We start from the raw sequence: 122,275 nt of genomic DNA, 5'->3' as shown, positions 1-122,275 counted from the left end.
AGCCGATGGAGGCCGGGGTCGCCAGGAGGCGGGCTGTGGGGTGGAAAGGCAGGCGCATTGTGACTGATGAAGATTCTCAACCGACTTGATGATGGACTCGAAGCAACTGCCAGGGCAGGCAGGGCAGCCTCCGGACGAGACCGAACGGATCGTTTACGGTCGGTACTGCCGCGGTAAATCCCAAGGCGGGGAGAGGTCTCGACCAATCGCATGGCGATGATTTCTCCGGCTCTCCCTCCGCAGCGCCGCGTTCCAAATTGATATCGACTTCGGTCTTTATCGGATCAGCCAGACATTCTTCAGGCTGAACTTCACCATTACTACAACAATTGCACAACACAACCCATCTCAACCCCCTCCTCCTCAGGCCCTACCCACCGGGCTCCCCCACAATGCTCCCCACCCCTTGCACCGCGCACGTCCCCTTCGACACGATCTACGAACCCGCCGAAGACAGCTACCTCTTCCTGGACACGCTCTCCTCCGCCTCCGAAACCGCCTGGCTGACCCAACATTTCCCGGCCACCACCCCCAGCCCAACCATCCTCGAAGTCGGGTCCGGCTCCGGCGTCGTCCTCGCGTTCTTGGCGGCCAACAGCCCGACGATCCTCGGCCGCGCCGACGTGCTCTCGCTGGCCACGGACCTCAACCGCACCGCCTGCCTCGCGACCCGCGAGACGGTCGTCAAGGCCATTGCCGCGCAGCAGAACACAGACCCAACCACAAGCCCCTCCACCACAGACACAAACCGCGCCGCCGCCGCCGCCGCCGCCCAAGAGAACCCCTCCGCCGTGAAATCCACCCACCTCTCCACCCTGCAATCCAACCTCGCCTCCAGTTTCAAGGCCGGCAGCATCGACATCCTCCTCTTCAACCCACCCTATGTCCCCACCGACGCCGTTCCGCGCGCCCCGACGGCCACGGACTTTGTGCCCGCCGGATCGCGCAGCGAGCAGTTCGAGCGCGAATCCTACCTCCTCTCCCTCACGTATGCCGGCGGCAAGGACGGGATGGAGATCACGGAGCGGCTGCTGGCGGATCTGCCGCGGGTGCTGAGCCCGCGCGGGGTGGGGTATGTGTTGCTGTGCGCGCAGAACCGGCCGCGCGAGGTGGCGGAGCGGATTCGGGGGTGGAGGGAGGGGGTGGATGGGGCGACGGGGTGGTGCGCGGAGATTGCTGGGTTCAGCGGGGTGAAGGCGGGGTGGGAGAAGTTGGTGATTCTGCGGGTTTGGCGGGAATGCATCAGAGAAGAATGATTTCTGGGGGAGGGTGGACTGTGTATGTATATATATGGGGTTGGGGTTGGGGTTGGGGTTGGGGCTTGGGGATTGGCTTAGATAATGATTTATGATTACTCAGGGATACTGGCATGGTTTATTCGATAGAGGGATTCAGCTCTGCTCTGCTCTTGACATTGACTCTTAATCTATCTTAGGGGTTGCATTAGTTTCCCTCTCGAACTACAACTACAACTACAACCACACAACCGGATACACTGCCCAACAAGCAAGAAACGAGATAAATCACGAAAAAATAAAAACGAACTCCATATTTTCCCATGACGATGAAGATGATGACTTTCAAGATAGAGAGAAAAAAAATGACAGCAAAATGAACGCAATAGATGACCCCCTCCCTCCACCCACAGCAAGTAGGGTAGGTATCCCCATCCCTCGCGATCCTTCCACCACCGCATCCAGTAAGAAGACCCATTCACCGTCCTAACATCACACCCAAGTTCATAAAGACACAGGGGAGGAGAAAATCTAGAACCCCCGGCCCCGGCCCCTGCCACGCCCGCGTCCCCTCCCGCGGGGCCCACCTCTTCCCCCGCGACCCCCACGGTCCGCCTCCTTGCGCGCCTTGTTCTTGGGCTTGGGCGTGTCGTCGATCAGCAGCGTGTCGAGCGGCAGGCTGTCCGGCAGGATGTAGTAGCGGATGGTGGAGCCGCGGATGTTGATGGTGTCGAGGCCGATGGGGTCGCGGCCCTTGGGGGTCATCTTGACGGTGCGGAGGCTGGTGTTCATCTGCGGGGAGACAGAGGTGATGGTGCCGTGGAGGATGGTTCCTTTTTCACGCCCCCGGGGAGTTGGTGTTAGCTTTGCTCTTTTGGGGTGGGGGGTTGAGCTTGAACTTGAGGGGGGGGGGGTTGGCGACTGGGCTTGAGGTTTGTGGATTTGGGTGTGGATGCTGCGCATGTAGTGTACTGCATGCAACCACGCCGCGGAGCAAGATGCTAGACAGCGAAGACTCACCATTCTTCAGCTCGATCGTCACCGTCTCATTGGCGCATTTCATCAGGAACCTGGACCGGAACCGGGGGCGGTTAGTTGTTTCTTCCTTTCTCTGGATAGGGTGGTGGGCGGCCTACCGGACGAGCTTCATCTTGGCAGTTGGGTTAAAAGCACAGACTCAAATTCAAGAACGCGAAACTGAGAAAGAAGAAACCTGCTGCTGGTCAATCCTTCCTTCGACCTCTCGAACGTTTCGCGTGGGTTGGCTGCGGTGATGTCGAGATCGCGGCGGCGCTCAGAGGCTGAGCTTGCTTGACCGCCTTGTCACGTGGGGGAACTTGGGGTGGGTCTAGTCGGCCGTGCAGCCTTGAAGCTGAGTCAGATGGCATTTATGCATGCACACTATGACTATGTCCTACTGTGCTCCATAGATAGTTCTACATCCTACCAAATCTCACTCTCATATCTCAAATCTCATTGCAATCCGAAATCGCTGGGTGGTATCTTAAGACTTATTAAATCACACCGACGCCTCTGTCCGCCCACCCCCAAAAAAATTACAACACCCCGTGTCGTGCCTTGTAAATCGCGATCTTATCATCGTAGAACAAAATCTCCCGCAGCCGGAACGACACCCGCGACCGGTTGAAGTCCACCTCCGAATCCTCGCCGTCCGACGAGCCCCGGTCGTCCGACGACGAGTCCGACAGCGTATGGATCGCGCTGGCCCCGCCGTCCTCGTCCGACTCCTCCTCGTCGTTGGTCTCGGAGCCCGGCCAGTCCTCCCCGCCGGGCACGAACCCCTCGCTGTGGCTGTCGTCCGTGTCGTAGTACTCGCCGCCGGCCTCGCCGTCCCTCTCCTCCAAGATCTCGTAGCATTTGTCCTGGACCCCGACGTAGGTCAGCCCGATCTCCGGCCGGATTGTGACCACGTCGAGGATGAGCATGGCCAGTTCCTTCGGGTCGCGGTGGACGTGGCGGGCGATGTGCGGGATGTGCAGGGCACGGAGCTGGGGCATGTACGGGAGCCTCTGGATGAAGTAGTGCTAATCATAACAGTGTCAGTGGACGTTGCTCTTCGTGTCTAGTGAGAAAGCGAAAAAGGGAGGCAATCTTACCCAGTCCTTAGCGTGGAGAGCAATGGACAGCTCCTTCAGCCGAGGCATCCGACCACTGCTCATGAACGTAATCATCTGGCGCGTGAACATCCACTTGTACCATCGCACGCTGGCCATCTCCGCGCCCCCCGGCGTGCGCTGGGTGCTGTCCACCAGGATCTTCTGCAGACTCAGGTGGTGATTACGAATCGCGTTTTTGTAGATCGCGTCGATGTTGACGATCGACTCGGACATCGGCGCCTCATGCAGGAAGAGGGTCTCCAAGGTATTTGGCGCTAGCGTATCCTTGATGAACAGCAGCAGGTACGGCGATACGGCATCCGTATGGAGGTGCTTTAGTCGAAGGGTGTACTCTGGGCCCTCCCCACTCTTCGGCCGTGACGGCGACGGGGAGTACTGGCGCCGCAGAGCCCGCCAGAGCTTCTCGTGGTTCTCGCAGCGAAGGATCGTCAACGTGGTCAGCTTGCTCCAGTCGAGTGCATGCACTGCCACCGGGATCGACAGTGCAACGCGCTCCAGCTCGAGTGTCTCAAGTTGTAACAGCGGGCGATCGTCTTCGGGCGTCGTTTGTGCCCCCGTGACAGACCTCGATGGCCCGCTGGGGATCGGCGAGGGTCTAGTTTCTGGAGGGGAGGACGCGGGCGAGCTGGCGATGTGCGTGTGTTCCATATTTAGGGCCAGCCCAGTGACACCACCGTTCGGTTGGGGCGGAGACCCCGCTATTAACGGGGGCCCGTCGTGGACAGGCACGTCACCCGCCGTCTGACTAGTTTCAGGAGGCGTCTCAACAGAATCCTCCTTGGTGGGAGAGACACGGGCCTGTGATTCGGGCCGAGTGTGATGATCTTCAGACCTGCCAAGAACGACCCCCAGTACGCCCCCAGATCGGGGCCAGCCAATGATTCCATTTGGCGGCGTTGGCTGCTCAGCTTGCCAGGCCCCTGCCGGTTTCAGCCATGCCGCTGGATACGCTTTGGGAGAAATCCCAATACGGAGTTCTTTCAGCCGACCGCGCGATCGCTCGACCAACACGCCCATCTCTTCCAAATACGACGGCTCGTCGATGTCCAACACGCTCAGACTCTTCAATGGTGGAAGGATTGACAGAGAGGGGTATTCCACGTGTCCGTATCGTTGCCACGATGCTGTATTCCCTGTAGACCCCAGAACCGTAGCCGGCGAATGAGGCAAGGTCACCGAGGACGCAGTCGGGCCTGAGGCTACCAGAGACCGCAGGGCATTGTCGGAGTTATCGTGCCAGCGCACCCAAACGCGTTCCAGACGACATTCGTGGCCCGGGCGAGTCGCCAGCGACGCCAGCGCAACCCAGACATCCCGCAAGACTCCCGTGGGCATGTCCCAGACGAAGGTCTCCAGGTTCACCATCCGAGCCACCGCCAGAGCCACCAGCGTCCCCAGCATCTTGCCCGTCTCCTTGGTCACCGCGTATTCCTGCACCCACATCAACGGCCCGTTGCCGATAGAGAACTTGCGGACATACTGCGCGTAGTAGTTGCCGCGGCGGACTCGCGGTAGTGCGCCCGCCGCATGCTGACCGGGCGGCGCTCCGCTGCATCCGCAATGTGGACACGGCTGTGATGACCGTCGGCCAGGCACCTCGCGGAATATATCCTCCCCGGTCACGAGAGTCGCCAACCCGTACGACAGAGCATCCACGCCAGCCGGATGGTCGGAGGTTGATAGGGCTTCCGGCCAGACTATGTCGAACCGGGAGTACATCTGCGGGATCGCCAGCGAATGAAGCGCAGAGCAGGTCAATGCGAGGGATGTGAGATCGGTCGTGTGGGTCACCTATGTTGTATTCCAGATCTGATCAGTATGGTTGACGTGTTTGGGAGGGGGGGGGGGGTCGACATCAAGTGACCCGAGCGGGTTACACACCTCTTTCATGATCTCCTGCAGTATATCCATGGGCAAGTCAAGCAGGTTCAAAGGCTTCCTTTTTGACGGATTGGAAGCTGCATGGGGACTAGCACAGCAGGTTACCGCCGTCTTCGCTCCCCCAGCCTTGTGCGGGTTGTTGTGATTATTGTTGTTGGTGTTGTTTTCCGGAGACCCGCTAGCAGCTTGCGGCTGCTGGGGACTCGCATTCCCCGCATTCACAGGTTCCTTCATCTGAGACTCATACGCGCTGGAGGTTGTGCTGGCACTCGAGACAAATTCCTCCTCTGCATCTGAGAGACCATCGAGATCGGAGCTGACGCGAGAGCTTAGATTCAAGCTGCTGGGTCCGGCCATGGTGGCGGGTTTTGATTGAAAGTGGACTGTCAGACAACTCTGTCCGTGGAGAGTGAGCGGTGAGGGGTTCAGGACATGCCAGTCACCTCCGACCACAACAAGAGTCCGTCAAGGGAATTCCAGAGGTCCTACCCGTCAAATAAAGCAGTTGTTACAAGTAGAAAGTGGGGGGAAGGGGGGGAACAATTAAAGTCAGGAGATGATGATGAGATGAGAGATGAGCTGGTGGTCAACTGCGGAACTGACGGGACAGGATCCGGGGTAGACGAAGGCGAAGATGGGGAATGGGTGGGAACACCGCCAGAACAGCTGAACCAGAACCAGATCAAACGAGCCCAACCCGTGCCACAATTTGAAACAAGACTGCCAATCATCGACTGGTTGTCAACGGTGCTTTGCTCAGGACCGGCATGTAGTAGATGAAGATGCAAATGGAGTATGGAGTAGTCTGTGAAGGAGGAAGATAGATCAGCTTTCAGCCTGTCCACTTGGCGTCAGCCATGCAGTAGTTTAGTTAAGTCAGTTGAGTCTAACTAACTAACTAAAGCAGTCTAGTTAACTCAAGTTAAGATAGTCAACCCAGTCAAAATAATTAAGAAAGCTGCCGTGGTCTGAGCGCTGCATGCCTATCCTATCCAGGTCTAGTGCCGTTTCCCACCCCGTATCTTATCGTATCCAGCAGCTTCCCATCGTCACCACTTCTTTCAAAGGTATACACAGATTCTCTTCGTATCATGAACTATGCTATGAACACTGAAATCCATCAAAGTTGACTGGTACAGCTAGTCGGAAAGAAACACAAGACATTTACCACACCTCCACTATACCAACTTCAAATAAGAACAATCATCCCCCAATCCTACCGACATTCTTATTTACTGTTCGCCTCCCCCGCATACAACACATCACAAACCCGACCAACGAAGCCCTCAAGCCCGGTCCCAGAAGAAGAGCTCGACCCCTGAGTGGAAGCCAAGCCCGTGGACGCTGCAGGCATCAGAAGCACCCGCGATCCGATCTCCACCCATTCAACCGAGGAGACGAACAGGAATGTGATCTTGATCTCACCGGCCTCGGAGCTACCCGAGGACTTGATCACCTCGTGCACACCATGCTCCCGCCCACGGTCCGGATCAGGGCCATCCCCATCGAAGCTGAAGAACTCCGGTTCCGTCGGGGATGGGGGGCGCGAAATCAGCTCATCTTCCGCGAGCGCCATGCAGGTCAGCCGCACTGTCGAGCGGACATTGGCGACGTAGACCGTCGCATGGCCACCCAACAGCACAGGTGGGGACAACGCAGATGCAAATTCGCTTGCCGCAAAGCTGGCCACGAAACCGGTGTGGAACTTGCGGGGGGCAGGTGCGGAGTCAGGCGGGATCTTGATCAACACGGACCCTTTGCGGATTCTGCCGAGTTGGGGTCGTTCCCCGTCCGTTGAGAGTGGCCAGGGCTCGATCCCGATGGTCCCTACTTGATCCCGGGTTAGGCTCTGCACCGGCAGCCGCAGGTTGCGGACACTGACGGCCCGCACGCGCTGCCAGCTTGCCTGCGCCGCAAGAGGGGTCTTCCCGGGAAGAGAGCCATGAGGGAACGAACTCGAAAAGTCCCCGGATGGCGGCCTACTCCGGGAGGAACTCGAGGATAGCTGTGTGTCCGAGCGTCTATCCGTCCGGTCTTTGGGGGCAGAAGTGCCGGTTCCATGCTCCGTAGCAGTATTGTATAAGACAGGCCCAATGACTAGCTCATCACCGGCCGAAATAGCTCCATACCGGACTAGCCCGCAAAGAACAATGCCGTGCGTCTCCTTCTGTCGCTCCTCACCGGATAGAGAATGGACCTTTGATAGTGGGATGGCAAAGACCTCATCAACGTCAAAAACCGTCTCAATCGCAATTGGAGGGGCGAGGGCCTTTGGTAGAGAAACGTCCCTCAAAGGCGGCCGTGCGGGTATTGGGAGATAACGCAGCAGCGCATGCAGCTTCGCTATCCCCGAGCCGTCCACAGCACTTGTAAGAACAATAGGTATGGTAGACTGCCAACTGTGTGTCGAAGCGACGAGATTTCTCACTTCACCTGCGTCCTTGGTCCCAACATGTTGCAAGTCTCCAGCAGGGGCCGCCGATACAGACAACATCGAAGGCTTTCTGCCGGACGACTTCAGGACCGAGAGGATCTGCGCGAGGTTTTTTTTCAAGCCGGTGCGGGACGCGATGTCCAGTTTAGTAATCACGATCACTGTAGGAAGCCCGAGCTTGGCACAAAGCTCCAGATGCGACAGAGCCTGCGATAATTCAGTAGACTGCTCAGACGAACCGTGGGCAATATCTGCCACTGAATCATCGTCACTTGTAGCTGGGATACAGAGGATAACATAATGCGGAGCCCAGCTGATGATACCCCTAAAAGTCGACTTCAAATACCGGACCGAGCCTGGAAGATCAGATACGAAAGCAAGTCGGCCGCCCTCCGACGCGGCATGGATGTCATCCCATGCGGCGATATTGCCAGAAGCGTAGTTGATCACATCGATGGTATCGGGACTAGACTCGTCAGAGGCGTATCCAACCAGCTCGTGGGCAACAGAGCTGGTGATCCCTGATGATATCTCGTGCCGATGCTTCAGTAAACCCAGTCGACTGGCCCCTCGACCATTGTCAAGCACAGACGAGGTCAACGTGCCCAGAAGTGAAGATTTGCCGGCTGCGCTGGGGCCTGAGATAGAGACACGGATCTGCTCTGTCTTGGAAGAGTCGTCTAGCGAAGGCCGTCTCTTGGGGGCACTCGTCGAAGACCCGTCCTCCCCTGCGCCTGACTTCGGAGACTTGACCCGGTAAAACTCCCAATCAGGACTCACGAGGGCCTCGGCCACCCAGAGGCTATCCGTATGAACCTTGCCGGTATCGGCTTTCGCGCTGCAGGAGTCTTCCACCCACTCGCACTTGCCAACAATGACCCTACGCAGGATCTCGACCTTGCAGCCAAGGCTGGCCGCCATGACCTGCAGAGTGGACAAACTTTCTTCCAGCTCGTCCACGGTGAGTCCGACAAAGGTCCCGTCGTCGGCAACCCCTATCTCATACAGAGCTCCCTGACTCTCCTCGAGACCCGGGAGCAACCTAGCTGGCTTTTGCGGCGCCCCCAGCTGAGGGGCTGCGTCAGGGAGCACGGGCAGGACCAAATTGGCAGTCGTAGATGAGTGGAATGGTGACGACTGCTGCAGGCGCCAGAGTAACTGCGTAGTCAGGTGCTGCAGTCTCTGTTGACGACTCTCCGCGGAGCGAGTCTGCGGCGGTCGGGCAGCTGATTCGGAGCTGGAGGGTGTCGGGCTTGCGTTGGAGAGGCTCGCTCGGAAATGATACGAGCCTCCCACCAGGTGGCCCGTGGACATGGCGACAAACGGACGACGGGGACGCAGCAGCAGATGCAACTTGTACTCGGTAGGACCCTCTTGTGGTTCGGGTTCCAGCTTTGCAATGCCATAATCGGAAAGCAGGTCAGGGTCGGCCCGGTCCAGCGTCGTGCTGGATCGGGTCCGAGGCACCACGCGGTTGCTGGTAGCCGCTGCCATCTGGGGTGTTGAGGAGCCTGATGTCGACCACGGCGAAGAGACCCTAGGAGGATCGGGGTCATAGGTGAATACTGATGCCATTATGAGTGGTGGTCGAGTAGAATCTAAGTGGCAGGATATTCGGAGTGATAGCGATAAATTGTGGATGTTGACAGCAGTCAGCACGAATTGTATAATCCTAGCAGGACCTCTGACTGAGTCGCTTCACTGCAGGTTCCTATATTCGACGCGCTTTGGTATAGCCTAATGTACGTAGTCCTTCGCAATGACCATAGATCGAGACTATAACAAGCATCTTGGGAGGGAATGCAGTAGCTAGAGACAAACAGACTAGGCACTAATTGGCCAACGGGACGCGTGAAAGTGTGTTTCTGAATCTAATTGCAGGAGATATGTAAACGAAGAAACAAGCGGGCTGATCAAGGGAGACCGACCATCTTCGATGCGAGTGAGTGAAGTGGGTTGAGTGAGTCATGCGTCCTGGGAATTCAGGCATCGGAAGAGCCGCGGTCCTTTACGACATCGACTTGGTCAGGTGACTTCGATGCAGAAGACAGCCACGTGTCAACCTTAGTGCCTCAGGCTCAGTCAGATTCCCTGCTAGCCTCCAGGCCAACAAACATATGGTTGGGCTACCAGGGGCTAGTCATAGTACTAGACTAGCTGTTTTTCGGTCTGTTTCAGGTAAAGATAGCAAATATCAATAGTCTTCGATCCAAGAAAGCCCGAAAGCATTAGTGCTTATCCCAGTCGACTGTCCGTCTTCTTGATCGGCAATGCTTTGGTATTCTTTGGTCATAAATTTAGCAGCGTGTCGTTTCATACTGCCCCCCTTACACGAAGTCTGCATTTGAGTCGCCAACAGTCAGCAGCACCGTAATCCCAGATTTCGTATCGCCCGTGGACAATCAGTTTTGAGTGAGACACGGTCTTGACAGAGGTGGACGATTGTTGGTGGGAGTGAAGTAGTCGAAAAGAAATGGCGTTCTAGAAGTATTTGATGTACATCGCTGTCTGATCTAAATCTAGCAACAGGTATCCGGTCTAGATGACATCGCGAAGTCGCCCGAGTAAGATGACGGGTCAAGGTACTGCTGAAGATATAAATGGTGTATCACAGTAACACAAACAACAACAATCTCATAGGGTATTAAATCACGATAAATGAAAACCAGAACAATGCAAGAAATAGTCGCTCCCAAAACGTAATATGCAAGAAATGGACACTCCGGAATGTGTCTATTGGTAGATACAGCGTACCCCTCACGCCCAGACTGGCTTGGGTCATTCGCCCAGCCAGATATCGTATTGGTAGGTGCCTTGGCCGAGCTACACCCGTGATCTCGCGTAGAGTAGTCTGCTCTACACTTGAAGACAGCGTTCCTGCGGCTGTGCTTTCAACCACTGTAGATCTGTGCTCTGGAGACAGGTTCTTGTAGTCGTAGTCTAAGAAAAGGGCCTGTTGTATGCTTTTTGGGGCCGTGGTAAGAATGGTAAGAAAAAAGCGCCCCAAGACTTCACTCAGCCGACGGCTCACGTGCGATGCCCTTACACTTCCCCTGAGCGACGTGGATGTTTCGGGCGGTGGTCCGAGTAAAAACAGCACCACAGCTGGGACATTCTGCCTTCGCTACAACGCCCGATTTCTCTCGCTGGTGGCGTAGAAGATTGCTAAAGGTGGAGAATTCGCGGCCATTGCATCCGTGATCCCAACATTGGGGTTTTGGCCGAAAGCTGATGACACGAACTTGCTGTTGTTCCGGATCCGAAGAGTTTTGCGCGGACTCGGGCGACGAGTAAACTGTCCCTGTAGGCATAAGACCTTGCGGGTGTGGTATCGAGTTAGGGGTTTGTCTGCTTGATTGTCATGTTAGGCGGGACCTTGATCAGTAGTGAAATATTAGCAGACCACTTACGATAGGGAAGAGCTCGGTGCCATGTAGTAGTCCGGTTGGTTTGTAAGGTAGGACGATGGCCTGATGCCAGGTTAGCATCAAGATGCTCGAAGAAAGTGTAAGGTGGGCTTACGCTGGCGCGAATGCTGGATCTGGGATTGATGGCGGGCTGCCCGAGACGGAACTGCTGGGATACGAATATGGAATTGAGGTGCTGTGAAGGCCATGGAATTAGTTTCCTTCTCGTCATTTGATCTCTGAACCTCAACTGTCGGATCAGTACCTTCGAGGTTGTTGCCGGCTTTGTGGCATCAGATATTGTGTCGAAGGAAGCCCTGGTTGATAATAGCTCTGGGAACCGGAAGGCTGGGGGGGATAGCCAGCTGGATAACTCGGATGTGGCGGAAGAACTTGTGCTGGGGGAAATGGATGCTGGTCCATTGACATGGAGGAGGGATGAAGAGGTTGAGGCAGCCGATTTTGCCAACCATAGTCTGTCTCTCGTCAGTTCAAAACCTCGGGAGACCATGGAGTTGGTGCTCCGGCCTACTCTGTGAATTATGTGCCATGTTTGATGTCAAATAGGCTACTGATCCGGGATGCATCGATTGTGATGAGTCTCTCAAGGCTCTGGTAATAATCGGTGCTTAGCAATCGTTACCATTGGGGCTAAAGATGGGTCAAGTCAAATGCCCAACGTACCGTGGGGTGTCAAAACTGGCTTGTTCGGGGTTTCTGCTGCGCAGGAGTCCGGATGCAGGGAGTCCCCTCGGTTCACTGTCGGGCGGGATCAGCTCGGACGGGAATGGCGTTCTGGCGATAGCAGGAATGGTGTGCAACACGGGCAGATGGTGCTGTCCCTCGTTTGTGCTGATGCTCGATCTTAGGCTTCCGGGAGCGTTATACGCAGAGCCAGGGTGTGAGACACCAGCAGACCAAGCTGAAATGGCGGGTGTGGGAGCTGCTGTACTCTGAGGCGCTACGGACCTAGGCCGGCGAAAATCGTCCAGTTTGGCTAGATCGGACGGAGAAGATGGAGATGAGGATGACGGTAGATTCCAGCTGCGTGCGCAAGAGCCACTGAGCTGCCTGTGATAGAAATGCGGATATCCTGGTGAGTGGTGGATCCCCTTCGAGAGCATTGAAGATTTGCGTGGATCCGATGCTGAGAGGCAGAAAGGCAAGAGAGACAGAAGAGGCAGAAGAGGCAGACGAGGCAAATAGATAATCAACACACAGTGGGTGTTCACCGGAGAAGATCAAGTAGGGAAGAGAAAACAGCACTGAGAGTGAGAAAGTAAGATGATTCAGAGGCAGCCGCCGGGTGAGGGATAGTAGAAATGGAAGTGGAGGAGGAAGAACGAATAGTCGACTGGAACAAGCCCGAAGCACTGATGATGATGATGATGATGATGGGACATACAGTTTGGTTGGTGGTGGGAAAGTAGTAGTCTTAGCACCCACGGACGGGAATCCTTCTCGGAATCAACAGCGCAATCTATATCCACCGAAAACGAGGTGACGGGACGGGTAGTAAGACCGTCCAAAAACTACTGGGTAGTTGAGAGACAGACAGACAGGTATGTAGACAGGTAGACAAAGAGACAAAGAGACGAGATAGTGAATAGATAGATAGATCCTTAGAACAATAGATCAATAGACATCAGAGGGGGAAAGATAAACTGATCTCTTGAGTCCATTCCATGGAACCGGTCAGACAAGAGTATTTAACGGTCTGCTGATGGAGCAGCAGCAGCCAAATCAGTCCAGAATAAGCGTAACGAACGGGGGCCGAAGAAGACTCTTGGGGTTTTGGGTATTAGGTAGGTATGGAGCTGAGTACTACTAGGTACTAGGTAGTTCGTCCCTGGTCTGGTCTTCACCAGTTTGACAGCTTATGGTGGGCGGGTATGCGTATGGGCGTACGGGTTGTATGTGGGTTGTATGTATTTTACTGTCGTCGAGCAATGGTTATGGAGAGTAATTACCACCGTCCTTCGTTCATCATTGATTATTATGGTTGTTATTATTATCATAATTATTTCTGTCGGATTTTTCCTGACCCTGCGCGCAATTCGCGTGCTTCTTCTTAATAGAGCTACGGCACTTTTTTGTTTTTTCTTTTTTTATTTCTTTTTCTTGTGTCTGTAATTTCTTTTTTTTCGACCAGTTTTTTTTTGTGTCTCTTTTATTTAAATGTAATTTTTGTAATTTGGACGTTTCGTCCTTATGATTTTCATCCGTTTAACAAGGTTGGGGAAATCAGAGTCCCCATTCATGATAGATGGTCGATCTATTTTTTCCACTGCCACGGGCTGGGATGAGACACGATCTCCTTCCTCCTGGATGAATCCAGATCCCAGAGAACCAACATTGACGGAGATGGATCTTGCGACCCCTGGTGGCTTTGCATCTCCATCGGTCGCGCAGTTAGCGGCAATTGTTCGGCCGGGGCTGTGGGTGGGAAGGAGAGAAAGTAGTAATAGATGAATGGGGATAGAGAGAGAGACGAGAGAGGGGAATGATGGCATGAAAGGTAAGTTAGGTTTGAGGAGCCCACTTGGACAGTGCAGTGCGGCGCTTGACAGACCAACTTCCCCCTCTCCCGGAGACAATGAAATGAATTCAATTGCGCTCTCTCACGCACGGGTCTACCCACTTGACTGTTGAAATGTTCGTTTCATCATAGGCCCTTTGCCTCTGGTTGCCCCCCGGTTCTGACCTTCAATACTGAGTCAGGAGGCTGGAAGAGGAATAGTCTCGAACCATCGCCACGTGAAGGTCGGAAGGTCCCAACGCACTCCGTAGCTCAATCGCATCAGCCTGATCCTTGGAAGCCACTTGCCGTTCCTCTGACTCCACCCGAGATGATGGGAGGGAGGGGAGGGTAAGGAGGGGAGAAACGAAGAGGGGGGGGGGGGAAAGGAAATCTAAGAAAGTCAAAGTCAAAGCAGAAGAGACCAATTGACATCAGTCATCCGCTACATGTCTGATCTTCCATCCATACCAACAACACACTGGGCAAGTCAGGCTGGAGCTCGGACAGGGGTAGTCGATGCTCGGGGAAATCTCCCAGGCCGCGGGAGTCTGGCCTGGGAGCCTCCTCCAACGTCTAGAAACAAGCTCCTAGTAACTATAGTAGTCTATAGTGAATAGTCCGGCTGGAGCTAGCTCTTCAACCCTTCGAGCCAATATCGAATCGCACTAGGGAAGAAATTGGCAGGATCGAATATCAATCGCGTTACCGACGCAGCCCCCTTGGGAAAATAGATTGTTTGACATTCCCGCTAACAAGGGTTGCTTTCCTGTGATGTGCCGTCTCACTGGCTTCTAGAAATGTAGCAAATAATAGAACATGATTAAGTTATTACATCCTCCATAGTGTTGTTGGGAAAGGGGCCCAAGGGGATGGTGAGAAATGAGTACGAAGCAGAGAAGTATCTACGCAGTACCGTACCTACCGTAGTACTGTACCTACCTAGTACTTTCCTTAGTGCAGTCCGTATGTAGATGGTTAGTAACTAGTAGTCTGGCAGTGAAGGAAGAGGGGCAATTGGGTGAAGGTTCCAATTGTCTAACAACGCTTCGTTTTGCAATCCGAATGGGTTTTTGGGGGCCGGAACCGCTCAGCAGGATAACCCAATTCCCCGATTTGGCCATCCCAGGTGGGGCTTTGCAGCGTCAAACTGGGGCATCCCAAGGGCAGGTACGGAGACTAGGTAGAGTCTACAAGGCTAGTCAGTAGTCACCCACCGCTGGTGAGTGGGTTTTTCGCAAGCAGCGAACGATAACGCCGCCTGACATTTCCAACGTGGAGCACGCGCGATCGTCATGATAACGCAAAAAGGCATGGCATGGCCCTGGTTAGATCCAAAAAAACCACATGGCGATAAGCAATGAGCGGTTAAAATCCATCCTTTCCGGGGGTCGGGCTATGCATGGATGGTAGTTTAGGCCGACTGGATAACACAGGAGTCAAGACTCAGGACTCAGGACAGATGAACAACCGCAAGGGGGATCCATGCCTCGACTTAATCCGGCCGGTAGTCAATTGGCTCCTTCGATCGATCAATGTTTCATCGACTTGTGCCTGCTCATCTCAGGGCTTGTTGTACGAGTGTACTCCATACTCCGTACCTTCCCATGAATCCAAAAGCTATACTAGAAGTATAATAGAGTTGTCCCCGCTCACTATGCTCACATCACCCACGGAAACACTTCATCTATCGATCACTTATTGATCAATGTTATTGTACTGGTAGTGAGTAGTGCAGTCCTCGGGTTGGTTGCCTCAGACCTCAGACTCAGCACTCTTTCTTTCCTTCTTTTCTTCCTTCTCACTTTACTTTTTCTTCCATTCCCTTTTTTTAAAATTTTTTTTTCCATTTCTTGCTGCTTCGGCCGGTTTTTGGCCCCCACGACATTAGCGGCCGCCAGCCACGCTACGGAACTCGACTCTTGCCAGATTTGGGACCGCCCTTGGGGTTTCGTTCGGTCGTTTCTTTTTCTCCCTTCATCAATCGATTGATTTAGCATGGATTTTCCAACCAAGGGTCTTCTTGGTCCTTTTTTCTGGATTGTTCTTGAGCTTGAAGACATCACATCATGACAAGGCTCTTCCCCCCCCCCCCCACCTTCCTTCTAGCCCAATACGCATAGTCCGCACGCCAGACCAGAAGTCCACTTTTCGGTGATTTTCGACACGGTTGTCGGGAAGATACTGTACTGTACGGCGCTGACAGGCTAAGGCAGCAGCTACAGCAGCTACCTAGTAGTTTCATCGCACATCGTACGGAGTATGTGCGTATTATTGCTCGGACTCTGCTTCAAGCTCTGCTCTAGCCTGTCCGCTAAGATACATCCATGCAGTACTCGTGTACTTCTAGAATTCCCCAATGCTGACCGAAAGCTGTCGCGCGTGGAGGATCGTCCGATTCCACGACAAGTGACGACACATGGGCCTCGCAGGCTCGCATACCCTGCACTTTGTCCACGAGGGGGTGATCTCGCAACCGTTGGAGGCTTTCGCTTCCGCATCACTTTCTTCTCCCCTCTCTACGATGACGCCTGAGGCGGAGAAAAAGCCTGGTGTTCCTTTGGCGGAGCTGTCACATCCGAAGGATTCCCGGATTCATATATTATGACATCGTTCTGCCTTGGACAGTGACCGCAGTACGGACTTCGTACTATTTCGCCAAAAGTGCTCGCAAAGTATACCCAGTACGGAGTTCGGAGTATAGGTGGTGAGGTAAGGCAGGTAGTAGGTAGTCTAATTGACCAGATTGGGAACGCCTCAGGCGAGCGACTACGGACGGACGGTCAGAGCCGCCGACGGGTGGGGAGGGGAGCAGCCCGGAGAACAGATGAAAGAAGATGATTGAAGATGGAAATGATCCATTATGATCGCATCCACCATTACCAATCAGGAAATGATACCATCTCCGGAGCATGGCAAGGGCCCGATGGTCCGATCCCGTGATTTGTGATTGTGTGGAAGGTTGTTGACCGCCACGGCAATGATCGGCCAGGATCAAGAACCTCCAAAACACGCCTGCTGTCAACAGGCCCGGGGAGGACAGGACGGACCGTAATCGAGGCGAAGAACTGGAACCACACCTAACTTCCTAACTTACCCACCATCCTCGTATTCCAATCGGAACCAACATCCCATCCCCCTCTCTTCTAATTCAAATGACGATGACAATAATAATAATAATCTCTCTTCGCACCCCTTGCACTGCCTGCGATCCACCCTTCCGCCCGCATTTGGGCCGGAGTGTTGAATAGTTGAGACGAGATAGACGCTTAGCGAGCGCAAAGTACGGAATTGAGAGACATCCCCAAATTAAATGGCCCCTCTATCGTGCCGTTCCAGAGGGACATGTCACGGGGCGGTGATTGACCATCAGGCTGAGGAGGATGAGGAGGATTGACTGATCTTGATCTATACGTACCCCTTTTCGTTTACGAAGAGCGCCTAGTTGCGACTGAACTGAACTCCACCAACTAGAGGTCATGCCAATGATGTTGTCTGAATGTCGGGTGTTTGTCGTGTGGTTTGGTGTGGTTTGGTTGGCACTTGTGACTTTACAATTTGACCGAGAAACATTGACTTTGGAAGGAACTGAATGGGGCCGTTTCTCGGCGGCATCCATCCGAAGCGCTGTGCATCTTGGACAGACGTTTCCACGTTTCCAGTTTCCACCGTGTCTGATTGCCTCGTGGTGGGTGGTGCGTCGCTGTGCACAGTCCAGCGCTTCGGCAATCCTTAGGCACCAAGGCGTCTCGGCTGGTGCACGCGCTTGTCTAAGTCGCTCCTCTCCCCGTCTCTTGCTGGCACGCCCGCAAGGTCCAAGAGGCCCAAGAGGCCCAAGAGCCAACCAACAACAGGGTTTGAGGGTTCACGGAGAATTGGGTACTTAGTAGTACCGTTACAGACTCTCCGACGGCACAAAGAACGAACCTGCGCGACCCCCGACTAGAATGCTACTCGACGGCGCGACTAGTCCGGGATCTGTCTGTCGATCGACCTTAAAGCCCATTCTCCACGTGCTGTGGCACTTTTAATGATCCTGCCTAGGATGCCGCATGCGGCCGAAATGAGTGCCGTCGTGGTGGGTAGTAGCCGTCATGCCACATGGTTGTACCCCCTGGGTAGTGTACAGTACTATCACGTATGTAGTATGTACTAGTAGGGTTACAAGGAGGGGGGTGGAGGGGGGTGGAGGGGGAGTAGGGGGCTAGGTTGGCTTGAGCTGGGATGTTCGGATTGGGAGGTAAGCAAGTCATCATCAACAGCAGCGAAAACAACAATATCATCATCACCATGAACTGTCATCACCAACCATGGCATGATGTTGCCCTGCTGCTTTCTGGGTTGGGTGAAATTAAAGGCCAACCTCCTTGTTGCCCTCGTGGGGGTTTAACTTTCCATCCCGGGTCCCTGATTTAGAATGTTTCTCTCATTCCCGCTGTCCTTGAGAGAGCTATCGGTTCCGAGCTGTTCGGAAATTCGAAATCCATCTAATCTCCAAAGCCACTGGACAGCTGCCTCGATACTCTAGTTTTCCTTTCGGTCTGTTTTCTCCACCGCTATCTATCCAACTAGGCGCCAGGATTGAGCGCTCAGGCTGAGCCAAAACCAATAAAACTTCGACGAGCCTATCCGCCACCATAACGAGCTCCCCTCGCCATCTTCGTCTAAGCGCCTGTTATTGCCTGCCTGGCAATCATTCCAAAATTCCCTATACGACCAGTCCTATCAGTGAATCCGGCGCTAATCCCTTTTTTTTTTTTTTTGTTCCCATTTGTGCGGACGCCACGCGTGGGACGCCAACCCCACTCAGGGGAGGGACTGAGGAGCGCCAGCCGCCAAGCACAGGTTAGTGTCAATAGCCGGCATGTGGCCATGTGCCAGATGGGCTGTCTGTCAGCCACTTTGGATTAATTTGATCCAGTGACAATCGATTGTTCAGGATTAACGAAGGCATGACGCAGTCGCTGGCTGATTAGCTAGCTAGTTTACCTAACTTAGTACTAGCCAACTGATTTTTTTGGTGTCTCGACCAAACAAACATGGTCCAAGCCTTGCTGCACCTCCCGGCTTTCCATCCCCGGGGGGCACAGCACTGGATATTCTAGCCAGGCTATCTATAATTAACCCAAACCTAGTGATGTATTTGATGTGGTAATTATGTAACACCAGTGGGTGTTACTCAAGTAAATTAGATCTATCGGAAAAATGCAAGAGGAAAAAAGCTTGGGTGACTAAACCCGGTCGGGAAGAGGCGATGATTGTCTACTAGGTACTATATGTACGGTGATGCAGATGCAGGTTCAAAACTGGCTGGTCGGTCGTTGATCTTCCCCGATCTGGTTTTTGGTTCGGAGTTCAAACAGAGCCGCCCGTTTTGTCGCCTCGTTCGGAGGGAGGAAGGGCAATTTAAGCATGGTCACAGTGGGGGGGAAATGGGAATTAAGGGAGGGAGGGACGGGTATAGGTGGGGGTTTTAGTTCTACTATGTACATGTAGTATGTACTGTAGTATGTACTGTAGTATGTACTGTAGTATGTACTGTAGTATGTACTGTAGTATGTACTGTACTTCTGTGCGCGGGTAAGAGCCCCAGCTATCAGCCAGCTATCAGCCAGCTATCATGGATGCATTGTTGCACAGTACTGTAGATCTGTTTGTACATAGTACTGTACAATGTACAACGCAGTGAGTAGCAAATGGAGGATGGGTCTGTTGTGATACGGATAGTTTATGCGAGTGAAGCTAAGCTGCACAGCTGGGCTGTAGTCATCGGCGGGAGCTCCAAAGGGTTTTACAGTTCTCCTTCGCTCCTCCTTCCCCGGAGGTTCCCCAAACTTGTCAACTATCCCCATTCCCATCCCCATCCCCATCCCCCAGTCTCTGCATTCGTTCCAGCGGCTGTTCTTCATGTAGCTGTCGCTGGCGGACTGGAGATGCTCCAGTATGTATGCATAACTCGCCGGCTCGCAAGTTTGCGCTCAGCTCACACCCTGCTCGCTCGTCCAGTCTACTTGTTCGAATCCAGTACCGCCCCGCCGCCCGACTGATGATGGCCGCCCAAGTCCGGCGGCAGCTTACGACAACTGCACCCCCATCACCATACAAGCGTACAGCAGCAGCACACGATGAAACCCTTTTCCAGTTCACCCGCGGCCGATTCCTTACCGACGAAGCTAATGAACTGGCCAAGAGACACATCCGTTTCAACGTGGATGAACTCGCCCGCTTAGCCGTCCAGGCCGCAGAGGCTGCAAGTAAGGGGCCGCGGCCGTATATCGCCATTGAAAGACTGGCCGACGGGATGCACAGCAAGGCTATACGCTTCACCATGGACAATGGGTTCCAAGCTGTGGGCAAAGTTCCGACTCCGAATGCTGGGCTTCCGCGCTTAACCACTGCCTCGGAAGTCGCGACTATGGACTTCATAGGCCATACCCTCCCTTCTTTGTCGTGGAAGTTCACGAAAGTTGGTAACATCGGATAGATGCGCAGCGTCCTCGGTACGCCAGTTCCCAAAGTTCTCTCGTGGTATTCTTCGGCCGACAATCCGGTGGCGGCGGAGTACATCCTCATGGAGAATGCACGCGGCGTGCCACTGAGTAGCCTGTGGGACAAACTGGGTGTGCGGGTTAAGTTCAAGGTGCTTGAGAAAGTCGCCGCCTACCAGCAGCGCTGGTCCCAGGTTCGCTTTACGCAGTATGGGAGTCTATACTACCGAGGGGACCTCGACCGGTCAAGTTCCAGTCCCGGCCTCCAGTACACGGACAAAGATGGGAATTATGCTGTTGATGAGAGGTTCGCTGTGGGGCCTTCGGTGAGTCGGCAAAATGTCGATGACGGCAGGGCAGACTGATGACTTTGTGCGGGCGCATGCGCGCAATGCGAAAGAAGAGCGGGAGCTCGCTCGCGCTTGGCCGTTCGATATACCCGGATCGCGGTGCGATTATTCTGGGGCTTGAACGCACCAGAACCTTGGGAGTATCTCCATTATGCTATACAGGTGATACTCAGCTTCTCAGGTGGTCGCAGCCCTCGTCTGCGGGGGAGCAATACCCTAGGTTCGAAAGCAGGTCCGCGGCCGTAGAACAGGTCCACAAGCTGATAGAACGGGTATTGCTAATGGCGTTCATATAACATAACCCCCAAGTCCCAAGTGTCAGCAATGTAGCTTCAACTCAACCCGGAGAGACAGACTTTGGGGGACCGATATCGTCTGGCTGGATGGGGTGGATGCTCGGGCAGTAATTCCGGGGAGGGTAGATCGATCTTCCGATTCGTGCAGCTGCTTTCGTGGAGAGGGTTTCGTCTCAGCTTGTGCGACTGAAATCAGGATCGATGGTGTGCGCAGGGCTCAGGAGGCTCTTTTACACGTGGGTGTTTGAGTAGCATGCTCGTCATTGAGATTCTTGCGTCGAAGGGATTCTGCTCATCACAGAAAGATAAAGCTATTTAAGTCGTGGAGTTTGTTAGTGGAAGTATATCTAAAAAGGGATCATAGTGAATGACTCGCTTAGCTAGTACTACTCAGCTACTGCTCACACAAGCCATCTACGCTGACAAGATGTATTGATGGAGACTACAATGCTGTACACACAGACTCCGTAAGGAAGTCGGATGCAATGACCGGATGTATAAACAGTATAGAGCTTTGAGTACATTAGACATAACCTTGTCAACCACCATCTCATCCAAACTCCTTCGATCTCCTACAAAACGTCCGATGACAACTGAACTGAACTCTCAGCATGGTATCTAAATCTATATACACTTGTAAGAATTCTAAATCCAAGGTATCCCCACGCCACATCCTCCAGACAAATATACAGTAAATTACTGCACAGTCCAGGCGTCCTTCACGCTTCACTCCTCAAAACTCACCACCTTCCCCATCCCTTGTGTCCGTGTCCCTTCTCCCCCCGATCCGCCAAGTACTCCCCAGAATCAGAAACAACATCCACAGTCCTCACCACCGAAACCCCCTGCTCCAATTCCCGCTCCAATTCCCGCTCCCGCTCCCGCTCCCCGGAACCCACAACCTCAACACTAGCCGAATAACTCCCACCCCCGACACGGAACCCATCGAAGAACACCGGGGTCTCAATCACCGGCCGCGTCAGATGGATGCTCACCGTACTCTTCGGGCCGTGTTGCGCCGCTGCCCCCTGCCCCCCGGCCCCCGCATTGACGAGAGACAGACACCGCGAACACGCCCGGCTGAAGAGCGGGTAGAGCGGGGGCATGCAGGCGCAGAGGATGGAGGCGCTGGCCTCGGCGCTGGCGAGGAGGGCGGTGGTGCGGGATTTGTCTGGTGGTTGTTGAGCTGGTTAGACCAAGGCAGGGCAGGGCAGGGCAGGGCAGGGTAATGCAACGCACGCGATAAATCCCCCCGGCCTCGCGTCAAGATCTCAATCACCGTGATCAGCTGGACGATGCTGATTACGACCACCCTACCTCCGAAATTCTCAGTATCAGCACTTCCCGAAGGTAGGTAACCGAGTCCACCCTCCCCCAAGAACGCAAACGCAAGGGAAAGGGAAAGGAGAACGGAAGCATACACCAATCCCAACCCGAACAACAGGAACAACCCCGCCTTCACCCTTCGCCGCAGCGTCAGCTTCGGGATCACGACCAGCGGGATGGCCAGCACGACCACGTGCGTCGCGATCTGGATGGCGCCGTTGCTCAGCCACACCGCTTTTTTCGGCAGGCATCGAGGCTGAGGGGTGGTGCCCGACCAGAAGTCGCGCACGGGCAGGCAGAAGAGGATTGCGCTGAGGACCATCCATGTTCCGGCTACGCACATGAGGCCGGCGAGGCTGTAGCTTGCGAGGAGGACGCGGCGGAGTCGGAAGAGCCGGGTGTACAGGGCCAGGGCGGAGAGTTTGCTGGCGAGGAGGGTGAGGTGGTAGAAGGGCAGGGAGAGGTATAGTGCCTTTTTGGTTTTTGTTAGTGATGAGGGACAAGGGTGATGGGGGGAGGGGATGCTGGGGGACGGACTTTGAGTTGGGTTTGAAGGGCGGAGGCAGGGACGGTTTCGCTGGGGTGGCCGAGGCCGTGTTGGATCTCTTGGGGGATATTAGCTTGGGGTTGGGGATGTTGATTGTGAGGTTGAGGTTCTTGGGTTGACGGTTGACGGTTGACGGTTGACAGGGGGAGGTGAGGGACTTGCCTACGACTCTGCAGGAGAAGAGGACGAGGTTGGCGGCCTGTAGTAGCAGTCAGTGATTGTTCCCCTGAAGGAAGTATACAGCACTTGAGCTTCATTCCATACTTATACTTACCAAAGCTACCACAATCAGCAGATCATCCCACCCCGCACTCCGCAGACGCTGCCGAGTCCACAAGCGCAGAACCACCGCGATGGTCGCTAGCCCGGTGAACGAGACTAGAAAGGCCAGCACTTGCATGGTGCATACTTGGTCAAGAGAGCGGAGTGTGTTGCGTGTCCGGCAGTCTGTCTCTATATCAATCGAACCCTCGTATCCTCGAATTTGATGTGATATGAAGCTGAAAGAGTCTAGACCACAAAGTCAGACCGAGTAGACCCGAGCCCTCCCCGACGCCATCGTCAACGGTTCACAACGGTTCGATCGATATTCATACTTTGGGTCGGGGATGCGGGAGCATCTCTGCGTTCCATGGGTTGACCACAGCTCGCATCCCGCACTCCAATGAGATGCTACACAAGTGCAATGTGAACGGTTGTCAGATGCAAGCTAGACTCATTCGAGCAATCTGCCAGAAAAATGGAAAAAGTCATGATTTCATAAGACACTCCAGGCTGCCCCCCCCCCCCCCCCCCCCCCCCGGTGCATGTTTCCGGAAGGGTGGCGAAGACAATGCCATAGAACTGTACGGTACGTTGTTCAACCAACCCTTGACATTTATGCTATGCAGAGATTGTCAGCCATGACCTTGGTTGTGTGTGGTTGTTTTTCGGGCGGATAGGCTCGGAGAAGACCGATGCCCCGGGAACATTCGGCCGAATACATACTACGATCTGGCTGGCATAAGTCCTACTCGTGTATTTCAATCAGGTACACATATCACGGCTGCTCACGCTCCCGCAAGCAATTCAATTTCCGCGTGGTGAGGCCAGACCAATCACTTCAGCTCGTCGTGCACCTGCACCCGCCATGACCCCACGGCCGGCGTAGCATACTGGCCCCGGACGCTCGTCGCGCTACACGTCGCCGGGGCCGGCTCTGCCGCGGACGCGCCCCACGACGGAGGCACGGCACCGCTGCGTCTCGCCGTCGCCGTCAGGAACGCGGCAAACGACCACGTCAGATCGACCGCCGAGACCGGCTGCCCCGTGGTGCGGTCGAACTGCTCCGCCAACCCGCCATCCGCCGGGGTATACTGCTGGACCACCGCGACAAAGCCGTCTGCATACCGCCTCACGGCATCGCAGATGGCCGCGTATTCATCCGAGGCGCGTGGGTAGGACCCCGGGACTATGTCGCGGATGAGATCCGCGAAGAAAGGCGCAGACACTGCCGTCACCTCGATGACGCCTTGTCGGTCCCACTGGTACAAGGCATCGTACAGTTGCTCGGCCGCGGCAAGGGTCGTGAGGTACCTAGTTCCTCATTAATGATAAGACGGGGAAAGACTCAGCACGACACACACACACACACCATGGATGGCCCCCCTGATAGATATCCTCAGCGTAGCGCCCCACTGCCGCCGCCGTGCCAGCGCCACGGCCCTGGTTCACCTTGTAAAGCGACCGGAACGAGTCCACCACATGCTTATGATTCGACAGCGCGCGGGCGGAGCACGGCTGGAAGGTACCGCCGCCACTTTCAGCACCACATGAAGCCTCCGGATCGAAGGTGTGGACGGCAGCAAGGATCGAATTCGCATCGAGCCCCGAGCGCCCGCTCGTGGGGATATTGGAAATGACCGCCGCCGCCGCGGCGCCGTCCCAATACTGCTGGAGATGGCACAGGATCTGCGGCGCGACCGCGGCGCAGCCGGCGCACGGCTCGCCCACCGCCTCGGCGAACGCCTGGCCCTCGACGAGCGCCTTGTGCTGGACGGCGGTGGTGAAGAACGAGGACCCCCGGACCTCCTCCCAGAGGTCGAAGGTGGTCTCGTTCCAGTACTGGGCCACGTAGGCCAGGTCGTTGCGGACGATGGGCCAGACGTTGGCTCGCGCGAGGGCGGTCTGGCCGTGGGCGACGAGGTGGTTCCCGTAGGCGATGAGGGCGGAGGCGCGCAGCGGGGGCCCGTCGCGCTGCGGCCGCCCCCACGCTTCCGTGAACTCGGTGATGTTCACGTGGAATTTGGGCTCGCCCAGGCCGGCGCCGTCGGCCAGGGAGCCGGACGGGTTGGAGATGGTTTGCTGGGTGGCTTGCGAGGTGACGAATTGTTGGAGGATGCGCTCGATGGAGGTCTTGTCTTCGTCGTCGGTCAGGTCGGTCAGACGGCCGGTGATGGCGGGGATGGTCAGCCCCGCATCTCGGGTCCAGGTGTAGAAATCTGCCACGATTCGTTACGTTAGTTAGCTTGTTCGTAGGAACTAGGATGAGGCTTACAGTCGGGGTCTGATTTGGAGGGCGAGGCGACCACAATGCCCGGATAGGCGCCCTGGGCCAGTGCTCCATCCGCTCCGATGTTATTGAGGATTCCCTGCCAGGCGATTGGGGTTTCTTGTTCGATGAATTCAGCGAGGGAAATCGCATCGAACGTTTCGGTATTTGAAGTCGCAAGGGCTGTGTCGAGGATGGCTTTCAGTAGAAGTAAATGCTTGGACCACATGTTGGATGATAATGCTCTCCTTGAACTGGGTGTGAGCGAAGTTGGAAAGTTGCGGGGAGTGGACGGGGACAAGGCGACTTTTTGTGGTTGTCTCTCCCTCTTCGCCCCCCCCCCCCGCATAATGCAGGGCTGATCGGCGGTTACACTGCATGCAGCGCATTATGGTCTTTGTCCTACCCACGAAGCAGCAAGCATAATTCAGATCCAGGATATTTGGTTATACTCATGTGGTATCATTTCGGGCGCAGGGGACACTCGACAAGATAACCAGTCTACAGTCTACATTATAAGCACACATGACACAATCGTGAAAATTGGAAATCGTGATTCATAACCCTGGTACTACCTAATCAATGCTATGTATGAAGAATTGAAGCTGCAGCGCATCAATCCACCAGTGGACGTGACACCGCAGGTAATTTGCACCCTACCACATCCCTGATGAGACGAGAACAGAGGGCTAGACTGCCAGATCTGCTCAAACAGAAGCGCCTTGGGTCTCCTCCGCCTCCTGCTCCTCCTGCAGTATCCGAGCCTCGACCGCCCGTCGAAGGTCCCGATCGGCCTCGCTGGAATTGTCCTTGAAGATGTGGTCCATCTGCTCGAGGGTGCGTCCTTTCGTCTCGGGCACGAAGAAAAAGGTCCACAGGAAGGTGAGGACACAGAAGACGGCGAAGAAGACGTAGGCACCGTAGCCGGTGTCTTGGATCAGGGGTGGAGTGATCAGGCCCTGTCGGGATACGTTAGTGGAAGTACAGCACGAATCGGGCTGCTTCACTTACGATAATGAAGTTATTGAGCCAGTTGGAGCAGGTGGAGAGGGCCACTCCCTTGGCGCGGAGCGAAGAGGGGAAGATTTCTGTGGGTTGTTGTTAGTATCCTTGTTCTTGTGCGTGTCAAGTCATGGGGGTTTCTGCTTACCGGACGGCATAGCCCAGCCAACAGGACCAATTGATCCCCCAAAGGCAATCATGTACACGAAAAGAAGAGCTACACTGGCCCAGCCGGGGCCCCGGTGAGCAGGCCAGTTGTCCGAGTAAAGGCCGACCAGAACGGAGATGATGATGTGGCAGAGAGCCATGATGGCGGCGCCCCAGAGAAGCAACGGGCGACGGCCGATGCTGTCCATCGTCCAGATTGTCGTGGCCACACCGACCAACTGCAGGACGTTGAGGATTCCGGACATGAGAAGTTGCATGTCGTAGTCGAGACCCATGGTTTCGAACAGGGTCGGAGAGTAGTAGATGAGGGCATTGATTCCAACGAACTATCATCATGTTAGCCCTGGAAATTGAAATAGTAGGCATAGGGATGGATACAGGAGATCGAAGCATACCTGCTGGAAGAACATGAGCATGACACCCACATGGGTTCGCCGCCAACACCCGCTCTTGAAACAGTCGGCCCAGCCGGCCATCTCCAACAGCAGCGAGCTTTTGAGTCCGCCACCCTGGAGATTGGGATGCTTCTGCGCGTTGATCTCCTGGTGAAAGCGTACTTCGGCCTTGATATCCATAAACTCCTGGCGCACACGCTTGTCCGTCGCAGGCAGTTGCCGCAGTCGCGACAGACTCTGTAGGGCTTCCTCCTCTCTTCCCTTGGAGGCCAGCCACCGCGGCGAGAAAGGCAAAACAATCACACCAGCCACCAAGATAATAGCAGGGGCCATCTGAAGCAGGAACGGCAGGCGCCAGGCCCATTCGCCGGCCATGTATCGCGTGCCATACGTGATCCAGTACGCGATGACAATCCCCAGCACAATGAAGAACTCCTCCAGCACTAAGAGGGTACCGCGACACTCGGGAGGGCCTATGCGTAGCAACAAACATTAGCATCGAGAAGGCCAGTCCTCCTCCAATAACGGATACATACTAATCTCCGAGATGTACAATGGGGCCACCATGGACAACATGCCGATCCCCAGACCACCAATGAACCGGGCAACTGTTAGCATGGCATAGTCCATCGCCGCCGTCTGCAGGATAGAGCCGATCAAGAAGATGATCACTGCCACAATGATGGAGTAGCGTCGCGAAATCTTATCCGCAATCCAACCCTGGTTCAATGCGCCAATGAGGGCTCCCAACTCAATCATTGCGGTCATGAGCCCTTTCCAGAACCCGGAGCCGGAGTGTCCCTCGGCTACTTCGGGGAAGCGCTTCAGGAATTGCTCCATGACTAGGATCACAGAAACCACACCCTGGTCATACCCGAAGAGCAGACCTCCCAGGGTTGAGCATCCGGCACACAGGAGCACAAAGGGATTGGCGATGAGACCCCGGATCCCGGGGGGGCCGTAGGGCTCCCGGCCGTCGACGATATCTTCGGCATGGTGGGTGACCCCTTGGATGGAGGACCGACCATCTGCAATGAGGTCTTTTGTGGGCGTATCGGATTTGGTAGCCATTGCCACAGATGTGAAGGATAAACAAAGGGGAAAGAAGGAGCAGAGAAGTGCTTGGGGAGTGATCCCGAGTGGGACGGAGAGAGGAAAAGCAAGGAGATCTGATGCAGATGATCGATGTTACGAGAGAGGTCTACAGTCTACATGTCTGCAGAGAGAGGTTACAGTGTTACTTATAGTCATACAGAATCCGGGGGCAGTGAATCTCGTTGAAGCTTGGAACCAGTCGGAGGCAGCCAAAAGCCTTGGGTAACGGCGGGCGGACCGGTACGACCTGATTCGCCCAGGCCCAGATTGTTGGCCCCGGATGGTTCCAGCGCCATGAGGCAGAAGAGAGGAGAAGAAAATAACCCTAAATGCGGTGATCTGCAAGGTGGATTGTCGAATAGAAGAGGGGGGGGATGCAGGTGGGCCGGGGATAGAGCATCTCTCCCTTCGAAGCCAAGCGGCCAAGCGGCGAATCCCATCGAAGAGAGCGGACTGGGAATGGAACAAGATCGAATTGCCAGGTTGGTGTCTTATCAGATATCAGACTCTTTGTCTCAACAACAGAACAGAAAAGAATCTGAGAATTGAATCAGACCACCCGCTAGCACCTGTAGTCAAGATTGTGCGATCTTCCTTGATTGTGTGTGCTTGTCATCGCAATGCAGCACGTGCCGTCGTCATTGTAACAGCCGAATCCGGACATGCAAACGGAATCAGACTTGGCTTCAGTCCAGGTCGGGGAAGTTCCGTGGGGGTTGTACGAGCAAACAGAGTTGGTGTTTAGACCCCCCTTCCCTTCTCAGACTGCAGGCTGATCAGTCTGATTCCCCCGACCTGGTCGGTATCTATGGGTCACGGGTAGGGAGGGTGACCGTGTCATCACTTCTTCAGCCGTGGAGATGACAGGTGCATCTTTCAACGCACGAGAAAGAAAGTAAAAATGATGACTGCATCTTCCAATCACGCGCTGGCTAGAGTTGCCCCAATCGGGGGGGTTGCGAATGACCGGGGATATTGGGGGGGATGAGATAGTCGGCAACGGAAATGGGTAGAGACGGAGAGCTGACGATAGCCGGAGGGGGTTGAGGGAGAGAGACATTTTGGGATATGCTGTGCTGTAAGTGCCTGCCTGCCTGCCTGCCTGCCTGACAAACCATTCGATCCCGTGATGATGAGGGTGACTTTGAGCGGTCATGGTGTTGTTGGTGTTTTGGTGCGGTCGTTGGGCTGCTGCTGCTGCTGCTGCTTCCTCATCTCTGCTGCCCACCGCCAGAGCGGGCAGCTGCTCTCTCTCTCTCTCTCTCTCTCTCTCTCCCCCTCTTTTCCTTACCTTTCCTCTTTCTCCATCATCTCTTCATGAAAGTATTCTTTACTTCCCAAGCTCCCTCTATCCACCTTCGTCTACTATTTCCACTTTTACCCATCGATCCCCCACGGGGTAAACTGTGGCTAACTCAGTTCCTGGCCTACCAAAGTCACCAGCAGTGAGATTCCCCACCATCGGCTCAAGTCAAACGCCGACCGGCCAAACCTGATCGGTCGATCCTCCCCCGCAACCCAAACATTCCGCGACTCTCCCCTGCGCCGACTTTCCCTCCATCTTCCTCAACCCTCCTCCAACTCGGTATCTTGCACAGAAGACTGGGCCTTTGTACTCGCCTGATCTCTGGCTAGCTGCAGAGCCATCTTGTCTCTCAACGCATTTCAGCGGCCTCATACCGACTATCAACCGGCTTGAAAGACACGGGGGAAAATAAGCACAGAAAAAGAAATCCACCACCGCTACAACGGATTCCACTTTCCGGCTGCGACGTCATTCCTCTTTCTCCCCCCAGCTTCACCCAACCTACCTTGCAATCTCCCCCGCATTCAGCCGGCCAATCGAGCTGAAGCAGATTGCCATTATGGCTTCGTTCATGGAGGACCTCTGGTCCAGCATTTTCACTCCGGGACCCACCCCCACGCTCCTTGTTGCAACCAACGTCACCTTTGCAGCTCTGCAGGCTTTGCTCCTGTCTCTCCTCCTGGCTACCTACAGCATCCACTTTCTGGTTCTATCCTTTCTGTCCGGCGCTCTCTGGTGGTCCATCAACTGGTTTGCGCGGGAAGTAAGGCAGTTCCAAGCAGAGCAGGCCGAGAAACAGAAGCAAGCGGATGAGGAACAGGACGAGAGCTCCGAGGACAAGCCCGACAGCAGCATCCACAAGTCTCCTGGCGCTGTTGACGCCACCGATAGTGATACAGAGACTGAACAAATCGCAGGGCGCAAGGAAACGGCACCAGCGCCCACTTCCGCTCCGCGTTCCACCACTGCCTCGGCCACCCTCCAGCTCCCCGAGGCGCAAGGCGAAATTCGGAAGCGTCTCAGCGTCAGCGGCGAGAGCTCGGGCTACCAGAGTACCGATAGCGAATGGGAGAAGGTGGACGACAACCAGGCGGCCTAGATCCGCAACAGGCTTGCGATCTCGCAGGTGCAGCTACATTTTGGGGCCCAGATCCGGCTCGAATTGCTTTTTGGTTACACCTCCCTACACAATGCCTCGGAACAGACTCCAATACATCTGTTGCGTGGGCGGGTCAGATACATATGTTCAATATTTGAGTGGCCTTGTCTTTTTCTCGCACCGACGAGATACCCGTTAGAGAACATGCCTTGCCGGTGGACTGATGATTTGCCAATGTATCATCATGTTAGACTTATTCCGTGCATTAGAACAGCCCATGGACCATAGTAGTGGTCTCTCATCACACTAGCATTCAACACATTGGCGGGAGAGTGATAAGCCCCCAGTAGTACAAATATCGGAGAAGCTCTTAGCCAGAGTAAAGCGGCTGCAGGCCGTGTTTCCATACTGCACAGCAAATACGAGATCCCCGCTTGACGATATTCTAGGAGTACTATGGTCCGAGAGTAGGGATTAGCTAGAGGCATGATTATCTTGTGTGGCTCGATAGTGCTTTTCATCTGGCGATCTGACACGGCGACTGCGCTCGATACCTCGCAATCCGGGTTCTATATTTTTCTTCCAAGTTCAAGTAACATGAAAGCAAAAGCCCCCATTGATACCTTTGCAACACAATATAGGCTCAAGCTGTAATGCCGTAGAGTTCCGTACGCGGTGGCAACTAACGTTGGCATTTCTTTTGCTGAATCATGCACTTCTAATGAACTTAGTTCTGTGCTCTGGCTGTGCCTCAGCTAGCAGCTATAATTTATTCTGTCTTGCTTGGAGATTTCCTCATTGGGAAATTCCTTATCGATAAGCCAGCTGAGTCAGCCGACCATCAAACAATCAACACCGTCAATTCCAGCAATCTGCACTCCTTCGATCACTGCAACATCCACGACAACGGGTTCCCTATACTACAATGCCGCCTCAATGAAGGCGCGCAGCGACCACAACTCACATTCAGCTCTACTATGATCTCCCTTGACTGATCCCTCACCATCCGGGCTCGAGTCACACCACCATGCCACCAACAACAGCACCACCCACCACCAGTCGGCGCAAACGCGTCTTCTCCTCCGTCCTTCCCCCAGCCTCGCTCGACGACTTCCCTCTGGCCGCGAAGTGTCACACACTCGGACCGAACCCTCCTCTATTCTCTCGCTCCTCCCACCGCTCGCACCACCACCCCGAACCCGATTCCCAGCGCCCCGAGAACCCTACCTTCCGCACCTCCACCACCTCCCAGCAAACCGAGATCGCAACCTCCGACGATGACGACAACGACGAGCTTTGGCCCGAGCAGGCGACCTGGGACCTCGCCTGGCGCGTCGCGACGAAGTTCCTCGCGGTCCCCGACCAAGGCTTCGCGACACTCCTCCGATGCGAACAGATGGACCAGTCCCACTTCATGCGGCTGTGGAACCGCCACCGCACGGCGGACCAGGAGACCCTGGAAGCGTTCGCGTGCTTACTCGAGCCGTTTCTCGGGCACAGGAGGGTGCGACACAACAGGGACGCGCTGCAGAAGAGTATCCTGGATTGGTACGGGTTTGAGATCCGAAGGCACTTTTTAAGGAACGTGAGAAGTGGGTTGGTTGAGGTTAGTGTGTTGGGTCGGCGGGAACCAGGGTCAGGGTAGATGTGCGTTTTTTGCTGACTCTTTTACTGGTGCAGATGCTCAAAGGACCGGAGAAGGAGGGTCTCTTGCAGAGGATCGTGGTGTGTCTGCAAGTCATTCGGGGGATCTACTTCGAGCCGCTGGCGGAGATCCTGACCGCGCTGTATCGGGGTGAGCAGGAGGGTGTGTATGGGAAACTGTGTCGGTCGTTTCACATGATGGTGGCCTATGCACTGCCGTGGACGCAGGCGTCTGCGTTGCTGAGTCGCGAAGTCATGAAGGAGGCGCTGGTCATTCTGGGGATCGATGCCCTGCGGGAGAGGACTGCTGCGGACGGGCTTGACGATGTGGATGACATGGATATGGATCGGCAGTGCTCCGTGTCCTACCAGGACTGGCGCGATGAGCCCTCGCCCTCCGCCAGGATGCAGATGTTGACGGAACAAGACTCTCAGGTCGGGGCTGCGCGAGAGCGGCTGCTGCTGCTCTTCAATGGGCTGCAGCTCGTGGGAATGGGTGGCGACAAGGCACAGAAGGTTTTCGCGAGCGTCATGGATGCTTTGATGACTGAGTTTGTTCGAACAGCGTATACGGGCCAGTGGGAGGGCCCGTCGTTGGCTTCGCAGCACCTGCGACAGTGGATTGAGAACGTCTTTGCGCAGCTCGTTGTCCAGGTCCTGTCAATCATCAATGTGCCTGAATCTGGCGAAAAGGAGGTCGACAGTCTTGACGTGACGCTGGGTGATGTGGAGAAGTGGCAAGAGATTGGCATTGCCCGTCTAGGAGCGTTACGGACGAGCGAGCTCTTTGATGTGATCGTGGAGTGGCCTGCAAGCAGCGGTGCGATCGAGGATCTCCGGCACTTTACAACCTATCCAGCCGCGCGATATCATCTGACACAGTCCTTCATTGCAGCCTTGAATCTCAGACTGCTGCATCCGGGAGCATCCACTATCGAGATTCTCCAGGTCTACATTTCTATCATCCGCGCCTTTAATCTACTTGACCCCAAGGGCGTTCTTCTCGATCGGATTGCCCGCCCCATCCGTCGATACCTCCGTGACCGAGACGATACCATCAAAGTTATTGTTGGCGGGTTACTGGCCGATCCTGCCGATGCGGACGGCCAGACGGCATCCCTCCACCACCCTGACACGCTGGTTGAACTATCCGCCGAGCTCACCAAGGCGCACCAGAACTCCCTCCGAGCCGACAGCGGCGAACTCGACTGGGATGACATGAACTGGATGCCGGACCCGGTGGACGCCGCGCCGGACTACCGGAAATCCAAGACGTCCGACGTGATCGGCAGTCTGATCAGCCTCTTCGACTCGAAGGAGATGTTCGTCAAAGAGATGCAGAACATGCTCGGCGAGCGCCTCCTCCAGAAGCGTGCCGACTTCGATCAGGAGATGTCTGTGCTGGAACTACTCAAGGTCCGCTTTGGTGACAACGCGCTGCAGGCGTGCGAGGTCATGCTCCGCGATATCTTCGACTCGCGCCGCGTGGACGGCGTCATTCGCAATGACCAGGGCTTAGCGAAGAGCCCGCAGCAACCCGAGAACCCCGACCTCCACGCCAAGATCCTGTCGCATTTCTTCTGGCCCGACCTCCCCGGGCCGGAGTTCCGCGTTCCAGAGCCCATCGCCTCCCTCCAGCAGCGCTACGCGCAGGGCTTCGGCTCCCTCAAACAATCCCGCAAGCTCACCTGGCTCAACGGCCTCGGCCAAGTCACCGTGGAACTCGACCTGGAGGACCGCGTCTTCGTCGACGACGTCACCACATGGCAAGCCACGGTCATCTATGCGTTCAACTCATCCTCCGCGGGAACCACGACCAAAACCATCACCGACCTCGCCCACCAACTCCAAATGCCCGCCACCCTCGTCCGCTCCGCCTGCCTCTTCTGGGTGAGCAAACGCATCCTCCACGAACACCCGCGCGACACCTTCCGCGTGCTGGAAGTCCTGCCCTCCTCCTCTGGTGAGCATGACGGCGGCCCACCAGCCGCTCAATCCACCGCGACCTCCCCCAAGACCAACACCGCTCCGACGACGCCGACCACGCACCACCCCCGCCGCCCATCCAACTTGAGCACATCCCCGGTCTTCGAGGACGCGGCCGAGGCGGCAGCGGCAGCGGCAGCGGCCGCCGCCAAGGAATCGGCCGAAGCAGCCGCGATGGAGAAGATGAACCTGTACTGGCAGTTCATCGTGGGGATGCTGACGAACCAGGGCGCCATGCCGCTGCAGCGGATCGTGATGATGCTGAAGATCGCGGTCCCCGGGGGGTTCCCGTTCAGCAACGAGGAGCTTCGGGAGTTTCTGGCGGGGATGGTAGCCAAGGGCAACTTGGAGATTGTGAGTGGGGGGAATTATAAGATCAAGGCGCAGTAGGTGGGCAAGCCATGGCTATGTTCTATCCGTTTGTCTGGAGAACTAGCAGTTTCCCTTTCCCGGCCAGCATCAGCATGAAGAGGAGGCGAGAGGAATGCACATGTACGAATTATGACTACAACCTAATACACACACACACACACACACACACACACACACAATGACCAAACCCCATATCCATATTACCTTAGACAAACAAAAACAAATGGTATTTCATTCCCAACAAACAGAGAAACCAGGGCTAAATCTTACAACCAAATCAACCACGAACGAATCTACTCCGCATCCAAAGGCGCCACGGGCGGCTGATCATCGACCTGAATGCCCCCGCGCTTCTTCTCATTACTATCCCAGAACGGCAGCCGCCACCCGCCCTCACTCTCCGGCGTCGCCAACCACAACCGCATCAGATGCCGCCGCGGCGTGGGCGGCGCGTGGTCCACGTACGCCGTGCGCGCATGCAGCACGTGCGAATTCGCCAGGAACTGGATGTCGCCCACCTCGAGGATCATGTGCAACGCCAGCCGGTTGCAGGTGGCCTCCAGCACCTCGAGGGCCTCGGTCTGGGCCGCGCTGAGCGGGGGGATCAGCCCCGTGGACGAGAAGCGCGTCAGCGAGCGGACGTAGTACGGGTCCCATCTTTTCTGGCTGTTAGCTTGGCCGTTGACTTAGAGGTTAAGGGGTTGGGGGATGAGGATGTGTTGGGGATAGGGTAGGGTAAAGGTAAGGTAGGGCAAGGTCAGACGAACTTGGTATACACCCTCGGCTCGGCAGCAGCAGCACCACCACCACCCCCCTCCCGCTCCAGATACACCACACTGGTGCGGATCCACTCCTCCTCGCCCTTGCTGGTCTCGCCCTTCCGGTCGAAGTACCAGATCGGCTCCGTCAGCGTCTTCAGCACGTCCGGCCGCTCCGTGGCCAGCGTGTTGTACACGTGGTGCGAGGAGACGAGGTCGGATTCGCCGCCCTCACGCGCGCGGTGGATGCACAGCAGCCCCACGATGTCCGAGTCGTCGGCGTGGAAGAATTGTCTGTACCGTTTTGGGTTCGCACGGGTTAGTCTTTTTCTTTTTCTTTTTTTTTTTTTTTTTTGTCGTCGTAGGGCGGGCTGGGGTGGGGATTTCAGATGAAAGGGAAGGGAAAGGGAAAGGCAGGCAAGGGCTCACCGCGCATTCGTGCGATAGATCCGCACCGAGTCGATCTGCGTGGGATCCTCGCCGAGGTCCTTGACATGCCCCAGGACGTGGCCGCGGCTGTTCTGCGAGACAAAATACCCCAGGTACGTGCCTAGGCCCATGTACGCGACCGCCGATTTGTGGTTGCCCCAGGCGTGCACGGGGAGGCCTTTGAAGAGGATGAAGCCTTTGCCGTTGAGCAGGTCTTCGCGGAGGGTGTGTAGCCGGGTGCTGAGGGTGGGGAGGGGGAAGTTGGTCTTTTTTTCTACTGGATTAGTTTTTGTTCTTGAGAGGTGGTGGTGGTGGTGGTGGTGGTAGGCTGCGCACCTTGCTGATTCCCGTCAACGGGATCTTATTCGCCAGGAAGGCATCCGCCGCCGTCGAGAGCTCCTCGACCTCTTCCGCAGTAAATCGATGGGTCCATTTCTCCGGGTGCTCGCGGTAGTCCTCGGGCTTCCAGACGGTCGGGCCGGTGATTTCCTGGGGGAAGCGGTCGAAGGGGTGGATGTGTTCGTAGAGCGGGGGGTGTTGGCCGGTGGTTTTGAGGCCATCCGGGAAGATGTCGAGGGGGATCGTGGTCGGTGGCTGTTGGGTGAGAGCCATTGTGAGGGACTGCTAGTGGTCTTGTGTCCGTGGACAGTGAGTGACTATAGAGGTCTGGTGGGATTTTTATGCTGCAGTAGAGGATCAGAAACGCCGCTTGGATGAGCGAGGGGGCAGGGTTATATACTTGCCGTGCAACCCCGCTACCTACTCCCTCTACCCCTCGGCGCATCGGCGCATCGGTCCAGCCATGGTTCCAGAATTTCGTTCCTGCACGCGATGATCATTGACTCTTCCCCTGCACTTGCAAAGAGTGGAGAGGATGGCGTGCCTGGATGCACAATGCCCGGGTGAGCCAGTTATGCTGCTGTTGGCGGGCGATCACGAAAGCCGTGGTCCGATGGCGCAATCTCCCGTGCTGATGGGGGGTTGTTCCTTTGCGAGGGTCCAGCGTTTGAGACCATAGCATTATCGCGTCTCGGGCGAGAAATGCATCGGCCGGACTATCAGCAGGGGTGTATTTGCTGCAATGATGATTCTAGAAGTGTTGTTCGATGGAAGGGGGGATAGATTCAGGATTGCCTATTTAGGAAGGTCATAGTCGTTGTCCGGTGAGGGGTCACGTGCACTTCCACTACACTTCCAACCAACCCATCGAGATGAACTGTATGTAAAGAGCTGAATCGCATATTGATTTTGATGCGTTGTTATCACGTCTATCTAGCACCGGTGTTCCAATTCAGTCGTGTCTTGAATACGTGAAATCAATCATCCGCCCATAATTCGTGCCGCCAAAACACGACCTAACAGCCCTTGTTCAGGTACTAAGCACTCCGGGAAAGCCAGGCTTCTGTCTTCAACCTCTCTTGCCGAACCGTCTTTGTCAGCCTTTCGGGTCGGGGTGATTTCCTGCATCGCGGGTAAGAAGAGCAAAAGCAAATTAATATTTCGAAGCCAGGCCTTCAGGATGCGGCATCGCTTTATCCCACCCCATGATGTATTGAGTTCAGGCAGACAAAGGCGACGGGCTGCCCGTGGTCGTTGATCGCGAGGAACACAATGATCGTGATAAAGAGGGAGCTTCTTCATTGTTAATATTTGCGATGGATGTCCTCTGGTCTGGCCAGGCAGTAGTGGCCACACATGACATTTCCACCCGAGACTGCTATAGGGCAGCTGTAGGGGTTAGCATATGCTACGGATATGCGCTTGATAGACTTACACACGGCCTGATACAGAACTGACAAGGACACCTTCATTAGGCGGAGCTAGGTATATCGTCGGCATTTGCAGCGCATATGTGCTGGCTATACACATACCGCTGTTATCCTCCGCAGAGACACGAGGCGCGCGTGGAGTGAGGCTGTCATTCCGAGTTGTTGTTTGGGATCGACCCTGCATATGCTTAGCAAGGAACTGGATAGGCAGGGTATATACCAACCATGGAAGTACCCAAACCCGGGATGTGGGTTGATTGCATTCAGAACCTCAGGATTGTTAACATCATCCTCTGTCCAAAGATGGGCAGTAGCAGACATCTTGGTGTATGCGTGGTGTATGGAAGGTATGGACAGGATAATCAAAAGGGATCTAAAGGAACATCAGGTTAGCAAAAGTTGGGCATGTACTAAGAGAATGACGATGTTAACGGAAAGAATTATTGTATATGCAAGACACATGTAGGGGAACAGTGATAGAGGAGACAGAAAAACATAGGGCTGGCATGCGCAAAAGAAGAAGGATAGAGAGAGGAAAACATGGTTCTTGGGTAGAGGGCGTGGCATATGCGATGGAGATTAATTGCATAAACCGATGGTGGAAGAATTTAACATCAACACGTATAATCTACCATATGGTTATGCTTGAGTAGATTGTTCAGATGGGCATGGCCTACCAAAATACTGTCCTTCGGTAGCTCATTGCTTTTGGTGTCTCTTTGTGCAAGCCGCTGTCGATGATACCAAGTCAGTCGACAACAGATGTTGGGAGAAGAAGCACTTCCTTTCGAGTCGGTTTCGGACGACCAAATATTGTACGAACCACTGGGAGAATTGTCTGTTCAATCTTGTCAATCACACGGAGAAGACTTTCCCCCAATGTATTAGCCAAGATAGCCTATATCCGCCTGTCAACGGGCTGCCGTTTGTCACATTGTCTTTTGGGGTCTGGCGTGCTAGAGTCCAGGTATATCCAAAAATACCCTCAAGTCGATATCTGAACGTGTCTACCAAGCTTCGATAATATTCGCTCCTAGATCAAGCACTTGATAGAAATACTTCTCATTTGATTCATTGGAAGACGTGTGGAAACACATCGGGGTCCAGTAGATCCCTATTTACCCCATCTTCCTCCTCAATGTCTTCCCAATCATTGTTCTGCAGGGTTTAAGATAAGCGCACCATTTCATGATCTTTGCTCATTTGTCTCGCGTCAGAATAGCATAGTTGAGGTCTATTCGCTTCACATGAGCTTCTCCGTATCGGAGAGACGGATATTCTCCCATGCCCGTGTCGACGATAAACCGGAAAAAAGAAGTTTTCATGCGCGTGAAAAGATGAAAGTTTCGCCGGCAGGAACACGGGATGGTCGTAGATTTCCTTGCCTATCGAAATCAGCGGGGTGGTAGAGGTTTCTGTCTGTTGTTGATAATTCGTGAATAGCTAGAAGAACCCAAGCGTCACTGATGTATCTCAGCACATATTGTTCTTCTGCCTTGATTTCGATCCGCTCGAGCACGCAATGCTGTAGTGTCAATACACCTTCTGTGAGTGCACAGTGTGTGCTGGGACCCCCACCCTCAGCGGGCTGGTTTCCCTATCATAGAGGATCTTCCAAGCCACCAAGAAGTTGTTTCGCACAGCCCCTGGAGGATCTTGATCATGAACACAAGACCACAACGATAAGAATCCCTGTAGTTGTAAGCTCGGATGACATGCTACCACTGTCAGACTTATGCGTCTTCTATACGGACGTATAACATCATGAATGATCCCTGTTCGAGGTCGCTGATGTATGTGCAGCCGGTAATATTGTAGAAAGGGTGCGTGCCGTTCAGAATAAATACACAGCATCAGACTATATATTATTAATGAGGGTGCGTGCCGCCTTGCCGGGGATTCCCGGACCGTATAGATCATAGAGTTGTTGGCTCGGACTTTGAGGTGATTATGCAGCGGTATTTTGATGACAGCGTGGCCCAGGAAAAACACATTATTAAGGAACTGATACTGTGGCGTTGAGCGCCTAGGATTCAGATTCGGTTCGTGCATACAGCTTCCGTACCGCAATGCATATACCGCCCCTTATATTGGGGCGAAAGAGCATACTGTCAAGTCTGAAGACGAACGTTCACTTGAACAGAACGCAGTTTGCTCTAATCCGGCCTTCGGTATCAAAGTCGCCAGCAAGGGTAAGTTAGGGCTCGGTAATGTGCAGTCAAAAGCTCAACAGCCAAATACACCAGTCATGAGACTTCGTTCTCAAGTTGGCCAGTCGATCCTAGACGGTTTGTTCCAAGTGGTGCCTCTTCGAGACCCTCCGAGTAGAAGGCATAAGTCAGATAGCTGTGAATTTGTCGATCTTGCGGTCTGTGAGCTGTACAGCTGGCAGTGCATGCTGACGTGCTGCATATTGAGAAAGGGCAGACGGCAGACTGGGTATTGCCACAGATCATGTACAGCAAAATACAACAATGAGTTGACATGAAGCATATGTGAGCTTCACTTAAACATCCGCGGTGTCAAAGTCCGCGGGTGATCCGTTCGAATCTTTGACTTCAAGGTAATTGGTATCGTGATTAAAAAGGCGTGCAAAAGGCGCAACGCCGAGGGATTGAGGTCTTGGATAGAGTTTGGGCATCGCAATGTGATGCTTTATAGCGAAAATATCATTCCCCAGCTATTAGTCAATACCGACGATCTCCGAATGAACGCTTCAAAATACCCTCCGAGCACGCGACAGGGGAAAAATGACGCCATACAAACTCACCAGAAGAAGCAGGGCCGGGTTTTCGCAATTGCAGGCATTTTCGTACACACCACAGATCGCCTCGAGATTGATGTTCCGATGCGGGCTGGCCTTTGGCCTCAGTCGTAGCGTCTTTACGTGTGCATGCCAATTTCTCTCGGAAATGACACAAGGAGAAACAACAGAAGAAGTGGGAAGAGCGGTTCATCAAGCTAGAATAATCAAACTATCAGCCGCAGGAGCCGGGAAACTAGGGGAAAGGTTGCAGAAGTTCCCGGAGGCGTTCCTCGTACAACTCCCCATATGTGTTGATTATTGCCTGAATATCGATATCATTCAGGTGTAGATTCTCTCCCGACTAAGCAGCAGCTCCAAATCTCCAGCACACAAACACAGCTGGGACTGTATCATTGCAACTGTCGGAAGCAACACAGTCCAACCATCCACCCGAGGCTGGTTGGTATACATTAGATGTAGCAGGAATAAGGTGCCGACAGCTTTCCAAGTGGATAACGACCACGTCTTCGATGTCCGGGTCAAGCAGCGACTGCGCAAGAACCGGCTGGCTAACGAGAACAAGCGCAGAACGGGGGACAGGCAATGCTCATGGGCGTGCGCCGGTAAGCCCCACACTCACCCTTGATGTCACTGCATCCAAAAAGTCGCAGTCGAGCGCAGTCGCTACTAAAGTATTACTAGTAGTAACCAAGCGACGGAGTCGTTCCAGATGAGTAATCTCATCGCCAAATACGGAGCGCATTTGCTGGAAGTGGGTCTGGCCCTCCTGGAAACCACTGGTTACGGCGAATGTATCTCCCTCCATAATATTGAAGATTGTAGTGAAGCCTGCAAAGCAGATTATCTGAGGAAACTAGGATACACTGTATCCGTTCCGTTGGGTGTGCTTTGATCTGTCTTGTAGCTCATCTTCGGTGATGTCCGGCAACTCAAAGAGGATACTCGCTGGCCGAAGCTGCTAGACAAGTAATACGGGAGGTCGTCCTCATTGGTGTTCAATTTGTGTAGTATTATCTCAGGCTTAATCCGAGCGAGCGGGCAGTCCGGCCGCAACCTCGTCGGTCGACTACGAAGAGTCGAAGGAGGGAGAGTTTCGGCACGGCGGCGAGAACAGGCATCTCGACGTTCCTCGAGACGCTAGAATCTAAGAGCTCCAAGAGCAGCAGAGACCGTTTGCTCTTGAGCAACCGTTCCGCCGCACAGGATGTACCATCCCTGATCTTGGGGATGAAAAAAGCACCCGTGCATGGGAAACACGAACGCTGGACCGAACAGAACACATTCTGAACTAGTACATCCTTCCGTGTCGAAATATCCTGGGGATGTGGGGGTAGAAAGGCTCGCTGCCAAGCGGAGAGCTCATAACCTGATGAGAGCGTGAAGATGAATGGATTCAGCTATCTGGCGAACAATCCATGATCTAACCAAATTCGATCTAGAGGTCGGTTGAGACTTCTTTTGTCTATCATCATTTATTTGCTCGGTTAACCATCGAAGAACCTGAGACACCTTCCCAATCTCTGCCAGTCCTCTGGCATTAAATGCGCCAAGTCGTTTCTCCTTCAGTATCTATTGAGTATAACGCCATTATGGTTAGCGACATAACCGAGTAAGTCCGCTTTAGTGTCTCGCCACAGACAAAACCTATCGGTTCGAATTAAATGGCAAAAGACTGAGGGCGGCTTCAGCCCAGGCCACGGCCATGTTTGCGCGATTCAGGTGATCGTCACAGCTAGTGATATCAGACCACAGCCTGATGTTGCACGCACACGCCAGTCTTTGTACATTTGCGGCAACCCTCACCAACTCGCGAAGTGCGGGTGCGGAGATGGACGTGGATGGGGTAAGGTCTGCAAGAGAAAAGTCTTGTGGCATAATACTTGACGTTTATGACCACAAATCCATGGCACGCATCCTTGTATGCTTTATACGCAGCATGCGACGATAGTAGCCATAGTTGTGTGCAAAACACAATACTCGAACACGGCTCAGCGACACGGTCCTAACGACTGGCTGCAACGAAGCAGGCCCTTCAGGGCTCACATACAGCAGCCAGGCAAACGGTATGCTTCTGTCATAAAGTTAGCTTAGCTAATATCTCCAGAATTTTAGACACTGGGCTCAGAATACAGTAGGTTTGCACGGATAAGCAACTGGACAGGCCGTCCTTTCCGCCAGAAACAGTACCTACATCTGCACCGCAACCACTTGTTGCACTTCTGTCCAAATCCTTCTTACTTTTACTCGCCTTTGCAGCCACATATGGGTCCGTGTCATGTCTGTTCTCAACATAGGAGACGGAGGTGAATCATGCGGTTGTGCCGCTCGCGGAGGCCTTGCGAAGCGGAGCAAACGTGACCGTTTCTTGTTTCTCGTCCGTGTGCCTCCTCCTCCTCCTCCTCCACGTTCTCTCGCTGGCGCTTGCGGTTGGCACGTTGACGATCGTTCCTCCTAGTGCGGCGTTCTTGCTCCTTTTCTACTGTATATTTAGGGTTGAACGAGCAGTACCCCTTTCGCTTTTTTTGAATGCAGTTTCCACACGCAGCGTGGCTGTCCATGCGGTGCTTTTCGAGAAGCCGTTGGTCCATGGCGACGCACTCTTTCCATCTCCCCGACCCTTGTCTTTATCGTCCGTGTGCATCCTAACTGAATTATCCTAGTATGTGGATTAGCGTTTTGGGAATGCGTAGCTTGTCTTTGAATCACGGATGCATAACCATGTTCAATCTCCTTGCGCTTGCTGTATGCCGGGCGCAACGGCTGCGCACGGGAGAAGCCTGAGCCCATTGACAAATTCTGCAGTTTGGAGACCTGAATATTTGCTTGGTCACAACTGGTCTGCTCGGATTCGGCCAAGGTCATCATCATGCATGAAGGTAAGTGATAAGGTTATAATTATTCCTTTCAAGCACATGCCCTTGACGCTACATCTGCACTTGGGACATGGGCCGCAATTGTGTTCTTCACCACGATGATTGTAGATTTGAGCGGTATTGAGACGACGACCTCGTTTCTGCATTGCCTTCCGCAACCTGCATATTGCGTTTGGCTTACAAGGCGAGACCGCACATACCATATAGGTATGACTACCTTGCATCCGTCCCACCGCGGACGAAGTATGTCTGTCTTGCTGACGATTTGCCATTTTGGTGGGTATTTAGTTCCCTTGCCATGTTGGGCCCTGGTGACGTTCGCTTGGATTTGATATTGGTAAGGCCATGCAGAACAATATAGCTGCTGGAATCCTCCACTTGTTCCAGAGATCGAATTCATTCCATTGCCAGGCGAGTTGGAACATCTCGTCGAGCATAGCCTCTAAATCGCCACGCTGAGGAACCTGGCTCGCAAGGATGCGCTGGATGTCCTCTGCACGGGCCCTATATGTGACGAGGACTGGAGCTCCTGCTGGTAAGCGGTCGCAAGCTGTGTGACATACCTCCATGGCGGCAGTTTTCTCGCTTACCAGTTTATATAAAAGCCGCCAGCAAAGCCGCCATTCTATTTAGAACGTGTCCTTGAATCCCTGGTGGTTGTATTGGTTGAACTATCTGAGTTCTCAAGGTGGGCAACACGCTTGGTGAATCGCCTCGGATCACGTGGGCTGGATTACTCAGAAACACTGACAGCATCGATGAGCATTGTCCTGAGAATACCATGGCATGTGCTCGACACGACATAGATTCGGGTCATTGATGTCCGAAACTCCAGACTGCTTTTTGACTGTAGCTGTGCGTGGTTGTCTATAACGGTTTCAGTCCGAGTTTCGACGCGAGGGACTGTGATGACTAAACAGCGGGGACATGGATACAGCTCTTGCTGTTGCGACAGCACTGGAAAATAGACGAGGTAATCTCTCGTTTCTTCTCCGCGGAGAGTTTAAGGTGGAAGTTGCAGTTTCCCCTTGTTGATTCCATACGCGAAATCTAATGGCTGGTTGGCAGGTCCTCGTCATCCATCAATATACCCGTTATTTTGGTGGGCCTTGTCGTCGGCAGCCAGAACAACCAAAGTGTGAGGGGTTTCTGATCCTCTGAAATCTTCACAGGCTAAAAGGAAGCCCGGGTTCCAGATGACGGCACCTTTCTAGCGGCAAGCAAGGCGTCTTAGAGAGTGATCACAAAGTTGGGGATATGCTTGGAGTAGTAATCCAGCATATTAAAGAGAGTCGGCGAGCAATCTTGTGAAATGGGACTTCTGATACAGGACCATTTTCTGACATAAAAGACCATCTGCCTGGCCCTAGAGATCATCACATTCACCCTTTTCTTGGAACGAAGGAAGCCTGGCGTGCCGAGATTGTTGCATAGAGAAATTCTGACGCAGTCAGCCTCCGATCCTTGAGATGCATCGAGTGTCAGGAACTTAAGCTTCTGCTGACTATCAGAGTACCGGTTCGTTAGCCTTTCCATGATCTTTGCATTTTGCGCGTTATAAGGAGGGAGGTCCCACCATTTCCCAATTCTTTCTTGCACCGACCGCAGGACCTTTTGCGGGTGGTAGTGTATCCCGGTATCTGTAGGAGCTTCCCGTCTCGTTCGTTGCCGTTCTGTTCTGGTCGATCATGGGTGCAGCGAATTGATTCTTCCACCGTCGGGCTGGGGGGGGGGGGGCGGCGGTAAGGATTTCCTAATCCCCAGTCCCTTGGAGCAAACTGAGGATTGTTAAGCACCATTGCTTGGATCTTACATGGAACAGTTGTTGCATGAAGTTAGCAGTCCGGTTACTCCCTGGAAATCTATTGTTAATAGTACTTTTGTAGTGAACTTGGCAGTAGAGAACGATTGTTTCGACGTGAGTCTGCCAGCCGCGAGATTTGCTCGGTGGTAGAGATACGTCGTGGCCCAGAACGAGCTCCAGGAAGTTGTAGATCGTATTATACTGGTCAACCGACAATGTTCCGTATGATTTGATGAGCCCCGCGCGGCTAGGCGATCCCTCCATCGGACTCGCGATTGTGACCTATCCATTCCATCTGCAAGTGGTTGTTCTCACTTTCTGGATCGTTCTCGGGATTCCCGTAAGATTGGTCTTCATACACAGGTCACCACCGTACTCAAGCGCAGGGCCGAAGCTGGCCTGTCGGTGCTTGGGTGCACTTTGTGACTTTATGATTCGACCGCTTCTGGCAAGATAATCCGCTTTTTTCTCGCAAATTCTGTAAAAGGGACTTGATGCTAATTCCCAACCCCAGGTTGATCCAACTTGGCGTGGTGCCATCTTCTTCATCATGCGGCTGTCCGACCCAGCTGGAACAACGCTTCTAGGTTCGAGATATACTCCATGCGTGATCATCGATGTCTTCAGAACGAACAAGGGCTTCAAAGATCAGAGCTCTCAAGGCAGCAGGGAAATAATGGTCATCAGTGTGATGGATGACCCCATTTAGCCCAAGCGTCACGCATGCGCCGGGTCGGCTCTGTTTGGGGTGCTCTAGGGGTAGATATTGGAATTAGCCTTCTTATTCAGATCCTCTGCCGAAGTTTCATCAGCATTGTAATGATAATTCTCACGTGAAATGATGTGACTTCCGTTGCCGTTCTTCAAGTTACGGTCGAGTTGGCAAATGTAGTTAAGTTGGCCGGTGCGGCATCGAAGCTCTTGTAATCCAAGTCCAATCCAAAGACGGTGCAGCTTCGAGCTTTGAATCGAATGATCCAGTACGTCAATTCATCGGGCTCGCTTGATTCTTGCTCTTCCGATCTCTTGGATCCGTGAATATGCTGAACATAGGCACTGATGAGGTCTTCGATTCATTCAGAGCGTACCGATGGATCACAACTGTCCACAATCAGTACTAGGCTTTTCAGAAACAGGTTATCAATCTTCTGTTCGCACGGGATGACTCGGACTTGTACCAGCATTGCTCTTTTGCTCTTAAGGCCCTGGGAGCGCGGTTGAGTGAAGCTATCATGCCCTCCGTATGATGTTGGTCGACCCAGTAGCCGCGTGTCCTGAAGAATAAAAATATAACGTTGGCAGCAGCACATTCGGACTTTCAGGTTCTCGCCGACCTTCCGGACGCCATCATGAGCATTATGGCTTGTGTTTCGATTTGCTGTGATCCCGCTCACTGCCTCACTCTTTGTCAGCCATTGTCTCGTACCGGTCATAGCGCCGGAATCTATCACTGCGGGCTTCTCAAGCACCCCCTACTCCATCATAGAATCATTACATGACCTATATATGAGTCGCCCGCGGTGAGCAGGTCTGTCACTTCTCCCAGAGCACTTATTTGATGGTTTTGGGCTGCTCCTCGGGGGGCGCGCTTTTCAACAGACTGCTTCATTTCGACGACGCTGGCGATGATGTAAGATGCTGACCTCAGCTCGGCCCAACGCGATATTGGATCTGTTGAATTTCATTTCAAGAAAAATGCCAAGGCTCGTTGTTACCACCAAGCCAAGGATAACGATCGGTCGCTCGGCTCCCTGAGATGCGTGCATGTTCCAGACCTGAATGTTGGATAAAACTGAAGCCATGACATTGCCATTATCTCCAAACCAGGATCGTCAGGTAAAGCCGCTGCTGCAGGTTGTACGACACTGGGATCATAAGATCTGAGGTATTAGCGGCACCAGAAGAGACCCGGTTGACCTTTGGTTGGTAGTGTGCTGTAGATTCCCTAGAGAATGTTTCATCGCCATAGTTTTCGCATTCTTGTCACAGAGGAGCACAGCGGCTGGCTTGGCGGCACAACCACGATGGCCCTAATCTTCTCAGAAATGTTGTCTGGTTTAATCCTTTTCCTCGCTCGAAGCATCCAAAGTTTTCGTTAGAATCTGGGTTCAGCCGATAGGGAATCTCGCCAGGAAGGCGAGCGTTTGATCGAGACCAGATTCGACAGTGGAGAGTGAGAGGATACATGGACCATATCGTAGCCTACTCTTCCCTTCCCAAATCGCATGTTCCGGTTCTCGGAGGCCGTTCGGAATGCTCCAGAAGCCGTCAGCACGTCGATAATCCCGCCGCCGGGTGAGTTCTAGCTGAAAGACGCAGCATAAAAGGCTTGATCAAGATTCAAGTGAAAGCCAGAACTAAATATAAACTGCGAACCACCTGCGACCACGCACTCCACACACCCAACGCGGGCTACAGCACTTACTCACAGAGGACAGAAGCCGGGACACGCGGGGAACGGTTCTACTCTGCAAGAGAGCAGTGCTTGCCACCCGCGTGCAAACGATTATTGCACTTCTGCCCCATCCCTCCACTGATACAGTCGCGGAACAACCTTTCGGAAGAGGGCTCGCGGATCCAGGCCCGCTCGCGACCCGACAGGAGCTGCGAATCTGTCCAGGGGAAGAGGCCAGACACCACAGCAGATGCTGCCTCCGTGCGACCTGCAAACCAGACTGCAGAAGGCAGCTTGATAAAGAGAAAAACGTCATGTTCTTTGTTGTTAGTCCGTTTGCGGGACGCCGGCTGGTTTCAGTCAGCACTAAATGTGGCCGCTGGAGACAGGGGAGGTCCTGGAAGCATGGGGCCGGGGACCACGGGAGTCGCTGACCACAGGAGCTGCTATGATGTTCAATCATCATCAGCTGGAGGACCAGATTTCCCTGCGTATATATGGCCGTACGTGGGGGGAGGGGCACGGCGGCGGCGGGATTTGCGGCGGCGGCCGGAGGCGCAGGTACAACTGCAATAACGGCGGCGGTGATCGCAGGGGCGGGGCCAGCCTTTTTCCCTTTCTTGATGGTTGGGGGACGCTCGCGGTACACTGGCTGCTGTTAGCTGGACCCAGAAGAAAGAATTGTGATGCTTATCCGGAGGGAAGCAGGAGCAGCAGCGGCGGCGGTCGGGACGAGGACTTTACAGCGGAAGGTTGAAGACGCAAATTAGGCACAAACTTCGCAGGCGGGAGGGGAAGAAAACAAGCACGCGAAGAAGAGAAACATACAGAGCATACAATAATGAAGCCCAAGTCGGCCCAACACCGAAGCTCGCAGAAGCACTCTGATGGTGGCACACGAAACCAAAAGAAAAGATGCTGGCGCGTTAGAACTCAAAATTTGTGAGTTGTCAGATCGTCCGATTATACCTGACCCAGTCCTCGCACGCCGGTTTCAACCACAGCGTCCGAGAACTGCCATACTGCAGGGCAGGCGCATCTGCGGCGATACCTGTGGATTCTTTGGTGGCTCTGGACAGAAGCCTTCTATCCAATGTTGATTGGCTTATTTCCCCCTCCTTTTGAAGAGTTGTAACATTGTGTTCCAGGAGGTCTCGGGTTTCTGCATTGTTGGGGATTGAGGGTCTCGAGATAATGTTGTGAACGCTCTGGTATGCTGAGATTAGCACCGCAGTTGGGGAAGGTGGACGGGAATAATTTCAAGCATCAGATCGAGGATTTCAGTGCAGACGCCTAGGACATTCGAGGTTGCTTCATGCCTCACAGCATCCGCGTAGAGGTAGAATACCACCTCAGTGATGTGGACCAGGATGTCAGTGGTACCATGACAAGAGATGGCATCTTCAACGTGTGAAAAATCGAACGGCCAATGAAGTCCCAAAAGATGTGCAAGCCGTGTGATCAGGTCATCTTTCCTTGGGATAAGATGCTGTGTCTGCAATACGGGCAGCGAGAGTTTTAGTCCACTGCCTTGGAGATAAAAGAGAAAACCGGCATCCTGAAGAGTCGGATTGATAACGGGATGATAACAGGAGGGATGCAGAAATAGACTGAAAATCAAGAACGCCAAACTGACAGTGTCGGTATAGCCTCGCACAGTCAAGCAGTCAATATACTGGTGGTTAAACTTGCCTTTCAAGGTCCTCATGCGGCTAGTCGAAATATTGGAGCTTTTGGTAGGGCGGGAGGAGATTTGGTCTCGCACCAAGAGCTGTTGCATCTTTATGCAAAGGACTCCACTCTGCGTGGGCATCGCAGTTGCTCCTGAGGATAAGATCGGTCCTCATCCTGCAAGATGTACTGGGAGCCTCTGGCAAGCAGACTGCTGAGTGGGTTTGCCATGAACGTTTGATCTGCAACGAACCCAGTGATGACACCTCGCCCGTCACAGGCGAAGTGGCCGGGTTGAGGGACTTCTGCCCGGTGATCCAACACCAAAGACTACTAGGAGATGGCCTGAGGTTCTCGTTCAAGGCTGCACAGCGCGCACTCAGTATAGGCCAGATGGCTGTCTGCTTGAGGAACGGGCCCATTCTGTCTAGCGGCATTCCATGTATTGAACAGTATACCGAGTGGATGAGACATATGAGATGATAAGCATCATATAAGATAATCAGGATGATGGCTTGATAGATGAAAGGGTGATGGAGGAGGGTAAGGAAGAAAAAGGATGAGAGACGTAAGAGATGGGGTGATGGAGGAGGGTAGGTTGGTGGATGGAAAGAAGAGGAAGAGGAAGAGAAGAAAAAGAGGGAGTGGATGGAGATTTAAATAGTGGAGGAAGGAGCCAGACCACCTCTGGGGAATGGGCAGCCAGTCGGAGAGTTAATGGTTTTCAACAATAGGTCAATTCACATTCAATGAAAGTGAGACAATAACTTAGCTCTGCAGGCTGCACGCAATAGGTGAATCATTTAGAACTTGCTTACCAAAAGGAAAGTGAATAAGTCTTTCAGAAAGGCTACTAGAATACAGTGACCGGCAGCTCGCCATCATAAGATTGAATCTGCTTTGCTGGTGCATTCAAGCGGAGCATTGAATGAGTCTTAGCACCTGGATGAGCCTTCGTCACTGCTCAAAAATAGGGCCATAAGCAAGGTCAGGAATACATAGGTATCACAGCAAAGAAGGGCCACATGAAGCGATTGAAACCTCAAGAACCGTCAGTAACCGGCCTATGCAAGCCATTGGTCTCAATATCCCGATCACACTCCTTCTTGAATTCCATCTCCGCCGCGATTCGTTCCAAAGACTTATTCTTTCCGCTCGAATCCCGTGTCTCTGGTATCCAAAGGGTGACAATGAGGCCCATCAGCATGAAGAAAGACAGGCTAGATGCTTGTCAGACCTTGACCGCCCGAGACGAAACCCGATGGGCTTACCATAGAAGCGCATAACCCAGCCAATCTGGCACGTGTCGCCAGTTTGCACCGTTTCCAAAGTCCACATAACCCAGGAAACACTGGGCTAGGATGGATCCCAGTTTACCGGATGCAGCCGAGATACCATGGCAGGTGCAGCGGAAGCGAGTGGGGAAGAGTTCCGCGGGAACCTGCAGGGTGTCAGAGGTGATTTTAATGATGTTAACAACGAGCAACTCTTGTCGGAGTCAACGGAATACCAATGTGTGTAACATACAATATAAGTCGTAGTGTTCGGTCCTAGTCCGGCATTAGCCAGCTCTTTCCAAGGCAGCGTATGAACCTACCAAAATTGAAAAAGATTTGCGTCAGCACATAGAGCACGACAAGAGCCGATGCATCGCCATGCTCGCTGAGATACCGAAAGGCCGCACCGATGATCACGTTCAGTATGAACAACCAAGCAAAGCCCAAGAGCTGCAGATTTCGCCGGCCAATGCGGTCGACCGTCATGACAGCGATTGCGCTGCCGACAATGGCACCAGATGAGACGACCACAATGCTTTGGTATGACACGCGCAGAAGATACTGGTAGACGCCCGCTGGCTGAATGGCCTGCCCATACCAGATGGTATTGATGATCTCCGCATTCATCAAGCCCAGGCCATAGAACGGCAGATCGAGGCAGAACCAGCACAGAGAAGTCGCGATCAGAGTGCGGAGGTTGTTTTTCTGTTTGAGAAACATTCTAAAGTCCTTCCACATACTTACACGGGAGTTTGGGCCATTCTCGCTGGCTCCAGAGCCAGAATCGCCGGAGACGGCCGGCGAGATAGTGCGATCTTCGCGTGTACGGGTCTGTGTGAGAGAGATCGAATCCCTTCCCAGACTGGACATCGATGTGGCTGATAAATCTGTTGACCGATAGAACTGGGAGACATCGGCGGCAGCCTGCAGACTATTGTTCATCACATCGGCAGTGTATCGTGGAGATTCAATGATAGTCATCCGGAACCAAATCGCGACAAATGCCGGGACTGCACCCAAGCCGACAATATACCTCCATATCTTGTCCAGGTCATGGACGCAGGAGCCCGTACACTTCAGACTGTTGGGGTCATCTGGGAGGCTGTTTCGGAAGCCAGCTACGGCGATGAGTGCCACGACGGCAGCTGCCGCCTCTCCAAGAGACTGGCAAAGAAACACAACTGCCAGCATGCGACCTCTTATGCGTGTCGGAGCAAGCCTGGAACACCATGAGAACTGTCTTGAGCAACATACTGCACACAAGAAGAACAAAACGGTCATACTCTGAGCATATCACGGCTGACAATGGATAGTCAGCCCCTACCCCCACCCCCATGAAGAATCTCCAGAAGAGCAGAACTCCAATCATGGACATGGAGTCATCCTTCCCAGACGATGCCATTGACATACCGAGAGTGCTGAATATGAGAATGATGAGTTCCCATCCATACATCTTACGGCGACCCCAGATGTCAGCGGCGATGCCAAACAGGATCTGGCCCACCAGCGCACCCCCCAAGGTGGCAATGGCGAGGGCAACTTGATAATTGTGTAAAGTGTTAGACTTGAGCTTGATGTTGTTCCAGTAAACTGCACTAAGCATCGGAGTGACCATGTTGACCGAAAAGATCTATAAGGTCAGTCACGGACGTGTGCTTGATACTCAAGTCACTTACACAGTATGCATCTGCGAAGAAGCCGGTACCAGCCACTACAATAACCCACAGCCATTCTCTTTTCCTCGCATTCTCTAAACGACTGATAACAAAATCGTGTCTTTGGGCCGCCTATAGGCGAGTCAGCAAAGTACTCAACGCCCGTTGAATGACGAGAGGAGGGTTATAACTACAGCATGGTGTCTGAAGTCTTCGTAGTTTCCCCACGGATTCAGGTACAATTTGACCTGGGGAAAAAGACCCATAGCAATCGATTAGACTGGCAGGAGCTCAAAACCTGATTGGTCTAATTCTGAAGTAGTGCCTCTGTACGAACCGAGTTGAGAGGCTGGAATAGAATGGCCTGTTTCTAGACTGCGGACTCATTTCCTTCAGTCGGAATTAATGTCAACGCAGATCAGTCCCTGCAATTATAGGTATACGATGATTGCGAGGCTGCAAGGTCGCAAGGCTGACAAGGGGGCGGTAGCCGCTGATGCTGATGGGACATATTTCTTGCTGTCTCACAAGACACTGGTGCCACTACTTGAACCCAAGCAGACAAGAAAAGACGAGATGAAAAGTAACCCCGGGGGCTATCATCCGGGTTCGTGTTGGAAGCCAGAATATAGTGGTATGTCTGTACGTCATATCGAATTGATCGACTCATCTCAGCACGTTTCTGACCAAAGCTCCTCGATTGGTCTAAAAGGAGAAACCAGACCGGTGCTAAGGGGCTCGTGCACCGCCACCACGAGAGCTTGCCCGATGAAGGTATCCACAATCGAAAGCGCAGGGTACCTACCATGTGGTTGAGGCGATAAGAGTCAGGGCTCTGAAGACGATATTGTCTCAATTCTAGGCCAGGTAGTGGGGCGCAGTTATGTTCGCACACCCCCTGTGAAGCTCATTTGCCCTCGGCGACCAGCTGTAGCCTGACCAGACAGAAACGAAGGCAGAAGGCACTTTACTCCTCCCATGGTAGCTCAGCCTCGTGGCATTTCAAAGTCCCTTGTGACTTGCCAGCGCCGGGATGCGGTGATCTATCCTGCAGACACATATCCATTCTGCTCCGATTCCCTTCTGCTTGATTGTGCATTTCAAACCGTCAACAACGAAGCACCTCTTGTTCTGAAGAACACATTCTAGGACAGGGAACAAGCAATGAGCTTTCCCCAGATAGGTCTTGGAGATGTCATGACAGCCGTTACTACTGTCTGGACTATCTACAAGAATGTCAAAGAAGGACCAGCAAGTGCTTCTGCCGACTTTAACTCATTTCGGCAAGAATTCGGGGCCATAAAAGGATTATTGGAGCAGATTCAAAAGACAAAGCAGCCGACCATCAAGGGCGAACGAGATCTGGGGGCCTTCTACAACCAGACGATTGACGAATGCGCAGGGTTCGTACATAAGCATCGGCAATTGACGCAGGGTGAAAAGGCCTTGAAGGGTCGGCGTAACAGCTTCGGCACCAAAGCGACCATCCTATTCGAGAAGGTTACCTGGCCACTAGAGCGTGACGAAGCGGAAAGGCTCCGACGAAAGCTCGAGAGATGTCTGAAAATTGCGACATTGAAATCGAGTCAGGAAACGCGAGATGCGACGTTCGGGTTCATGAAGGCAACGGAGAATAATCAATTGGAGAATCTCGAGATGCTGAAGTCCATCAAGTACGTCTTTTCCCTGAAGGAAGTGCAGTCATTACATAGCATGCTAACGCTTGAAAGAACCATGACATCACAGATTTCTTTACTTTTGAAGCGATACATGCTCGACAGTTCGATGGAGACCAATGCCTTTGACGCTCATGACCCGAATCACCGTAGGAACAGACTGAGGCGAGCTCTGCTGGAGTCAGAGCATATGCTGAGTGCGATACCCGAGGACGACGACGTGCTCAGCCAGGTGAATAGTCAAAAGTATCAAAGGGTTCTAGATCGCATCCGGGACATATCTGAGCGACTGGGCAATCTCACTCGGAGGATCGACACTTACGACACCCATGGTCTCGCACAACGGTCCCGATCTGGTGGGCTTCCGCATACGGTCAATAGCGACGATAGCAATACACTCGATGTCGCAGCTATATCGCGCTTCCTTCATCAAGTGAGCGACGACGTGCGCGATGCTTTGGGGATGGTGGGATACGGACACGATCTTGTGCCCAATCATGATCTCTATCAAAAAGATCAAGTCTCACCAACATCACGCCACACCATCAACGACACTGCCGAGGAATGGGAACAGTTCCGACAATGGCTTGACTTTCAACTCGTTCACGCCTTCAATACGGACGCTCATGATTTGGGGCTTCACTCGCCAGGACTGTCTCACCCATTAAGTCCGAAGAAGTCGCCTTCTCAGGATGACCGCACATCAGGACCTATATCTCGTCAGAGGTCCACAGAGTCTGATCTGACCATTGGGTCTCCTCAGTCAGTGGTTTCTATGCCGATACCCGACAGAAGGATTTCATTGACAAGCCATCCGGTGCGGCTGTACGTGCCCGCGTCAATATGCTCTGCTTCCTTCTCGCTTTCCCCGGACCCAAATAGTCTCTGACTAACCGTTCTTCCGTTAGAGAATTTCTCGACCCAAACATCCCAAAACGTGTGCTACACCGTCCTCTCATGTGCAATGTCGTTGCTTGCTTTAACACACAAACAAACGAGCCTGAAGCGATCGAAGCAGTTGATGTCCAAGACGGAGCCAGGGTCACTCAAACAGTCATCCGCGGATCATCCACGGTTAAAAGCTCCATGCACCCATACGTTCCCAGCCGACGAGTCACTACAGCCCAGCTCGGAGTCTGGTTTCAAGGCTCGCACAAGACAAAGATCGAAGACCACCATACAACCACGCGCTACCACATCTCCCCAATGTATCAACTCCAGGACATGTCCGGTACAGTCAATCGAAACGGGCTAAGGGTTGATCAGGCACCTAGACTAACCTTCACAGACTTTGAGTCCTTTCAAGAAGTTCTCCTCCGCCGGAAGGTCATTTCCTGTATCGACGCAAGAAAGATATCCATCAATGCGACAGACTGCCACTCCAACTCGGCAGAAGCAATCCGGATACTTGAAGACCCAATTTCAAAGGGTCTATCGCTGCTGTACTTCGCTTCTTTTCCGGGCACTTCCCGGCGAGCGAGATTCATGGACATACCCAGTATGTCAACAAGAGTGATGCGTGATTGTCTAAGGCGGCTGATGCGTTTCAGTGAGCGATCTTGGAGCGCCCATCGCCAAGTCGAAGCAGGTCAAATTCGCATTTCAAGGCATCTCGCGGCGCGGCTCCATGGACAGCGCGACCAGTGTCCTCTCGCACGAGTCTAAGCATTCGGCCTCCACGTTAGGGTCCGGTCAACGCACCAAATGTCTCGAGCTGGAATTCTTTAATGAGAAAGGTTGGCTCCAATGCATTGTGGAACGAGGTAGATGAGCGCCTGCTGATACACTTTTCAGACTGTGGCGCATTTCTCCGGGTGATCAAAGGCACCGAAGCTGGCTGAGGTCGGGTGGGAGCAGTCCGTGAGGAAGGACGACCAACCACGTTAGATTGTAGGTCATCAAAAATGCTAGTTAACTGGAATCCGATGCAATCATCGGAGCTCAGAGCCAGGACGCCCACACGAGGCCATGCGCTCTCTCCTGTGAACTGAACGAGTCAAACAGCCCCATATTCCCCTCAAATTCGAGGAGTCGGAGTGAAACAAGCTTTCGGAAGTTGGGGAGTCGATGAGGGGAAATCCCCAGCCCCATCGGATGCGGCCTTCTCTTGCCGTTGTTGACCGCTTCCGAAAGGTAGGCAAACAGACCAAACAGGGCAAACGGGACAAATGTGGGACAAATGTCGGATAGCGCCCGGCAGTTGAATGCGGGGAAGCCAATGAGTGAGAGGAAGAGGAATTGAGACAGCTTGAGGTGGCTGACGTTGTCTCGGGAAGCACTTCACATAGTATCAACATAGACATTGATCATAGTTGGTTCAGACAGCAAAGTAATTACACACTGAACAAGACGTTACTTCTATTTATAGCATTCTTCATAAATCAATCCAGACTGACGTCACACAATAAGTAAGAAGTAATTCTACATATTCACAACCGGCTGCTATGTATAAACATTATAGAAATTAACAAAAGCTCAAAGCCACAAATCGCAACTATCTACATTACTACCTATATACACACCCCAATTGATATCATTCCATACACCCCCAAGCTCCCCTACAAAGAAGCCTTGCTCCCGCCAGCCACGGCCAACCGCCTCCCCAACTCCTGCCGCGCCTCGTCCACCATTTTCGCGACATCCACATTCGCAATCACCCCATTCCGCCGATTGATCTCCTCCTCGATCTTCTGGAAATCCCGCCCGACGCCCTCGGCCCGCCACTCGTAGCAGTCCCCGATGAACCGCGAGCTGCGCACCAGCCACTGCGACCGCTCGCGGCGGCTGGCGTCGAAGGCGGCGAACGCCGCCGCCAGGTCGGCGTGGGTGCGCACGCGCTCGTCCTGCAGCAGCGTCGCCAGCACGGCGGTGTCCTCGATGCAGAAGCCGGCGCCCGCGCCGTGGTGCGGCGAGGTTGCGTGGGCGGCGTCGCCGGAGATCACGACCCGGCCTTTGTGGAAGGTTGGGACGGGGTGGTCGTTTAGGTCGAAGATTGCCCACTTTTTGCTGCGGTCAGAGCTGGTCTCATGTTTAAGGGGGTTGATGGGGAATAGGGATGAGTTGTGGGATTAGGGGTAAAGGGTGTGGGTGTGGGTACGCACCACGCTGAGATCGGATTCAGTCAGCTTGAGCAGGTTGATCACGTTCGGGCCGAAGCCTTCGAAGTCCTTCAGGGCTTCTTCGCGGGTGCCCTGCCGGGTGAGTTGGGGGTACTCGGCCCAGTCGGCGGGGTTGGTGTGGAAGGCGACGATGTTGAGCGTCTTGCCGCCGTTGACGGGGAAGGTGAGCATGTGGCCGCCGGGGCCCATCTATCATTCTATGTCAGCGTTCGCGAGACTTCAAGAACAGAAAGCACTTTGAGACGACCTGGATAATCCAAGGCATCAAGGACAACTCACATGCATACACGAATTCGAAGCCAGCTCCTCCCCAATGGCCTCGACCGCCTTCTCCATCGGCACCAACCCGCGATAGGCGTACTTGTGCGTGTACGAGGGCTTCGCCGACGGATGGTCGGCGCCGACGATGATCTGGCGCACCTGGGACTTGATGCCATCGCAGCCGATGACCACGTCGGCCTCTTCCTCGGACCCGTCCGCAAACTTGAGGATGAGCTTGCCGTCGCGAAGGCGCTCGTGGATGTCCTCCAGCCGGCGCTTGAAGCGGCAGATCTCCTGCGGTACGAGCTTGATCAGCTCATCCAGAAAGTGCGCGCGGTGCACGCCGTTCTGGCCCAGGCTGTTGGAGATGGTGAACTCGATGTCCTGGCGGCGCTGGTCGGCGCCCGTCTCGTCCGCACCCTTGCTGTAGTTGTAGCCGTCCAGGTAGTCGAACCAGACCTTCTGCTTGGACGGCCACAGGTTGCGCGTGCACACCTTCTCGAAGGCGCTGTAGATGCCGTCGTGGCAGAACTTCATCGCCTGCACCGCGTTCGGGCTGAACGAGACCCCCGCGCCGACTTCGGAGAAGGCGTGCGCTTGCTCGTAGATGGTCACGGAGATGTTGCGGTGGTGCAGCGCGATGGCCAGGGTCACGCCGGCGATGCCGCCGCCGACAATGGCGACGTGGAAGTTTTTCTTGGGGGTCGACATTGGGGTCGTAGGGTCTGTGGGTTGGGAGTGGTGGTGGTGCTGTTGCTATTGTTGGGTGAATGGGGCTATTCAGTTTCGTAGCGTTGACACGGGGACTGAAGAGTGTTTTGGATGCGATTGACTTGGTGTCTTGGGTTGGGACTACGAACGGGCCTTTTTATCTATCTGGCCAAGTTGGCTACTAACCCACCACCTCCCCCAACGATGTCATCGTGGGTGAAGCGTGGAGGTTCGGTCGGATCAGACCCAGCGACGGTCGGTTCCAGAGTTCTGGGGCCTCAAGCCCCATCGGATGATCCCCGTGGAGCCTTCGGACACGGTTAGACGGCACCTACACTGCCTAGCCGATGCTCAGATATGAGGCTAAGGGGCTGAGAGGGGTGATTAGCAGGAACCGTTATGGTAGTCCAGACCGTTGGCCGCAGATTAACACATCGATATAGAAGAGTATAGGAGGATGCGGACATGATGACCGCACAAGTGTGCCATGACCTCCATGAGCGGGGATTAAGCCGACGTTTCCGGGGGATTTCCGCATCCGAAAGACTGGCTGATTGTGCTATGTGTATATTTGAGCCCCTATGAGCCCTTATAACCGACACGGAATATTTTACGGCGAGTTGAAAGTTCCCCTTCAGACGTGCTGAAGGCAGGGATCGTTCGGATGCGCGTCGTTGAAAAGAGCCGTTAATAGTTGACACTTCACGGGATGCAGCCCTGCAGTGCGGCAGTTGTCCCGTACACCAAGCGTGTTCTCGGATATCGACGTCATCGGGACTTCGGGACTGGGGAAACGGGCAATCGTACTAGAATCATGCAAAAAAAAGGGTAGCCTGAGGCTGCATTCTCTGTGTGAATCTCCCGATGCGTAGGTTGCATGGGCTCATTGCTCATAGACTTGCGATATACTGGGTATAAGTCCCGACCTATGTTGTGTAACAGTTGAGTGCATTGCCGACAGCCGAAATTGGGAATGATACTCTACAGTGAAGCTGTCCGTACAGTACGTAACTACTAAGACACAACTATCATGTGGTAAGATTTGAGACAGACAGGCAGGCAAGGAGGTTGGGAGGGAGGGAGCTCACTCCAACATGATCCAATACGTACACGAGCATACCCCGGATTGACACACAGCTCCCCATGGCCAAGACTCAACCACACGGTGTGTAGCAAGCCTTAAGGCCGCCAAGCCCATGGATGGCATCCTTTCCGTTCCAGCTCTTTTTTGGCTCGTGACCGCTCACACAGTGTGTGCTTACTGCTACAGTACGGCTAAGCAAGAGTGCCGGTACGGCAACTTAGCCAACAGGCCGCGCAGCCCAGCCGAAGTGGGGGAACTCCAAATCAATCAACCCGATTTAATCAATGACTGCCCAGACTTTTAACTATCGCATTCGCCCGAGAGTCAGTGGACGGGAAAAAAAGTCTTTTGAGTGAGAGTTCCCTCAAATCCTGCCTTCCCATTGGATACCAGCCAAGTTTTCCCCATCAAATTGCCCTGCCAATCATGCTGCTTTTCTTCACCTGCTTTTTGCCCGGAGAGGCAACTGACCAGCTGCGACTTGCCCTGCAGTGCCTGCAGTTGTGAGTCTCTGTGTCTTTCTTCCATTTCGAGAAGGTGTCAGCACCGTGGGATATTTCGACGCCACCATGCAGGTTGCTCGCTGGAGGTACAGTACTCGGTACTTGCTCGTCCTTCGCTGACTGGTAGTGATGCATAAATTTCCTGCGAGGGAGGATCATCCTGCACACAACTCCAGAAATCGCATTCGCTGCGTTCTCTGCAAGCATGCAAGGATCGGGGGGAGATCCAGCAGAACCTCATCCGACCGCCCATGCGACGCAAACCAGAACCAGCGGCCTTGCCAGTCCCACGTAATCCTTAACCTTACCCTTTGGGAAGCTCGGTAGTGCTCTCGTTTTAGCGGCGATCAGTGCGCCCCTCACCCGATGCTTTTGGTGCGGGCTGACAATTGCATTGCTTTTCCAAGAATAGCTCTTCCTTTCGCAATACAACACAAGTGTAGATGGTGATGTCGGTGTGAACCGAGAGGGATGGATCTGCTTGCAAATTCATACGTGTAGGCTGTGCTGCTTAGAGCATAGCTCACATCAACAACAACGACGACGACAAATACTGCTACATACTGGTAGTATGTATAAGATTAAGTGTCGTATGCTTCTGAGCGCCCGAATCGTGACTAGACGGCCTACCACATCGATCAAGGTCTTACTCCGACCGACTATGTCCAAGCTAAGCAAGCCCCCTACCCCTCATACTATCATCTCCTCATGTTCCATTTCTTGATGATGGAAGAATTGATTACCCGCGTGTGTCAACTGTCCACAGTCCGAGTTCGAGCTCCCGTACTCGGACTAAGGCAAGACCGAACAACAGAACCAGGAAGGCCATTCAGGGATCAAATGAATGACAAGACCTGTCTTTTATGTGTACTCCTAGGTGTCTATGCACTCTTCCAATGATTTATGTAGCAGTAGCACCAGTAGCTCCGTCGCACCCAGCGAACCAACACGGGAAATACACAATTAAACCCGTTTCTTTTTTTCGCTTAAATGGCGAATTGGGCATGTATTCCCAACCTCCACTTTCACCGAGGCAGATTGCGATAGTTTAGTGTGAGTCCGAAGGGAGGAGGCCGGGGGGGGGGGGGGGACCGCTACTTTTCTCGGCCGTTGAACTTGTCCCTTGACCGTAGTCAATTGTGCACAAGCACAAGTACTGAACATGTATACTGTACGTGGAAGGAAGTACTCATAAGTCCTACCCTGTATGTAAATATATGTTTTTCCGAGGAGGGACACATTTCGGACCTTTCCACGTAGTTGCTCACGTTATCCTCCCCCCAAGCCCAGGGGGCAACAACCCCCTGCATCCATGGGATCAGCAAGAAGTGGTGGCCATTTTGTGTTTCGAGAAGAACGAAAATTTTTCATCCTTCATCTTTTGCTTGTGTTTGTTTCTCTCTTTTTTTTCACTGGGCTAAGGTACCGTTTCGAGAGCCCCACTGAGACGGGAATAAGGAACTGGAGTGGCGTTCGAGCTAAACTGGGTTTGCCACTACCTACATGTTTTGTGTCGTCTTAAACCGTTTCGGTCTTAGGCAGCTACCAGACAAAGCTCGTAGCTGGGTGAGCTTCTGGGTTGAGGTGCATGGGAAGCTCACCTTACTAGATTACCCTCCCCTGGGGAGCTTCGGGGAGGGGGAAGGGGGGTGTGGGTGGTAAGCTGGTTTTAGTGTTGGGGGGAAAAGAGCGGAAGCCTGGAAGGGATGGATGATGGATGTGTGTGGGAGGGGGATGGAGGGGGAGAGAGGGGAACTTACCTAGGATGAAAGAAGGAGGGGAGATGTGATTGATTGGATTGATTCAGCCTGCGAGGGGAGGGGTAAAAGTACTCCAGGCTAAGGTTGCAGCACATGGCCTTTTTTAGCCTATCGGTTCACCATTTGATCCTTTACCCAACCACGCAGTGCTTTTCCTTTTAGTACACCTAACTACCACCTAGTAGTACTGTACATACTGCTATTAAGGAACTACCTCCTAGTACCCTGTACTGTAGGGTTGCCTCTAACTACACTTGACTTGAACAGGAGTTCTCCGTGGAAGTCAGAGGGAATCCTGTAACCCTCTACCCCCATGGAATGTCGACTAGATACCTTATTCGTGGTTGGTGACCTCGATAAGATTACTCTCTCTTTCCCCCGTGGTTCCAGAATCCCGAGTTATGCTCTCTGCCCAGTGGTCCAGAGCTGAGCTGGGTTATGCAGCAGCTGTCGTAAACCCCAAGAATGTGAGGAAGGGGGGGGGGGGGGTCCCACCGGCATTCCCGAATTGCTGGTCGGCGATTACTGTACTGTACCGTACCGTATGCTGATTTCCGCTAGACCCGTTCCAAGTAACCGGGCCGTCGACCGACGATGGCTGGTGGAATTTTCAGACCAGCTGGACAAAGTCATGGCTCTTCAATCTCTTCGCTTCAAAACTGTAAAAGACGAAAGTAAAAAACGTTGGGGTTAGATCGCACGGATCACGAGTGGTGAGTTAGTGCTTCTGCGACTCACCTAAATATATGAAGTATATGTCTTGTGCCAACTGCCAATGCTTGAAAATGGGCAGAATCGGAACGGCAGAGGCCATTCAGAGGGGTTCCTGCCGCTCATCCTTGAGCTCCGGTACGGTCTGGTAATGGTCACGAAGACCGAGGCTGAGCTACAAGAAAAGTCTAAGTGTCACATCACTTAACTTGCCCTCACCCACGCATTTACTACCAGGCAGGTAAAGGCCTTCCCGGCTCGAGTCGGAGAACAACTGCTTCCCTTTGTCTGCCGCTACAGTAGTCAAAAAAAAACAATTCAGGAGAAGGTCGAAACTTCGGATCGAGCATCCCAGCTTGGAATTGGTAATCTTCGCGACAAGAGAGACAGAAACTTCATCCTCCCCGTCCTTCCTCCATCCATCCATGTCGTGCGTGCGGATATCGCGCTGTCCCACATTTAGCTTAGCTGCGACAGCAACACTTATCGATAGGCGCTATCGGCATCAGATACCCTCTGGCGTCCAGCTAGTCTCGGACGGGGAGGAAATCGTAATACATAGTACTCAGTACCAGGATCGTTGTTGGCACATGCTGTACGACCGGCATTACCAGGACGATAATAACAAAACAAGATTAATGCCTCATCAGGGTATGGCTCGGATGAGATTCCAGTCAGCTAGTCAAGCTACTATAGGAGAAGTGATGCCGCCGAGCTGCTACCGTAGTATGAGGAAGGGAGCTTCCTGCTTATCCAGCTGGAGCTTTTTTATCGTAGTTCCCACTTTAAACCTCGCCCAGCAGCAGCAGCAGCAGCTTCCTATGGAGTGTGGATGTGTCTTGGTTTGCTATAAGCTAGATATAATTCAGAAACAACACATCAGGTAGTGACTAGTATATGAATATTTCTTCTGAGTTCTCTTTCGTCTCTCTCTTTCTCTTCTGGATTTCTCCTTCTCTTATTTCTCTTTCTTTCTTGTGATTATCCTTCCCCCGGTCCGGAACTCGAATGCTTATCGTGCCACCGACTGAGCATTTGTGAGACGCTTATCCCACCTTTATCGAGGGTTTGACAACAAATCCACCGAAAGGGAACCTTCTTTGTTCCACTTGTCGCCGGCTCCGTGGGTTTTCTGGATTGTTCATTAATCCTGGACAACCACCCTCTCGGCGAACACAAGCGCTCTGTGAGCCACGCGGTCGGAGAAACCAGCATTGCGCCCATTGCAAGCACTGCTTTGCTCTGCTAGCTAGGTAACTAGCTACCTAGTAGCTAGCAAAGCATTTGCCAGCTGTTTCGCCTGTTCAATTTAGCTTTTTATTACTTACTGTACGTATGATTACTGACTGTACCGCTGCAATACCCCCCGTTTCCACTTTTTTCGCCTTTCCTTCTCAATTTTCTTTTTTTTTCTTTCCTACTTCTTTTTTCCAATTTCTTTTTTGGACTCTTTCTCCTTTTGCTTAAAGTGGATATTTGCTCTCCCCCAATCCTTTGCCTGTCAATTGTCCAGATTGTGTGCCACTAGCCTGCTTTCGGCCTAGTGGATAAGTGAAGCTCCTTGACTTTCTCCCCCCCTCCACTGCCACTGCTTGTAGTGCTGCTTCCAATACTTACTACCTTACCTGCTTGCCTACTCCTACTACTACAACTACTGCTTCCTCCATCATTTCCTTCTTCTTGCTGCTGCTGCTTCTGCTCTATGAGAGATCGATTGCATCAGTTTCTACCCCCATTCTCCGTTGCTCCAGCTATCAGTGCTACTTACTGGTCTTGGAAATAGAAGCTAGATCAAGTGGTAGTCTAGCAGGGCGTCTGCTTGGCCATTACTCATACTGTTGCAATACTCTTTTTTCTTTCTTTCGCCGCCCTCCGTTGTTCTCTTTCTTCCATCATCCACGGCCTCTCCAGTTGACTAGACTTGCTCGAGCTTCTTCTGCGGACGATCTGCTGGTGTTATTCTTTGGTCGCAGCAACTTATGTCGCCTTGCGGAGATCTTTCGCATTGAATTGACGTTGCCCTGAAAATCACAGCCTGTGTGCCTTGCCTGGTGTGTGCTGGTGCTTGATCCTCTCCTTCCGACCAACCCACCCCACGCCGCCGCCGCCCGAAACGGATCCATGCAGACCATGCCGCCCCGATCATCTTTAACCAGTTCGTTCTCCGTCACTGACGCCAACAACGAAGTGGTTTGCCCTCTGAAAAACAATGATGGTTCCAATTGTCGCAAGAGATGCCTGGGGGTGAGTTTCCATTTCGTCCAGCTCTTTGTGTTCTTCGTCGCCGTGCTTCCTCGCTCTCCCCGCCGATCGGGGCCCCACTTTTATGCAGTGGGCAGCAAGCGCCATGCAAACTGAGGAGGGGCAGCTGCTGCGAAGTTAGAGTAACAGGGAAGAGCTGGGATAAATGAAGACTGCTATGGCCGCATCTAACCAGTTGTTCTTCGCACAGGAAAAGCGCTATCGCTCCATGCAGGAGCACATTCGCCGTGCTCACCCCAACCATTACATTCCGAAGCTCCCGGCTACCGAGGAGAGCTTTATCTTGATGGTCACAACCCCACCAGACCAGCGTGCTCACCTGTCCCCCCCGAAACCCGCTACTTCTCGACGACGCAATGGTTGGTTGATATTCTTGGGCACATACATTGGAAATATTCAGCAGCTGACTGGGAAGTAGATCTAGCTGATCGCGACATTTATGTTGCCGATGCTGGCTCCCCCGCAACCCCGCGGGGTATCGATGAAGCCCATCCGGCCGCCGCTACCGCAGCCGTCGCCTTGGCTCAATTGCACCACAACCGCTTAGCATCTGACTGGGACACAGACATGGTATGCTATACAGACTGCTCGTTTGCCGGATTAAGCAGGGAGAAAAAGCGGTCGCGAAAAATCAGACATTGACTGGTCCGTCTCAGGAAAACCAATCAGACAATGACCGGGACCGGATCCGCTCCGTCGAATTGCCGTCACTGCGCGAGCATTTCAAACAAGAGTCATTGCCTCCATTCCCCGCGGCTCGCCCTCGAGAGCTTTTGCCTTCCATTCTGACCCACTCGCCGCCCGGGCGCTCTTCAACGTTGCCTCCAATCCAACGCAGAGACAAGCTGCCTCGGTCTCGCAAGTCGTCGATCTCTGGGGCACGCAAGCCGAAACACGAGCGCACTAAATCGAAGGAATATGGACGACGTCCGAGTCTAGGAGATCGCAAGGCGCTCTCTGCCGAGCCACAAACTGCAGCCTGGGCGCAGGGCAAGCGTTGGGAGGACCTCATCGAGGCAGCTACCTCTGCCACAGAAGCAGACGACGAACACCAGTCTGATGTAAGTCGGGTTTGGGATTCTCTCAGGTTACCTTTCTCACACCTACTAGGTCGGCCGGTCGCCTACGATGCCCCCGCTCATCTCCAACATCACCTCGGCTCCTGCGGGCAGCAACCGCTCTTCGCTACCCCCTGCATTCCAAACCCCCACTGGACTACCCCCACCTGCACCCTACCGGCCTTTCCCCCACCCCTTCGCGTCGCCCATGCACAAGTCCATGACCCCGCCTCCGTTTGATCGCAACCGCGACAGTGACTTGGAGCCATTTCCGTCCATCGAGTCGTCAATTGACTCGGCTTCGTCGACGTCGGGCAAGAATCATTCCTTCTCCAGTCACCTTGCGCCTTCGATCAATTCGGATTCCAGCCCAGTGTTGAATATGTTCCCGTCGGCGTCGCAACGGCAGCACCATCGGTTCTCCAATCCCACCCCGGCCTCTTACCGTAGTAAAGAGATTCAGATCTACTGTGCCAGCTGTAAGCGGCCTTGGGCATTGAGCGAATGCTATGCCTGCACGGAATGTATTTGCGGAGTCTGCCGGGAGTGTGTCGGGATGTTCATCAGCAGTCCCCCTGCGTCCTTCCGGAATGTGACGTCCAGCCCGGGCAGCGCCATGTCGCATGGGCCGACCAGCTATCCTAATCACCCGCGCGGCTGTCCTCGATGTCGCACGGTCGGAGGCAAATGGAAAGCCTTTCAACTTGATTTTAGGTGACCTCTTCATGATTCGAATCGGCGCGCAGCTTGCGCTCTCTTTTTTGACAACTTTATGTTTTACGGATGTTACGAATAATGGCTTTTGAGGGTTCGTTGAAACTCATATTACGGTACAATGACATGACCATCAAGGCACAAGAATGACCCTGCATGCGGTCAACGACTACATGAAATGCCCTTGAACTGCTGAAAATATACTTACCCAGCCAAGGAACGGCCTGGCCAATGATCCACCTCACGGCTGCTCCCAAGAAACCCTTAACGAAAAGCTGGACTTTTTTTGTTCTATATGTTGGTACAATCACGCTGGGCGCTTTATATACACCACGGTGGAAATTCTGGTGTTTTCATGCCATGTTAACATGATTGTCTTTCTATACTATTGGCGTTTGTTACCTGGATACAATTTTTGGATGATATATTTGGACAATGATATAAGATTTTGTTGGGATATTGACAGTGACTGCTTCATCTTCTCGTTCGTAGGTATAAATCCTTCCCATTCCAGTTCTGTCTTGTGGTGAAAGCATATGTGGAAAGGGTCTGGGTGAAAGCCTCTTGATTACTTGCTGTGGCTGCATGCGCGCTTCAGATCTTGGATAAAGCTCCGGTATCTAGGAGAGATTGAACAAGGGCTATAATCGCCCGCACTGCAATCCCAGCAATCTTGTCACCGTCGCCCGCATCCGGATCAAAAGAACACACGGTCAGCGACCGAGGGGTAGTCTTCTGCGGAACCAGTTCCATGCAAGCGATCAAGTCCGATTCCAATAAGCCACCTGGGGATGGATAGTCATTGACCTTTCCATACGAGTCATCCAAGACATCCAGATCAAGATGAATCAACACCTGGCCGTACGCTCGTTGCTCCAGCTGGGTCTTCAACTCCCTCGCAAAATCGACTTTGTTCTCCGTGCTGCCCCAGATGGCCTGCATGCCCGCATCGATCACCCGCTGCGTCTGCACACCGGTCTGATCTCGAAGCCCACAATACAGGAACCGCCGATTGAACTCCGCCGGCTTGAACCCCGGCACGCTGTTCATCAAGGTCTTCCAGCTCTCCCCACGCAGCATGGACAGGCCCATGGCATCTAGATACCCGTTTTCGTTCACATCCGGCGAGTCCAGATCGTCGTGGGCGTCGAAATAGATGTAGGCCAGGTCGTCGTCCACTCGCAGCCCACAGGCGACCGCGGCACTGGCCATGCAGTTCCCCGACAGGATCAGGGGGAAGCGGCGGCTGGCCACCGACTGGCTGACGGCGGTGGAGATCCGGCGCAGGAGCTCGAAGCTGCGCCCTATCTCGCCCTCGAACTCGTTGACGGGTGGGATTTCGATGAGATGGAAGGCGACTCCCAGGCGGTGGAGTTCTTTCTCGAGTCCGAGGGAGAGGATGCGGTGGGGTCCGTTGCCGACACGGTGGTCGCGCAGGCCGACGTGGTAGGGAGAGAGGATGATGTCAATTGCTTGGGGGCACAATGAAGCAGTCATGGTGCTCTGCGTTAGGTAGGCTTCTCGGAGATTGCTTGTATGGACGATGACTATATATTTCGATGGCTCTGGTTAACAAGCTGTAGCGGGCGGCTTGTAGCTGTGATTGAGATATATAGTGGCCTTCCCTTCCCCAAGTTATACGGATTAAAGGACTTTATCTGCTCAGCATCTCCATGCACCTCCAAAGACCTCCAAAGACCTCCAAAGACCTCCAAGGCGAATCTCCATGGGTAATGTGGTTGCTTGGCAGGATGGCTATCGGACTATACCTATTCGGGAGATCTCCACCATGGAGTGACACAGGGCGCGGGAGCCCCACTGCATTATGAGCGGGCGGAATGGCTAGACTCGCGCCTTCCGCCTTTCACTTGCTGCCCGCAGCCAATTTCTCTATCTCCATCATCATCATCATCATCATCATTACCATTACCATCACCATCGATCGCAATTCCCCTCATTTCCTTGTCCGAACTCAGCCCAACTCTATCTCTAATTCTCCCTTCCTTTCCTTTCCTTTTTTTCTTTCATATGGCGGAGGATCTTAACGACCCTCCTAAATACTGTTCTGATGTTCTAGACTTACCGCCTCTAGAACCCCCGGTCCCCGCCATGGGGTCCGAGGAATCCCTGCACTTATGCGAGTCACTGCTAAATACCGACTCGAGTTTCCCTGCAGCATCTCTGCCCCCGGAAGGTCAATTCGAGATATGCCCGGTCTGCTATGAGCATGTTTCACTGACTTCACCCTGTTCATGCTGGGGGCTCTTCTGCGACACCGACTTCGCGCAAAGCGCACCGGAAGCAGGACAGCTTCTCCATAATTCCCACATTGTTGCGGCTTCGAATTCTTCCCACCCGGCAGAGCATCGCAGCTCTTCTCGAGGTCGTTCTGAAATGAAGAAAAAATACCAGCGCCTGTCGAAGGAAGCGGTGACTGTCCTGCGGTCATGGCTTCACAGCCATCAAGATTACCCCTACCCCACCAAAGAAGAGAAAGATGCCCTGCAGCAGCAGACGGGGCTCGACCGGGCTCAGATATCCGACTGGTTCAGCAATGCACGACGGCGCACTTTGGTCGGGGGAGGTGCGTCCCTGGCAGTCGAACAACTGGCACCAGCGGCTGATCTCTCTCTACAATCACCCATGGAGAGATGGAAGAACTCCCCACCAGGAAGTGAGGCGGCCGCGACCTCAGACATCATGCGAGCTCTGGATACCATAGAACGTCTGGATGATGATAAGGAAAGTGCGGGCACCCCGACATCTCAGTATGCCTGGTCGAGCCATAGTTCTAGCAACTCGTTCGTTGTTGGGGCTCCATCTACCAGCACGGTGGGTTATAGTCATTCATCGAGCTCTGACGCTTCGTTTGGCCACCACGCACACTACCAGCCCGTGCGACGACCGCCAACTCCCATGGTTGGTCAGCGATCTCTGTCTCGTCGTCGCCATCGTCGTCGTCAGAAGCCTTCACGTCCCAACGATTTCCTATCACATCGCCAACCGATAGAAAACCGTCCATATCAGTGCACATTTTGCACCGACTCATTTCGCACGAAATATGACTGGGAGCGACATGAAAAGGCTTTGCATTTGCCTGTGGACCTATGGACGTGCGCCCCCGACGGTGGCATCGTCGTTCTCGAGGGAACCCGGACCTGTGTGTTCTGTCAAGCTTCAAACCCAGAAACTGGCCACCTTCTCGACCGACACGACTATTTTGCTTGCCAATCTAGAGCCGATGGGCAACGGACGTTTTCCCGCAAAGACCATCTACGACAACACTTGAAACTCACACACAGTGCGGAATATCATTCCGGCATCATGGATGGATGGCGAACATCGCGCACCATTGTCTCCCGCTGCGGGCTCTGTGACGCGACCTTTGCGACCTGGAAAGAGCGTATGGATCATGTTGGGGCTCATTTCAAGAATGGCGCCGATATGGCGGAGTGGAAGGGTGATTGGGGATTTGCGCCAGAAGTGCAACGGTTGGTTGAAAATGCCATGCCGCCCTACCTTCTAGGCCACGAACGGCGCACGATGGATCCATGGAAATCGTCTATTGCGCTGCTGGGAGGCAGCGCCCCCGAACAGGAGGACACACTGGGCTTATCCCATATGTTGCTCGGAAACGGCGTTCCCAATGCCTTCAACCGCTACACAGATCTCCGTCGCGCCCTGATAGATTACATTCATCGTCAAACTGCCGCTGGCATCTGTCCCACGGATGAGAAGCTACAACAAGTGGCTCGTCAGTTCTCCTACGGTGGGAATGACCCTTTGGATCAAACATTCGCGGATTATGATCCTTTGTGGCTGGAGGCTGTCAAGCATGAGGCGGGGCTCGGCACAATGCAGTTTGGTCCGCAATAGGGAAAAATCGAGGAGTTTTGATGTACGATTAGCTAGAGCCATCATGCCTTGAACAAAAGGTTGATCCAAAACTATGAACGCCAAACAAGATGAGAATGCAGTGCTCAGCCAATTCTGCATGACGACTTCTCAGGTGAACAAGTGAGATCTCTGCTTTAGTGACTGCCACCCAAAAACTGAGATTTATATGAAAGCAGTAATGTGAAGGGGCTTTACAATGATTTTGAACGTGATATACACCTAACGACTGCTTCGCAGATGGCCACTCACGAAAAGTCCCAGTGTCTACCTGCATGACTCACGAATGCGCAGTCTCGCAACAGAAGATATCTGATCTCCTGGTACGAATACAAGCTCGTTCGCCGCTTGTGCAATAATCCACCAAATTGTATCTTGCAGATGGTGGGGACTTCATCCGGGACTTTATACTAATGAAACGAAACGACTTTAATACAGGGTTCAGCCCCTTAATTTCTATTTTTTTTTCTCTGTTGCAGTTCCCGAGATATTTGAAGTGCAGTAGGGATTCTGTCTTTCTCCACCCACTCACCAATACAGCCCGAAATCCAAGAAAAAGGGAGGTGTTGGCTACAGACGGAATGCTGGCTTACCTCACTGGTATGATGCCGGATCTGAGTTGTTTACTGAGAAGGTCTAGGATTCTGGTGCGCATAGGTAAGATGCACAATGAGGTCCAGATATTTGTCAAATATTGTGTGGCAAATTCGACACTTGGGAGGCCAGGAGTTATTCCGATGCTCTTTCCGGCAATGCGCGGCGGCGGCATGGCGACAATAGTACTGCTCCGCGCAAATGGGGCAGGGGCAGGGCGGCGGGTCCGCGCTGATATTGTCCTCGCCATCGGTGTCGAAGACTGAGACGCCGGCGCAGTCACAGGACGGATCAGGGTTGTCCTCGTGCGCCCGGTTGTGATGGACGCGCATTTGGTGCCTGGTGTTGCGGGTCCACCCGCACGGTTGGCCCGCGGACGGCGGCGCGAAGGTGCAGACGTACCGCCCGCTGATGGGGTCCCGCCGGTAGCGATACGGCTTGACCGTTGGCCGAATCCTGTTCGCGTTGGCCCGGTTTTGCCGCTCGGCGGCGGCGGTGGTCTGGGCGTCGGTCCGCCACAGGGTGCCGCACCGCGGGCAGCCGTACGCCAGCGGCCGGCCGCGGCGCATCTCCTCGTTGCGCAGCTTGTCCAGGCAGTTCGGGTGGCAGCTCGCATCGCACATCGGACACTGCTCTTGGTCTGAAGGCGTCCGGTAGCTGCGCTGCGCTTCGGGCAGGCAACATCGGAGGCCGGCGGCGTCCGCGCCGCGGACTTGACGCACGTCGAACGCCCGCCGCGTCACTTCGTCGTCCGTGTACGCTGCAGCCTCCCGCAGGTGCGGGTGGTATTCAGCGTGGTATTCACCGCTTGCGCTGGATTCGTCGTCGTCGGACATTGTTCTTTACCGTTGCTTGGCTTTTGGATGTTCAGATTAGGTCACGCGTTCGCACGATCCCCGTGGGCTTTTGGTTGAGGGTGATGATGGGGTATGATAGTGGAAAAGGGGGACGGAATAGGACATCTTATTGGTTCTTTAAATACTCCAGTCCTCGGTGCAGATTTCCTTGTTCGAGGATAGGCTTAGCAGGTAGATGACGGCTGTTTTGGGGAGCTGAAAAGGGAGATTTCCGACGCGTTGTTTGTTGATTAGATGGAGAGGTACCTTTTTGTGTATTCCTAGAGGAAATAAAGGCGGTGTCCGAGTGAAGAGGGAGAATGTCATTCCGGCTTCTACTGTACCGAATTAGCTAGCCAGGCGAATACCTCCAGCAGGGATCGTGGTGTCTTTGTCTTTAGAGACCCAGTGGTGGGTTAATCGAGAAAGTCCCGTACTGAGGCTCATGCGCCTGACTTGGTGGCAGGATCTCGCTTGATGTATGGGTTGGTCGAGGAGGCCACCGGTATCTTTGGGGCGGTTTTGTGTTTCCTGTGGAGTGCGTGGGTTGAGGATTTGTTCTGGATGCTTGATTATGGGACTGGAACTGTGGGGCCATTCACGCAATGCGGTACAGTGTACTGTAGCAGAGATCAGAGACTTACAGGTTCAACGTGTTCTCTACTTGGATAGTTTGCGAAAAGAATAGAAAATGTGAAGAATGAACCCTAACGGTGGCACAGGATTTTCTTGGGTGGTGAATACCTGTGGGCATATCTATATTGGCTTTGCGGACTGACTGGTTTCGCCGGGCGATACCAGTATACGCTTTTCTGCTTTTCTTGGGGTTACTTGTGATGTGTGACGATCATGTTGAAGGCTGTGTTAGTTTGTAGTTTGATTATGTCTTTGTTTTGTTGTTAATACAGCTTCTTTTGAGATGCTGTCGTCGTGAAGAAATCAAGTTGTAGCCGGATGGGGATTATATTTAGCCTGAATTTGGGTGTATTATGGTTTAGGTTGAGGGAGGGGGTTGGTTCTTTTATCTATACTGATACATACCAGTTGGTTAATATCGTGCATGTCTGGCTATAATTCCAAAGGTGGTAGTTGTTGATGACAGTAAGGTGCAGCATATATGTGTTAAGCACTACACTGCGGACGGCGCCTGGCGGATTTTGTTTGGATGTAGGGCTCAGGATGATAGTATGCCTAGATTGTAAGGCAACGTAGGGCTCGCCTGGGTGTAGTGATTCTCTCTCAGCCACTCCCCTGTGTGTTACGCAGCATCTGGATACCTTTGCGATTCGCGTAGAATAGGGGAGTTGAAGGATTCGGAATCAGGGGTCTGCTGTATGTCTTGATGTATCGATCTTCATCGCTTAGAATGTGCAGTGCTGAGCGTCATACTAAGAATGTAGTCTGCAGCAGCACAGACCCATTGACTCCCTAGGCAGTACACCAACCCACTCCAGATCACTCGCGTGCAGTGGGACGGCTAGCTATCGAGGTGATCAACACCCCATCCCTCAGCCAAAGCACCTTTAGCTGCCCCACTGTCGAGTCGCACGGCGCATCCAAATCGACAATAAACACCAATAAACCAGTCAGGCGGGAGATCGGCCTAACCAAAAGCCGCAGGGATTGACAGTGGGGAGGGGGCTCGCGAACGATGATCGTCTCTCGTCACACATACTTTAGATCGAACTCTCCCTCCCTCCCTCCCCAGCGCAGCAGCGGTGCTAAGCGAAGTTCTCGTCAATTCTATCATCGCAAATGGAAACCAAGAACGAACCCTCCACGACTAGAAGCCAGTTCGTGCTGTGTTTCGACGGCACAGGCAACACCTTCCGGGCCGATGGCACAGAAACCAACATCCTACGAATCTGCCGGATGTTGCAGCGCGGGGATGATCAGCGTACGCTCCCCCCCCGGTTGAGATTTTGTTGTGACGTGACCGCAAAGCTAATAGAATTGTAATGTGTAGTGGTCTGCTACCAACGTAGGCTCCCACCCTCCCCCCTCCCCAGGTAGAAAGCCTAACCCCCGAAAAGCAGGAATCGGCACCACCATCACCCCCAGTGCCCTCGCCGCCACCCAACTCCACAAGACCCTAACCCAAGGCAAGAGCAAAACCCTCAGCCAAGCGCTGGGCCACACCTTCGACCAGCACGTGCTGGGCGGCTACCGCTTCCTCATGCGCCACTACCGCACCGCCACGGACATCTACATTTTCGGCTTCTCGCGCGGCGCCTACACGGCGCTGTTTCTGGCGGAGATGCTGGACGCGGCGGGCCTGTTGGGCCCGGACAACGAGGAGATGATCCCCTTGGTGTGGGAGGCGTTCTCGCAGTTGAAGCTGACGCGGTATCAGACGGCTGAAGCGCAGGAGAGGGCTGCGACGTATCTAAGGCACTGTCGGGAGACGTTGTGTCGGCCTGTTCGGCCGGCGAGGTTTCTGGGGCTGTTCGATACGGTCAATAGTGTGGCGGAGTTTGAGGTGGTCAATGACGGGAGGTCGAATGCGAGGGTGGTGAGGCATGCGGTTAGTATCGATGAACGGAGGGTGAAGTTTCAGCCTGTGCTTTTGGGGATTTATGGGAGGGGGGAAAGGGGGCAGAGGGCTGAGAGAGTGTTAGATGAGCTGTGGCATGGTGGTGTTGGTGGTGATGATGATGACGCCCAAGATTTCGAGGAAGTCTGGTTCCCCGGCAACCACGCTGATATTGGGGGCGGGTTCCAGCGTGGACCGCGGGAGCGCACGCAGATCAGCCACGTTCCGCTTGTCTGGATGGTGCGGGAGGCGCAGCGGGCTGGGCTGCGCTTGGATCGCGAGAAGATGAAAGCGATGGGGTGTCTGGAGGAGGAGCTGGGGGTGTCGTCGTCGTCGTCGTCGCCATTCCAGGCTGCGCTGGTCGACTCCTGCACGCAGGGACTACTGCATTCGTCGCTAGATGCTGGGGACGGGGTCTCGCGGAGTACGGCCTGGCTGTGGCGGTTCATGGAGTGGATTCCTATACGGCGGGCAGCGATGCAGAAGGATGGGAGGTGGGCGCTGGTCCACTGGCCGCCGCACCGCGGGGCCCCGCGCGATACGCCGTTGGATGCGAAGTTCCATGGCTCGACGATTAGGCGCATGAAGGCAGATTCTGAGTATCGACCGGGGAATGTGATTATTGGGGGGAGTGGGATGAATTGTCGACGTGCTCCAGAGAGGTTTGGGATTGGGGAGTGGGGTGTTGTAGCGGTGGTGGAAGTCTGGCCAGCGAGATCTACATGAGGAAGTTGCCGGGGCAGTCGTGAGCTGAGAGATAGGCTCTTGGTATGCGAGAATATGCGGAACAGGGTGATAGGATTGTCCAGTGTTCCTGGAGGGTTCTCAGAGGGGGTGGAGTAGGAACGACGCAAAGGAACATGATGCCATGATCTAGATGTCTCACTAAAATCTGACATCCGATCACTCACCTGCGGCAACAACTGGCTGCCTGGTCTCCATCCCCTGGCGTGTGGCTTGACCTATATAGAACAAGCCAAAGACCCTGAGAATCGCGGAAATAGCTGGAAAAGTGTTACATTGCCGGCATTAGCCCGGAGACCGGGGCTGTCTGCCTTGTGACCCTCGATCTCCGGCCATGTCCGCAAACCGGGAATGTTTAAATATTGCCAGCTCAACCCGTTGCCCATCCATCTCCAAGCTCGTCAAGCTCGTCAACACACAAAGACTACTAACAACCCGAAAAAATGTCCTCAATCAAGACCGTGGCCCTCGCAGGAGTAAGCCCTAACTCCCCCGAGCCACCCCCCAACCAAAGCTCAAGCTAACAAGCCCCAGGCAAGCGGCAAGGTAGGCAGCCAAGTTCTTCACGCCCTGCTCGCCCAGGACTTCACCGTGACCATCCTCACCCGCAAGCCTGCAACCGCAACCACCTTCCCCGCAGCAGCCACCGTTAAGCAGGTCGACTTCGCCTCTCCCGCCTCCCTCACCGCAGCCCTAGCCGGCCAAGACGCCGTGATCGACACGACCTTTTCCCCGGACATCGACACTCCGCTCCGTCTCATCGACGCCGCCGCCGCAGCCGGCGTCTCTCGCTTGTTCGTCCCTACCCTTCACCTTTCCCCTTCTACCCTCTTCATCAAGCTTCCCCAACTAACCAGAACGCCCCTCATCTTTGCGCACAGCATAACAAGCGACTTCGGCCTCGACCCCACCAACCCAGGAATCCACGCGCTCCCCGTTTTCGCCCGCAAAAAGGCCGCCTACGAAGCCGTGCAACGCCACGCCGCCGCATCCACACTAACCTACACCGTCGTCGCCTGCGGAGTCTTCCTAGACTGGGCTCTGAGGTCTGGCTTCGCAGGTCTGGACTTTCCCCGCCGAAAAGTCCGAATCTTCGGCACCGGGGACAACGTCGTCCCCTGGACGACGCTGGAGGACGTGGGCCGCGCCACGGCGGCGGTGCTGCTGCACCCGCAGGAGACGCGGAATCGGGCGGTGTATGTGCACTCGGTGTATTTGTCGCAGAGTCAGTTGGTCGGGGTGGTGAAGAAGGTGCTGGGGGTGGAGGGGTGGGAGGAGACGAGGGAGAGGGATATGCGGGGGTTGGTGGAGGGGGCGTTGGCAGACCTCAGGGAGGGGAGGGAGGTGACGGCTGCGACGTTTGAGGTGCAGATTCAGTATTGTATCGCTACGCGGGAGTTGGCGTATCCGTGGGAGAGGGATGATAATGGGTTGTTGGGGGTGAGGGAGTGGGGGTCCGAGGAGGTGGAGGAGTTGGTGCAGAGGGTTGCTGGTGGAGTCTGAGTTAGGGCTAGAGCTGTCGGGGGCTTATTGTGCTATGCGTGGTTTTCAAAGGGGGTTTGGATATATGTAAGGATCTATCTCGCTTTGATGTATTGTCAGTGGTAACAACACCTCACTCGATATCAACACATACGTCTACCACGTTGCAGTGAGTCAGTCCATATTCTTTCCTAGTGTCAAATCCTACTTCTCGGATTCTGTGCTCTGCTTTTCGAAAGATACACTCTCAGCCCCCTTCTGTCTGTCCTCACACTGACCATTCTCCTCACCCTTCTCATTACCTGAAAGAGGCTTACGCATGTAATTTGCTTAGAGCAATGTGACTTGTACCCTACCATAACTTTCTGGATTACAGTCGCTCGCTGCGGATCCCAAATCCACCAGTGTACATACAACTATACCATGCCTTCAACTGCTCAGCCCGCTGGACTCACATACCCATGTCTCGAGAGATCAAGCCGAATTGCATCAACCATAGAGAAGATGAAGCCTAGAACAATGCGACATACGCTACGGCGGCAATAACACGAACCCAAATCAACGAATCAGCCCCACGCGCGTCCCATTGCGCGAACACAGCGTGAGGCCCCGACTCTCCTCCCACGGCCCGGGATCCCGACTCTCCAGTCCACGGAACTCTTGCACCATGCGAACCAGCACGTAGCTCGCCTCGGTCAACGCGTACCGCTGCCCGATGCAGATCCGCGGCCCGCCGTTGAATGGCAGATAGCCCCAGCGCAGCCGCAGCTGCAACTTGCCGTCCTCCCAGCGCTCGGGGCGGAAGTCGTCGGCATCATCCCCGTAGAGATCGGCCCGACGGTGCATGGCGTAGAGGTTGTAGGCGACGAGCGTGCCCTTGGGCACGAACGCGGGGGAGAGGCCGTCGTCGCCGCCGCCGAGGGGGAGGACGGTGTCGCGGATCGCCTCGCGTTGGTTGCGGGGGACGACGGGGTGGAGACGGAGGGCTGGGGCATTCTTTCCTTAGTACCACACTGTACGCAAGAGGGGATCAGGGGATAGTGAACATACACTCCTTAATACAGCACTCCACAAACCTCAACCCCTGCAACTCCTCATAATTCGGCGGACGACCCTGCAAGCACCCCACCTCGCGGCGCAGCCTCGCCCAGATCGCGGGGCTCTTCGCGAGCATGAAGAACAGATTCCCCAGCAGACTGGCCGTGGTATCCTGTCCGGCCAGCAGCACGGCCATCAGCTCGTCCAGAATGCGCTCTTTATCCGCCGTCCGCGCCGCCAGCTCGTGCGAGAAGATGCGCTTGCCCTTGGGCTTTTCCCCTTCCACCGCGTCCACGTCCACCTGATCGTCACCAGTCTTGCGCATCTCCACCGCACGCACCGCCTCGTCCACAAACACGCGCACGAAATCCCGACAGCGTCGGTTACACTTTTCCGCCTTGCGATCGCGGTAGAACGCATTCAACCAACCCAGCGTACCCCGCACCAGCACCGCCTTCTGGGCATACTGGAACGCCTCCGCAAAGCCGACCCCCTCTTTTCGGGTCTGACCCACCGGCGTGCGGAGCGTATGCACCGACTCCCCGAACAAGAACCCCGTCGCAGAGTCGATCGTATACTTGAAAAACCACTCCTGCAGGTCGACGGTAGCCCCGTCCCGCGGCAACACAGTCCACAGATCCTGGATGAGCTCCTCCAGCGCGGCGAGGTCGGCGACGACCTGGTCCCGCGCGAAGCTGGGGCGGAGCAGGGCGCGCGAGGCCGCCCAGTGCGCGCCATCGCTGTTGAAGATGCCCTGGCCCAGCAGCGGGCGGAAGGGCTCGGTGCGGTGGCCGAGCCCGTAGTCCTGGAAGTTGATGGACAGGATGGTCTTGATGTTCTCGGGCTCGATGGTCAGGATGATCCGGTGCTGCAGCTCGCGCGTGGTGAAGGTGCGCCCGTACCGTGCGAAGAGCTCGCAGCCCCGTACTAGGATGCGGTGCGCGCGGATGGCGCGGATGGTGCTGGGGAGGGTGTCTAGCCCTAAGAACGGGTCGCGGTTGAAGGACTGCGTGATGGGGCGGCACCCATATTGTCGGGAGAAGTGGCGGTGGCGGAGGGTGCGGTGGATTCTCGTGAGGAGGTGGATGATGATGGGGGATAGGGCTGTTAAGAGCAGAATTATGAGTCTGGGGGGGAGGGTCATGGTTGCTATGGGGGGAGATGGAGAAGTGGATGGTTGGGATGCATGGTTGTTGCGGTCCAGGCAGAAGTTATACATGGAAATGAGTCACATGATGGCTTTAGTCGTGATCTTAGCAGTCTCTGGTATAGACCAGGATGAGGGTCGGTCCATTTAACTCGGTCTGACATGGCGTCAGCACGGTTAGTTAGTCCGTCGCATTGGAATTGGGATCAAGGAGAAGGCGGATCGGATCTTCCATGTAGGAATCTTCACAGCGCTCTATGCGGTTATGAGCCTTCCCAGTGAGCTTCATAGTCAACGATCTTGTTCTAGTGATCTGATAGCAAGTGTGGGACAATTGCGATAGGGGGTCACTTCGGATTTAAGCATCACTATCAACATCTTGGAAGATGTTGAAAGCGTGATGATGTATGCGCATTGTTGTAGCTTTGATCCTGCACTGCCCCGTGGCGGAAGGATCGAGCTAGAACAAGCTTATCATCTACAGGTGGAATCGCTCCTATAGTGCCTAAAACAAGATATTGTTGTCAGCAAGCAAGTAGCCAACCATAGTTATTGAAGAGTATTATCAAGCTGAAAGCTTGGGGAGAACATTGTACCGCAATACCTTATGATTAATAAACGTCTTAGTGTAATTAGGCCTACAATTCGTGCACAAAACCACCCTGGGCCCCACTCCTCCCTGCTTAAGCTCTAAATTACTAGCAGCTTGGATAGATTCTGAACACCTTGCCTTGTCGCAAGTCCGTTCTCAAGACTGATACAACAACTGAGCATCGATACTAGTCTTACTGGTGACTAGCAAGACCCGCATACAAGCGATGGCATTCCATTCATCTTCCCTGACTTCATCCCGGCCAATAGCCCTAACTCTACAGCTGAAGCACAATCTTCCCCACCTGCTTCCCCTGCCAGACATACTCGACCGCTTCCTCCGCCTTCTCAAACGGAAACACCGAGTCAATCAAATCATCTAATCGAGTCTGCGTCGCCGCCAGCGCCGCACAGAAGTCCTCCGTATCAAACTTCGAGCCCGCATTGATACCCCTGACACACGAATTAGCCAATCGCTCCCGACTCACGCACTCCACCCAAAGATCAAGCTTACCTCAAGACGACCCGCCGATCGATAATGACCGGCACCAACTCCGCCAGATCCTGCCCATTCTGCTTCCCCAGATACCCGACCTGGCTGACGACCCCGCCGCGCCGCGTGCACTTCATCGACCGCACGAGCGACGGCGTGCCCCCGTTCTCGACCACAATGTCCACGCCCACCCCGTCCGTCAACCGCAGCACCTCCTCCTCCCACGCCGGAGTCTTGGAGTAATTGACCGTCAACAACGGCGGCTCCGCATACTTCTTCTGCATGGCCGCCAGCTTCTCATCGCTCGACGAGGTCAAGATCACGCGCAGGCCCGCCGCGCGCGCAAGCTTCAGCGCAAACACACTCACGCCGCCGGTCCCTGCCGCCCATTTATCCGTTAGCGCAGCACTCTCCAAAAAGACAATAACCAAGAAAGGCAGACCCTGAATCAGCACCGTCTGCCCGATACTCATCCCCTTGAGCGCGGACCACGCCGTGACGCCCGCGCAGGGGATCGTCGCGGCGCTGCTCCAGTCGAGATACGTCGGAAGCTTGACGACCACCCTCTCGTCGAAGACGACGTGGTCCGCCATGACCCCGTCCTCGTCGGCCGCGAGCCAGCTCCGGCCCAGCTCCCGGCCGGACACGAACTGCGTGTCGATGATGGGGGCGACGCGGTCGCCGACGGCCAGGCTGGTGACCTTCTCGCCGGCCGCGAGGACTTCCCCTGCGGCGTCGTTACATAGGATCCCGTGCGGGAGGACGGGCCACGGGTTTCCGCCGTTGGCGATGTTGGCGTCCCGGTAGTTCAGGGCGATGGCGTGGATTTTGATCAGCACCGAGGTGGGGCCCAGGGGCGTGAGGGGTTCGTCGACTGCGTAGAGTTTGGGTGTGCCCGGGGTGTAGTCGTCTGTTCGGCGGAAGGCGCGGCGGGTTGTTGGGAGGGTGGGGGGCATCTTTGGCGGTTGGTATTAGGGGGTTTGTGAGGTGTTGTGAAGTGGTTGAGAGTGAAGTGTGAGAGGGGAGGGTGGGGGCGAGGATTTATGGTCAGGGGGGGTTGATGCCCCCGCATGGATGTGGGACGGAATTAAACAGGGTCAAGGAAGGTGTGGAGCTGTTTGCACGTCATTCCGATGGCAGAACGCATTTCCCCAGAATTCCTGATGCTTCTCTGCCAGAGTGGAGAACCGTGGGAATCTTGGTGGGGATTCGGGGAATGAATGGCATCAAATTAGGGCTAAGGCCGATCGGGTAATGAGATCCGCCCCAGGAGGGACAAGGTAGATTCATCTCACCAATCACTCGACTTATCTTTCTGCACAACACTTGCAATCGGCGGATAACATACTGGAAATAGTGATCTAATTCGATATCTCGAAGATAGCAAGGTTATCTCACTTGACAGCCAACCGTGCAGGACAATTCCTATTGCGGTATGTAAAATGAGAGCCATCTCGGGATGGTCTAGCCTCGCCGTTTGCGGCATGCATCCCCACTCCAGATGCTCCTTGCATATGCCTATCTCCGAATTTATCTGTGGCGTCCCAAAATCTATACAGACCGGTCTTGAAGCAGTTTATAATGCTGTAAACTTCCTCCGCTATGCGCAAGGGTTTCTCGTGCCCCTCCTATCTGAGTCCTCCGCACCCAGTCCCATCAAACCAAAACCACCCCACGCAGCACAATGTCAGAAGACAAGATAGACCGCAAACTAGAGGAAGCCGTCGAGGCCGACGTGCAGTCCTGCCCCGTGGAGCCCCTCGCGCCACAAGGCCTTCAGCGCCGACTGAACAACCGCCAGACCCAACTCCTCGCCATCGGTGGATCGATAGGCACCGCCCTGTTCATCAGCATCGGCAACGGGCTCGCCGCCGGGGGCCCCGGCAGCCTGCTGGTGGCCTACACCCTGTATGCGCTCGTAATCGCGTGTATCAACAACTGCGTAGCGGAGATGACGGTCCTGCAGCCCGTGTCCGGCGGCTTCATCCGGCTCGCCGGGAAATGGGTCGACGACGCCCTGGGGTTCATGGTGGGCTGGAACTTCTTCTTCTACGAGGCGCTGATGATCCCCTACGAGATCACCGCCATCAACCTGGTGCTGGGGTATTGGCGGGACGACATTCCCGTGGCGGCGGTCTGCGCCGCCTGCATTGCTCTTTACACGTACGCCCAGAAGCCTCCACAAACTGCTACTAACTCACTACGATCAGCATACCTACCCCCAACCCCTACAAGCCAGAAACTAACCCCTGCCACAGCGTGATCAACTTCCTCGCGGTGCGCGCCTACGGCGAGGCCGAATTCTGGCTCTCGAGCGGCAAGATCCTGCTGATCTTCACCCTCATCTTCTTCACCTTCATCACCATGGTGGGCGGCAACCCGCAGCACGACGCCTACGGCTTCCGGCACTGGCGCCACCCCAGCGCGTTCGCCGAATACCGCCATCCCGGAAAGACCGGGCAATTTGAGGGCTTCCTGGCCGCCCTCTGGTCGGCAGCCTTCACCATCGTGGGACCGGAGTACATCTCCATGTCGGCGGCGGAGGCGCAGCGGCCGCGCACCGTGGTCAAGGCCGCCTTCAAGACCATCTACTGGCGCTTCGGGCTGTTCTTCGTGCTCGGCGCGACCTGCGTCGGCATCGTCGTGCCCTGGACGGACCCGACCCTCCAAGCCATCCTGCACGGCCAGAGCCGCGCCAGCGGGGCCGCCGCCTCGCCGTACGTGATCGCGATGGCCAACCTCCAGATCACGGGGCTCCCGCACCTCGTGAATGCCCTCCTGATCACCTCCATCTTCTCCGCGGGCAACACCCTCACCTACTGCGCCACGCGCTCCCTATACGGCCTCGCCCTCGAGGGCCGCGCGCCCCGCCTGCTCACCAAGACCCGCAACGGCGTGCCCGTCTACGCCTTCGGCGTCGTCATCTGCTTTCCCTTCCTCTCCTTCCTCCAGCTGTCCAACAACTCCGCCAGGGTGCTCAACCTGCTCGTCTCGCTCATGACGGCGGGCGCCTTGATCGATTTCTTGGTCATGTGCATCACCTACCTGCAATTCTACCGCGCGTGCCAGGTGCAAGGCCTCGACCGCGCGACCTTGCCGTATGTCGGGTGGGGCCAGCCGTACTGCGCGTGGGTCGGGCTGGTGGCGATGGCGTTCGTGCTGCTCGGGTACGGCTATACGGCGTTCGCGCCGTGGGATGTGCAGGCCTTCTTTGAGAACTATACCATGCAGCTGGTGGCGCCAGTGCTGTTTTTCGGGTGGAAGTGGGCGAAGGGGACTACGCTGCTCCAACCGGAAGAGGTGGATTTGGTGTGGGAGGCGCCGGCGGTGGATGCGTATGAGGCGAGCTTCGAGGGGCCGATGGCTGGGTTCTGGGAGGAGGTGGTGGGGTTGGTGTGGCGGAGGGGGAGGGGGAGTAGGGTTGAGGGGTGAGAGTTGCTTTGTCTGATTGGGGGCTTGAGGTGGAACATTGTTAGATGTGCTTGTGGTCCTTGGGGTGGATACGTTTGTAATATCTTGGGTGGGAGATGGGCGTTAGAAAAGCGATAATGTTCCCATCTGCGCTGCTCGTTGGGCTAGCCCTATGTTTGGCCATCTGTCCGCTGATACACCCCACAACAAACAACTCGCACGCTCCCTTGCAGGAGGTATTTTCTACCAAAGTCATAGCTCTGGCTTCAGCTTCATGTCAGGAGACACCTGGTCACCACAGACATGGTGACGTATATACGGAGTAACATTCTAAGTGGCTTAGGAGACTCCTCGTTTCACGACTGACTAGGAGCCTAGCACCTCTACTGGGCGGAAATATGATCCAACAGGCATGAACATCAAGCTGCAGAGCAATGAATGCACTTGAGGGTAAGACTTGCCAATTACATCTTCAATTATTTCTCAATTGCCCCGCAAACCCGTCATCTTGATAACGAGGGTCTCAGGACAAAGCCTCAAGATGCTACCTCCCCCTCGGAGAAAAGCAAGCCTACCCCGCGTATCTCCAATGCAGTGAGAGCACCGAAAGCCCTACCGCAAATCGGCCTGCCTGCCTGTCTAACCAAATCAGGTATATTGGATGAGAGCTGGGCGCCAGATGCATGAGGCAGATCCCCGCGTAAGCTGAGCCTCTCATATCACTCACCCCTCCCACCCCCGCACGCATACTCTTATCTTAACATCAACAGGCTAAGTTAGATAACTTCACCCACATACTCAACCCTATTTCCCAACGCACATTCAGCTTCACCCACAGCCCGAATCACCACCCGCCATGTCCACATCCACCCCGTCCACATCCCACACAGGCACCTGCCTCTGCCGCGCCATCCACTTCACCGTCACCGGCCCCCCCACCGCAGTCTACTGCTGCTACTGCCGCGACTGCTCCCTCGGTGCCGGGGGACCCTGCCAGATCGTGAGTCCGCCTAACACCCATCAACCCCCCACCCCCTTTTTCCCAATCTCCAAGGTAATCCCATTCTAAAAACACAGACCGCACGCTACCCCCGCTCCCAATTCACCCTCGACGACACACAAGGACAGCTACGCACCTACGCGATCACCGAGACTGCGAGCGGGGCCCCCAAGCACAAGTATTTCTGCGGGATGTGCGGATGCACCGTCTACACAGTCCCGCACGCGACCGAGGGCGGGGGGATTGTTGTGGTGCGGCCGGCGTTGATTCCTAATGGGTGCGTTTCTTTCATTGAGGTTGGATTGAGTTTGTATGGTGTTGACAGAGATGCAGATTGGAGATCTTCCGGCCGCAGATTGAGTGTTTTACGCGGCATCGGCCTGGGTGGTTTGCGGGGTGTGAGGCGGTGGGGGAGAGGTTTGAGGGGAGTTCGAGGGGTTAGGGTTTTGGTCTGGTGGTTGGATTGCAGTTATCAACGTGTCTGGAACAGGGGTGAGAGGTGGGGGCAATTGGGGATATTTTGGAACGTCGTTTGAGAAACGCTTTCTGATCGCAAAGGATCTACAGATCGATTCGTATCGGGTGCTGTCTGCATTGTCTTGGTATTTGCGGATACGGAGGTGTTTTCCTGGGTTGTTGATGGCCACTCGCATTGAGATGATTGAGCTAGTAGACTGACAGGCACCTGCGGTGGCGAATTTTGCCTTTTTCGAGATACTCTGGACATTGTAGGGCGCTCTGCATGATAGGCACTTGGTCGAATTTACCCCGCAATACCTGGTCTAACGAGATGATGTTGGGCTGGCGTGGCCAATAATCTCGACAAATCCATCCATCAAACTGGATGGGGCAATGTGGAATGCAGTAGATAAGCTCAGGCTCTCATCTTTGATACTGCACTCGGCTTAGTGACCAGCAACCAGCATTTAGCCGAGTAGATCAAGAAGACGCTTCAAAGGTCGTAGGCATCCCAAACGGGCAAATAACTCGCAACCCCAGAAATGGGCGGATTGTCTGCCCTTTGGGTGCTGCAAGACCGCACGACTCATCTTCACAGCCAAGCCCTGAGACCACGACCCTTTATGAAGAACACGGTACATGCACAATATCTCACCTGACCACTGTCAGGGTATATGAGACAGTCTTTCCTGGCTATCGGCCGGACCATCGAAGCCACGCATCGGATTTCTCGTCTTTCAACTACACACCGCTGGGCCAGCAAAATGTCCACCCTCGAAATCACCCGCATCGACGTCTACCAAGTCGATCTCCCCTACGCCGGTGGCGTCTACCACCTCTCCGGCGGCCGCACCTACACCAGCTTCGACGCGACCATTGTCCGCCTCACCACTAACACCGGCCTCGAGGGCTGGGGCGAAAGCACCCCCTTCGGCGCGACGTACATCGCCTCGCACGCGCGCGGCGTGCGCGCGGGCATCACCGAGCTCGCCCCGCACCTCCTCGGCCTCGACCCACGACGGGTCGACCGCATCAACGAGGCGATGGACGCGGCGCTGGTGGGCCACGCACATGCCAAGACCGCCCTCGACGTCGCCTGCTGGGATATCTTCGGCAAATCGGTCGGCCTGCCAGTCTGCGAGTTGCTCGGGGGTCGCACCAACACGCCCATGCCGGTCATCAGCTCGATCCACGTGGGCGAGCCGGCCGAGATGCGGCAGCGCGTCGCCGACCACCGCGCCCGGGGGTACCGGGGCCACTCGGTGAAGGTCGCGGGCGATGATCCGGCCGCGGACGCAGCGCGGATTACCGCCTCCTTGCAAGATCGCCAACCCGGGGAGTTTTTCATCGTCGATGCGAACGGCGGGCTGACGGTGGAGATGGCGCTGCGGATGCTGCGGCTGGTCCCGCCGGGGCTGGACTTCGTGCTCGAGGCCCCCTGCGCGACGTGGCGGGAGTGCCTCTCGCTGCGGCGGCGGACCGACGTGCCCATCATCTTCGATGAGTTGGCCACGGACGATGCGTCGGTGATCCAGCTCGTGGCGAACGACGCCGCCGAGGGCATCGGCTTGAAGATCTCCAAGAACGGGGGGTTGACGCGCGGCCGCAGGCAGCGGGATATCTGCCTCGCGGCCGGGTATACGGTCAGCGTGCAGGAGACCACGGGGTCGGATATTGCGTTCGCGGCCATCGTGCATCTCGGTCAGACCGTGCCGGAGCGGTCCCTGCGGTGTGTCCTGGAGAGTCGCGATATGGTGGCGCTCAAGACGGCGGATGGGGAGTTTGAGGTGCGCAATGGCAGGATCTCGGCGCCCACAGCGCCCGGGTTGGGGATCACGCCGCGCTTGGAGGTGTTGGGGGAGCCGGTGGCGAGTTACTTTTAGGTTGCTGCTCGAAGAGATTTATAGCGTGATTCGGTATAATACATCGCGTATCTCGAAGTGTCATGGTGCCCGTGAAATTGCTGTCAGGAACAAGGTCGGTGGGATCTATCTCGTAGGGGCTGAAGCATTAATTTTCCCTGGATTTTGAGTTCGTGTTATGGGTGATTTCATCGAGCCGGATACGTTCTGCCCTTGCCATTCGGCATCCTCCCGGTGTGCTTCCTTGCATTTGGACCATGGGATATGGGAAGCTGTATCATGCGCAAAGCACATTGATCTGCCACGAGTCGTATCTTATCACTGATTTGCATGTTCAGCATTCTCGACCAGGGTTGAAGATTTATCTTCCACGTTGGGAGGCGAGGACCTCTGTTGCCGATGTTGAGATCTGTCGTTGTCGAGATGCAGTCTTATATCGGCAAGACTTGCTTTGCTGCGAATGAGGTCCAACAAAGGCGCAATATCCGCGTCTGAACTGTTCTTCAGAGCTTGGAACAGCTCGACCAGAGTATCCCGTTCCGCCCGCATTTCTTCAAATCTCCGCCGAGAGGTCGAGCTCTGTCGCCCGTCTTGGTCCGTGTGGAAGGTACAGGCGAGTCGATGCTTGGTACAACGTTCGCAGGCAGCGGCCTCGTCCCTAAATCGGCACTATCGTCATATTAACCATGGTTAGGGATCAATGAGAAAGCAAGGGATTGTTACTATTGTCTTTTGTCGCTGACACTCGCCGCACGATTCCCACCCCTTGCGGAGGCGGGCTGTCCTAACCTTGGGCCTAGTAGAAGATGAAGAGAACGGGAATGATGGGGCTGGGATGATGGGCTCCATAAAGAAGAGCTTGCATGTGTAACATTTGATCGCTCAGTGGTTCTGCTCATAACCAGACCAATTTGAACAATCTCTGCTAGGGTGGAAGGAGGTCGCCCGACGCGACTTTGAATTTTCTTTTCCAGTCACGGGTGCGTGCCGGCGCGTTAGAATCTCGGATTCTTTATCCGATCATGTTTGAATCGGCAAACAAACATCTTCCCCAGTCTCTTATTCATTCCAATTTTTCTGCTTTTTTGCGTTTTTTGTTTCATTGTTTACGTCTTTTTTTTTCCCTTTTTTTTCAGCACAATCACTTGTCAGGTCACCTCGGAAACCTCATCCATCTTATTTCACCAACTACCAGCAAGCAAGTCTTCCATCCTAAACTGCAGCTTATTGCTCCATACCTCAATGACTTTGGATCCATGATTTTCACTTACCTGAGTGAGCGACACGGGTTACGGCTCCCAAGAATTATGCTGAGTCAACAGACAATCTAGTCATCCACTTACCGTTCAATAAAACCAGCAGTACCGACAACGGCCATTTCTCTTGTACCTCCAGCTGCTGTGGGATGCGTTTCACAAAATTTATAACATCAGACAGCTCATAGGTAGCCAAACGCTGAATGTAGAGGCAAATCTTCTCCAAACTAGCGAGAGATCCCTAGGCAAAGAGTATTGTCAGGAATGAGGGTACAGAAGCCCGGTGTCTGCTCGACCCGGAAGTTGAGAACCTCGTCCGCGACCTTTGATCTCAGGGTGATTCGATTATCAGAGCATTCGCCCTGCCGGTCCCCACAGACTGTGCCGTGCAAGGTAATCCGCCAACCCCTGATCCTCGGACTTACCTTCTCGATACTGGGCTTCTGGGTAAAAGAATACTTTGCTTGCATACCTAGATGAGATGTTCTTTTGGTGGAGATATGGTCGAAGCCAGCAGGGCTATGTATGGAACTTAAGTGTTGAGTCACTATTTAGGAGCTCAATGCTGCTTGTTCTGTCTTCTCATACGATACTCAGAGGCTCCCCGGAGAAGGGTTTCCAGTGCAATATATCCTAAGTGAAAGGTCTAATCCAGATCCATAGGCTATCTTTTTGGCACTGAATTCTTCTCATTAAAGAACTATCAAGGCTGGGCTCGTGGTAGCTATGACTATTTTGATGCACCCGGATCTCGTCTTTCACCCGTCGATCAATGTAGGTAATACACAGTGTATGGTTCTTATTGTGATCGGCCAGCTGCCGTGGGGCTGTCTATTTCAACTGGCGAAGGTCTTCTATTTCCATAGAAGATGCATAATTCACCGAGTGTGCTAGTCAAAATAGAAAGAACATTATCGATGAAGATAAGCTATAGAAAGACTGTCCGCAAGGCAGTGAATATACTGTAGTAAACGCTTATGCCCTCACAAAAGCAATCGATTCCCACAGAACCCCACCACGCAACGCAACCTGACATTCCATATCATACGAAGGACAACAGTGCCCCATTCGCGCTGGTCACGACCCGCGAAGCAAGATGTCGTCATGCAGCCTGCATACTGCAGTCGAATGCACCTTGCAGCGCCCAAAGGGCAGCTATGCGCAACACCCACATCTCCGCCCGCATATATAGCCCTAACCCCGCGACCGTCCACCACGATTCCTCATTTCCCCCCTCGACCCAGCTTCAACATACCTTCACCTCCACCTTTGGAACTGTATATCAAACAACATGTCCTTCCACACCTCCTGCCAGAACATCCACCTCATCAAGGAGGACGGTCGCACCATCCTCCACGCCGAGGTCCGCCGCCGCAACAACGAGATGGTCGCACGGACGTTTCCCTTGGATCGGCACATCGGGAATGCGAACGGTCAGTCCAGCTGTACCCAGTATCCACCTTCCCCGAGTTGAAATCAAAACATAATTTGAGTTGAGATTCTCTGGAAGGATCAGTGAAGACTGACAGCTCGAACCACAACAGGAGGCTTCCAATGGGGCGGACATGACTTCAGCCACAGCGCACGCGACATCGAACTCGAACAGACCGAGCGGGGGCCCCGGCTGACGGCCTTTCTGAAAGGTGCCGGCGGGGAATACCGGGAGTTGCAGGGCTTGTACCTGGCCGATCGAATCAAGAATGAGGACGGAAACCTGATCTATTTGGTGGGGTTGGAATTGTTCTCTGAGTGTGGAGCGGGTTACTGACTTTGTTTATCTAGAATTGAGTGATACGACTCGTAAGGATTGGGGCTGATAGGTTCGGATCATCTCTTCAGGCAGCAGCATACTAGGTAGCGGGGGTACATAATGGTATTTTGATAGACTGCTGAATTATGTTGTGTCTGGTGATGTATTGATGAGGGTAGACACTACAGTGCTCTATGGGTATGATTCACATGCGTCTTGATGAGGGGTACGTAGTAAGGGTGATCGGAGGGTCACGGAAGAGCATACTAGCTACTGCTATGGAGAACACGCTGCTTGAATGAATTCCACGCGGGCTCTACTGCACACAGTAACAGGGAGTCTAGGTAGGATCTTTATGTTATAGCGTAGAATAAACCTTTGCTCTGTTGCCACGCGAATAGATTCTGACTGCAAGATATCTCACAGCGATACATTAGCAATATCACTTACTCAGCCCCCCAAGCCAATTGACGACATGTCCAAAAAGCCTTATCGTCGGGACTCCATTTGGAATCGACGGGAACCTCTCTTAGAGATTGACACGCAACCAGTTTTGGTCCGGATGACAATCCGACGGAAATTCATTCCGTGGAGGAGGAGAACAACGAGATTAGAAAAGGGCCGTGTAACCCACTCGCATTAGTTTCCTCCTTGCACAGGAGAAGGAAGGCATATCACAGACAATGGTTGATAAGAAGGTAGGTCAACCACACAGCCGCCGGCCCTCGGAGGCTCCAAGCTCACCCGCTGATCATACATAGAGAATCTACTACAGCTACAAGAGCATCGAGGCGTACGACAAGTACGATGACAATGTGAGGAAGTGAGTGCAAGTCAACCTCGAATCCAACCATTCTGATGCGGCTGATTCCAGACCCACAACAGAATCATCCAAGATGATACCGACCAGGACATCTGGATCTGCAACCGAGCGCTACCTCCGACTTGCTACCCCCCGTAAGCCTGTGAGCACTGAATTGATTGTTTCAGAGACTGACGGTATCTTTCAGGCCTCTGAGTGAGGAGTGCATCAACAAACTGAAGGAGCTGAGTGATGATGTGATTGTTAATGAAATTGAGGATTAGTGGTTGGGGTAGATGCAATAGTCAGAATCCCGTTGCGTTGGCTTGATGATTAGTGGCTGGCTGCTCTGCGGTTCTACCCTGCCATGTAATCAAAGATTGGTATATTCATCTCTTCTAAAGCCATGACTTTCATGAATCGGTATCAAGTCACAATGCCTATCCGATATACTATCACACAGAATTCGAGTCCTACACCGCACAGATCAGATGTAATGACGGTGATCAGCCATTAATGATTGAACATGCAACCTTCATTTTCCATGTCCCGCAGGTTGCTAGGAACAAGTGCAGATCAAGAAAGCGATCGAGGGTGTGGTAGATAAAACGAGAGGGCCAGCGCCTATAGAATCTGGTTGTGGTGTACGCGGACCTCAGTGCCCACAGGTCTTAACCACGAGATATCCTTCTCGCTATCCGAGAAGTGAAGACAAAAACTCAGTTTACCCATGTCAAAAAAAGACCATTCCTTAAGAACTAAGACGCTACATCTTCAAGACGTCAGCTTGCTCTCCCGCAGTAACTCCCGAGCATTGACTCACGGTTTTGAACCACTTCCATTGTTCCACTGCCACTGGGCCAGAATCGTACCGGCTGCTCATAGCAATCAATCAGTAAGTCATACCACTGTCAGCTTCCAGGTCCACTAGGTAATCGCTCTCACACTGCATTTTACGATGATCACTGATGAGCTGGGCTATGGACTCAGGAAGCCTTGTCTGATGGCACTCACGTACTAAATTTTTCAAAACCTCAGTACGGGCCGAAAATTATCTCGGGGCCTGAGAGACACAAGCGAGAATATAGCAAGATACCTACACTCTAGGTTCCCGAGTAATAGGTTCCAGGTCAATACGGTCCATATTGTTGGTACCGCGCCGAGGTCCGTGTTACTGACTTTCCTCTACGCCGAGCTAATGAGAATGTTTCAGCCAGCAACCATCAGCCTCGGCAAGCGCCATAAAAATATCGGCTCAAGAATATACTCTGGCCGACGTTTCTCTTTGACGAGCGCTTTGGTGGCAATGCAGGAAAGCCATGCAGGATCGATGTTCATGCACATGTTGATCCAGTCCCTAGCTCGCATCGCTCTGGAAAAGGGATCGCCGCATAGCCCGATTTACCCTGTTGAAAATGCAGAGGCCTTGAGGATAAAAGCTTGATGCACGACGCGCATAGCGATCTGTGGGGGTGACATTGGCTCCAGTCGATCTTAATTGTTGTTACTTCAATCCTAGCTAAGGCATACCAAATCCGTGTCTGTATCCCCATTATGATAAGAATCCTGAATGAAGGTCATTGCTGAACCAGTAAACCTGGTTAGTGGTGGCATCTATCCGGAAATGTACGGCACGGAAGTGCTACCTAACAGTTCGCCAGTTGACTCACCTACCATGATATTTCAACCGTGAGATCCGCAGGTCGTAATTTTAGATATGCTGCCGCTTACACATCTGTGAACCCCCTTTTTCAACAGTGGCATCCGCTTCCCTTATATGCGCCATGGTAATCTCCGAGACCATATCCGCAAGAACCACGCGCACGTGGACAATGCGACCAAGGATACCTGGATCCAGAATGCAGTTCGCGTCGTGCAATTCATTCACAGCCACGCCGTGAGCCACGGAGACATCAGCGCGCGCAACTTCCTGGTGGCGGATGACCTCTCACTCAAGCTGTGTGGCTTTGCCGGCTCGGGCATCGGCGACATGCCGCCGCTGGTCACGGAAGAGGACCGGTATAGACTGTCTCCTGAGTCCCCTCGATCCACTCAGACCGATCTCTTTGCCCTGGGCTGTCTGATCTTCGAGATCGTGGCCGGGTACCGCCCGTATGAGGAAATCGGTGACGATGATTGGGAGACAATTGCACAAAACTACTCTCGAGGAATTTTTCCGCCGGTGGAGGGTATTCGATATGGAGACATCATTCATCAGTGCTGGACCTCCCGATACGCCAAGGCTGATTAGGTTCTCGCGGACATTGAGAAAGTCAGCTATGGTAGATCGAAGCAGGGAGTGAACTGGTTGGACGCCGAATTCAAGTTGCCCAGAACAGCGATTCTCTCACTGGGGATGCTGCCAGTTGGTATATTTCTCCTTTACGTCTACCGGAAACACCGGTAGTCCTCGAAAGGTGTGTGGAGCAAAACGTGTGAATCCAAATACCAGGGAGCGCACGCTCCGCTCTATGCCTAGGCAGAGTCTGCCCAGTGCAGTTTGTTTTCGTTTTACAAAGCATGCGATAGGGGAGACGTTACAAGAGTAGATTCAAACCCCTAGATGCACGTGATCCATTGGCCTTTCCATCCGGTCCTCCCGCTTCCAACAGGTACTATTTATCTTCATCTTTCCTTGTTGCCTGTCTTCCTTGTTACCTTGGGCCTGCAACTCAGTCAAAATGGCCAAACCTGTCTCTCCTGATGAAACCTTCTCACCGTCAACTCAAAGCCCAGAGATAAGCAGCAGAAGCCGCGATGATTCTATCCACCCCTCCTAGGCCGTCATCACGTGGACAATGGCCTCGCTCTGCTTATCCGTCCTGCTCATGAGGCGCGTAATCCAGGGTCGACATTGAGATGAATTCCGTGGGGAGATCCGAGAATGTTTCACGTGTGAATTGACTGACGTGACGAGGTTTCGGTTGCTCGATTGGATAAGATCGACGGGGCGTTCGTAACCCGATAGAGAGCACACAAGGCATGGCTCTCAGGGGGGGAGGGTGATATAAATTACCCTCTGTCCATATCATTCGAGTCGTTCATTGTATACCACTTTGATTACCTCACTCAAAATCGCATACATATCTCTTTACCCCTTGTTCAAATCCAAATAAGGACATTGGTATCATAAATTCCAACACGCCAACATTTCACCAACCGCCTGTAGTGAGTCCACCACTCTATATCGATCTTCATGTAACTACAAACAGCAACGACCAAGCACCACACTCCCAAAACCCAGTCCAACCCAGAGTGTTCCGTAACCGTTACCGTGCCTGATACGATCCAGCCAACAAGACATAATCAAAAATGCCCCCTACCCATCTGTGCACCGAACTCGAAGAACTCCGGCCCGAAGAGCGGGTCTGTGGGGCATAGGGCTAGAGGATCCGGCATAGCGATGAAGCCGGTATTGTTGTACACAGTCGGTAAGGCAATAGTCGCGTTAACGGAGGCGGAGGGCGAAGCAGGGTTTCGCTCTGTGGCTGGGTAACGTTTCTGCCCGGTCTGTTGGCGGGATCGCGTCACTCGGTAGGGGTACTCGAGTCGGGAGAGCCCGGGGTCTTCTTCTGGTTGTTGTTGGGATGGCTGAGATGATGGCTGGCACGAGCGCTGGTGGTCGCTTCTGCGGGACTGGCTTTGGGGTGTCGTTGTTGCTGCCGTTGTAGTTGCAGCAATGGAGGTGGGAAACTCGAGAACCTCCCAGAAGCCGGACAGTCGGACGCGGAAGTCCGTGCTGTGCTGGGTGCTTTGTTGGTAGGCTGTTGCGGTGTCGTGGATGAGTTGGTGGAGGGTGGTGGACTTCCATGCGTAAAGCAAATCAGTACCTGAGAGACTGCTTATGCGAGGGCAGAGCGGGGGAAGCAAGAAGAAAAATGGAATAGGGGCCAGGAGGAGAACGTACGAGTCTACGCAGCGCGGGCCAAATCGCTCCCAGCTGGTCGACCATATCGACGCAGCGCTGCAGCCGCTGCTTCTTAATTGCTCGCTCATCTGTCGACCCGGTGTATTGGAGCTGGAGCTCGATGGTGGCCACGATGGCAGCGCAGTACCCCACGATGGGATCAGTAACCCTGAAGGCTTTCTCTTCGAGGAGAATCAAGAGGTCGGAGATCCAGCGTGTGTGGTGGGAGATGAGGGAGGAGGTCTGCTGCAGATGGATCTCCGGCACGGGACACCTCTCTCGAGCACAGAGCATGACCAGGAGCGGGTGGTTCAAGAGGCAGACGGTGGTGTGGTACAGAAACCGACTGAGAAACCACGGCGCCCAGTACTTCGGTCTGCGTTGATGTCTTCCAGGGTCTGAGCCTCGGGATTGACCACTGCGTACCGATGGAAGGAAGGCAAGTTGGCCCCGATCTGGAGCAGCAGTGACATCCGCTGGGAATATGCGGACTTGTACGACCACGGCGGGGGTCCGTTGTTGGCGTGTCCACGGCTGCGGACGTATGATCGTGCTTGGGACCAGACTTCACTTAGATAGATGATCGTCATCACGATCCCTTGGTCTGCGTACTGATACTCCTCGGGTGAAGGAGTCGGGCTGACTTTGCTGGGAAAAAGTCGAGGCGCTTGCTCATTGAGGCGGGCATCTTCGGTGAAGACATCGCTCATAGGATGTGTGGCTGTCAAGTAGAACTTCTGCAAGAGAATAATACTCCAACGGCATCGAAGAGCTTCGTCGTCGTACTCGAGCCCTGCCCTTCCAGCCGGTCTTGTCGAGCAGGGTATTACATTCGCCCAGGACACCAGCAGTGATATGTAGGAATGCAAGTGCTGGATATCATCATCGAGCCCTGCAGCCGTGGCAAGCAGGACGAGAGTCTGCAACGTCCAAATAGCCACGTCCCCGCTGAGGATATGCTCCATAACCAGCCGATTAGCGATCTGCCTGTACCCGGCATAGACCTCCTCTCCGCCAGGATGCTCCGGATGGGGCGAGAAGCGCCCCGCCACCGCAAGCAACGCGTAGATGAGCCCCATATCCCGGGACTGGAGAGTGTTGAGGAAGGTGTCATGATGGAAAAGTGGGAACGGCTGCGACTCCACCCATTGCAAGTACAATTGCGCGATCTCTGAGACTTGGACCCAGGGCGGCAGGGCTAGCCTAGTGAGGGGGAGATCGAGTGCTACTGGAACACGGCCTGTGGCAGGACTGGGCTGCGCGTCACTCAACTCCTGTAATATTACTTGACTTTTGTGTAGACTGAGGCTAACTGCTCGACGATCGTCATACGAGCACGGTTGGCGCAATCGCGCACAGTGCGCGCATACGGGTCTCTGGCCGGGACATTTGGATTTCTTCTTGCGACAAGGCAGACAGGCTTGCTTGGCCCGTGGGCGGCAATTAGGAACAGAACTAGAGGTAGTAGTGCTTAGGGACATCATGCAGCAACCAAGTGGTGACAGCAATCGAGCGATGAGGGGATGGACACGGAGTTTTATAGTGAATGCCGTGCCAAGACGGCTGCCGTACCGAGCCGGCCCGTGTGACGTGATTATCTCCGAAATGGCATCAAAATGGAGAACATCAGGAACGAATACAGTCGACGTAGAGTATAAAGTACCTTATGAATTGTTGTTGCTACTTGTGCTGACGGCCACATTGATTCCCCTGCATCTCCGTCTGATGTCAATACCCCCAATGACTCGCTCTCAGATTGTCCTTCTCACCTTGATTAAGTAGCCAGCTGGCTAGCTTGGCGACTGCAGACTGGCAGTATAGATCACGGCCAGACCTATCTCCTCCCAAATTTAACATCACTGTTTCCGCTGCCGCCTCTACAGCTCCCGGTTACGTCTTCACCGCGCCGTACTTAGGGTTCGACGTCGGCAGTATCGGTCCCGAGCAGCCCGGCGCGTACATCTTCACCAACGATGGAGATCTGGTCTGGTCGGCCACCGGCTATCTAGCCGGGTGGGTGGCAGACTTTGGGCCCACCGTGGTCGACGAAAGGCTTGGCCTGCGTGCCTTTCAGGGGAGACTCGATGCCCCGCACGGCCGCATGTACGGGGATCATGTCATCTTAGACGACCATTACGAGGCCATCAAAACGGTCCGAGCAGGATCGCATCGACTGGTCTCGTGCCATGAGTTCCAGGTACTAGAGGGAGAGACTGTTCTGATTGAGACACCGGTCGCAATCCCTACCGATCTTTCACCCTACGGGGGTGATGAGAATCAGACGTGGGTTGTGACGAATGGGTTTCAAGGTGAGCTTCAGTCTCCGCCCTGATCTTCACAAGCTAATATACTTACTTCTCAAAACATAGAGCTCGATATCCACACCGGTCAAGTTCTCTTTGAATGGTACAGCTATGACCACGTCAGCCCCAAATGTGAGTACCCCCAGCTTAGCCACCACCAGCATAATACAACACTAACCCAATCTCTCGAGTAGACACCCATTTCCCCTTGGAAGAAACCGGCCCATTCGGAGGACGCTCCTCCTTCGACGCCTGGAACTACTTCCACATCAACAGCGTGGACAAGGACGACGAGGGCAACTACCTGATCTCCGCGCGCAACTACGCGGCCATCTTCAAGATCAACGGCACGGACGGCGAGATCATCTGGCAGCTGGGCGGGCGCGCAGGCTCCGACTTTGAGATCCCTGACAGTGTGCAATTCGCCCACCAGCACGACGCGCGCTTCCGGTACCGCTCCGCCGACGGCATCATCGAGCAGATCTCCTTTTTCGACAACGCGATGCACACCGTCCCCGGCCATGCCCTGAGCTCGTTCTCCCGGGCGCGCATCGTGGAACTCAACCACACCGCCGGCACGGCGTCCGAGGTGCGCACATACGCTCCCCCGGACGCGCTGTCCACCAAGTCCCAGGGCAACGTGCAGCTGCTGGCCAATGGAAACGTCTTCGTCAACTGGGGCCAGGCGGGTGCGGTGACCGAGTATGCCGAGGACGGGGAGGTGCTCTTCCATGCGTACCTGGATTCGGAGCCGTCGAAGAACGTGCAGAGCTACCGCGGGTTTCGGGCCGAGTGGACCGGCTTCTCGCCTGAAGAGCCCGCGGTCCTGGCGGTGCGCAGCCAGCAGGGTAGATTGACTGAGTATGTGTCCTGGAATGGCGATACCGAGACACGCACGTGGCAATTCTATTTAGTCTCGCAGGAGAAAAACGGCCAGGTTGTCAAGTCGATCGGAAAGGCGAAACGGACGGGATTCGAGACTGTTTTCACGGCGCAGGTCGCTGCGTCTCTGGTCGGCGAGGAGTCGGTGCGTGTTCTGGCTGAAGCCTTGGACTCCAGAGGCCGGTCGCTCGGAAGGAGTAGCGCGGTCAATGTGCAGGATGATGCGTTTTATCCTTGGGAGTCTGCGAATGCTGGTAGCAATGGCCAGTATTCGAGCGACCATATTAGACTGGAGCTGTGATGAGGTCATTAGAGGTCAGCGCGATGAGGTAGATAATATAAGATGTAGAAGAGTGGGTTCCCCTTGGTTCGCCGCCGGAATACCACTTGTGGCTGGCTCACTGGGTGATCTGTAGATAGATAATGTACGCAGCTGCCGAGTAAACTTGTTCGCGTCTCGTAGCATCTATCTGATGGTGTCATCGGCAATGGATATGCTCTCGTTCAAGCGTACTTATCCGTCTGTTGCCATGCCATCTTTCGCCGTGTACACGGAGTTTAGCTAGACAAGACGAGCGTTGTCTCACGCCTGCTCATCTGGGTGGCTGATGGTGCAATAGCCCTAAGTCGAATCTATGAACATATAAACGGAGGGTGGAAGCTGCTCTCCTCCTGACTCCAGTCATCATCACTTGACATTCTTCCCTAATTCCACCAAGGTGTTATCACAGCACTTTTTCCCTGCACGATGTTCGAGATCGCTGGGAAAAGCCTGGATGGAGAGGTGTTGGAGCTTGACCCTAGCAGATCACAATGGACTCAATCGGAAGAATGACGTGTCCGTCGCAAGTAAGCACTAGCCAGCACTCCTGCCCTCACAACCCTATATTACATGTTTGCCCACTCTAACATAGGATCGATTCCATGCTCCTGCCCATCTTAGGCCGCGCGTTTTTCGCTCTGCAGCTCGACTGTGGAAACATCAGCACGGTGTTGACCTCGACAATCACCTCAGACCTCACCATCACCACCAACCAGATCAACGTCGGCTCACAGCTGCTGTCCGCCGGAATCGTGCTCACCGAGATCCTTCCAGCTGCTCGCCTGGGGCTTCGTGGCCACCTTCCAGGCGTTGGTGCCGAACTACGCCTCGTTCCTCGCCACGCGACTACTCCTTAGCCTGCTAGAGGGCGGATACATCCTCGGGGCTTTGTTCTACCTGTCGACCTGGTACAAGAAGAAAGAGCTGAGTTCCCGGGTCACCTTGTTTTTCTTTGGTCAGAAGTTGGTAGCATCCCCTCCTCTATCTCCTCTATTCACCGCATACTGGCCTCTTACAGTCGAAGGCCTCATAACCATCTTCATCGGCATCTTTTTCCTTCTCCTCCTACCCACAAGCACGACCGATGCCCGTCCCCTCCTCACCCACCGCTCCTGCCGGAGCTACTTCACCCCGGACGAGCTAGAAGTCATCCAACAGCGGTATGCAGCCGACGCGAAAGGCAGCCCCCACCGACGACAGCCGCGTGCGCATCCGCCTCCGGGATGACCACCTACACTCCGACGCTCATCAAATCTTTGGGTTATGATGCCACTCACGCCAACCTGCTGGCATCTGTCCCGGTCTTACTGCAGTATGGTGCTGACTTTGGCATTTGCGTATTTGAGGTACGTTCCCTGCAGTATCCTCTCAGAACCCCCACATATCCTCACAACAGTCTGTCTTTCCCACCCGACTTGAATACTAACCTCAGAAAGCGACCGTACCAACAAGCGCGGCCTCTTCGTCCACCTAGGCAGTACCTGGAACCTCATCGGCTACATCTGCCTCCGCGAGATGCCCACCACCGCGAGCGGGCAACATAAGGACGGGACCCTCGTCGCGGCGAGCGTGGGGTATGCGGCCATGCAGTACGTCCTTGCCCTGACGATCCTTACCTTCCTTCTTTCCCATTCTTTCTTTCCTTCTTTCTTTCTTTCTTTCTTTCCTATTATTTTTCTTTCACGCAACTCATACTTTCTCCAAAGCATCCTAAACGTCGCCCGGCTAGCAGTGAACTGCACCACGCCCCAGGAAAGAAGCGTGGCTCTTGCGTTCGTATCTCCTCCACAAATCACTGGCTCAACACTGAAATCAAAAGAACAACTAACACAAGCAGACTCGTCATCATGGCCGCCAATCTATCCGGGATCAGCGGGGGCCAGATCTTCCGGACGGGCGATGCCCCGCTCTACCGGCATGGACTGACGGCGTTGTCTACGCTGGCGGGCGCGGCGTGGGTGCAGGCGGTGGGTTGTTGGATGTTTGGTGCTGGATCGGGGTGAGGAAGGGCTCTGCGCTTGTCCAGACGGCGGAGTAGTCGATTGTGCTTTGAAGGTTGGGGGGTGAAGATATGTGGGTGGAGGAGGCCGGGAAGGAAGGACAAAAGCGCGGTGGGAGAGGGGGTAGGGCTGAGGGCTACGCCGGGCTGGGTACTGGGTGTGTCCGGGTTGGGTGTCTGTAGTAGGTAGTGTTGTGTTGTGTTTGCTTCTAGATGGATTCAGGCCGGAAAAATCATCGTCTCAAAGGGCAGCGAAGATCCGCATTCGATGGAAAGGGGACTAAGTCTCTATCTGGTCTGTCCGGACCAGTTAGCTCTACTGCACTTTGAGGTGCCTTTGACGCGGTTGGTCATATGATTGTGCTTCCTTAGTGTCGTTAGTCTTGTGGTCTGGTCTCTTTAGTGCCTCTAGTTTCGCGATCTGGTTCCTTTAGTGCTGTTAGTCTTGTAAATCGGTCCACTTTCCTAGCCATCCTCCCTTACAGCCCGGACACCCGTTGTCTCACATCTTGCCACGAGGCTGAGCGGGGTCAGGGGTCTTGCTCACCCGGTCGCTGCTTGTTTCTTAGTGGAACTGCCTTGATTCGGGGCGGATTAGGGCGGATAAGGATGGCTGTTCATCTGGGACGGGAACGGGACGGAGCGGGTCGGGTCGGGGCATGATCACTGCTACGTTTCAGTTCTACAGGGAAATAGGGCTAATCGCAACGGAGGTTAGAAAAGAGAATGGGCTGAGACCAGCACTGAGCATTCGGGCACAAAGGCATCTAACCCCCTCGGGATACCCCATTTGTTGCTTTTCGATGATTTAGTATCAAGAAACTCCATCTCATCCGCTCATCGAAATGAAAAACAAACATGCGGTGGGTCCGCGACTGCCACAATCGATTCATGCACCTGCACGAGACAGTTCTGCAAGACTACCTTGCCTCAGCCGGACGAACACCGAGCATCAAGGGGCACAAACAGCCCTCAGCTCCAAGCATACCCCTGTCCGAGCATCCTCATTGGCCGTGGCGGAACTTTAGTTCCGCAGCCAAGATAAAGGAGTGGGTCTGGAGCTGAATTCTCAATTCAAGGTTGCCCACGCCTGGCGAGCTGAGCTGATCTCCGTGATCGGCACCAATCGATCGAAATCTCGATCTCTGCCCAGCAATCGCGATACAAAGTACGGTGCGTACGTCATATATATATTCTCGATCCCCGCCTGTATGCGGTGATAACATCCTGAACCCACCCCCGCAGAACCCCAGAGCAGAATCTCCCATCCACACCGCAGAACCATCACCATGGCCGAACCCCCGCAAAAAGGTACAGTACAGTACAGCCCTACCCACCTCCAGACCGACCACTAACTTACTAACCCCAACCCCAAGTCTGGGCCTCCCTGATCACGAACCTAAACTACCTGCCGGGCCTCCTAACCCTCGCCCACTCCCTCCACCGCACCAACACCCCCTACCCCTTCATCGCCCTCTACACGACCTCCTTCCCCGACGAAGGCGTCGCCGCCCTCCGCGCCCGCGGCATCCCCTCCCGCGAGGTCCCCACCATCACCCCGTCCGGGACTTGCACCCACGAGCACGACCCCCGCTTCGCGGAAGCGTGGAAGAAGCTCATCGTGTTCGCGCTGGAAGACTACGCCCGCATCGTCCTGCTGGACAGCGACATGCTCGTGCGGCAGAACATGGACGAGCTGATGGAGATTCCCCTCGATGAGGACCGCATCCTGGCGGCCAGCCACGCCTGCGCCTGCAACCCGCTGAAAAAGCAGCATTATCCGAGGGACTGGTACGCCACCCTCGCCTCCCTCCGCCCAGAACCGCCCACTTCCCCCCATCCCCGAACTACCACTATACACTACATCCAAGACTGACTTTGCGAACCGAAAAAAAAAGGACCCCCGCAAACTGCGCCTACACAACCCAACACCCCACCCCGGATACGGCGCAAACCACCGGTCCCCCGGCTACCGCGGGCGTGGCGATGCTCAACAGCGGGCTGCTGGTCGTGCAGCCCCGGCAGGCCGACTTCGTCGCGGTGCAGACGGCGCTCCAGGACACGGAGCAGGTCAAACGGTACGCGCTGGCGGACCAGGAGCTGCTGTCGAATGTGTTCCGGGGCCGGTGGCGGGCGTTGCCGTATGTGTATAATGCGTTGAAGCCGATGCGCGGGGTGGGTGGGGGTGAGGGTGAGGGTACGCATGCGGGGATCTGGCGGGATGGGGCGGTGAAGAATGTGCATTTTATTTTTGCGGTGAAGCCGTGGCAGGTTGATCGGGAGGAGGACGAGGGGGAGGGGGATGAGTTGGTTGGGTGGTGGTGGGCGGTGGATGAGGAACGGCGGAGGGAGGAGGTGGAAAGGGGGGTGGTGGATGGGTATTAGTATGAAGTGTAGCCCTAATTTCGGGGAGGGGGATATAGCTTTGTAACTATGGAGCGGGACTGTCTCCTCGCGCTTTGAAGATGGGGGTTCTCGGGTTGTTCTCTTCTAGCTGCACTGTGCTCGTATCCGCCGCTTGGTTGCTTAGGATGAAGTGCAGGTGCGGTGTTCGAATTGAGTCTGGTGGGGGGGAGGATCACGATGTAGTGATCCAACTGGCAGGCAGTAGTTGTGAAGTGGGAAGGCAAGCCTGCCTGGCGCATGGACAGGAAGAGCAATTGGGTCTGGTCAAATGAATGACTTCACTTAGGAAAAGTGACTTGAGGAGGAGGGCTCTTGAGTCGAGCATAACAAGTGAATAGAAAAGGAGCTCGCAGGCCTCAAGTAGTGGTTAGAGCACGTGGGCCCCATTTGACCCTTTCTCTTCCCCTTCTCAAAACCCCCTCTTGGGTGGGAATTTGCAGTTCAGGAATCAGTGCGCTGAAGGGTCTCTCTATGTCTGCAGGACACTTAAGCGTAGCTGTTTGCTTGCGATCAGCCTATCTTTCTTAGCAAATAAGCAGAGAGCCTTTTTCCCCCTCAGAGCCTGTGAGCCATGTAGTAGTCTAAGAGACACGCTCACAATGCTCAGAGGTATTGAAATGAGGCAAAGCCGTGCATCAGCATCCATCACAAGAATCTTCAAGATGTCACTTCATACGTCTCAACAACCAAACAACGAAACAAACCCCCTACATCACGGCCGAAGTACGGTTGAAATGAAAGACACAACAGGAGAACCACCACACAACAACCTCCCAGCACAGACGACGAGGAACAGTCGAAGAATGAATACGAGAAATGACCCATTCTAAAAGTCATCAGCGCCCCAAAATTAGCACGCCAAACAAGCGAGACGCGATAGATCCGAAGTCCCGGAGATTGATGGCATCTGGACTAGCCCCGGCCGCCGGGCCACTGCATAAGTACTTCTAACTTGGCGAGGTTAGGCCACGCTAACCCCAAGGGAAGCAGGAGCCCTAGACTAGACTACCGGCAAAATAATGACCCACTCTTGATTGAAAGAATTCCAGTGGCTTGGGTTATCTGAGACACCTTAAGTCTGCCAGCCCAGTGCCTTCCCCCTTTTTTGCGATTGACTGGTTGAAAGCCGAAAGAGACTCTGGTAGCGATGGTCGCGGGTTTACCCAATTACAACTACCGAACGGCTACAAGCGGGGAAGGGCCTTTTAGGTAGGTAATGTGGTCCCCTCCTCAAATTTGAGAAGCGGGAAAACCGGCATGGGTGGCAACTGGCACCACCGCCAAAGAAAAAAAAATCAAAGAAAAAAAAAAAATCCAGGTTTCGGTTTCTCTCCCCGCGCGCACCATCTCCCCGGTCCGCGGGGGGTGAAACATGCCCGCCCGCCGGTAGTCCCTGCGTTGGAGACAGGAACACAACATTCAAAAATCCATGATAATGCTACAATACAATAGAATTAAACATGATCATAGGTTAATTAGAACAGCCTACGACTCGTCCCGCGCCGTCACCACAGAGAACTCGACCTGCTTCTGAATCCCACCCTCCACGACGACCCCCCCCTCCTCGTCCCGGCGGCGATCGGACCCCGACGGAGGCCGATGGAGATCCTTCAGGATCTGCTCGATGCTGTCGGCGTCGTCGCGCTGGCCCGACGCCTGCCGCTCGTAGTAGTGGCCGCCGGGGGCCGACTCCTTGCCCTTGGAGTAGGGGCCGGACAGCTCGTAGGAGCGCGACCGCGCCGCGGACGAGAGCTTCTGCACCGAGGAGATCAGCAGGGGCCGCACGCAGGGCACCGAGCTCGTGATGATGATGATCAGGCTCTCCGCGAATCCCCAGCGGATCAGCTCCACCCCGCCCGAGGCCCCGATGTTGGTCACGCTGGGGACGTCCTTTAGCTTGGTGGTTTTGATGATCGAGGCGATCATTGCCCTAGTTTGGTGTTAGTTTGGGGGAGTTGATTGTACGTGTAGGCGGAAGCTAAGGCCTCGGGGTAGGGTAGGGTCCACATACACCAGACCCAGACTCAACAGCACGATCAGACTGATCTTGATCCGGAGGCGGAGGTTCAGGTTCCAGAAGACGATGGTCGGGAAGACGGCGAGGAAGAGGTCGGTCGCAGTGTTGACGGCTGTATCCATCGCCATGCCTTGTTAGTCTGGTTGACTCGAATCGAAGAAGCGAGAGCTCGAAAGGGTTTCGTGGGCAGAACTCACACGACGAGAAGTAGGAGAACCGCACCACCGCCACCGTGTTGCCGCAGGTGGTCTTGATGTTCGCATTCCACAGGATCCGGTCGTCCCGGCAGATGCTCATGGGCAGCACCGCGGACACGATATTGGCCGCCAGCTGCAGCAGCATCGCCACCCACAGCGCGAGCTGGTACTTCTTGTTGCCGCCCAGGATCCCCAGCAGATAGATCACGAAGGAGCAGCGCGCGATGCCCGTGCTGATCGTCACCAGCAGCACCTCCAGCGCGATGTACTTGAGGATGTGCTCCACATTCTTGGTGGGAAGCAGTGTGAGGTCGGAGCCGAAGCCTTCGCGCACGGAGAGCGTCAGGAGGACCGTCGAGGACAGGGCCAACGCCTAAATGGAGACATTGAGACGTTAGCGACTCATGATCAAAAGCTTTCTGAGTGAAATGCCGAGGCAAGGGGCTGTCGTACCCAAGAGATGAACATCAACGCATCGTCGACATACAGCTGGCGGATTTTGATTTTCGCAACAACGCGAAGGATAAGGATCACCGTCGCAATACCGACGGCCACCCATATACCCTTTTCCAGGGCAGAGCCGTCGGGATTGTGCATCGTGAGAAACGGCAAGAGATGGGGGGAGGGACTGTAGCAATAGCGGCGACGATCGCCTCGAGCAAAGAAAACGGGGATCGCCGTTTTAGTTATATTTATTCCTGATGGCGCTTGCAGGGATGGGTTTTAAACTTTAGGCACGGATTCTGCACACATGGTTCGAGAATCGAGACTGGGTTCTGTTTCTTAGTTGGCCGGCTCCTGTCGGCTACTCTGAGAAATTGCTCGGGTGGGGACCTCATTATCTAGACCAAGCCACTAGACTAGACCAAATATCAGAGGGCACCAGTCAACCGACGCACTCGCCACGAGGTAGTTCTGCAGAAGTAAGTTGCCGAGTAGCCTGTTCGATGACTGCAAGAAATATGCTCCACGCCATCTCGCTTGCGGTTCGATCCCCGATCCCACTGCATGAAGGCGACCCAACCCAACTGGAAAATTGCTTCTGGTCCAAGCTCATCCAAGGAGTGCGCTCCGTCCTGGATCCGGGATTAAAGTTCAATGACGCGGTGGGGAACCCAAGGATGTCAAAGTTTGGGTGACAAATGGATTCACCTGTGCGCTCTCACCAAAGCCTTCGGTCATTGGGTTGGTCTGCACCGTTCCAAATATTCACTCAGGACGAGCACTGAAAATTCAGCAGCAGCCAGCGGCCCCCCGTGGGCGTCCCGGGGGTCTGGCGGGAGGTACCCGCTGCCCTCCAGCCCTAATCGCCAGATTGGCCAATGCACAGGGATCCGGGAAGCAGGAACAGGTCAAGGATGCTTCCAGCGCTAAGCTGAGTGGTACGATGCAATTGATTAACCTTCGTACCTGGTTCTTCCTTTCCATGGATTCGATGGCCAATTTCCGGGCGTGAACCTTGAGCTGGAGGTGGGAGTGGGAGAGACAACCGCACAATGCAATAACACCGGTCGGCAGCGCGGCCACGGCTAGTCAGGGTAAGGTGGCCAGCAACACAAATGCGACTCTCGGAGAGATGCTTCGGATTTCCTCCGCACTGACTTTTGTCCGCGGAGACTAAATCCCACCCAGTGGCCGAGTCTGCGTCTTCCAATTGACCCCAAATTCAGCCAGCAACCTGAGTCAGTCCGAGTCAGTTCAGAGTTCGCATGATCCCGCATCCCGGAACACTCACGGAACTCTGGTTCCGGGTCGTGCACCGAGCACGAGTCAAGAGAAAGAACCGACGCCACAAGAGTGCAGCCCTAAAACATGAGGTTCTCTGTCTCGGCTGCTTTCACCACAGGACAGAGATAAGCATTATGCTTGGAGAGCTTGACCTTTGGGGAGCGTTTGGTGGCTGAGTAATCTTTCCTTCCTTCCTTGTGAGACGCACATCGAAACCTCTACTATCGACCTTGATAACCAACCTACCTACACCTTCAATGCTTTCGCAATTGGCTCCGAGCCCATGCAAATTCTAGACTCCGTGGTTCCCCTGTTTTCATAGCGGCTTTGTTGCATTTCTCGGTGAGATCGCTGCTAGTTTTCGAGCCGTCGACTCTAGGGGCGGGTCCATCACGGTCGAACGCTCTATTCTGGGAATAACAGGGTCATGGTCGTGCCAGATCGGAAACTCTAAAATCAACACTATTGCTCTGGAAACACACTACTTCGCATATACGTAGATAACAGATACGTAGTGTGTGGCAAATTGCACGCCTCTTTGCCATGAACAAGATGCATACTGCCTCATTTTTACACGTTTGTCGTCATGCGATAGTACCTTACATACTTCTTATCTTACTCCATGCAGTCGTTAGATGCGATCATGTATCTTTCATAGTTCGAGACTCATTTCTTGCTGGTACGTACACCTCTCTGGTCATAAACCGGCTCGCACGCCGCTGGTCTTACTTATCTTACTTTCTATTACTCATAGGGACCTCTCAGAACGTAAACGTGGAGCTGATCAGTTGATATGAGATCTGGCGATTCTATTATACCTTATATGTGGTATCTGCACAAGGGATTCATATCTTATCTATACAAGCAGCCTTCGAGGTGAGCTCAAAGCGGTCATAAAAGGTCGTCCCTGGCTCACATTTACCGGTAGACAATCCATGTATGTATTACCCATATACACGACAGTACTTACATCAGGTTGTTGCTGCCAAATTCCGGACTCTGGTTAAGGTTATTTTATTCTTCTAGTCTAAACTAGGCATACTTGGTTTGTATATTTTGGTTATGATAAAAACCACCGGTTAAACTCCGTCGCCATGTTTCGTGTTATTGAGCTCATCATGCTCAGCGTCTCGAGCCAATGTCAATAAGCCATGGCCAACGCTTAGCAGTGAGCGCCCCACATGATTTAGAGAAAATCAACAGTGGCAATAGGATCGGAGTCGGGGGACCCGATAACGAGCACCCGGTGCCCGCCACTTCCATCAGACGAACCAGAATCACAGTCGGGGTGGTCATCGCAGCCATCGTCGCTGCGACTGGTGTCGTTGTCATCAACCATGTTGTACCCACCGCGGCCTCCGGCCTCGACATCGGCACAGTCACTGCCATCCTGGGTGGCATTAGCGGTGGTAGTGCCGTTCCCGAACATATTGTACCCACCGCGTCCATCGGGCGAAACCAAGTCACAGTCAGAACGGCCATCCACGCAACCATTCTCGGGAGCATTGGCGTCGGCGTTGTCACCACCAACCATGTTATACCCACCGCGGCCGCCGGCCTCAAGGTCGGCACAGTCACTGCCCTCGCAGTCACAGGCACCGGGAGTCGCCGCCGCCGCGTGACCCTCGGGGCTGTTGGAGGCGGCGGCAGGCTCGATCTCACCCGCACCAACCTGGGAGGACACGTCCGCGGTGTTGTCCTCGGGGACCGGGGCGGCGTTGAGGACCATACCGGGTAGGCAGGCCACAGCCAGGGCCAATTTGTTGATGTGCTTCATCTTTGCTCGTAAAGTCTGGCAGTTGAATCTGATGACGGTGAGAAGAGAGGTCAGTACGGTCTGGGAGCTTTATGAGGGTATTAGAGATTGTGACATTATTTTAAGGTTTACTATATACTGTGGCATCGGCAGGCTTTCTTGCCAACCACAAAGAACTGTTGTGGAGGATATCAGTCTGGCTGATTGATCAGCAACAAGGCTGAAATCTACAATCTGACGGACTCCGATATAGGGGCGTGTATAACAAACGTCATTCTGAAATGGTCATTTTCTGACCCTGGGAGAACTGCTGTGGTGGGGGAAAGCTGCCCACGGAAAGGCTTGGGGAGCAAACGGGAGAACAAGTCCGGGGAGTTTTTTGTCCCAGAGGTGGGTAATCTCAGCATCGTTTGTTTAGGGTCTTTCTGAGGATAAGATTTTGAAGAAGATAACCAAGTGCAAAGGATGTGCATCATCGATGCTGGTTGATTGATTGCTTACTGCACTATATGGGTTGCGCAAATACACAGCTAAAATGGCAAAAAGTAATGACAAGAGTGGGATTCGAACCCACGCCATCAAACGATGATCAGGAAGCTTGTAGAAGCTGTTTGCTAAGGTAACCTTAACCTGACGCCTTAGACCAACTCGGCCATCTTGCCTTGATGTAAGAATGGGTTAAAATGATGTTTTATGACTCACTGTGGTAACTCCTGCTCAGCACTGGCACCATTGTAGCCCTAACAGCCTGCCTGGCGATGCCAGTACTGAGTTTAACGCGAGCAATTGTTTTGCGGATTAGGATGCTAGAGCAAATTACTTGATCAAGGGTCCTTTTTATTCCCATATGCTTATGCCGACAGTTTTCGAAAGCGACAAAACATATAAGTAAAAAGTGGTTGACTCGTGCCCAAAGTATATCTTGTCATTCTCTGCAATCACAAACTCAAGGGACAGCCTGTTCGTCTTTCCTTTCTGTTGTGGAATCGTCATTTTCAATTTTCATCTTTTTTGTTTTCTGCCTTCTGTTGCTTTCCCTCTCCTACATATTCCAGTAGTCACATATCGAAGAACTCCTGTAGTGTCATGCCAATCTGCAATACACTTGTGATGCAAGGCTTCATCCCGGACACGACCAAATCATGCGGTACTACACAGACAGCAACCTAACTATGGAGCTTCAATTCCTACCTTTTTATCCAGTATCAATCAATGAGATCGATGCACTGAAGCACTGTCCATGAATCAGGAAATCAAATGCCATGGTTAGCCACCATGACCAGGTCACCAGGGACGCACACAGAGAACAAGGGCTACAGTTTGAAGCACGTTAGCTAATGAACACAGTAAACATGCAACAAAGAAATCACCACCCGGAGTCTTGCCATGATAAATGGATGTGCTTCAAACACAGCCAGAGCAACAACAACTCTAGCCTTGGCTCTCGAATCCCACACCCATCCTTCAAGGCTTCAGCCACCCACCCGCCCAACCCATCTCCATCGAAAACCAACCAACAATAAAGCATCCCCCAACTCCCACCCCTCCTCTAATCCACCCCCTCCCCATCATCATGCCCATCACACCTCACAAACCAAAAACTTAAACTATTCTCCACCCGATCCGTATACACAAAACTATGCTCGGGCCAACTATCCGAATTGACATGCAACCCATTGTACCCGGTGGCACTCTCCACCACCCGCAGGCGGAGCCAGTCGCCGTGCGCGACCGCCGACGCCGTGAAGCGCGCCCGCTTGCCCTGCCCGTCGTGCGCATCGGGCCACACCTGGCTGGAGAGGCCCTCGAACACGTTGAGGAAGCGCGGCTGCCACTGCGTCTTGGGCGAGCCGCGCAGGTCGCGCAGGTAGAAGGTGCCGTGGTTCTCCACGGCACCTACATCGTCGTCGTCGCAGTGCTCGGTGCGGCACACCTGCAGGCGCCGCGGCTTGTGGCCTTGCTTGAAGGCCAGCCATTGGAAGGGGGCCGCGGAGAGGCCCCAGGTGCTGTCGACTAAGGGGCCGAAGTCCGGGTGGATGAGATGGTAGCATTGGCCGTAGGAGATGTCGAGCCAGTGGGGGTGGTTTTGGGGTTGGTGTTGTGGGTCGGGGCAGGGGGTGGTTAGCACTTCGTGAGGGTTGTTAAGGTTGTTTAGGGGCTGCATGAGCTGTTCGAGTGGGTTGGGGTGGTTGGGGAGGGCGTTGGCTGTGCTTGCGGTGAGGATGAGGCTGGCGATGAGGAGTTTCGAGGTCATTTTGGTGTCTTTGGAAGGTGGATGATTATTTTCCTGTTCTTGGGGCTTGGTGAATTGTTTGGAGAGGATGAGCGTGTCTGGGCGCGTTGGAGCAGGGATTGTCCTTGAAAAGGCGCATACGGGTCTTAGAGAGATGGCTTCCTCCCCTTTATATGTTCGAGCGACTTGCTCGGATAGCCGATTTATTTTAGGCTCATTGCCTTGCAGTGAGGTCAACTCTCTAAATTTCTTCTTGTTTGTGTGTCCCGAGCTATCATTCTCTGGAACAATGCTTACTGGCCGAAAACGGCATGCTGCTCTGAAGCTTATGCCAATTGAGACTCACTGATGAGTACCGGAAAAGCAACATCCTTTATTACGGAGGTCACAGCTGGGGATGATATCACGACTACCATCAGTTCAAGCTGTTTTCGTCAACCCCCCTTCAGCAGTGACAGCGGCAATCACCTGACGGCGGCGAGGAGATCTTGAGGTATGCTAGAAAGCGCGAATCAGACCTACTTCCTTGATCTGTCCGGTATATGTTCTCCCAGAGCTTGATTTCCTCGATCGAATCAAGAAAACGAGGCTTTGCGTATGCACTTTTAACATTGGACTGGGTGGACTGCAGCCAATTTTGGACGTCATAGTCATGACGGCTCTTGTACCACGGCTGAAGATGAACTTTATCTGGCATGAAGCTTATCACCATCTGCAACCGGACAATTCTTTCCGCAACGACAACGTCAACGTCATATTGTGGGGTGAGTATTCATACGGGGACAATACCTTGGTGCTGGGACCTGTTGCAGGGTTGAATTTTACCTAAGGAGTAGACGCGTATCTAGCTAGTTGGCGCGCTACTTGCGGAGAAAGAAAATCCTTAAATTGACGAGATAGTGCACACGGCAGGCTGAATACCTGCTCACCCATGATCATACAGTACAGGGATGAAGATAGAATTCAACTGAAGACAGAGCTTTTGTTACCGTGACGTCAATTTGAGAACTCACTGCAACACCCTGGTTGATTCCTTTTTTTTTTTGTTTCGCAGGTGGGGGAAGGGGGCCTATTGCGTGAAAAAGAGGGGATATGGGTAAGGCTAACAGGACGCAGAACGGGGTGGTGCAGGAAGGCCTTCGATTGAGTCTGGGCACTTCCTCCAGACTCCCGCGCATTGCACCGCAGGAGAATCTCCACTTCGAGGACTGGGTCATACCTGCTGGGGTGGGTGTCATCCTACCGTATAGACCCCGGTGAGCACCGCCACGTACTTCATGAACATGAACCCTTTCATCTTCCCGGACCCGGAGAAATTCGACCCCCAGCGCTGGATCACGGCTGCGGAGACTGGAGAGCGGTTGGACAGATATATGGTCTCTTTCACGAAGGGGAGCAGAAATTGCTCAGGGATGCAGTATGTTCTTTCTCCCTTGACGTTTTCACTTCATCTTCGAGGGACATAGACGCTGACGTGGGGTAGCTTGGCGCTGGCCGAATTGTATCTCACCACCGCGACGCTCTTCCGGCAGTTGGATATGGAGCTCTATCAGGCTACCATTGAAGACTGCAAATTTGCCCGGGACTGTCTTTTCCCGGCTGCCAAAAAAGGTTCCCCGGGGGTGAGGGTGGTGATCAAGGGTACTCTGGAGGAGTAAACAACCCGAGGCAAGATCCGTTGGCTTTCGTGTTATCACTCGTGAAGATAGTTGACCATCTCTCCAAGAGAGGGAGAATCAGCCTAGTTTATGGCTTGCTGTTACCTTCTCCTGGAAAGTTCCAGTGTCTGATGTTTCTCCTTGGTGAGAAGGGGGCTTTGCTCGGTGTAATCCTCCAGTTGTGTTTAGGGTTTGGAGAGAGGGATCTATCATGCTTTCTGCACAGCTTCTCTCTTTTAGAGTCATCTTGCTCCACAATAGAGGGAAATCTATGAATTGAACTTCATGCGGCCGTGGTGGCTTATTCGGCTACGGAGACCTCAGGAGACAGACCTTCAGGGCCTTCGGTAATCGACTCCAGATTTTTCCACCCTTGCGGCATCCGATGCTGGAAAAGCCATACGGGGGGCCTTGTCTCGGATGCATGGCAGCGCAACTCCAGTGATAGTGGTATAAGGTGTTTCATGCTGATCTTTGCCGCTCGATGGGGCTCGGACACGGCCACGGCCACGGCCACGTTCGTGGGTGTCGCAGGGGGGAACATCCTGATTCTCTCGATCCTGAGCGACGGGGTTCTTCTAGAATAGCCACTTCCGAGAGTTGCTAGAGGATACAGGATACCAGGTCCATTCCTTCATTCTGTATCATGGGAATGATGCCTCAGACCGGAGAGACGAACCAACGAACGGTCCCCGGTCGATTGGCGATTGATCGATTCTCTTCATTAGCTGATTTGTTCTCCCTCCCCCAGGGAGCAAAGCCCTTGCATTCTTGCTTTTTGCTGCTGTGGAAAGTATTCAACTTACACTGACTGGTTGGCCTTGCTGACAACTGAACCCAAGCCGGAGTGTCGCTTACACCCGGGTACATACAAAGCCTTGCCAGCGACAACAAGCTGATTGAGCGATTGCGTGGCTTCTCTGTTGAGAGTCGAGAGTCGCGGAAGTCCCACCAATGCAGATACAGCTAAATTGACCAGTTCACGATGCCAACAAGACCCTGAGGCTTTTCCTTTCTTCCTTCCGCCCCCCTCGGTTAGGCATGTAAAGGCGAATGCCATTCTGGCACATTCAGATAGATTATCGGATGCTGCGATGGTGAAGCGGGATGTATAGCATGTATTCTGGTGCACAGACAGAAGCAATGGTTTTTCGGTAGGTCGACACATGAGGAATTAAAGCCGCCCTAATGGCCATACTTGATTCTCAAATGGTGACTTATTTGCCCTTCAAATGATACTGCTGGTGATGTCACATGTGTTTTTCATAGCAAGCAGTGTAAGATACTAGTCATTCATAATGTCCATTCCTTAATCTCGATTTGAACCCCTCATACTACACTTATAGATTAAGACTATTTATACTCCGCGCAGCTGTTAGCACTTCATCCTCCCGGATTTGAACTTGGTATAGCTCAGATCAATCATTTCCAAGGCTGGCGGGTGGGCATCACCAAATGGTGGTTCGTGAACGGCCCACCGACATTAACATATCCCCCGGTCCAAGGAGTGCAGACATTGTTGGTGTTGACCCAGAGAGCCTTGAGATCCGACCGTTCCTGCTGCTCCTTCAGAAGCTGGATGATGTTCTGAGTGTGGCAGCTCCAGTTGTAGTTGGGGGTCGATTGACCCGTGACCCCGGTATGGCAGTAAAGCATCCACTCGTGCTTGTAGCCCTTGGAGTCCACGGTGGTGAAAGTCTTGCCGCCGAACTTCGGGCAGATGGTGCTGAAGTTCTCGCGCGCGATCTCCTCGAGCAGGGCTTCGTTGGCCGGCGAGGTGGTCGACGTGCCGGTGCCACCACCACTGCCTTCAAGCTTCTTGAGCTTTTCGTTGGCTTCGTCGAGCGCCTTCTGGAGGCGGTCCTTCTCTGCGTCGCAGGCTGACGTCAGAGCCGCCTTGTCCGCATTGCACTGCTTCTTCGCATCCTCGGTGACGGCAGTCTTGTCCGCATCGCACTGCTTCTTCGCGTCTTCGGTGATGGCAGTCTTATCCTTCTCACACTGGGCCTCGCCCTGCTTCTTGAGGTCGTCGCAGGAGCCTCCGAGGTCGGTCTTTTCCTTCTCGCATTTCGCGACCTGCTCCTGCACAGCAGCCGCGGTCTGGTCCCGACATTTGGTGTTCATCTGCTCCTCCAGCTTCGCTTTATCCGCATTGCATTGCTCCGTGACGGAAGCGACCTGCTTAGCACAATCCGCCTTGCACTGCTCACCGATGCGGGTCTTGTCCGCCTCGCATCGCTCCGCCGCCTCCTTCTCGCACTGCGTCTTCGCCTCCTCGGCGGCCTTGTCGCAGCCACCCTCCGGCTTCGGGGGCTCCTCCCCAGCGACCAGCTTGCCCGTCTTCTCGAGCAAGAGGATCCCCTTCAACGGTCTGACCGAGTAAGCGCCAGAAGTGATGAAGTAACACTGCCCCTTGGACATCCAGGCGGCCGCGGGACATTGGGCGCCAGCGGCCGCGCAGAGCTGCGCACACTCGCGCGCGCTGGCGGCGGTCACGGGTTTGGTCGCGTAGGGCGTCGCCCACTGTCCGCACGTGTAGGTGAACTCGACGCCGTCGACGGTGCCGCGGCCAGATGCGCTGCTTCCACAGCACGCATCGAAGTTAGTATGGGGGGCTCCGCCGGTCATGCTGAGGCACTGGTTCGCGCCTGCACTGGCGGAACCGAGGGGAGCCTGCGTCGCCCATGCCGCGCTTCCCGCTGAGAGCACGGTGAGAAGGCGGGAGAGATTTCCCATCGTGAAGTGATGTGTAGTTGGGATGTCTAACAATCGAACGATAGAAAGGCGGGGAGCGAGAATGGAAGGAGGAAGGGAGGAAGGTGTATCAGCAATTATGTGCTTAGGCCCTGGCGTAAGTCTGCAGCGACGCCCAGAGAAAGAAAGAGCAAATGGAAACGTTCGAGGAATGGGCTCTGGGTGGAGGGGCCTTTATAAGATGGACGACCGCCGCCTGGGGACCTGGACACGCTGAGTAGTAAACCTCTCCCTTTTCCCGGCTAGTGGAGTTATCAGCCATGAGAATGGGGCCCGAGATGCTCCGTGTGGTTCTTAACGAAGGACGATCTGATCATCTTGCATGTGAGTGGATGCTAGTGTCGTGGCGCTTGTTGTTTTGTAGACGGTCACCGAACAGTAAGATACAAATCGATACTGCTCTTTATGCTGCGAATATGGTGGCTGGCTGTAATGCTCTAGTAAAGCCACTCTCTCCGCGAGCAGCGATGGCCGTAGAGCACGGAGAGCTTCCACTTTGCTTTTGTCACAGCTGAGAATAGATCCACTTGACCTCTCCGCTTCTGCTTCCATCTGCAGAGCTGCGAAAGGATGCAACTTTGTGGAAGGTCCCGGGAAAAGGCGGTGTTGCTGGAGAGACGCCTCTGATTGCCCCAAATCGGGCCCCTCGATCAAAGCTCTGCTCTGTCATTCAGCTGTCGAAGCTGTGAATGGTTCTCGGAAGGTAGTGATCGGCAGATGGCGTCCGATAGCGTTCGATCGCGTAGATTGTCACACGCTAAAGTAGCCGATCAGTCCGTGGTGGAGCTGAAAAACAACAGATCCCTCCTCTCTCTCTCTCTCTCTCAACCATGGCTTTGCGGTGGAAGAAATTGAGAGAGCGAGACGAAAGACAAACAATGGAGACATCGAGGATGCTGTCACATATGGTATCTTACTGTGCGTCTGAATTAACGACAGCTCTGCGGCTCGGGAATTAGAGTGCGGGAGAGTCCCATGGATCCGTTTCACAAAGGCAGTTCGTTCATTTTCAGCTCGGAAATGCAGCTCCCCGGGTCTCCTCCAGTCACCAGTGCGAATGGCATTTTTCCGAGCAGATCGGCGCCGCCCAGCTCCGCAGATCCACTCGCTGTCTTGGGCATGGAGGCCTGAGATTGGACAAGTGCTTGGAAGCTAGAACACATAAGGGCATGGTCCGGGGCCAGGCGTGTGGTAACTCATCATAAAGTCATCAACAGTCTTCGACACGATGAATTCCCACTTGAGCATGAAGCCGAGCATGGAGCAGAGCTCTAGTCCGTACCCAAGATTCTGTCAGTGTATGGAAGGTGGAAAAGGAGGAGTGGCAGAATTACGGAAACAGAATGGAACCGAGCTGCACGCGAGGGGCGAGCGGTCACCTTCAGTACACCGCCTTTCGTACTGCCCGTCCATCCACCATGACCGGGAAAGCAGGGTCTTCCGTAGCATCTTCTCTGCTCCCACAGTTGATGCATGCATGCAGAGGAGACCTGAAGGGAGGACATCACACTGGCATTACAATTTTCCCCGGGCAATATCATTAGATCACACTCCTATGATCGTCTCTTATCCAGAAATAATGCATTGCGTCCAGCATCCCCAGATCGTCGAGGGTCCCAGCAGTAGCCTCCAATGTATTGTTGTTCAAAGAATACGTGTCTAGTGACGGTCGACATAACCTGTCCAGCTTGTTCAGCTTGGGCACGACTCAAGCCCTCCGTGTCAATGGCCCGAGCTGGAGATGTCCCGAACGGGATCTGCAGGTTTTCCGACCGATGTGTCGATGTCCCCCGGTCCCTTGCGCTACAGGATCATGTCTGAGTGGAAAGATCGAAACACAAGCCAAAGGGTCCATTTATTCACATAATATATAGATATGTAGGTAAGTCAATCGACTACTGACGACTCATTTCACACTGTTCAGTCTCGCTCGCGGTATCTGGCATGCATGCAGCATGCAAACCCCAACTATGTACTTTTTCCAAGCCCCAGGGAGCAAGCACTCACTCATCCCAGATGATGCTGCTCAACCCCTCGGCCGTGCCCACCGCACCGGGCTCCCCGACCTGCAACTCGGCGATCTTCTCGCCCAAGACGCCCGTGACGGGGTCACGTGCCACGATCGCGACGTTGGAGCTCGCCTGGTCGCCAATGGCCACCAGGTCGCCCGCCTTGTTGATGACAAACGTCCGGGGGACGGTACCATACGCGGAACTCAAGCGCTCGAACTCAACGGAAGCATTCGCATGGCGGGTCAGCGTGGCAATGCTGTCGTAGGGCGCGAAGCCGTGGTCGGAGCGTACCGACACATACAGCCCATTCCCGGCCTTGCGGATCTCGGCCAGCGTCGCCCCGGTCGGGAGCGAGTCGTTAGTGGTCGGGTAGGGCACGAGGGCCTGGAGCTGGCGGAAGGAGAGGCAGCCGTCGGAGACGTAGGAGACGTCGAAGACTTTAAGGTGGCCGTCGAGTTCGTTGGCGGTGTAAAGGGTGGCGGCGCCTTGTTGTTGGGCCTGGTTGCGGTTGCGGCGGGTGTTGCGGCGGGTGTTGCGGCGGGTGTTGCGGCGGGTGTTGCGGTTGTTGTTGGTGGTCAGGATGCTGTGGTGGTCGTCGGCGGACTCCCAGAAGAGACCGTGGCGGGGTCCGCTGCCCGTCGGGTAGGTCAGGTCAGTGCAGTGGGACTGCAGCTTGCCAGTGGCCTTGTCAATGGCGTAGACGCGGAGGAGGTCCGACCCCAAATCAGGGACGAGGACGAAGGAGCCGGTCGGGTCGAGGAAAACTTGGTGCGGGTGTGGGGAATCTTGCTGGGGGCGGCGTTTGGGGTTGTCGTCGGAGAAGGTGTAGCGGAAAACCTGCAGGGGTTGCGAGTCTGGGGTGAGGGGAAGGGTAAAAGTGGAGAGAGCCGAGCCGCCGCTGTTGAAGGGGGGGGATGATTGTTAGTGGGGGTGCCTCGGTAAATACTACTCCGCAGTAGGTAGGATAAGATGCGGTGGTGAGACATACTAATGTGCAATGGCCAGGTATTGGGCACCATGTTCGCCGGTGTAAATGACGCTGTTCACACCACCTCCCGGAGCGGCGTCGGTGCTGGCGATCAGCTTCAGGGTACCGTCGGTCGACGCGGAGAGGGCGTTCAGGGAGCCATTGGTCGAGGCGTCACCCGTCTCGTCGTTGCAGTAAATGATGCGCGTGGCGGGGTCGAGGGTCAGCCAGCTGGGCATGGCGCCACAACCCTGGATCTCCGACGAGATGGCCAGGTCGCTGCCATTGCTGCTGTGCGTCAGCGAGAGGGAGTAGACCGTGCCGCTATAGTGAGTGGCATAGAGGTTGGTTGCCGACGCCAACGAGGCGGAAAGCGAGAACAGAATCGACCGCAGGGACATGATGGATAAATGTCCGAATGTGAGTTTGGAAGAGAAATCGGTGGCTATCAGGCCCTTCATAGACCCTTAAATACTGTACGAGCAGGGGGTTTGAAGGAGGGGGCAAGATCGCGATTGGAATGGATCTGCATTCTGCAGGTGTGTTGGCCGGTGCCAGATCTGCAGGGTAACTGGTGGCTGGCATCTGCAGCCCTGTTCGCGGGATTCTTATCTTCTGCTTGACAAATCGTTATTAGAACGTGAGGATTCTGATGCTTTCAGCTTGCTTGGCATGTCTTAGAATGGGGATTCGCACGGTAAGCTTGATCACGATAGAAATGCATCACGAAGCTTATGTCTAGCTCATCCAAGGCATTCTTGGACCGCGCGGGTTTTCATGAGGTTGTGCTGCGACACCGCAGAGACGGTCTATGACCATTGAAACCCAATAATTCAAAGCGGTGGAAAGCTCTTAAGAGCTGAAGTTTGTCGCAAGAACAGTCTCTGTTACCTGTGGTGGTTGTCCTACATGATGTCGAATCAGTGGTAACCCCCACGCTTTCCCTCCCGTGCCGAAGTATATATTTTAGCGCGCTTCCTGGTCTGCTGCAGAACAGCCGACCTACTCCGAAATAGCTCCGAACAGGATGTCCTAGCCCGAATGTTCTCACGGTGTGAAGTACTCAGTACCTTGATAGTGTGGGGGCTCGATGGAGCTCCTTATGGAGCTTCTTTACGAGGTGCTTCTTCTGCAGACCGGTGATGAGATACAATGACGACGGCGGCTGATTTAGCTTGATTCTCACCGTTCACCGCAGAGAGAAATCGATATTGGCAGATTTCGATGGGTTTTGATGAAACGAAAAATAAGATTTGTCTGGAAGCCCCCCCATACATGAGTGGTATGAGATTGTGTTGATAGAATACAAATTGTTTGCCAGTGAGATGGAGTGTGGGCAGCCCGTGGCATAAACACTTGAGGACCGGAACTGATGTACTGTACAGTACGAGCTGGAAAGTTGAAACAACCAAGAATGCCAACTCTGACCGCTTCGAGACCAGCCGGCAGAACCGGCAGAACTGCTTACTCTGAGCGGTGAGTGAGCTGAGGGTGGGTCTTCCGATCAGTTCCAATCAGTCCCAATCAGAGGCTAGAGCCCAACCCTAGCCTTACTCAGCCAGGTCACGTGGCGCACAACCCGCCCACATCGAATATTGAAACGACCACAAAAGTCTTTTCTCCCGATCAACGACAATCCGACAACTTGAGCCCCATCCATCCTCTTTCACGACACCCTCAAGGACCCCGGCACAATGGCTGTTCGCAACACTCAGGGTATGTTATCCCGGCGCATGCTCTCTTCGATTGACTCTCAATGCTAATGAAATGCACAGTCGCTTCTTCCCGCTCCAAGAGCCGTAAGGCTCACTTCAGCGCTCCCGTATGAGTTTTTCCTTAACGCCCTTTGGTCGACGACATGAAGACTTACCTAGCACATTAGTCCTCCGAGCGCCGCGTGATCCTTAGCGCCAGCCTGAACAAGGAGCTCCGCGAGAAGTACGGTGTAAGTTTGCGACGAACCGATCTTCCACTTGCCTGGTCAAAATCTGCCATCCGCCCTCGGAAGTGAACGGAGTCAATTTTGAACACTGGGATCAACCAAACGAACTTCTACTAATCACTTCGACCAACAGGTCCGCTCCATCCCCATCCGCAAGGGTGACGAGGTCCAGATTGTCCGTGGTTCCAACAAGGGCCGTGACGGCAAGATCACCTCCGTCTACCGTCTCAAGTGGTGCATCCACGTCGAGCGCGTCGTCCGCGAGAAGTCCAACGGCCAGAGCGTCCCTCTCCCCATCCACCCCTCCAACGTCGTCATCACCAAGCTCCACCTCGACAAGGACCGTGAGGAGATCCTTGCCCGCAAGGCCAAGGGCCGTGAGGCCGTCAAGTCCGCTTAAATGCGCGGTCCTCTGATGTGATTATGTTGCTGGAAGAGCGTTTTGTGGGGTTCCGGGTGCATCCTATTTTTGCAAAATGGCAGGAGTTGATCTTTATCGATTAAAAACGACGCGGGATTCACGGAGGCCCTCCCCTTGCCTTCCCCGCTGATCCAGCCACTTATTCTCAAGGGGTATAGATGGACACGTCTACCCTGCGGAATCCTGGCGCAATCACGGACGAATGAAAAAAAATGAAATATCCATTCTTGATCTATATTTTTTTTTCTTTCGCTGTGATTCACAATGGTGTGTATAGATGGGAGCGTTCTGCTCTCCATCTATCCGTCGTTCAAAATGGGGTCTGTAAGTTCTTTCGATTTGGTGATTGGGTCGATGAGTTGGGGTTGTGCGCGCAGTTGCGACTGGGTGTTGTCTGATGGACACATGCAAGGTCGGGCTGGGGCATTGCTGCATTTCGTTTCCCTGCGTCCCTGTCGCGAGGCTTTGGACCTCTCGTAGTGCTTTCCCTGCGCCTTCCTGGGCCGCCATCTCGTAACTAGTGGCATAGCTCTTAACACGGTAAGTCAATCGTAGCGAAAATCTGGACTATCCCCCGCAGCGCCAACACCTGGGACTCGAGATGGTATCCACGACGTAGATTGATCACGACCAAGCTGCATCTCTGGAATCACCGCGATGCCAAGCAAACCCCTTCGAAAAATTTCCGGTCACGCTTATCTTATCGTCTCCGCATGGGGACCTGCGGCCGGCATGCTACTTCTAGCAGCATTTCTCACGAATGACATTCAAGAAGTCCTACTTTCCTCTCCGTACCATACCGTGTATGCTTGGTATCAAATGAGTCTGAAGTCTTCCTCAGGTGGCCCTCAGGCTTGTGATAGCCTTGTCGTTCCAGCGAACCATAACTACGGATCAAGACGGAGTATACCGGCATTCGAGATAGCTCCCGTAGTAGAGGCTATCCACAATCCTGTTCATATCCAATACAACAAAGCACACACTCAAAGAATGCATCCTGCATCAAAGGTCTATCAGAGTCAGACGGCCCATGGCATCAACCCATACAATGAAGACATCACCTGGATGTGAATATCTCACGAAGAGCAAAGACCATCTAAATGAGCATTTCAGCTAATCCCTTGTTGACACACGACATGCAAGAGGCTTCTTTATCCGTCCTCCCAGATCATGGCTTGGTCCCTGATCAGGACAATGGCCCAACTTGGATCCTTTACGAACATACCGGAACCCTCCTATCCCACAATCTCAAGTTCGACCCATGCGTTCAATATAAAATCACCCCTCCCACCGGTCCATCTCCTACAACCCAGACCTGACCCACAACTCAGATCACACCTAACCCAAAGAAACACTCACAGGACCCCTCGAAACTCAGCCAGAATGGTGCGCCTCAACTTGTCAGACATGATCCCCCTGAACTCGACGGTGGTGGCTCCACCCCCAGCACCCACCGCCACCCCGGCACCGGCGGCGGCGCAGACGCCGGAGTATCGGGAGCAGCCGTTCATCTTCGTGTGCTCGCACCAGGAGCTGTACCTGGACAAGAAGTGGCGTCCGCTGCCCGAGGAGGTGATCCTCAAGAAGATCAACGACGCCTTCGAGGGCTCGGATCGCCCGTGGCTCAAGGCCATCCAGTTCCTGAGGGTCCGGCGCGTCCCGCCGCCCAAGGAGAAGACCTTCGACCCGCCCCGGCGCCTGCGGCTGGACGTGAAGACCTGGCGAGACCGCGCCGACCTGTACGAGAAAGACGCGCACCAGCGCGACTGGCTGCGTCTGCTTGAACAGCAGCAGCCGCATGGGGCGAATATCGAGGCGACGGAGCTTCGTCCGCGGCCGCTGAGGGCGAAAAAGTCGGGGAAGAGGGGTGGGAGGAAGGGTGAGCTGAAGACTCAGCAGAGTTCTCAGCAGAAGCCTGAGCAGGAGACTGAGCAGACGCCTGAGCAGACTCCTCAGCAGAGGCATCAACAGAAGGCTGAGCAGAAGGCTGAGCAGAGGCCTCAACAGCAGACCCAGCGCAAGCCTCAGCAGAAGGCTGAGCCGAAGGCTGAAAAGAAATAGGTACAATACCTAGGGCCCTAGGCGAGGCTGGTCAAATACTGTAGGTCTCGTCCAAAAACATACTTACATTTTCAAATCCATGAAGTTCATAAAATACTTTTTCTTGTTTCTATTTGCTGTCTATACCCATACCTATTCCAACATCAATATTCATAACCGGTCCCAGTAACCAAACCTAACCATCCTTCCACCCCAGCAGCTTAAACCAATTCCAACCCGAGCCCGTTTTCTCTGTACCATCCTTCCCTTCCCCCTCCCCAAGCACCCCAACACCACCCCGCACCAAAGCAATATCATCCCCGTGCTCATCCTCCCCCGCATCCTCCCCCGCAAAGAACCTCACCACCACCCCCGCTGCCCCCACCGCATCACTCCGCTCCTCATCCGCCCCAATCGCCTGCACCCACCTCTCCACATCCTCAGCCTTCCACCCCTCCCTCCTTCCAAACTCCAGACACGTCTCGCGGTTAACCTCGGCATCGAACTCAAAATGCCCCTGATAGGTCAGCACCCTGCCCGGGCGATAAAGCCCCTGCACCGCACACTCCGCACTGGCCCCGACCACGCACCACCCCGCCGGCAAGGGCCGACAGACCCGGACGTGGTCGCCGTGGATCATCTGGATGTTCCACCTCCACCTCCATCGCCCGTCCGCGTCCGTTGCATCTTGCCCATCCGGCGGAACATTCCGGCTGTGTGGAGACGCAAACGCCCCCGGAAACGCTCCCGTGAACTCCGGGGTGAGGACGACGCTCTTCAACCCGACCTCCTTCCCATGCGGCGCAGGCTCCACGCGCACGTAGGGCTGCTGGCCCGCAGCGCCCTGCAGCTCCAGCAGCGCCCGGGCGAGGATCTGGTGGCCGAAACAGCTGCCGAAGAGCCGGACACCCTGGTACTGAGAGTGGACGGTTTGGAGGAAGGTGGTGAGGGCCGCGATCCAGGGTTTGGTGGGGTCGTAGGCCGCGGCGGCGGAGCCCGTGATTAGGATGGCGGTGATGGGGATGGAGAGGGGGTTGAGGGCTGTGTCTTCGGCTGCAAGGTTGGAGGTGGAGGCGGTGCTGGCTCCGGGGTTTGGGGTTGAGGAGTGCTGGGATAGACTGGCGTAGGCGGGGAGGTGGCCGCCCACCACGTCGAAGGCGGTGGTGTGGAGTTCGTAGGCCGGGTTGATGGTGGCGGCGGCGGCGCGGAGGAGGTGTCGGAACTGCGTGCTGTAGAGGCCGCGGTGGGCGTAGATGGTGGGGACGGGGAGGTCGGTGTCCAGGAGGGCGATGTGGATGTGTTGTTTCGGGGGCATTGTTGTATTTTGTGGCATGAGATCTGGGTGGGATGTGGGAGGAGGAGGAG

At 54.3% G+C, this 122,275-nt stretch overlaps 53 protein-coding genes and 1 non-coding gene across 54 annotated transcripts in view; 25 read left to right on the top strand and 29 right to left on the bottom strand.

The window, feature by feature from the left end:
• The window catches only part of BO95DRAFT_445992 (succinate dehydrogenase assembly factor 3), a 647-nt gene extending 520 nt beyond the window's left edge, over positions 1 to 127 (bottom strand). Inside the window, exon 1 of the mRNA XM_025587270.1 lies at positions 1 to 127. This exon is cut by the window's left edge and continues 170 nt beyond it. Coding sequence (XP_025438953.1) covers positions 1 to 58 — 58 coding nt within the window. The 5' untranslated portion in view covers positions 59 to 127.
• A 265-nt stretch (positions 128 to 392) lies between these two features.
• Positions 393 to 1,256, top strand: BO95DRAFT_434910 (S-adenosylmethionine-dependent methyltransferase; the record flags this gene model as incomplete). The annotated part of the gene is made up of 1 exon (XM_025585158.1): positions 393 to 1,256. One exon carries the CDS (start codon positions 393 to 395, stop codon positions 1,254 to 1,256), a length of 864 nt encoding a protein of 287 aa, XP_025438952.1.
• Positions 1,257 to 1,364: 108 nt separating this feature from the next.
• On the bottom strand, positions 1,365 to 2,509 carry BO95DRAFT_445990 (mRNA splicing protein SMD1). The gene is made up of 3 exons (XM_025587269.1): positions 2,372 to 2,509; positions 2,256 to 2,305; positions 1,365 to 2,068 (listed from the first exon to the last, which is right to left on the bottom strand). The coding sequence occupies exons 1-3, from the start codon at positions 2,383 to 2,385 to the stop codon at positions 1,767 to 1,769; spliced, it is 366 nt and encodes a 121-aa protein (XP_025438951.1). The 5' UTR covers positions 2,386 to 2,509; the 3' UTR covers positions 1,365 to 1,766.
• A 177-nt stretch (positions 2,510 to 2,686) lies between these two features.
• BO95DRAFT_235538 (F-box protein) lies at positions 2,687 to 6,046 on the bottom strand. Its single transcript, XM_025581310.1, has 3 exons — positions 5,255 to 6,046; positions 3,353 to 5,164; positions 2,687 to 3,280 (listed from the first exon to the last, which is right to left on the bottom strand). The coding sequence occupies exons 1-3, from the start codon at positions 5,609 to 5,611 to the stop codon at positions 2,792 to 2,794; spliced, it is 2,658 nt and encodes an 885-aa protein (XP_025438950.1). The 5' UTR covers positions 5,612 to 6,046; the 3' UTR covers positions 2,687 to 2,791.
• A 436-nt stretch (positions 6,047 to 6,482) lies between these two features.
• On the bottom strand, positions 6,483 to 9,263 carry BO95DRAFT_466895 (uncharacterized protein; the record flags this gene model as incomplete). The annotated part of the gene is made up of 1 exon (XM_025589254.1): positions 6,483 to 9,263. The coding sequence occupies one exon, from the start codon at positions 9,261 to 9,263 to the stop codon at positions 6,483 to 6,485; it is 2,781 nt and encodes a 926-aa protein (XP_025438949.1).
• A 1,436-nt stretch (positions 9,264 to 10,699) lies between these two features.
• On the bottom strand, positions 10,700 to 12,219 carry BO95DRAFT_455824 (uncharacterized protein; the record flags this gene model as incomplete). The annotated part of the gene is made up of 5 exons (XM_025588371.1): positions 10,700 to 11,036; positions 11,211 to 11,291; positions 11,361 to 11,571; positions 11,628 to 11,698; positions 11,780 to 12,219. 5 exons carry the CDS (start codon positions 12,217 to 12,219, stop codon positions 10,700 to 10,702), a joined length of 1,140 nt encoding a protein of 379 aa, XP_025438948.1.
• Positions 12,220 to 13,199: 980 nt separating this feature from the next.
• On the bottom strand, positions 13,200 to 13,950 carry BO95DRAFT_445985 (uncharacterized protein). The gene has a single exon (XM_025587268.1). It carries the CDS (start codon positions 13,606 to 13,608, stop codon positions 13,270 to 13,272), a length of 339 nt encoding a protein of 112 aa, XP_025438947.1. The 5' UTR covers positions 13,609 to 13,950; the 3' UTR covers positions 13,200 to 13,269.
• A 1,826-nt stretch (positions 13,951 to 15,776) lies between these two features.
• Positions 15,777 to 16,206, top strand: BO95DRAFT_235511 (uncharacterized protein). The gene has a single exon (XM_025581308.1). It carries the CDS (start codon positions 15,876 to 15,878, stop codon positions 16,146 to 16,148), a length of 273 nt encoding a protein of 90 aa, XP_025438946.1. The 5' UTR covers positions 15,777 to 15,875; the 3' UTR covers positions 16,149 to 16,206.
• Positions 16,207 to 16,810: 604 nt separating this feature from the next.
• Positions 16,811 to 17,570, top strand: BO95DRAFT_235513 (uncharacterized protein). Its single transcript, XM_025581309.1, has one exon. It carries the CDS (start codon positions 17,093 to 17,095, stop codon positions 17,498 to 17,500), a length of 408 nt encoding a protein of 135 aa, XP_025438945.1. The 5' UTR covers positions 16,811 to 17,092; the 3' UTR covers positions 17,501 to 17,570.
• Positions 17,571 to 19,441: 1,871 nt separating this feature from the next.
• BO95DRAFT_420640 (uncharacterized protein) lies at positions 19,442 to 20,466 on the top strand (the record flags this gene model as incomplete). The annotated part of the gene is made up of 3 exons (XM_025584537.1): positions 19,442 to 19,558; positions 19,620 to 20,063; positions 20,106 to 20,466. Exons 2-3 carry the CDS (start codon positions 19,660 to 19,662, stop codon positions 20,464 to 20,466), a joined length of 765 nt encoding a protein of 254 aa, XP_025438944.1. The 5' UTR covers positions 19,442 to 19,558; positions 19,620 to 19,659.
• Positions 20,467 to 21,306: 840 nt separating this feature from the next.
• On the bottom strand, positions 21,307 to 23,380 carry BO95DRAFT_445979 (uncharacterized protein). Its single transcript, XM_025587267.1, has 6 exons — positions 22,895 to 23,380; positions 22,783 to 22,819; positions 22,611 to 22,678; positions 22,169 to 22,545; positions 21,987 to 22,060; positions 21,307 to 21,918 (listed from the first exon to the last, which is right to left on the bottom strand). Exons 1-6 carry the CDS (start codon positions 23,018 to 23,020, stop codon positions 21,488 to 21,490), a joined length of 1,113 nt encoding a protein of 370 aa, XP_025438943.1. The 5' UTR covers positions 23,021 to 23,380; the 3' UTR covers positions 21,307 to 21,487.
• Positions 23,381 to 23,432: 52 nt separating this feature from the next.
• BO95DRAFT_475860 (glycoside hydrolase family 15 protein) lies at positions 23,433 to 25,417 on the bottom strand. Its single transcript, XM_025589890.1, has 3 exons — positions 25,157 to 25,417; positions 24,254 to 25,100; positions 23,433 to 24,195 (listed from the first exon to the last, which is right to left on the bottom strand). Exons 1-3 carry the CDS (start codon positions 25,377 to 25,379, stop codon positions 23,718 to 23,720), a joined length of 1,548 nt encoding a protein of 515 aa, XP_025438942.1. The 5' UTR covers positions 25,380 to 25,417; the 3' UTR covers positions 23,433 to 23,717.
• A 297-nt stretch (positions 25,418 to 25,714) lies between these two features.
• On the bottom strand, positions 25,715 to 28,078 carry BO95DRAFT_445976 (sugar porter family MFS transporter). The gene is made up of 5 exons (XM_025587266.1): positions 27,252 to 28,078; positions 26,716 to 27,188; positions 26,301 to 26,646; positions 26,162 to 26,238; positions 25,715 to 26,109 (listed from the first exon to the last, which is right to left on the bottom strand). Exons 1-5 carry the CDS (start codon positions 27,784 to 27,786, stop codon positions 25,858 to 25,860), a joined length of 1,683 nt encoding a protein of 560 aa, XP_025438941.1. The 5' UTR covers positions 27,787 to 28,078; the 3' UTR covers positions 25,715 to 25,857.
• Positions 28,079 to 29,452: 1,374 nt separating this feature from the next.
• Positions 29,453 to 30,336, top strand: BO95DRAFT_235407 (V-type ATPase assembly factor PKR1). The gene has a single exon (XM_025581307.1). It carries the CDS (start codon positions 29,676 to 29,678, stop codon positions 30,213 to 30,215), a length of 540 nt encoding a protein of 179 aa, XP_025438940.1. The 5' UTR covers positions 29,453 to 29,675; the 3' UTR covers positions 30,216 to 30,336.
• A 778-nt stretch (positions 30,337 to 31,114) lies between these two features.
• On the top strand, positions 31,115 to 34,354 carry BO95DRAFT_517133 (anaphase promoting complex subunit 2). Its single transcript, XM_025591878.1, has 2 exons — positions 31,115 to 31,821; positions 31,896 to 34,354. Exons 1-2 carry the CDS (start codon positions 31,243 to 31,245, stop codon positions 34,233 to 34,235), a joined length of 2,919 nt encoding a protein of 972 aa, XP_025438939.1. The 5' UTR covers positions 31,115 to 31,242; the 3' UTR covers positions 34,236 to 34,354.
• BO95DRAFT_445973 (TauD/TfdA family dioxygenase) lies at positions 34,341 to 36,495 on the bottom strand. Its single transcript, XM_025587265.1, has 5 exons — positions 36,144 to 36,495; positions 35,741 to 36,087; positions 35,405 to 35,670; positions 34,985 to 35,269; positions 34,341 to 34,874 (listed from the first exon to the last, which is right to left on the bottom strand). The coding sequence occupies exons 2-5, from the start codon at positions 36,014 to 36,016 to the stop codon at positions 34,511 to 34,513; spliced, it is 1,191 nt and encodes a 396-aa protein (XP_025438938.1). The 5' UTR covers positions 36,017 to 36,087; positions 36,144 to 36,495; the 3' UTR covers positions 34,341 to 34,510.
• Positions 36,496 to 42,131: 5,636 nt separating this feature from the next.
• BO95DRAFT_445972 (uncharacterized protein) lies at positions 42,132 to 42,702 on the bottom strand. Its single transcript, XM_025587264.1, has 2 exons — positions 42,480 to 42,702; positions 42,132 to 42,456 (listed from the first exon to the last, which is right to left on the bottom strand). The coding sequence occupies exons 1-2, from the start codon at positions 42,579 to 42,581 to the stop codon at positions 42,226 to 42,228; spliced, it is 333 nt and encodes a 110-aa protein (XP_025438937.1). The 5' UTR covers positions 42,582 to 42,702; the 3' UTR covers positions 42,132 to 42,225.
• Positions 42,703 to 46,129: 3,427 nt separating this feature from the next.
• BO95DRAFT_235330 (uncharacterized protein) lies at positions 46,130 to 46,509 on the bottom strand. The gene has a single exon (XM_025581306.1). It carries the CDS (start codon positions 46,417 to 46,419, stop codon positions 46,210 to 46,212), a length of 210 nt encoding a protein of 69 aa, XP_025438936.1. The 5' UTR covers positions 46,420 to 46,509; the 3' UTR covers positions 46,130 to 46,209.
• A 1,725-nt stretch (positions 46,510 to 48,234) lies between these two features.
• On the bottom strand, positions 48,235 to 49,105 carry BO95DRAFT_484726 (uncharacterized protein; the record flags this gene model as incomplete). The annotated part of the gene is made up of 2 exons (XM_025590367.1): positions 48,235 to 48,836; positions 48,937 to 49,105. The coding sequence occupies 2 exons, from the start codon at positions 49,103 to 49,105 to the stop codon at positions 48,235 to 48,237; spliced, it is 771 nt and encodes a 256-aa protein (XP_025438935.1).
• A 620-nt stretch (positions 49,106 to 49,725) lies between these two features.
• BO95DRAFT_466883 (inorganic phosphate transporter) lies at positions 49,726 to 51,881 on the bottom strand (the record flags this gene model as incomplete). The annotated part of the gene is made up of 7 exons (XM_025589253.1): positions 49,726 to 49,903; positions 49,955 to 50,124; positions 50,211 to 50,233; positions 50,281 to 51,179; positions 51,244 to 51,590; positions 51,637 to 51,747; positions 51,810 to 51,881. 7 exons carry the CDS (start codon positions 51,879 to 51,881, stop codon positions 49,726 to 49,728), a joined length of 1,800 nt encoding a protein of 599 aa, XP_025438934.1.
• Positions 51,882 to 52,779: 898 nt separating this feature from the next.
• Positions 52,780 to 55,132, top strand: BO95DRAFT_455817 (uncharacterized protein; the record flags this gene model as incomplete). The annotated part of the gene is made up of 6 exons (XM_025588370.1): positions 52,780 to 53,288; positions 53,346 to 54,116; positions 54,200 to 54,522; positions 54,580 to 54,789; positions 54,842 to 55,027; positions 55,086 to 55,132. The coding sequence occupies 6 exons, from the start codon at positions 52,780 to 52,782 to the stop codon at positions 55,130 to 55,132; spliced, it is 2,046 nt and encodes a 681-aa protein (XP_025438933.1).
• A 717-nt stretch (positions 55,133 to 55,849) lies between these two features.
• On the bottom strand, positions 55,850 to 57,382 carry BO95DRAFT_370838 (salicylate hydroxylase; the record flags this gene model as incomplete). The annotated part of the gene is made up of 3 exons (XM_025582933.1): positions 55,850 to 56,290; positions 56,393 to 56,599; positions 56,690 to 57,382. The coding sequence occupies 3 exons, from the start codon at positions 57,380 to 57,382 to the stop codon at positions 55,850 to 55,852; spliced, it is 1,341 nt and encodes a 446-aa protein (XP_025438932.1).
• A 4,309-nt stretch (positions 57,383 to 61,691) lies between these two features.
• BO95DRAFT_235124 (uncharacterized protein) lies at positions 61,692 to 62,374 on the top strand. The gene has a single exon (XM_025581305.1). The coding sequence runs from the start codon at positions 61,866 to 61,868 to the stop codon at positions 62,325 to 62,327; it is 462 nt and encodes a 153-aa protein (XP_025438931.1). The 5' UTR covers positions 61,692 to 61,865; the 3' UTR covers positions 62,328 to 62,374.
• A 1,187-nt stretch (positions 62,375 to 63,561) lies between these two features.
• rfeD (putative transcription factor RfeD) lies at positions 63,562 to 65,478 on the top strand (the record flags this gene model as incomplete). The annotated part of the gene is made up of 5 exons (XM_025582934.1): positions 63,562 to 63,684; positions 63,893 to 64,061; positions 64,121 to 64,272; positions 64,359 to 64,763; positions 64,813 to 65,478. 5 exons carry the CDS (start codon positions 63,562 to 63,564, stop codon positions 65,476 to 65,478), a joined length of 1,515 nt encoding a protein of 504 aa, XP_025438930.1.
• A 429-nt stretch (positions 65,479 to 65,907) lies between these two features.
• On the bottom strand, positions 65,908 to 67,147 carry BO95DRAFT_445966 (arginase family protein). The gene has a single exon (XM_025587263.1). The coding sequence runs from the start codon at positions 66,969 to 66,971 to the stop codon at positions 66,069 to 66,071; it is 903 nt and encodes a 300-aa protein (XP_025438929.1). The 5' UTR covers positions 66,972 to 67,147; the 3' UTR covers positions 65,908 to 66,068.
• Positions 67,148 to 67,868: 721 nt separating this feature from the next.
• On the top strand, positions 67,869 to 69,350 carry BO95DRAFT_370815 (uncharacterized protein; the record flags this gene model as incomplete). Its single annotated transcript, XM_025582932.1, has 1 exon — positions 67,869 to 69,350. The coding sequence occupies one exon, from the start codon at positions 67,869 to 67,871 to the stop codon at positions 69,348 to 69,350; it is 1,482 nt and encodes a 493-aa protein (XP_025438928.1).
• A 641-nt stretch (positions 69,351 to 69,991) lies between these two features.
• On the bottom strand, positions 69,992 to 70,798 carry BO95DRAFT_434889 (uncharacterized protein; the record flags this gene model as incomplete). Its single annotated transcript, XM_025585157.1, has 1 exon — positions 69,992 to 70,798. One exon carries the CDS (start codon positions 70,796 to 70,798, stop codon positions 69,992 to 69,994), a length of 807 nt encoding a protein of 268 aa, XP_025438927.1.
• Positions 70,799 to 72,553: 1,755 nt separating this feature from the next.
• BO95DRAFT_323335 (T6SS phospholipase effector Tle1-like catalytic domain-containing protein) lies at positions 72,554 to 74,018 on the top strand (the record flags this gene model as incomplete). The annotated part of the gene is made up of 2 exons (XM_025581827.1): positions 72,554 to 72,695; positions 72,808 to 74,018. Coding segments are annotated over 2 exons (1,353 nt in total), but the record flags the coding sequence as incomplete, so codon positions are not given.
• A 461-nt stretch (positions 74,019 to 74,479) lies between these two features.
• Positions 74,480 to 75,600, top strand: BO95DRAFT_475851 (aromatic alcohol reductase). Its single transcript, XM_025589889.1, has 3 exons — positions 74,480 to 74,551; positions 74,610 to 74,869; positions 74,957 to 75,600. The coding sequence occupies exons 1-3, from the start codon at positions 74,519 to 74,521 to the stop codon at positions 75,576 to 75,578; spliced, it is 915 nt and encodes a 304-aa protein (XP_025438925.1). The 5' UTR covers positions 74,480 to 74,518; the 3' UTR covers positions 75,579 to 75,600.
• A 134-nt stretch (positions 75,601 to 75,734) lies between these two features.
• Positions 75,735 to 77,739, bottom strand: BO95DRAFT_484718 (cytochrome P450; the record flags this gene model as incomplete). Its single annotated transcript, XM_025590366.1, has 2 exons — positions 75,735 to 76,543; positions 76,608 to 77,739. 2 exons carry the CDS (start codon positions 77,737 to 77,739, stop codon positions 76,116 to 76,118), a joined length of 1,560 nt encoding a protein of 519 aa, XP_025438924.1. The 3' UTR covers positions 75,735 to 76,115.
• An 872-nt stretch (positions 77,740 to 78,611) lies between these two features.
• On the bottom strand, positions 78,612 to 79,782 carry BO95DRAFT_517123 (zinc-dependent alcohol dehydrogenase family protein; the record flags this gene model as incomplete). The annotated part of the gene is made up of 2 exons (XM_025591877.1): positions 78,612 to 78,786; positions 78,848 to 79,782. The coding sequence occupies 2 exons, from the start codon at positions 79,780 to 79,782 to the stop codon at positions 78,612 to 78,614; spliced, it is 1,110 nt and encodes a 369-aa protein (XP_025438923.1).
• Positions 79,783 to 80,510: 728 nt separating this feature from the next.
• BO95DRAFT_455808 (amino acid transporter) lies at positions 80,511 to 82,675 on the top strand (the record flags this gene model as incomplete). The annotated part of the gene is made up of 4 exons (XM_025588369.1): positions 80,511 to 80,561; positions 80,628 to 80,989; positions 81,085 to 82,215; positions 82,648 to 82,675. 4 exons carry the CDS (start codon positions 80,511 to 80,513, stop codon positions 82,673 to 82,675), a joined length of 1,572 nt encoding a protein of 523 aa, XP_025438922.1.
• Positions 82,676 to 83,058: 383 nt separating this feature from the next.
• BO95DRAFT_420605 (GFA family protein) lies at positions 83,059 to 83,679 on the top strand (the record flags this gene model as incomplete). The annotated part of the gene is made up of 3 exons (XM_025584536.1): positions 83,059 to 83,237; positions 83,315 to 83,514; positions 83,571 to 83,679. Exons 1-3 carry the CDS (start codon positions 83,094 to 83,096, stop codon positions 83,677 to 83,679), a joined length of 453 nt encoding a protein of 150 aa, XP_025438921.1. The 5' UTR covers positions 83,059 to 83,093.
• A 781-nt stretch (positions 83,680 to 84,460) lies between these two features.
• BO95DRAFT_504184 (mandelate racemase/muconate lactonizing enzyme family protein) lies at positions 84,461 to 85,684 on the top strand (the record flags this gene model as incomplete). Its single annotated transcript, XM_025591122.1, has 1 exon — positions 84,461 to 85,684. One exon carries the CDS (start codon positions 84,461 to 84,463, stop codon positions 85,577 to 85,579), a length of 1,119 nt encoding a protein of 372 aa, XP_025438920.1. The 3' UTR covers positions 85,580 to 85,684.
• Positions 85,685 to 85,753: 69 nt separating this feature from the next.
• Positions 85,754 to 86,456, bottom strand: BO95DRAFT_235073 (uncharacterized protein). Its single transcript, XM_025581304.1, has 2 exons — positions 86,282 to 86,456; positions 85,754 to 86,227 (listed from the first exon to the last, which is right to left on the bottom strand). The coding sequence occupies exons 1-2, from the start codon at positions 86,405 to 86,407 to the stop codon at positions 85,877 to 85,879; spliced, it is 477 nt and encodes a 158-aa protein (XP_025438919.1). The 5' UTR covers positions 86,408 to 86,456; the 3' UTR covers positions 85,754 to 85,876.
• A 1,604-nt stretch (positions 86,457 to 88,060) lies between these two features.
• Positions 88,061 to 88,757, top strand: BO95DRAFT_396211 (CVNH domain-containing protein). Its single transcript, XM_025583743.1, has 3 exons — positions 88,061 to 88,247; positions 88,359 to 88,540; positions 88,597 to 88,757. The coding sequence occupies exons 1-3, from the start codon at positions 88,106 to 88,108 to the stop codon at positions 88,600 to 88,602; spliced, it is 330 nt and encodes a 109-aa protein (XP_025438918.1). The 5' UTR covers positions 88,061 to 88,105; the 3' UTR covers positions 88,603 to 88,757.
• Positions 88,758 to 89,247: 490 nt separating this feature from the next.
• BO95DRAFT_466867 (uncharacterized protein) lies at positions 89,248 to 89,650 on the top strand (the record flags this gene model as incomplete). Its single annotated transcript, XM_025589252.1, has 4 exons — positions 89,248 to 89,262; positions 89,326 to 89,387; positions 89,450 to 89,521; positions 89,575 to 89,650. 4 exons carry the CDS (start codon positions 89,248 to 89,250, stop codon positions 89,648 to 89,650), a joined length of 225 nt encoding a protein of 74 aa, XP_025438917.1.
• Positions 89,651 to 91,119: 1,469 nt separating this feature from the next.
• On the top strand, positions 91,120 to 91,617 carry BO95DRAFT_504182 (kinase-like protein; the record flags this gene model as incomplete). The annotated part of the gene is made up of 1 exon (XM_025591121.1): positions 91,120 to 91,617. A coding segment is annotated over one exon (498 nt), but the record flags the coding sequence as incomplete, so codon positions are not given.
• An 845-nt stretch (positions 91,618 to 92,462) lies between these two features.
• Positions 92,463 to 94,754, bottom strand: BO95DRAFT_484715 (uncharacterized protein; the record flags this gene model as incomplete). Its single annotated transcript, XM_025590365.1, has 3 exons — positions 92,463 to 93,170; positions 93,274 to 93,649; positions 93,700 to 94,754. The coding sequence occupies 3 exons, from the start codon at positions 94,752 to 94,754 to the stop codon at positions 92,673 to 92,675; spliced, it is 1,929 nt and encodes a 642-aa protein (XP_025438915.1). The 3' UTR covers positions 92,463 to 92,672.
• A 124-nt stretch (positions 94,755 to 94,878) lies between these two features.
• Positions 94,879 to 96,759, top strand: BO95DRAFT_475847 (arylsulfotransferase family protein; the record flags this gene model as incomplete). Its single annotated transcript, XM_025589888.1, has 4 exons — positions 94,879 to 94,925; positions 95,056 to 95,582; positions 95,643 to 95,708; positions 95,771 to 96,759. The coding sequence occupies 4 exons, from the start codon at positions 94,879 to 94,881 to the stop codon at positions 96,757 to 96,759; spliced, it is 1,629 nt and encodes a 542-aa protein (XP_025438914.1).
• Positions 96,760 to 97,382: 623 nt separating this feature from the next.
• BO95DRAFT_466863 (uncharacterized protein) lies at positions 97,383 to 98,783 on the top strand (the record flags this gene model as incomplete). Its single annotated transcript, XM_025589251.1, has 6 exons — positions 97,383 to 97,502; positions 97,555 to 97,940; positions 98,094 to 98,126; positions 98,217 to 98,369; positions 98,487 to 98,552; positions 98,618 to 98,783. The coding sequence occupies 6 exons, from the start codon at positions 97,383 to 97,385 to the stop codon at positions 98,781 to 98,783; spliced, it is 924 nt and encodes a 307-aa protein (XP_025438913.1).
• A 1,240-nt stretch (positions 98,784 to 100,023) lies between these two features.
• Positions 100,024 to 100,709, top strand: BO95DRAFT_445962 (nucleotide-diphospho-sugar transferase). Its single transcript, XM_025587262.1, has 2 exons — positions 100,024 to 100,090; positions 100,156 to 100,709. Exons 1-2 carry the CDS (start codon positions 100,069 to 100,071, stop codon positions 100,653 to 100,655), a joined length of 522 nt encoding a protein of 173 aa, XP_025438912.1. The 5' UTR covers positions 100,024 to 100,068; the 3' UTR covers positions 100,656 to 100,709.
• A 444-nt stretch (positions 100,710 to 101,153) lies between these two features.
• Positions 101,154 to 101,587, top strand: BO95DRAFT_445961 (uncharacterized protein). The gene has a single exon (XM_025587261.1). It carries the CDS (start codon positions 101,245 to 101,247, stop codon positions 101,455 to 101,457), a length of 213 nt encoding a protein of 70 aa, XP_025438911.1. The 5' UTR covers positions 101,154 to 101,244; the 3' UTR covers positions 101,458 to 101,587.
• Positions 101,588 to 102,670: 1,083 nt separating this feature from the next.
• BO95DRAFT_420595 (uncharacterized protein) lies at positions 102,671 to 104,195 on the bottom strand (the record flags this gene model as incomplete). The annotated part of the gene is made up of 4 exons (XM_025584535.1): positions 103,853 to 104,195; positions 103,400 to 103,772; positions 103,197 to 103,314; positions 102,671 to 103,115 (listed from the first exon to the last, which is right to left on the bottom strand). The coding sequence occupies exons 1-4, from the start codon at positions 103,994 to 103,996 to the stop codon at positions 102,671 to 102,673; spliced, it is 1,080 nt and encodes a 359-aa protein (XP_025438910.1). The 5' UTR covers positions 103,997 to 104,195.
• A 2,118-nt stretch (positions 104,196 to 106,313) lies between these two features.
• Positions 106,314 to 106,904, bottom strand: BO95DRAFT_504169 (uncharacterized protein; the record flags this gene model as incomplete). The annotated part of the gene is made up of 1 exon (XM_025591120.1): positions 106,314 to 106,904. One exon carries the CDS (start codon positions 106,902 to 106,904, stop codon positions 106,314 to 106,316), a length of 591 nt encoding a protein of 196 aa, XP_025438909.1.
• Positions 106,905 to 107,432: 528 nt separating this feature from the next.
• On the bottom strand, positions 107,433 to 107,545 carry BO95DRAFT_t250. The gene has a single exon. It is a non-coding gene; the product is annotated as a tRNA-Leu (tRNA).
• Positions 107,546 to 108,432: 887 nt separating this feature from the next.
• On the bottom strand, positions 108,433 to 109,137 carry BO95DRAFT_466858 (uncharacterized protein; the record flags this gene model as incomplete). Its single annotated transcript, XM_025589250.1, has 1 exon — positions 108,433 to 109,137. One exon carries the CDS (start codon positions 109,135 to 109,137, stop codon positions 108,433 to 108,435), a length of 705 nt encoding a protein of 234 aa, XP_025438908.1.
• Positions 109,138 to 110,280: 1,143 nt separating this feature from the next.
• On the top strand, positions 110,281 to 110,753 carry BO95DRAFT_322949 (cytochrome P450; the record flags this gene model as incomplete). Its single annotated transcript, XM_025581824.1, has 3 exons — positions 110,281 to 110,343; positions 110,367 to 110,533; positions 110,600 to 110,753. Coding segments are annotated over 3 exons (384 nt in total), but the record flags the coding sequence as incomplete, so codon positions are not given.
• Positions 110,754 to 111,109: 356 nt separating this feature from the next.
• Positions 111,110 to 111,942, bottom strand: BO95DRAFT_434872 (uncharacterized protein; the record flags this gene model as incomplete). The annotated part of the gene is made up of 3 exons (XM_025585156.1): positions 111,110 to 111,352; positions 111,462 to 111,558; positions 111,581 to 111,942. The coding sequence occupies 3 exons, from the start codon at positions 111,940 to 111,942 to the stop codon at positions 111,110 to 111,112; spliced, it is 702 nt and encodes a 233-aa protein (XP_025438906.1).
• A 205-nt stretch (positions 111,943 to 112,147) lies between these two features.
• BO95DRAFT_235026 (uncharacterized protein) lies at positions 112,148 to 113,666 on the bottom strand. Its single transcript, XM_025581303.1, has one exon. The coding sequence runs from the start codon at positions 113,508 to 113,510 to the stop codon at positions 112,197 to 112,199; it is 1,314 nt and encodes a 437-aa protein (XP_025438905.1). The 5' UTR covers positions 113,511 to 113,666; the 3' UTR covers positions 112,148 to 112,196.
• A 1,865-nt stretch (positions 113,667 to 115,531) lies between these two features.
• Positions 115,532 to 116,908, bottom strand: BO95DRAFT_466855 (3-carboxy-cis,cis-mucoante lactonizing enzyme; the record flags this gene model as incomplete). Its single annotated transcript, XM_025589249.1, has 2 exons — positions 115,532 to 116,438; positions 116,529 to 116,908. 2 exons carry the CDS (start codon positions 116,906 to 116,908, stop codon positions 115,532 to 115,534), a joined length of 1,287 nt encoding a protein of 428 aa, XP_025438904.1.
• Positions 116,909 to 118,201: 1,293 nt separating this feature from the next.
• BO95DRAFT_455800 (60S ribosomal protein uL24) lies at positions 118,202 to 118,849 on the top strand (the record flags this gene model as incomplete). The annotated part of the gene is made up of 4 exons (XM_025588368.1): positions 118,202 to 118,223; positions 118,283 to 118,329; positions 118,390 to 118,452; positions 118,583 to 118,849. 4 exons carry the CDS (start codon positions 118,202 to 118,204, stop codon positions 118,847 to 118,849), a joined length of 399 nt encoding a protein of 132 aa, XP_025438903.1.
• A 958-nt stretch (positions 118,850 to 119,807) lies between these two features.
• Positions 119,808 to 120,971, top strand: BO95DRAFT_234987 (uncharacterized protein). The gene has a single exon (XM_025581302.1). It carries the CDS (start codon positions 120,041 to 120,043, stop codon positions 120,929 to 120,931), a length of 891 nt encoding a protein of 296 aa, XP_025438902.1. The 5' UTR covers positions 119,808 to 120,040; the 3' UTR covers positions 120,932 to 120,971.
• Positions 120,972 to 121,106: 135 nt separating this feature from the next.
• On the bottom strand, positions 121,107 to 122,225 carry BO95DRAFT_455799 (type 1 glutamine amidotransferase; the record flags this gene model as incomplete). The annotated part of the gene is made up of 1 exon (XM_025588367.1): positions 121,107 to 122,225. The coding sequence occupies one exon, from the start codon at positions 122,223 to 122,225 to the stop codon at positions 121,107 to 121,109; it is 1,119 nt and encodes a 372-aa protein (XP_025438901.1).
• Between the last annotated feature and the right edge of the window lie 50 nt (positions 122,226 to 122,275).

This window comes from Aspergillus brunneoviolaceus (genome assembly GCF_003184695.1).
Source record: "Aspergillus brunneoviolaceus CBS 621.78 unplaced genomic scaffold BO95scaffold_65, whole genome shotgun sequence".
In the NCBI taxonomy this organism is placed as follows: domain Eukaryota; kingdom Fungi; phylum Ascomycota; class Eurotiomycetes; order Eurotiales; family Aspergillaceae; genus Aspergillus; species Aspergillus brunneoviolaceus.
The sequence above is the reverse complement of the archived record's forward strand: the minus strand, read 5'-3'. Positions and strand labels throughout refer to the sequence as shown.

What these genes read in the sequence shown, in the direction of transcription:
- BO95DRAFT_445990 (XM_025587269.1), bottom strand. An exon ending in GACGATCGAGCTGAAGAATG is followed by an intron (nt 2,069 to 2,255) that starts GTGAGTCTTCGC and finishes GGCGTGAAAAAG; the next exon opens with GAACCATCCTCCACGGCACC.
- BO95DRAFT_235538 (XM_025581310.1), bottom strand. Translation starts at nt 5,611, where the DNA reads ATGGCCGGACCCAGCAGCTTGAATCTAAGCTCTCGCGTCAGCTCCGAT. An exon ending in TGCAGGAGATCATGAAAGAG is followed by an intron (nt 5,165 to 5,254) that starts GTGTGTAACCCG and finishes AATACAACATAG; the next exon opens with GTGACCCACACGACCGATCT. An exon ending in CTCTCCACGCTAAGGACTGG is followed by an intron (nt 3,281 to 3,352) that starts GTAAGATTGCCT and finishes TGTTATGATTAG; the next exon opens with CACTACTTCATCCAGAGGCT.
- BO95DRAFT_445985 (XM_025587268.1), bottom strand. Translation starts at nt 13,608, where the DNA reads ATGCCATCATTCCCCTCTCTCGTCTCTCTCTCTATCCCCATTCATCTA.
- BO95DRAFT_235511 (XM_025581308.1), top strand. Translation starts at nt 15,876, where the DNA reads ATGTGCGTATTATTGCTCGGACTCTGCTTCAAGCTCTGCTCTAGCCTG.
- BO95DRAFT_235513 (XM_025581309.1), top strand. Translation starts at nt 17,093, where the DNA reads ATGCCAATGATGTTGTCTGAATGTCGGGTGTTTGTCGTGTGGTTTGGT.
- BO95DRAFT_445979 (XM_025587267.1), bottom strand. Translation starts at nt 23,020, where the DNA reads ATGCAAGTGCTGGCCTTTCTAGTCTCGTTCACCGGGCTAGCGACCATC. An exon ending in TTGTTCGGGTTGGGATTGGT is followed by an intron (nt 22,061 to 22,168) that starts GTATGCTTCCGT and finishes TTTCGGAGGTAG; the next exon opens with GGTGGTCGTAATCAGCATCG. An exon ending in AGGCCGGGGGGATTTATCGC is followed by an intron (nt 21,919 to 21,986) that starts GTGCGTTGCATT and finishes AACAACCACCAG; the next exon opens with ACAAATCCCGCACCACCGCC.
- BO95DRAFT_475860 (XM_025589890.1), bottom strand. Translation starts at nt 25,379, where the DNA reads ATGTGGTCCAAGCATTTACTTCTACTGAAAGCCATCCTCGACACAGCC. An exon ending in CTCCAAATCAGACCCCGACT is followed by an intron (nt 25,101 to 25,156) that starts GTAAGCCTCATC and finishes GAATCGTGGCAG; the next exon opens with ATTTCTACACCTGGACCCGA. An exon ending in TATCAGGGGGGCCATCCATG is followed by an intron (nt 24,196 to 24,253) that starts GTGTGTGTGTGT and finishes ATGAGGAACTAG; the next exon opens with GTACCTCACGACCCTTGCCG.
- BO95DRAFT_445976 (XM_025587266.1), bottom strand. Translation starts at nt 27,786, where the DNA reads ATGGCTACCAAATCCGATACGCCCACAAAAGACCTCATTGCAGATGGT. An exon ending in TGCTCATGTTCTTCCAGCAG is followed by an intron (nt 26,647 to 26,715) that starts GTATGCTTCGAT and finishes ACATGATGATAG; the next exon opens with TTCGTTGGAATCAATGCCCT. An exon ending in GGCTCAATAACTTCATTATC is followed by an intron (nt 26,110 to 26,161) that starts GTAAGTGAAGCA and finishes GTATCCCGACAG; the next exon opens with GGCCTGATCACTCCACCCCT.
- BO95DRAFT_235407 (XM_025581307.1), top strand. Translation starts at nt 29,676, where the DNA reads ATGGCTTCGTTCATGGAGGACCTCTGGTCCAGCATTTTCACTCCGGGA.
- BO95DRAFT_517133 (XM_025591878.1), top strand. Translation starts at nt 31,243, where the DNA reads ATGCCACCAACAACAGCACCACCCACCACCAGTCGGCGCAAACGCGTC. An exon ending in TGAGAAGTGGGTTGGTTGAG is followed by an intron (nt 31,822 to 31,895) that starts GTTAGTGTGTTG and finishes TTACTGGTGCAG; the next exon opens with ATGCTCAAAGGACCGGAGAA.
- BO95DRAFT_445973 (XM_025587265.1), bottom strand. Translation starts at nt 36,016, where the DNA reads ATGGCTCTCACCCAACAGCCACCGACCACGATCCCCCTCGACATCTTC. An exon ending in CGTTGACGGGAATCAGCAAG is followed by an intron (nt 35,671 to 35,740) that starts GTGCGCAGCCTA and finishes GTAGAAAAAAAG; the next exon opens with ACCAACTTCCCCCTCCCCAC. An exon ending in GAGCCGAGGGTGTATACCAA is followed by an intron (nt 34,875 to 34,984) that starts GTTCGTCTGACC and finishes CAGCCAGAAAAG; the next exon opens with ATGGGACCCGTACTACGTCC.
- BO95DRAFT_445972 (XM_025587264.1), bottom strand. Translation starts at nt 42,581, where the DNA reads ATGCACACGGACGATAAAGACAAGGGTCGGGGAGATGGAAAGAGTGCG.
- BO95DRAFT_235330 (XM_025581306.1), bottom strand. Translation starts at nt 46,419, where the DNA reads ATGGCTTCAGTTTTATCCAACATTCAGGTCTGGAACATGCACGCATCT.
- BO95DRAFT_235124 (XM_025581305.1), top strand. Translation starts at nt 61,866, where the DNA reads ATGTCGTGCGTGCGGATATCGCGCTGTCCCACATTTAGCTTAGCTGCG.
- BO95DRAFT_445966 (XM_025587263.1), bottom strand. Translation starts at nt 66,971, where the DNA reads ATGACTGCTTCATTGTGCCCCCAAGCAATTGACATCATCCTCTCTCCC.
- BO95DRAFT_475851 (XM_025589889.1), top strand. Translation starts at nt 74,519, where the DNA reads ATGTCCTCAATCAAGACCGTGGCCCTCGCAGGA. An exon ending in AGACCGTGGCCCTCGCAGGA is followed by an intron (nt 74,552 to 74,609) that starts GTAAGCCCTAAC and finishes AACAAGCCCCAG; the next exon opens with GCAAGCGGCAAGGTAGGCAG. An exon ending in GCAGCCGGCGTCTCTCGCTT is followed by an intron (nt 74,870 to 74,956) that starts GTTCGTCCCTAC and finishes CTTTGCGCACAG; the next exon opens with CATAACAAGCGACTTCGGCC.
- BO95DRAFT_235073 (XM_025581304.1), bottom strand. Translation starts at nt 86,407, where the DNA reads ATGGAGCCCATCATCCCAGCCCCATCATTCCCGTTCTCTTCATCTTCT. An exon ending in GTCAGCGACAAAAGACAATA is followed by an intron (nt 86,228 to 86,281) that starts GTAACAATCCCT and finishes ATATGACGATAG; the next exon opens with TGCCGATTTAGGGACGAGGC.
- BO95DRAFT_396211 (XM_025583743.1), top strand. Translation starts at nt 88,106, where the DNA reads ATGTCCTTCCACACCTCCTGCCAGAACATCCACCTCATCAAGGAGGAC. An exon ending in GCACATCGGGAATGCGAACG is followed by an intron (nt 88,248 to 88,358) that starts GTCAGTCCAGCT and finishes GAACCACAACAG; the next exon opens with GAGGCTTCCAATGGGGCGGA.
- BO95DRAFT_445962 (XM_025587262.1), top strand. Translation starts at nt 100,069, where the DNA reads ATGGCCGAACCCCCGCAAAAAG. An exon ending in GGCCGAACCCCCGCAAAAAG is followed by an intron (nt 100,091 to 100,155) that starts GTACAGTACAGT and finishes CCCAACCCCAAG; the next exon opens with TCTGGGCCTCCCTGATCACG.
- BO95DRAFT_445961 (XM_025587261.1), top strand. Translation starts at nt 101,245, where the DNA reads ATGGGGGTTCTCGGGTTGTTCTCTTCTAGCTGCACTGTGCTCGTATCC.
- BO95DRAFT_235026 (XM_025581303.1), bottom strand. Translation starts at nt 113,510, where the DNA reads ATGGGAAATCTCTCCCGCCTTCTCACCGTGCTCTCAGCGGGAAGCGCG.
- BO95DRAFT_234987 (XM_025581302.1), top strand. Translation starts at nt 120,041, where the DNA reads ATGGCTTGGTCCCTGATCAGGACAATGGCCCAACTTGGATCCTTTACG.